Source organism: Bubalus kerabau, chromosome 13 (assembly GCF_029407905.1).
Source record: "Bubalus kerabau isolate K-KA32 ecotype Philippines breed swamp buffalo chromosome 13, PCC_UOA_SB_1v2, whole genome shotgun sequence".
Classification (NCBI taxonomy): Eukaryota; Metazoa; Chordata; class Mammalia; order Artiodactyla; family Bovidae; genus Bubalus; species Bubalus kerabau.
Genome location: NC_073636.1, coordinates 46,754,363 through 46,876,258, shown reverse-complemented (window position 1 = coordinate 46,876,258; position 121,896 = coordinate 46,754,363). Strand labels below are relative to the sequence as shown.

Here is a 121,896-nt window from a genome sequence, read left to right as displayed (position 1 = left end):
ATCCAGCAATTGTGCTCCTTGGTATTTACCCAAAGGAGCTGAAAAATTATGTCCACACAAAACTCTGAACACAGATTTACAGCATCTTTATTCATAGCTGCCAAAACATGGAAACCACCAAGATGTCCGTCAGTGGGTGATGGATAAACTGTGGTACATACAGACAGGGAATATGTGTGCTATCAAGCCATGAAAAGACAAGGGGAAACTATAAATGTGTATTACCAACTGAAAGAGGCCAATCTGGAAGATTACATACTACATGTTTTCAAATTTATGACATTCTGGAAAAGCTGTAACTACAGATAAAGTAAAACTATCAGTGGTTTCCAGGGAGTGCAGAGAGGAAGGGAAGAAGAGGTGGAGCACAGGGGATGTTTAGGGCAGGGAAACGACACTATGCAACAGTGTAGTGGTAGATACATGTCTACATTTGTCCAAACCCAGAGACTGTAGGACACCAAGAGTGAGCCTTCATATAAACTATGGACTATGGATGATTATCATGTGTCAACATAGGTTCATCCGTGGTAAATAAATAAATAATAAACAGTACCATTCTGATGAGAGATGTTCATAATGTGGGAGGCCATGCAGATGTAGTGTCAGGGGTATATGGAAATGTCTGAACCTTCCTCTCAATTTTAATGTAAGCCCTAAACTGCTCTGGAAAATAAAGTATTAAAAAAAAGGAATCAAAACAGAATACCTTCTCATCTAACAAATACTTTGTTACCAGCAAACTAGCATTACAAGAAATGAGAAAGTAAGTTCTTCAGAATTAAATAAGCTGTGTCAGGTAGAAATCTCGACTTAGAGGTGAAAGAAGAGCATTCGAAATGGCATATATATCTGGCCAAATACAGAAGGCATTATGTTTTATTTGCCTTTAATGTCTTTTTACTACATATGACTATTCAAAGCAAATACTGTAAGAGTACCTTGTGGAGACCATAATATGTGTAGATAACAGTATAGCATAAAGGATGTGGGGTGGAAGAAACAGGGACCTGTAACTGCAAGATTTCTACATTTTATGTGAAATTTTAAAATATTAACTATAATTAGAAGGTGAAAAGTTGCAAATGTAAAATACAGCTTTCTGTTCTAGTGAAGCAAGCACACTGCACCTTGTCTTTCCACTGGATGCAGTTATAGACATGAAAACAAAACCTGAATACAAGGCATGGAACAACTAGCTGAGGGCACTGGAAACCAGCAGTTGCAGGGGGAGAAGAAACAATTTGAAATATCACCGAATTAGCAGTGAGTTTCCAGTGCTTCCCTCCAGTGTCATCCAGCCTGGACTCAGTGCATCTCCACCAAGCTCAACAAACCTCATCATGAATGAAGTAGTGTTGAAAAGCATGCTCTTTAAAAATCAGAACAAGAGAGATACCTGCCGGTTTTGCTTCTATTCAACATTATTGAGGCCCTTGCACTCAAGAAAATGCATTACAAAGAACACAGAACACAATGTAGAAGAAAAGACCAAATGTCAGTATTCACAACAGTTTCAAATGACCCCCAAAATACATAAAGTATTAAAATTATGGACAAATTTTGGCATAATTGCTAGATATAAAATCAATATGCAAAACAACTGCAGTTTTACATAGTATATAATAATATATGTTATGTTTTCTATATAAGGTATAGTTATGCTACATATAATATATAACAATGCTGCTGCTAAATCACTTCAGTCGTGTCCAATTCTGTGCGACCCCATAGACAGCAGGCCACCAGGTTCCCCCGTCCCTGGGATTCTCAAGGCAAGAACACTGGAATGGGTTGCCATTTCCTTCTCCAATAATATTTAACAATACATAATATTATATAGAAAACATTTAAAATGCCATTTATAATAGCAATTAAGAAAACATTATCTAGTACTACTATCACTGAAGTTGATCTTCAACCTGTTTTTCACCCAAATCTGCTATTTGCTGTTAATTTTGGATGTCAGAAGGTCAAATGTCTACATTAATATCATTTCTTGTATCCCTAAACCTGTGAGACCATAAGACTGTGTATTAGTAATTAGTAAACAAAGCATGTTATTAGATTTTATTGCTAATATCAAAATTTTTACAAATATAGGTAAACATTCTATATGTAACTTGGAGAGAATACTTAGGTTCTTTCCATGTTGAAATGTTATCTGTATTTATTATTGCAGGAGTAAAATTCCATAATAATTAATGATGGTTGTGAAAGCAGCTAATGTATGTGAAAAAACAATCAAGAGCTTTCCAAATAGTTAAATAAACAAGGGGAAAGACTGCAGGTTAGTATGAATATTAAGCGAACGCATTAGTCAATAAATTTAGCATAAACATTATATCATTTCTGAACTAATAAGTGCTCCTAAAACTTTATGTAATTATACAAGCACAGTACTAAGAATTAGGTTATGTAAGTATTCTAGTCATCATAGACTTATTTGGCATACTAGCACTCATTACATTAAAAAACTTTAAAACCTGCATTTAATTTTCAGTTACTTAATTTCATTTAAATCATTAGATCTTTAAGAAAAAGTATTTTTTAGGAACCCCTCACATCTCACAAAGATAAATTAAAAATATCAATACATAGCTGTTGCCACTTCAAATTTTCTCTAAAAAGAAAAGATCTCACCAATAAAACACACAAAAAAATACGAAAATAAAATTTTTAGAGAAGAAATTATATTCCTCAAAAACACTCTTCCCTGTCACCACATTTGAGGGTGAGAGCACTGCTGATATGCCATCAGTAGCTGTGGGAGCAATATAACTGCTGTCAGCTTTAAGACTGCTTCTACATCACAATATCAAACTTTCATACTAAATTTTATTTAAAAATTGAAATATTTTTCATAATATAAATTTCCTGATAAAAATTTGTATTATGGATGTGTTTCAGACATTTATTTAGTTTTCAGAAATTAGTTTTTGCCATGACTTTGGCCATATACTTGTTTTGGCATTTGGTATTTGCAAAAATGTATTTGATGTGACTCCAGTAACTCTGAACATATCTAAAAAAGTATGTGCAAGACTGTTATGGAGAAAATGTTGAAATTTATCTGAAAACCATTAAAGAACACCTTAAAGTAAAGGTGTTTATTCATATTTATGAATAGAAAGGCCCAAGATCATAAAGATTTTATTTCCCTCCCCCGAAATGATATACAGATCCAGTGTGATTTTAATGGAAAGCCCTGGAGGGATTTTGTGGAATCTGAGTTAATTATAAGATTTCTATGGAGGCAAAGAGCCAAGAATAGCTAAGACTTTCCTAAAGAGCACACAGTGGGGACTTGTCCAACACCAAGACTTATGAAGTTTTATAAATCAACCCAGTGCCCACTGTGGTGAGACTGGTTTATGGATGGACCAGTGGCTCAGAAATAGACATGTGTGCATTTACAAATTTGAATTTTTATCATTTATAAATACTTACTGCTGAAAAGGATAAAACATGAAATTATCTGATTCATAAAAAAACAGAAATTTAATTGGCACATTAAAGAATATACCCCAAGGAAATAAGACTTCTAAATGTTAGCCCTTCACCTTATCTTACCTCACATATAATTGGAAGGCTGCTTTTCATAATTAATTAACATCTGTGATTACCATCCCATAAATAAAGCTCTCACATTCACACTCTTAGGAGTCCTAATAAGTGTGTAATCAAAATACTACAAAGCAGGGCAGGCTGCCTTCTGCCTTGTGTGTGAGTGAGCTGTCAGCAGGGTTATGGGTTGGCTTGGGCTGGCTTCAGCAAGAGGGATCGTGGCAGATTCTGACACTCAAGCTTGGGAAATAATCTTTCCTACAAAGAGAGGAAAACTGCGGCAAACCAGTCCTCATGATATCACTCCAATACTGTAAAATCTCTAGAGGTAACCTTGGTGAAAGCTCCCAGTTAATTTCTTTTTTGTCTATGATTCTGCATTTTTCAAAACAATCTTGTCCATTCCTGTTCACTCTGCATTTACACAAATACCCAATCTATAAGATACCTGTCTGGACACTGCTTTGCCACTTATCTCCAAAAAGGTGCAGCGTTTCTCTCTCTTCCCAGTGTGATTTAAGTTCCTCAAGCACAGAGGCCATGACCTCCATTTCCTGTGTGTATACAGCAAAGTCTAGGATGGTCCTAGCAATAGCATCGACTGTATAGAATCTTAAGGAAAAGTCAAAGTTCAAGGAATTGATAGAGGTAGGGAAGGAGGTAGATGACAAGGGGTGGATACAAGTAAAGGGATGAGACAGATGGTCTCAAAACTGTAATAAAGTGGAGAAATAGTACATGGAAAAATCAAATTATAAATTAGTATTGCAATAGCACCCTATTTTTGTAAAAAGCATACAATACATATAAACACTCACACATACACATATGCTCATAGGGACTATCAGAAATATATAGTCACAATGTGGTGGTTATTTTTTGTCATGTGAGTGATTTATATTTTCATTTTTGTGTCTACTTATAATTTCAAATTTTCTAAAATAAGCATGTGTTATTTTTATAATTAATAAAAAATATTTTAAAGTATAAAACCAAATCTTCTACTTCTGGTTGTAAGGGAGTAACAATGCTCAGACTTGTATTTCTGTTGAAACAGCTAGAATATTAGACACAGTGTGTTAAACAAAGCATCTGCAAAACAGCCAGGGCACATAAAATTGCTTTTAGATGTTAAAGGCCAGTGCAGGACTGAGAGCCCTAGGAGAGGGAAACCTGTGGGGATGAGCCCTAAGCAGCTGAGACTTCTGCCAGAAGGCAACAGGGATCTTGGCACAGGTGGTTTCGCCGTATTGTGGAGACAGAGCTGAGAGCCAGAGAAGCTGAGGCAGAGTCCTGAAGAGGAGGAAATCTTGCAGGTAAGGAGCTCAGAAATCTGCACAGGGCTTATCCTGAATCTTTAATTTCAAGTCATTTGCTCATGACCATGGTAAAACTCCTTGGTTTGCAAAGAGCAAATCCCAGGGAAAGACGAGGTGCTGGGACCTACAAGCAGAGCACTTCTCAGAGGTCTCACAGGGCTAGAACTGTTCACATTCCCCACAGCCAGACTATTGAGTACGTGGGCCATCAGTGATTGCCCTAGCCCTACAAAAAAGACTAACCTACACCTGTCTTAAACTAGCTTCAAAACAAGCCTTAAAAGAAAAAAGCAGAACTGAAAGGAGCTTCAATACTTTTAAAAAGAATACAACAAAATGTACTATTAATCTAAAATTCACAATTACTGACATCCAATAAAAAATTACTAGACGTGCACTAATGCAAGAAATGTGAAATATAATCAGAAGAAAAATCAGTCAGTAGAAACAGATGTAGAAATGACAGAGATAATGGAATTACCACACAGGAGCATAAAAGTTATTAAATATGTTCAGTATGCCCAAGAATGTATGAAACACATGAACCTAATGAAGAGGAAAATGGAAGATAGAAAAGATATAAAAAGAACCATATGGAAATTCTAGAGATCAAAAATACAACAGCTAAAATAAAATTTTTAAGTGGTATTAACACCTGATTAGAACAGAAGAAAAAAAGTCAATGAGCTTGAAGATGTAGAAAATAAAACTATCTAAAACAAAGCACAGAGAAAAACACTGAAAAACAGTGAGCAGAAGCCTTCTGCACCAAGGGCAACATCCAGGGGTCTAATGTGTGTAGGTGGGAGCCCATGAAAAGGTGGGGTCACAGAAAATATTTAATAATGCAATTTTCCAAATTTGATAAAATACATAAACCTACAGATTCAAGAAACTCAATGAAATCCCAAGGAGAATAAACACAAAGAAAACCATGAGACACATCACAATGAAAACACTTAAACCAGTAATACTAAACAAAATCTTTAAAAGAAGCTCCTTTAGCTCCAATGGCATCAAGTGTAGAGCTTTGAAATGCTTCTGATTCTTGGATCAGTGCTGAGGAGCTTGAGACGACACCTGGAGAGCTTTCTCTCCATGTGTCTCCATGCAGCTGTGAAAAGGGGCTTTCTCTCATGCATCCGTGTGTGTGTGTGCTTTGGGCGCATCTCCATCAGACACACAAGCCAGGACTCTTACAACATCCTCAGCCAGGGTGAGGACGCAGGCCTCTCATCCAAAGGGCCGGGGGAAGTGCTGTGAGAGCTACACTTAAAGCCCTTCCTTTCTTCCAAGTTTGTTCTCTCAATTTATGATATTTTTTTACTTGTTATTCATTATTTCTAAGAAAATCTAAGAATTTCAATTATTAGCATGAATTTTACCATTCATCTTTATACATGCAATGTGGTTTTAAATGCAAACATCAGAGCGTTTAACCTGTATTCAGAATCACTGAAAGGACACAACTCTGTCTATTGGCTTCAGTCCACCAGCAGAGACAAAACAGGCAGACAGGGGAGGGCTGGAAGGAGAAGAGGGCCCCTGCCCATGGCAGACAGTGACCCCATGGGTCAGCATGACACAGCTCTGGCCAGGCCCAGTCATATGCAGGGTGGGTTGGGGAGGATGCAGGAAGGGGGCAGAGGGGCAGGTGGCTCCAGGTGCCATACATACATAAACAGGTCAGAAGACACTGTTATTAAGAAGGGGGAGACACAGCCCCCAGCCCCGGGCAGCCAGTGTCCATCAGCCGGCCTCACAGACTGCTCCTCCTGGTGGCTCACCTGGGGCGAGCGGCTCAACAGGGGCAACTGCCCAGCAGCAAAGATCGTACTCTTGACCCTTCCGCTAACACCAGGCCTCACCCAGAGCCCTTTTGGAATCTCCAGGGGCTGGTCAGCTCAGCCAGGTGGGGCTCACGGGCCTGGATAAGAACTCAGGGAGCAGCCCCAGTGGACAGAGCTCCAGAACATGGACTGTCCAGCCCCTCCTCTGCCTGGTGTTGGACTAAAGGAGCCTTCATCATGATTTACGAGAAGATGCAGGTGGCGAGAGAGCTTCTATCCTTGCAGCTCTGGCCCGAGTCCCATCCAAGTTCCCTCCCCTCCCTGGTGAGCCCCATATGTGTCCTGTGCTTCATGCATTTCTCCTCTGCCTCCTTCCTAAAAAGGATTTGAGGCAGCTGCTTGCCCTGGGTTTCCGGAACCACCCCAGAAGCTCTTTTCACTAGAAGTTTAACTGGTATTCACTCTTAATTTCTTGCAAAAAGGAAATTAGTTTCTGTACAATGTAGATACTGGTAAAATCTGTGATTTGTTAGCTTTACAAACCACAAGTAACAGTGCGGTAGATGCTGGCGAAATCACCCTGGTGGCTCAGAGAGGACATCCCACATCTAACACTTTTCCTATTTTTACACCCAGAAATTCATTTTGGCTTTGCTTCCTCTTTTCATCTTCCTAGATTTTAGATTTCACATTATAGCAGCGTCTGTCTGTATGCACAATGAGGTAACAGACAAACTCTGAAACTCTGACCTGAGCAACCCCAGCATGGCTGCCCCTCCCAGTGCTTCCTGGAGAGTCTGAGGGCCAAGTCCTCTCGGGGACCACTCAGCCGCAAAGCTCACAGAACCACCAAATAAACAGAGTCTTCTTCCCTGCCTTGCTGTCACCCCAGCTGAGTCGGCCAAAGCCATTTCACACCTCTCTGTGAGAGGCAGAGCGAATTGCAGCCTGCCAGCCTTCCCGGGGCCCCACAACACTGGCTCTTTGGGAAATAAACAGAGGAGGGGGTAGAGGAATGTTGGCTGGTGGTCTCTAAAGCCCCATGGCTGCGTGGGAGATGGAGAGGAAAGTGTGCTTGTTCAGAAGCATGTTCACGACACAAGGGATGAAAAGGCAGATTAAAGGTCCTGAGGAGCAGGTGCTGACCTGGGGCCCACATCACGTGGCCCAGGGACCTTCAGATGTGGACAATGGCATCCTTGCTGAGGTGATGGGGCAAAATTTGGGTGAAATGGGAACTTTGGTGGTGTGATATGGAGGTTGGCAAAACAATACACTGAATTTTCTTTGTAATTATGTAGTCAAGACAAGAAAAATATTGATTTTGCATAAAACTTCCAAATGAATCTTTGCAGAAATCCTTGTAAAGCTTGCTTTAGAAAACAACCTCTGTACATCAGGATTTAGCCCCCAAAACAGTCACACATAATTTCTTACCAAGACTTTCTAAGAATGTACTCTTCCAAGTTGCGACACTTGCTTGCAGTGAGAAACACAAGGAGAGTTTACAGCCACTTTTGCAACCACCTAAAAGTCAAAAGCTTAACTTCATCTAAGACTGTAGCACCTCCCCTCCTTTCCCTGTAACATGGGCATTTCTTTTTTAAAATATAACGTTACTATGGTAAGAACGTGTCACACGAGATCTACTCTTAAGATTTTAGGTGCCAACCCTGTGCAGCAGGAGAAAAGGTGGAAAAAGGGGATGCCCCAGAACCTGGGCTGCCTGTCCCCACAGGACACTAGTCTGCCGGTGGCTCTGTGGGGCCTCAGCCATGTGGGCCTGCTCTGCCCAGGTGCAGGGACCAGTAGCCCCTGGACAGGAGGATCCACAAAGCCCACTCAGTTACCCGCCAGCTACAGAGCCATGACCCTCACACCCCGCCCCTCAGGGCAGGCGAAGCCGAGAGAGGCACCAGCTCTGAGCTCTGGTGCTCCCACTAGGTGCCTGTCCCCACGCACACGGGCAGGGAGGGACAAGCTGGGGTGGGGCAGAGACAGAGTCCCAAGGACTCGGCCCTCCCTGTGGGAGAGAGGAGAGGAGAGGATAGGGCGGGGGTGACAGACTGGGACCTGTGCTTGGGGGACACCAGGTCTGAAGAGAGGATGGAAAGACAGGTGAGACGGCTCACACAGACATGCAAGACAGACAACACAAACTGTCTCAGTAATTTTTATATGATACCATGTTTAAACAACATAATGGATATGATGTTTAAACTATTAAAGTTAATTTTATCTGGTTCTTTTTATTAAGTATGGCCATTAGGGACATTTAAATGAACTGAGGGTGAGGGTCCTGCCCTGTTGTACACATCAGGCTAAGTGAAAGGACGCAGAAGTTCAGCCAGCTGCCTGTTGATTAAAGGCTGCCATAGCCTCAGTGGCTCTGGGCCCCTTGCCAGGCTCTCAGGTGACTGTGTCAGAGCCAAGTGACACGAGAACACTCCCTGGGACCTGTCAGAGCGGAACTGGAGGCAGGGTCAGCCTGCTCAAGTGACACAATCTCTGAAAAGATCCTGAATCTGGAGAGATTCAGTTTCAAGAGACAGGCAAGTCTCGGCTCAGAGCCAGCCCCGGGCAGCACAGGTATGGGTGCTGTAGACGTGGCTCCTGGTGACTGGTAAGAACCTGGGGGTCTTATTGTGCAGGGGTGGGGGCCGTTTGGACCAGAGTCTGGTCAGCTTAGCAGTAGCTGAAAAGTATTTGCTGTTTGTTCACTCATTCGACCACCAGCTCCGGGGCCTCCGTCTGCCACATGGGAAGGACACAGCATGTGGGAGGGGCCGGGAGAGCAGAGCTGGGGCCACAGGGAGGGGACACAGAGACATGGGGGACCTGGGGTGGCATCTGAAGTGCAACCACCTGGAGCCTGGGCTGTGCGGGGTACCAGGTGTCAGGAACCTTCTAAAAGACACTGGGAACTTTAGGTTTGGTCTGAGTGAGGAAGGTGAGGTGGTGGATTCGCACACTCCAGGGACCAAGGGGTTTGAAGTGGGATGTGGAGAAGGGGCTGGAGTCCGGCAAAGCCTAAGGAGACCAGCCACTGGTTAGAGCATCACCCCAGGGCATTCTCTGCAGAATTAGGGACACGAAACCATCTTCAAGGGCAGCAGGCAGCCGAGAAGGGAGCTCCTGGGGAGGGGACGCCCTTGCTCTGAGGAGCTGCTGGGTGGTGGGCTGAGCAGGTGGGTGTCAGGCTGGCCCAGGGCCACCCTCCGGATCCCGAGTCAGTGTTTCTGAGAAGAGGGAGGTCGATAGAGGCTAAGAGCAAGTTCCCCCAGGCAGCACAGAAAGGCCTGCATTGTCCCTGTGATTTCAGGGTGCTGGTCCCTGTCACTGGGGAGGGGAGTTGGGGGTCAGAAGGGGAACCAGCCCCAATTCCGCCAGCCTGCGTCAAGCTTCAGTGCTGGCCCTCCCTGGAAGACCCGGCCAAAATGCAGATTCTTATTCCGGGTCGGGGGAGGGGGGTCGCTGAGAGCACCTGCCCCCAGGGCAGTGCCAGCGCTGCAGAGTCGGGTATTTTCCACCTCAGGAGTCTCTGTCTACCCTTCGAGTTCCGGCTCTCACAGGTATGAAGTGGCCTTTCCGGATGTCTGCCTGGGGCCCAAATATGAACCCACGCCGCTGCATGGGAGGATGGCCGGAGTGGGCCAGTGACGGCCGAGGACTTCGAGGCCAGACTCGAGGGCACCTTCTCGTGAGGCTGCCCCAGGCCACCAACCCTGACACACAGGCAGGAAGTATGCCAGCGCCAGCAAAGGCCACGGAGACAAATGCAGCGCGCACATGCGGCAGTCCGCAGAGCCGATTCAGCCTGTGGCAGTGGACTTGCCCCGAATGGCCTTCGCCTCCACCCCGGGGCCTGAGGGCGGCCCCCTCTAAGGCAGCGGCCCCTACTCCCCGGACGTCCACGCCAGAGGCTGTCCTGTCAGCGACGCCCTCATCCCTACCAGCAGGCGGTCACGGGAGGGCCTCCAGAGCCTCGGGGGCCTCACCATGCGTCTGGTTTCCACAGGCCCCACCGTCCCCTCAGGCGACCTCGTGCAGTGTGTCTGAAAGACGCCACGCCCCACCTGCCGCCATTAAGCGTGGGAGCTCTCGTGGCCTGGAGGCACCTCTCGCGAGTTTAGATCAGTGTCTGCTCCCACCTGCACCCCGGCCTGCGGTGGACTTGGGATTTGGCGGGCCCCAGTGGCTCGGGCCTCGGGCGGGCCACAGGGAGGCCCCTGTGCAGTCGGGGATGGGGGTGTCCAGGAGCTAGAAGGGAGGCGGACAGCTCAGAGCCCCGGGAGTGGGGCGACACTGCAGGATGCTTACGGAGCCACGCTGACCCTGACCGGGGGCCCGGCAGGAAACCCAGAGCCCCAGCGGGGTGGGGGTGGGGGTACCCCAGGAGCTTCCCTGCCTCGTTGCTGAGAGGGAGCCGCTCTGCTGCTTCTCAGGCCCAGACCACGTGCCCAGGCTCAGATCGGCCTGCCGGCCTCGCCTAGGGACGCCCCGGCCTGCAGTCAGCATTCCGCCCCCAACCTCACTCCCAGGCCGCTGCTGCCAGTCCCGACCCGCGCCGCAGGCTCCTGGCCTGAAGCCGGAAACGGCTGCCCGGCTCACCGAGGGAAAAGTGCAGAGTCCGCACAGCCCTGCCCAGGGCCAGGCTGACCGCAGCCCCGCGGAGACGCCTCGCGCTCCTGGATTATTGATCAATCAGGTGCAGACCCCCGGCCAAGCCATCAGCAGCTGTTCTTCAGGGCCTGGCAGGCAGCCAGGGAAGCACTCAGGCCACAGCCGCGGCTTCGCAAAAGGCTGGATGCCCGGAGCACTTTCTCGTGGAAGGTGGCGCCCCACGGAGCCGCCCCCCACCCCCATCCTGCATAGGTGGGCAGGCCTGTGGACCCCACGGTACCTGATATTTGTCCTTCTCATCCTATAGTGATGGGCCCTTGGCATTTGCCAAGCATCTTGAAAGACTTGTCAGCCCAGCCCTCTGCTGGCCTCGCAGGGAGAAGGCGGTTGAATGGCACAGCCTGGACACCTTATGGCCACCTGGGTCCTGCCTGCTGTCAGACACCCCCTCTGATCACCCAAGACCCAGCCCCACTCTCCAAGGCAGTGGAAATGTCTCCTTTGTGGAGGTGGGGGGCAGGTCCCAGATTTCTTCTTCTAGGGGCCCCAGGCATGCCCACAACTGTCCCGCAGCTGGACTAGGCTCCGGGCTCTGCTGCCCCTCCCTGTCTCCCCAACTGGCTCTTCTGCGACCACCTCCCAGATAACCTCTGCGCCTGAAACACCGGCTTCAGCTCTTCCCTGGGGAACCCTGGCCAAGTCAGGTGCACATGGGCCCCTGAGAGAAGCAGGTTATTTCAAGTCCCTCTGGCTCCCAGCTCCCCAGGGCTGGGCAGTAGAGAGGGCCAGCAGAGGGCGAGGGGGTCCACACAGGTGGAGGCCTGGGGTTGAAGAGTCTTCACCTTAACTAGACTTTCCCAGGAAGTTGTGAATCTGTGGTCTGAACACCGAGGGCAGAAAAGAGAGCAAATTAGAGTGGAGCTGGAAACCAGCTCCTGTTCTGGGCCCAAGGTCTGCCCTGACCATTGGTTGAGGGGGGCACCCTGCCTCTGCATCCATCCCCCAACACACCACGGCTCCGCTGACAGAGCACAGCCCACTGTCATGCCCATTGGGGGCAGGTCCCCACTTACCTGGGAGAAGTGAACAGAACCCAACCCTCGGGGCAGGGACACCCAGTCCCACACTTGGGTCTGCGGTGAAGTCTCCTCTGCCCTCACCTGGACCAGCCCAGACTTAGCATAGGACTCCTGAGTTGGGTCAAAGGACCTTCCTGATCCTTGTGCAGAGAGGGTGAATCATTCCTTCCTCCTCGGGAAATGCCTCCTAGCCACTGAGTCAGGCCTCGGAAGTGCCGTTTTTAGAGCCTCGCTGAGGGTTCAGTGCCAGTGAATCAGAATTTCCACTATTGAAATAGAAGCTCCAGAAGCACTAGTTCCCAGCAGGCAGAGCAGGAAGGGAAGAAGCCCACACGATGAATGAGGCCTCCCACACAGGCCCTGGGACCCAGCCTCTACTGAGGGTTCAGTCCCTACTAGACGGTATGAAAGGGGTTCACACAGGGACAGGCGCCAGGACTGCAGAGCCTGGTGTGAGCCCTGTCTGTGCGCACACAGGTGGGCAGCTGGCTACTCACACCAGCACCAAGGTCTTCTGGGTAAGGCCGGATGAGAACCTGGACCCAGGCCCTGCTGCCCGGGTCAGCTGGCTGGAGGGGACACAGCCTGTCTGCAGCTCACACCCCACTCGCACAAATCTAAGAGCTGCCTGGACTGAACAGGGTGCCCTCCACAGCGTGAGGCTGACCAGAGTCTGGCAGGGCAGGGCATGTGGGTGGTAACGACTGGGATCCCTGTGGAGCAGACGGAGGCCCGAGGTGCTGGCGGGAGGTGGGCCCCCACCACACCAGGAGCAGGACTGCAGGCCTGGGGAGGGAGCCCTATCCCCTGGCTGTGGGGACAGTGTGGGTCTCTGGACTGGGCAGGCTCAGGGCTCACCAAGGACCAGGAGCCTCTGCACCTCCAGGTAGGGGTGTCTTGTGACATAAGGCTTGGGGGTGCCACCAGGCCTCCCACGGGCTGGACCCAGGCCAGACCCTGGGCCGGCACAAGCCAAGGGCTCTGTCACCACCTCCCCAGGGAACTGGTCTGTGTGGGAGGTGGGTTGAGGCTGATGGGACGTGGGCAGGAAGGGTGGCCAGACCTGGGGCTGGGTGGTCCTGGATGGACAGGTGGTCCTTGTGAGGTGCAGCTCCCTGTTCTGAGGTGAGAGAGGGGGCTTTGCTGTCCCCCAAGCAAGGCGAGGATGAACTGGAGTCCTTGGGCTGGGTGGTCCTGGATGGACAGGTGGTCCTTGTGAGGTGCAGCTCCCTGTTCTGAGGTGAGAGAGGGGGCTTTGCTGTCCCCCAAGCAAGGCGAGGATGAACTGGAGTCCTTGGTCCTGGTCTCAGCAATTTCATGCAGTTGCCTTTGATCCTCTTCAAAGACCCTGCTCAGTCCGGGCATCTCTTTGAGTTGTGTAAGTGCAGTATGAGGGGACAGACAGGTCAGTTCACTTGTCAGGTGAGTAAGCTTGGGCTCAGAGAGGTTAGATGACATGCCTGAAGTCACCCAGCTATTAAGCGATGGAGGAGAACTTGGACCCCCGACACATCCCCTCAGCCTCATTGGACTGCTGGCAGGACACCATGCCCCGGAGCCAACGCTGTCCAGGGCTTCTCCCCTGTGGTGATGGTGGGAGGGTATGTGTTAAGCTGTGCTGCCCCTGCCTCAGCCGAAAGAAGTGGCTTAAGGACGACTCAGCCGCAGCTGCGAACCCTCTGTGCCTTGGGCTGTCAGGTGGGCAACTCCCCAACCAGCTCACTGGAGGAATTGTTAGATTGTGCAGTGGACATGGGTTTCTCAGGCTTCAACTCCTGTTCTATCTCATGCACCTGTGCACACTCGTGCAGACACACAGCTGTACCTACAAAGAAAACCATCTCTGCCCATAACCTGCCCAGCACCTACCCACACTTGCTCTTTACTTCCTCCTCGGGCACTTCTTTGCAAGCTGGCCCTTCTCCAACCATCGACCATTGAAAGCCAAGGTGGCTACATTGGCTGGTGGGGCCTCTCCCTGCCACTGCCCATCACAACCCTGCTCTGGGTGGGCCACATCTGGCTGTGGGTGGGTGGGCACCTCCATCAGCTGCTAGCTCTGTGGCTTTACAGTCTCAGGGTCAGCAAAACCAGTGCTCCCCAGGAGTGGCCACTGGCCCTGAGCTGCTGGCTCTTGAGAAAAGGGGGAGCTGCACGGTCCTGAAACACAATCACCCACCAAGGTACATGTGACTGTGAATAGATAATGTCTGATACTCATTAACTGTTGAATTGGTGGTGTTTGGGGCATACTCAGTAAACACTGAGGAGATCAAACCAGTCCATCCATCCTAAAGGAAATCAGTCCTGAATATTCATTGGAACGACTGGTGCTGAAGCTGAAGCTCCAATACTTTGGACACCTGATTTGAAGAACTGACTCAATGGAAAAGACCCTGATGCTGGGAAAGATTGAAGGCAGGAGGAGAAGGGGACGACAGAGGATGAGATGGTTGGATGGCATCACCGACTTGATGGACCTGAGTTTTAGCAAGCTCCGGGAGTTGGTGAAGGACAGGGAAGCTTGGCGTGCTGCAGTCCACGGGGTTGCAAAGAGTCCGACACAACTGAGCGACTGAACTGAACTGAGTAAATAAAATTCATTCAAATCAACATAGCCTGGCTACTAGGCAGTTTAAAGTCACACCAACGCCTCATATTCCTGCTGAATGGTGTGGCCCAGGCTTTGGGGGGAAGATCTGCTTCTCTGCAGCAGAGACGGTTCTTCCCTGTGGCGCTGGCCCCAGGACTTGCTTCAACCACTTTGGGTGGGTCTGTGCAGGAAGCCGGCGCGGGGATGGGGCAGCCTCATGCCTTCCGGCCTCCCTGCCCCCTGCCCAGGTCCACAGTGGGTGTCAGTCACGCCTGGTCAGCCTGCCCCTGCTTCTCAGACGAGAATCAGAGCTGATGCTTGGGGCTCAAAGGAACCTAAGCAGCGCCAAGAAGCTGGTGCCGGACTGTGGGCCCAAGCTCGTTGTGCAGAAAGGGGGAGGCGGCGCTGCCGCCCTCCCATCCCTGAAAGCCAGTCCACGCCCTCCGGCATTGTCAGCAGAGCCTCGCGCACAGGTGCCTCCAACAGGAACTCGGCCAGAAGGAAGGGAAGGGCTTGAGTCCCCGCCCACCCCGAGTCCCGCACCCGAGTTCCCCGGAGCCCCGCGCTGCCAAGAAAAGAGCTCGGCCAGGGGGGTGCCGGGAGCGACTTCCCGCAGCGAGGAGGGCCGGCCCCTACCGCCCGCCGCACGTGACCTATGACCCCCATCTCCTCCCCGGAGCGTCCGAACGGCCGCGGCGCTCTCGCGGCCCCGCTCCCCTCGCCGCGCTGGGTGCCCGGCCGAGCGGCTCCCTGCTTCCCGGGATCCGTGTCTGAGGCGCGTGTGGCTTGTGGACCGGGCGGGGTTCTCCCCGGAGCCAGAGAAGCAGAGAGGAAGCGCCCGCGGCTATGTCCTGGTCTCACTGCGGATCTCTCCGTGCTCAGCTGACGAGCTCTCGCGAGCGCCAGAGGAACCGGCCAGGAACCTGGAACCAGACACTGGAGGGGTTCATCGCCCGTTAACGGGGCGACGCTCCCGGGCTTGGGCGCGGCTGCTCTCGGGGCGCGTCCAGGAAGCGCGCCTGCCGCGGGCGCACGGCCAGGGCGAGGCCGGATGGAAGGCGCAGGCTCCTTGTCCGACAGCCACGCGCTGCTCGCCCGCTCCCGCTCCCTCCCGGGCTCTGCCAGCCCGGCGAGCACCCGCGCCCGCCGCGCAGCACTCGGCCCCGGGAGGGAGGGAGCGAGGGCGTGCCCTCTCACCGCTTCTGAGTCCGTCACTCCGGGAGGCGGAGGCGCGGGGTGGGGTGTCCCGCCATGGCCAAGCCTCTGCAGGAAGCCGGCGGGTGTTCCCATGACGACGCCGTGACCAGCCCGCGGACCCGGTCGCCCTCAAGAGCAGCTGAGCTCACGTGTCTGACCTCTGATCTCTGAGGCTGCTCCACACAGGGGCCAAGGAGGACTGGGAGAATCAGGATCCAGCTTAGAGAGTCAGTCCCTCGGGTACACGTCACCCAGCCCCCTCATGCCGGTCCAAGGGGTAGGAGCATGGCGGCGTCTCCGGGGAGGTGGCGGGCAGCGGGGAGGCTCCCACCCAACCCCCCGCCCCCGGGACCAGAGTGGAAGTAGGATGAAGAGACAGAGGTCAGGGTTTTCCCCACAGAGTAGGGGCAGAACGCTGCTGTCCCCTTTCAGGAGTCACAGGACCCTGGGGACGGCCTTGACAGCAAACAGGCAGTGGGTGCTGACCTGGGAAGAGTTAATGTCCAAGAAGGAGACCCCATGGAGCCAGTGATGGAGGGACAAACTCCTGGGGGCATCATCGTGTGGGTGAGGCCAGAGGAACACAGGGCAGCATCTGAGATTGAATTCAAAGCACTGATTAAAATGCTTTAACGTGAAAACTCAGTCCTCAGGGTCTTCCCGTTAAAAAGGGAGATAGAACATAATTCCTTTTCACAGATGGAAATCATGCAGGGTGCCAAGAACCTATTCCTCCCTGCACTCCAAACCTCTCCCCAAGGCCATCACATGTCTCCAGACCTCTCAGGGTCACTGAAGGAGCCAGTGATCTTGCCAGGGGCACAAGGTTCCCATCTGCCCACGCCCTCCACCGGCACCTTCCATCCTCCCTGGTGACTGGACCAGGACTGGCACCGTTTTCAGGCTGGGGAGACAGCGGAACCACCAGGAAGCAGCCCAGCCGGCATGGAAATCAACGTGTGTTGTCCAGGCCTTTGTATGTGGTGTTTGCTGAGGCAGCGATACTTCAATGCCATGAAATGGGTGCCAAGTAACGAACACTTCCGCATGAGGTGAGGGTGGGCTGAAGGCTCAAGGAGCCCCTTAGAAGCCTGGATGGCCTGAGGGACTGCTGGACACAACAGCCCCCTGGGTTCAGCCACACGTCCAGCTTTCCCCTTGTCCTCCTCACACAGGATGAGCCTGGTCTATATGGAGGCTAATCTAGTTGGATGACAGTGGCCTTACCGCCTCCCCCGACCCAAGTCTGAACTTACGGATGGTCTTTGAAATCTTAACCAACTCAGCACGAAACAGATGGCTTCAGCCTGGCCAGGCAGGACCAGGGTGTGGGCGCCACCCTGGGTGTTGTAGCAGTGGCTCCAGGGATGGGGCAGGTGGTAGGGCGGCGGTCCTGCAAGGGGGCTGGGGTGTCCTCCAGCTCGGCTGCCTCCCAGCGTCAGGTGCCCTGGCTCTTCCCATGTGTGGTTCTACTTCCCCCGTCTTCACTTCCTAGGACCCAGCCCCGGTGGTTCCTCCTGTGCCTGGGTGCTGGGGACCCAGAGGCTGAGCCATGGGGTTCGGGAGGGAGACCCTAACTGCACTTTGAGGGGTCTGGAAGTTTCCTGGGGCCACAAGCAAAGAGGCCTCCATTGGAGGAGAGAAAAATGCACAAGTTTAGACAAAAATGTGCAGCCCACACTTTGAGGCCAACTTCTTGTTTGGCAAGTGGAAGGGCCAGTAAGTGCCTGAGAATGACCCTCCTGCACCCTCTGGAAGCCCCCAGGCTCAGTAAGCCCATGGCTGCCTCCTCTGGGGCCACCTCAGGATCTGGGTAGACTGCCCCAGTCCAGGTTAGAACCCACATGTGTGTTCACCCAGAGCACACATCACTGCAGCCCAGTCCACAGTGCAGGCTCGTCCGTAGGGACAAAGCTGAGGACGGAGGCTGCAGGCTTGGGTGTCCCTTGTCCACCCTCTGGTGACAGAACCAGGGTGCAGGCTTGCGGTCAGACATGTCCCCTTTTGGGGCGCAGGCTCAGCACCTTGGCCACGTCCATCACAAAGCGTGGTGACTCGTTCCTGAGAGCAGCACAGGAGCTGCAAAAGCAAAGGCAACAGAAGCAAAAACTAACAAGTGGGACTAAGTCAAACGGAATAACTTCTGCACAGAAAAGTAAGCCATCAGTAACATGAAAGGGCAACCAACAGAAATAGGGGAAATATCTGTAAGTCATACATCCAATAGGGAGTTAATGTCCAAAATGTATAAATAACTCATCAAACAGCAAAAAAATTCCCAAATAATCCCATTTAAAATTCAGCAAAGGATCTGAATAGATATTTTTCCAAAGGAGACACACAGATGGCCAATAGTATGTATGAAAAGATGCTCCACTTATCACCAGGCAGGTGTGAATCGAACCACAGCCAAGGTCTCACCCATGCCTGCCGGGATGGGCCTCAAAGAGACAGCAAACAAGTGAGGATATGGAGAGAAGGGAAGCTTCAGACACTGTTGGTGGGAATGCAAACTGGTGCAATCACTATGGGAAACAGAAAGCTAAAACAGAACTACCATGTGATCCAGCAATCCCACTTCCGGGTATTTATCTGAAGAAAATGAAAAGTCGAAAAGACATCTACATTCTCATGTTCACTGCAGCATCATTTACAATAGCTGATATGGAAGCAACTTAAGTGTCCATCGATGGATAAATGGATAAAGAAACTGATTAATGGATGAAGGTAATGTGAAACATTAGTCATAAAAAAGAACAAAATCTTACCATTTGAGACATGGATGGACCTTGAGGGCACTGTGCTAATTTTTCTTGTGATCTCACTTACATGTAGGACCTAAAAACAAACCAAACCAAGTTCACAGATACAACGAGCAGACTGGTGGTCGTCAGAGGCAGGGGTGAGTGGTGGGTGGAGGTTAAAGTAATTAAGACCTGGGGATGTACTGTATAGTATGGTGACTAACCAACCATGCTGTATTTGAAAGCTACTGAGAGTAAATGTTTAATGTTCTAATCACAAAAAATCATAGGGACCATTTCAGAACACACACGTTTCTAATCTTTATGCTATGCATACACCTGCCACTACTGTTACCTGTTGGTTACAACTCAGTAGTTTAAAAATCACGTAATTCCACCTCTTAGGAAACATAAACCTCCAGGGAAATACCTGGTGTTGGCTGTGGCATCGTCAGCAGCACAGGGGCTGGAGCCGGAGAGCAGCACACAGCCTGACCCTGCTTACGGTGACAGAGCCCACCAGCAACCTTCACTCCCTGTCTTTACTGCTCTTTTCTGACCCACTTCCGGGGAAGCGTGACTTCAGGAATCTGAACTGGGTCTTCTCCGGCTGCCCAAGACCTAAGGCCTGCCCACATGGGCAGGGAGCAGCATGGCTGCCCCGAGGGCCATCTGAGAATTCCCAGGTCCCTCTGCTCACAAGGGCCCCTCCCAGCCAGCACTGTCACCTGCTGGATGCTGCGCGCATTCCTCGGCCCAGGGGTTGTTCCCCGCATGGAGGCCCAGTGGCCCCTGGGTTAGCCAAGTGGGGGGCATGTGTGCATCTTGTTGACCTGCTACAGGTCCCACCCAGCAGGTCAGGGAGCTTGCACTTCAAGTTCCGGGGTGGATGGGTGGGGGGTGCTGTCCTGGGGATCCCACTTTGAGGACTGAGCATTTCATGGTAGGAAGAGGACAAAGGTTAGGGGTGGGTTCGTCTGTCTGGACCAGGACCCTAAAGTCAACTGGCTGGCAGACAGGTGCACACCAAAGGGGTCTGGAGGTAGCCTCACCCCCTCGCCCCACAGAGCCCATCAGACCAGGCTCCCCAGGCTGGGGTAGAGCTAGAGCTTCAGCATGGCCCCAGGGGCTTCTGACAACGTTAAGCAGCTTGAAATCAGTCCATGCTCCTCAGGGTGCTGGAATCCTGTGTCCACAGGTGTGTGTTCATCCCATGTGCACATGAACATGTGCAGGCTCCATGGCTGTCTTAGGCTAATTCAGTGGGTCACACCTGCTGTGGACAATGCCTACTGCACTGAAAAAGACCTGCTCTCGGAACAGACCTTGGGAGGCCCAGAAGCCTGAGCTACTGCAGGCGTGGGATGGCTCCAAGGGGTCAGCATGGGCGTGGGCTACCGCTGAACTTAGGGTCAAGTCCATCAGTTTCTGAGGCTCACTTAGGATTTGAACATGATGGCCCCATCTCTACCCCAGGTGACTTTATGTGGGCATCGCCTGAGTCAAGGACATTTAACAGAAGAAACAGAAAGCCCGACACAGGGATACTTATTCTCGTGGTAAACCTTGGATTTAATGAACTGTATCCTAACCAATACTTGCCTGAGCGCCCACCCTGCAGGCTTACAACTGAGCCACGGGGCAAAGCACTCCCACTGCAAGGACTTAAGAGACGATGGAACCCGTACTTCATTCTCACGACACTCATGGATCAGACAAAATATTATTTTTTAAAAAGTTCCATTCTTGAAAATTATAATTTTAAAAAAGTCAAAAGAAAACCCAAACAGTGCCTAAATCTTTATTTTTCATAACCTACATTTTTTCAAATTAGACAGTTTTACACTGAATGACACAAAAGGAAACTTAAATTATCAATAGTTTACACATAAGCTTGATTCCAGTCTTAATGAAAAAAAGTAGAACAGAAACAGAAGCCCTGGCGAGGCGTCCGTGCCCCTGCCCTCCCGCAAGCTGGCACCACGGCTGCTCCTTCAGGCCCATTGTCCGCAGCTCCTCAGACCTGGATGCAGACTCCAGCCACGCCTGCCCTGAGGCCGAAGCCCCAGTGCAGACTCCACGTGGCGCCGTGGTGGCCCTGACCACGTGGCAACATGACGGATTTCTTGCCACACTAGCAACCTCCAGTGGTGGTTACAGGAGGGCCTGATCAGAAACAGCACGACACGGACTCTCAGAAAGCAATGACTGTGCGAAATTCATGTGAAACAGGGCGGGGCTCTCCCCCCATCTCTCCAAAACGACACTGCACAATTGTCCGAGGAGAATGCCGCCTGTGCCGTCGTCTCTGACTCTACCTGAGGGACTGCCCGCAGAGAGATGCTACGTGGCAGGAAGCCAGACACCCCCGTGCTTTCTGTGAGTGGAAAATCTCAGGAACCTCAGAAAGGCGGGGTTGGGGGACATTACATGGCTATTTGGCATATCACCCTTGCTTAATTAAAAGGATGCGGTAAAAATGACATCCAAGTGAAGTCTAGACTCGAGGCTGCGGGAGTGGAGGCCTCATGTGACAAATGGGTCACACCACTTGAGGGCCCGGCTGCCATCACAGGGCCACACAGCGCGGATGGCCCTCCAGGGAGGGACCTACTGAAAACCAGTGTCTGGGCTCCATGGGGCTTGGACTTCGGGGCAACATGCTGCGTCGCTCCCTCCTCTGGCAGCCACATCACGGGGTCCTGGGCCTCTCCAGCTCTTCCTATAGTATGCACTGGTTTCGGTGGAACAGGTCAATCATTTCAAACTCTCTTAGTCAGCAATCTCACAACTACAATGAAGTAAATTCCCTGCTCCTTTCAGGGGCCTCGGAAACATGAGCACTGTGTGGGTGTCCAGGCCTTTGAACAAAGACGCTGCTCTCCAGGAGACGGGCTTGCTTTCCTCCGCAGGCGTGTCATGCTTATTAGCCATTTGTGATTCTAGAGAGATTATTTTTCACTTTCACTTGCAGATCCTGCCAGTTTCCACTTTACAGATTATATTTTGAAAACCCTTTCACAATTAGCTGTGATTAGTACATACTTAACATACTTTTAAGAAGAGCATGAAAACATTTGAAGGTTTTAATCAGACTTCCATCTCCCTTTCGCAGCAGCAAAGAGGCAGAAATCAGTTCAACACACCAGTACAAGAGAAAAAGAAAAAAAACTTCAACAAATTAAAATAATATTCAAACCACAACATTGAGTTTATCTACATCCAGGTCAATAGTAACATTTATAATATATCAATTTTTATCAGATTTTTCTCTTTAGGGTACCTTTTTAATATGTTCTGATTATTTACAACTGTACAAGCAAAGCACACACTCCCAAGTGCACATATTTAATACAGTATCGACTATTTGCATTTACAGGATTTTTCAACAATCTGAAAAAAGATCAGTTGTGTAAGATCTTCCAGGTAAATTACAAACACGGCTGCTAGTCCTCCCCACAGTGCTCACCCAGTGACACCGTGACAGCAGACCCCACTCATGCCAACCCAGGCCCATCTCAGAACTCTTAAGCTGTCCTATACAAAAGTTAAGGCAAAGTCATTTTCAAGTTTAAATAAAATTCAAGTCTTTAAATATTGGATGGAAATAATCTCTTTAAAAAAAAAAAACCCTCAGTCTTATTAAATAACATTTTGTGGAATAAACTGTATGGTTACATTTAGCAGGAAATACTTTAATGTCTGCTGCTTAGAATATCTAAAGAAAAAATTTAGGCATTTTAAAACAAAATAATTTATGTTAAACTTTATTATCAACTGCTAGCTTTAGTGCATGCGTGTTCTTGGAGAGCAGCACTTGGAGAAGGGATCACTGACCCTGTCTTGGAGGTAAGGAGAGCGGGCTGGGACCCTCCGCCACCAGAGGGCACCACGACCGCATCCCCCACGATCCGCACGGGGGCCGGGAGGATCTGGGGGGTTGCCGGGAGGACCCGGGAGGCCCGGGGAGTTGGGGGTGGCGGTGGGGAGGGCCGACTGCGAGCCGGGCTCCACGCCCTCCCCACCCACTCCCCACCCACTTGCGGGAGTAAAACATCAGGGTACAATTTCGCGGTAACATGTCAGTGGGCTACAAAGTTTATATTTCATTTGAGTTCTATTCACAATGTGCTTTGAGTTTATCTTACATAACAGCCACTTGAGACTAGAGTGAGGAGCTGGTTACTTGCTGGCAGGACAAGAGGGCTCTCAGGGCTATGCAGGCTTACTCTGCCCAGTGGACCAAAACCGGACTCTGCTTAGAAAATGCTAGAACCACCTGCTAGGCTTCCGAGTGAAGGGCAGCTCCCAGGCTGGCGAGCCCGCCCGCTGCCCCAGGCTGCGCTCACAGCATCACCTCAGTCCTCCTCCCTGGTCCTCAGCTTCACCCGGCGGCCTGGACATCTCAGAGATACGCACTTGCTAACCAGTTATTTTAAAAAATGAAGTAGCATAGTTCCGCTTAATTTAGAAAAACTCACTATATATATAGCTTGCATTCATAGCCACATGGAGGCTTAATAAAAAATATCAATTTGTTAGGATAAATGCATTTTCTATCCTGAAAAAAATCAGACTTATGCATCACCTCCAGTTAAGCACCAACCTAAAATAAGGTTTATATTAATTAAATCCTGAAAAATAGATTTTTTTCAAGAGGGGGGAAATCCGACTCATAGAAGAAAAATAACTTGCAGGCACCTTGTGGGCCTCGCCTACACTGCAAGCTCCTAGCCAGCGGCTCACTCACGTCCGAGCGGGACAGTGCCTAGTTGTGGCGACCTCAGCTCCTCGCAGCCCTCCCAGACCTCAGTGCTCACTGAGGGGGCCTGGGTGGGGGGCTCTGTTCTCTGTGCGGACGCCGCCCCAAGCCCGGGGGTGACGGCCGGCGGCCCAGCGGCCTCCTCTGGTCTTTGGGTGGTCCTGGGCTGGATTTGGGGGCGGGGGGCTCTCTCTCCGTGACCTTCCTCTCTTCCTTCCCACAGCCGACCGGGTTTGGCTTCTGTTCTTTTGGGGGTTGCAACGGGGAAGACGGCGGCTCTCTACTTGTCCTCTGACAAATCTCTGCGTAGCTGGGTTTTCGCAATTCCTGGGAAACGGACAACTCTGGGATTAGTGTGATGACATGTGAGAATCAGGTTCACAGAGGCAGAGGTACAAGTTTCCAGCTCTAACCACATTCAGAAGTATCTTAAATGAAGAGTTCCTGCATTTCAACAACTGAGTTTCCCCTGGAGCACAACTTTCCCTCCAAGACACTCTACAAATAGTTTGTAAAAATGGATAAAAGGCATGGAGAAGAAGAGTGCAGACTGAACTCCTTCCAGCCTCTGGCCTGTGGGCACTTCCGAGGCACAGACAAGCCCAAAGAGGCAGCAGACACCAGGCAGCTCCAAGAATGAGAGCAGCAGCTGCTTTTGCTGGCCACGCGGCCTCCAGGACTGTGGAAGAGGATGGCCGGCCCATATGGGGGGCTGGAGGTGTGACAAAGGAAAGTCAGAGGTAACAACTTAAAAAAAGGGAGGGGGTTTCCAGGTAAGTGGAAGCATGAAGGCTAAATGACAGAAGAGGACATTTAAAGTCTGTCATCTCCATCAACCATTTGTAACTTAAAAATGAAAGGAAGAGCAGTAGGGTGGGAGACAGGGGGCCCGCTGATCCACGAGGCACAGGAGCTGAAAGCCGCAGCTCCTCAGACGATGAACAGCCACAGCGGTCAGCTGGAATTATCACCCAAGGCCCTGGTACCCTGTGCAGAGGGCCCGCTGCGCACGTGCGTGGCCACCCCTCTGGAAGCCTCTGGGCATCCCCCAACCCCTGTGGGCACGTACCGAGGCAGCACCGTTCACCTGCACCGATTTACTTGCAGTGGTGCTCAGGGCCAGGGCAGGAGGCGGTCTGTCCACACTCGGGGTTTCCCTCTGCTTCTCCACCACCTTGGCATCCCTGGAAAGATGCCACCGGGCACACCCATGAGTGGACATGAGTGGGCAGCCCCGCAGAGGGCACTGGGCGCGGGGCCCCGGGCATGGCCGGACTTACTCAGGCAGGCGGGCAGGGGAGGGGGTGCGCTCGCAGGCTGTGGACACGGCACAGGGCGCCAAGGGCTCTCGCGGGTGCACCGCAGGAAGAGTGTTCGTGCTGGCATCTGCGTTCAGGCTCTGAAACCACGAAGAACAGTTCATCACCGCATAGAGGCACGTGCAGCAGGTCTCTGTCAATGATCTTAAACACACAGCGATGGTGTCCGCCGTCTTCAGGAGCAGGCGTGGGCCGACCCCGGGCAGAGTGGACACTGCAGCCGCCCCTCCTCTGGGCAGACCCCACCAGTCTCTAGCCTTCCTCTGTGTGCAAGCACAGCGGCTGGCACACCCACCATCCCAAAGGGACCGGACCGCACTCATCTGAGCTGCCGGCACCTGAACTCTCACATCTACAGCGCAGAGTCCCCAGCAGAGTCCAGCACGGCTCAGCCTTGCAGGGACATCAGTGCATGGCTCCACACTGACTGAACCTGAGTGTCGCGAGGGGTGAGGGCGGCAGTTCCCACCTGAATTCACCAGCAGCCCCTGAAAGCTGATGTGAACTCTCCTGACTCAACGGGAAGCAAAGAGACTTAGTCCGTTTAAGGCAGACACCTGGCGATAGGCAATGACCACTCAAACACACAGCCATTTTGTTAATTAAAAAAGGCGACAGAGAAAATAAAGAGCCGGAAGGGAGCCTGATTACCAACAGGCCTTTTCTCAAAATCTCTCTCTCCAAAGCAGATAGAAAGTTCAGAAGTGAGAACTCTGAAGGGAACAGCACTGCCCTCCCCACCCAGGAGACCAGGGTTCAATCCCTGGGTCAGGTAGATACCTCCTCCTGGAGGAGGGAATGGCTACCTAGGCACAGGGGAGGTGGTGATGGCAACCCGGGGGCCATAAGAACAATCATCTCTCACGATTTGGTACTCAAGGGTGGCGGAAACACGGGCATAGAAATGCCTCCTTTGTGTAAAAGCTCCCTCACGCCCAGGGCATGTGCGGTGCTGCTGTGCTGTCAGAACCTGTCCCATCTGAGGCCTCCCAGGGCCCTACACGCCACCAAGGTCTTCTGCTGAGAAGCAGTGACATGGGCCCTTCCAGCTGGAATCAGGCTCAGACTTCTTAAAAGCAGCATTTCTTTCCTCAAGATATTTTTCACACAAACTTGAAATGTAAAAAACAAAAACAAAAACAAAAACTAGTAAAAATAAATTTTTTTTTTTTTTAAAGCTATTTTTGAAACAGGGTAGAAGCCTGCTTGTCCTGCTCCTCTGCCCACCTCAAGGGAAATGGGGTCCATGTGAAGCTAGGACTGGCCGCACCAACTCTGCCATCACTCCATGGGGCACTGACACCTCAGACATCACTATCTGGAGTTTAAGGTATACAGTAATGCACAGGGCACATCAAGTTTAGTAAGTGCTTCTCTAAAATAAAATGCAGAACCCTCTCAGTCTCGAAGGCTAAAAACAGGAGCAGTAATCACACACCAGTACGACACAACTAAAGACCTGGCTAAAGGGTACCACGACCCTGCCTGGCACCAAGGGGCTCTGCAGGGCTCCCCAGCTGCAGATGCTGTGGATGGAGTCTGCCAGGCAATGCCTTCCCCAACCCAGAGTGAGGGATTCTGACTCAGATTGGGGGCAGTAGGTGGGGTGATGGCAAGGGGAAAGGGCATGGGGGTGATGGTGGTGAGAGCCAGGTCGAGAGCTCAGTAGGGTGCTGGGCGAGGCGTTCTGGCCCCCCGCCCTGGTCCTGGCAGCAGCTCGGTCCCTCTGCTGTTGTCGGCAGCAGAGCCACAGGGAGCTCCTGGCGCCCACAATGCTCGTCATTCCCAGGATGGAGTCACTGCTAAGGAGTGACCCCTAGGAGCATGGCAGCCCACAGAGGTCACCAACCGCCTCCCCGTATTACAATAAAGTTGCTCAGGCTTCTAGTTATTCATGTAGATTATTCAAAACATGTTATTTCTGGCATGATTCAGATTTTTCTTTTTTACTCTGCTGATCTGGAAAATGCAAGCAGGTCCTACAAAACAAGAATAATGACGCAACCTGCATTTCTACAGCCCAGCAGCGCAGGCCTCCTCTCTGACCCTGCTGCTCAAAACCTGGGAGGCCATTGCGTCACTTGCCCTCCATAAGCCTCTTCCACACGTGGACACAGCACACCTGTGAAGAGCAAGAGCAAGCATCAGGCTTGGAAGCTCGGACATCTTACCCTTTCTTTGGATGTTCCTGCGAGCAAGCCAGACAGCCTGTTCTCAAATAAGTCCTCTGTCTTCAAATGCCCTGCTGCCCCAGGCAGTGGGGGGAAGCTGGACAGGCCTAATTCGAAGCTGGGGGACGGCGGTCTGGGCGGCGTTGGAGACTGAGTCTGACTCCTCTGAAAGAGAAGAACACGGCGCAGTTGCCCAGGGTGGCTGGGCAAGAGGGGCTCAGAAACACCTCCCTGGTCTCTGAGGTCCTCAACCCTGCCAACGTGGTCACCTATCAAAGGTCACCTGGTTACGCAGCTTCACCCATGAAAGTGGAGCTGAAAAGGCAGAAGGAACCACAGGGCTCTGCCGGCCACGCTCAACCATGCGGTAAGAGCTAGGTGTGTGCGACACCCAGATCTCCAGGCAGCTGACACAGACCAGTGGGACACAGCAAAGTCCCGAGAACCTGCATCTTGACATTAACCTTATTCACCTCCACACAAGTTCTGTGTTACCACAGCAGAGTCTATAATCTAAGAAATAGAGGATAAAGAAGAAAACAAAAGTCACGCTCTCAACTCTGTACAACTTATGTTAGAAATTTCACAAGATTTCCATTAAAAAAAAGTTTAATAGAAAAGGGAAGGGGGGTTTTAGTTACCTGAAAATTAACTTATTGAAACTGCTAATATTTTTAATCAGCATGTAAAAACATGATATTTAACAAGAGATTCTATCACACTCCCTGACTTCAAAAACGTAAACTCAGCATAATACTCAAGTAAAACTTAAGTCCAAGACCTCAGGAGAAAGGCAGTGATGTATTTTTTTAATGGAACGCTCCTAGTCAGCCTACCAGCAGCTGTTCTGAGCACCCAGCTCCTGAGCTGAGAGAGACGAGGCAGAAAAGGGACGTGAGCTTACACTGAGGAGAACACAGGTATTTTTAGCTCAATGGTGGGCTACTTGGACGGGAAGCCATGCCCTCCTGGGGCTTACTTCACAGGAAAGGCCACAATTTCCCAGAAACTTAACACCAACAGGCATCTCTACACAAGTAAAATCTAGAGAAACTGTGGTAGAGCTCAGGAGCCCAGGTCAAGGATGAAATCAAGCTGACCACTGCCCGAGTATGCTCTGGGCCTCTGGCCATCTTCTCTGTGGCACCGTGCTTACGCGCATGCCCTCCTCCGAACCAGGCTGCACTGTGCCCTGCAGCCCAGCACACGCTGGGTCATGCTCACCTCAAACCAATTTTCAGAGGCTTCACTTTAAAGCTCTGCACGTTTCTGAGGTGAACCCAGCTTTTCGGAAGACGAGCATTTCTAGGAAGGAAGACCTGGCTTTTAGGACCAAAGAGGCAGCGTTTGAACATTTTTAGAGTCTGAATGGCTCTACGTGAGGCATGAGTGCCATCCCTGGTCCCAGGGAGTGTGGCCTGGCCTCCAGTTCATGTCTGCCACCTGCCTCTAAGCTGTTCAGGTGCTCAGAACACCTACTGCAGCGACGGGCTCACTGTTGAATACACACACCCACACCACGTGTGTGGGCATCTGAGTGGTTCAGGGCATGAACACACAGATTAGGAACACAACACAGAACGAGACCGGCATGGCGATGGGATACATTTCCCCCTGGAGATGATGCAGTGAGCAGGGGGATGACGCCTGTGGGGTGACCAGGATCTCAAGAGACAGATGCCCATTCTGTTGGTCTAAATGTACAGGAATTCATACATTCCAACTGGAATCAACCGAAAAAATTGCCTTACCAAAGGAGTCACCAAAAACTAGACTGAATTGACAAATATGGTAAAATCAGGATGTTCACTTATTACCAATGTGCACTTTCTAAACTCTAGGCAAATAAAAGCTATGTCCTGTAAGGGGAGCACATAACTCGATGGCTTGGGGTCCAGATTGAGAACTGCATCAGGGTCTTCTCCAGCTTCCAGGTGAGGAGCTCTGCATACAGAGCCCACGTCCACAGGCACAGCACCCACAATGGTAGGTGCTTGCCCCCATCAGAGTGCTGCAGAGCCACCCAGAGGGAAAGCTGCTCAGTCACCAAGTGACATAGTCACCCCTGTACGCCCATCATTGGCTGATTTTGGGTTTGTCCTGACTGTAAGCTACAGAAGGCACTGTGTAGAATGCTTTCCACACAGCGGGTACAGAGAAAAATATTTTGAATGAAAAACACTGATGAGCTAATTCCTACATGGGAGAAGTTCATTCTGCTTATCCAAACTCATGGTCCCAATAGTTTCAAAGTACACCACTACCTGGTTACCCACACAGAAAGCACCCATCTGGATGCCTGTGAATAGACCACACATATGCAAGCCGCCCCTGGGTGCACCTGTGTGCTGCACAGGGCACAGGGAAGTCAGGGGTTTCTCAGGAAACCAGCCATCACCTCCTCTTCAGAACATCGAAAGGGGCCATTATCACCCAGCCGACACCACATGGCGAGAAAACCGCAGGACCACGTCTAAAAGTTCCTTCTCACACCTTCATCAAACCTCATGCTTGTTCAGTGTAAGTGGGATTGAAACGTCAGGCAAAAGCGGCAGGGCTCTGAGGTACTCACTGTGAACTTCTCCTCCCGCTTCTTCCGATAACCAAAGGAGCTCTTCCTAGAGAAGAGGAAAGCAGCAGACTGTAACCTTTTCCACTGGAAACAGATTTCACTGAGTACAGCGTGTGCACATTTCAGTCTTCACAACTTTGTAATCTACTATAGATGACTTTAGATTCTAAAATCCCAATCTTATAAGGAAAACAAAAATGTTATAATAAAGAAGTAAAACTGAGGTATAGATAGGGATATAAAAGAAAACACTGATTTAAATAATTTTCCCATTTAGAATTTCTGTTATATGAAAATTCGAACTTCCATTCAGCTGGAGTGGCAAGGTGTATAAAATCCGACACGGAGCTATAAAGGTGAATTGCGGGAAAAAAAAAAAAAAAAAACAAAAACCAGCAACGACAATCCATCAGATTGATCATCCAAGGGCACAGCTCCCAGACAGCCTGGTCCACTCCCAAGCCCCCAGCCCTCACTCCACTGAACTACACAGGGCTTCCTCTCCCGTCTGCCAGCCTTTCACTCCATGGTTCCCAAGGCATGTTTCCAAGGTTCAAGGTCTAAACCACTGGCTTCAGTGCCCTTCCCCAAACCTGGCTTAAGCCCAGCAACAACCCCACCTTCCGAATGGATGTCACGCAGGCCTGAGGGCACCAAGACACTTCACTGCCCTGATGGCTTCCATGGTCTGATAATCCATACAGCTGCCCAGCCAGGGCCGGCACGTTAATGACCAGGTCCCAGGGTCTGGCCCACCCTCGGTTCCCATGGAACAGTGTCCTGTCACCACAAAGATGGGACCAGTCAAGTCTCTGCTCTAAAAGTAACCAACCCTGTGAGTGACTATATAAGACCTTGGATAGTTATAGCCTTCCCTTTGATTTTCTGTGAGGGACATTTAAATTCATGGAATTTGACACTACTAATAGTTTTATGTAGTGCCCACAGTACCCGTCCAACAGAAATCATGAGCACTCACCTCCCTCTGCCTAAGCCCGGGGAGGACTCGAAGCTGCTCTGCTCCACGCGCCCGGGCCCCACGTCTCTCTTGGCAAAGGCCGGAGGGTTCTGGAGCCGAGCTCGCGGCTGAGCTGTCTGCCTCACTTGTGGGCTGCGCACACCATTCATCAAGCGGTCAGCGGTGAAGTTAAATATGGAAGGACTTTCCAGCAGCCCAGGCCCCCTCTCTGCACTGGGGATGGCATGGCGCAGGTGAGACTTACTAGGATTCCTGCAGACATAACGTTTGTGCACACTCAGTTCCCAAATGATCACGGTTTTAGGGAACAGGTGTGCCAACACAGAAATGGCTGAGCAAAAGTCTGTTCTCTACTTAGGGAAAATATTAGCAATGATACTTTAAACAGTCAGCTCCTGACATGTCTGGTAAAGCAAACCTAAACATAGCATCAATGTTCTGTGTGGCTGCAGCTACATCCGAATGAAAAGCAGACATGCACGGAGGCAATGCACCCGTCCCCACGGGGCACGGGGGCACACACGGCAGGGAGCTCCGTGCTTGAGTCTTTCACCCCAGTGGGCCGGACTGCTGGTCACACCCACCGTCAGTGAGCAGGGCACAGCCTCTCCACTGAGTGTGACCACTGAGTGTGATCACACGCACCTGCTAGCCTTTGGCAGTGCACAGTGTGGCAGTGACCTCCTGTTACAACCCTCCAAAGACTGCAACCTTCCCCTCTCACAGACTTGCCTGCTCCTCGGAGGGTACTGTCTGAGTGAAGCCAGAGGAGATGCGGCAGGTTTGAAGGTTGGAGACGTGAACCCATTTATAAATCCAGTATTTGGAAATGGTGTTACCTAGAAAACAGACTTCAGGTTGGTTAAATCTGGTAGCAGATGTTCACATCACACTGCAGAGAAGAGCACTGGGCAGGATGACTGCCAATGGCCAAGGTGTCCTGAAAGCCCACAGCAACCCCTAGGAATCTGCCTCACACACAAAGAAGGGAGCACCTGCCCAGAAGCCCACCCCCTGGCCCCCACCTCCCTTGCTGAGCACAGGCAGAGCACGGGACCCACTCGCTTGTTTCCAGAGTCCCAGTGCCCAGGCCAACACCCCCACTGTGCCAAAATCAAGCCAGCAACTCTTTGTTCCTGGTGACTTCAATAAAATCCATCAGAGTCCTTAATCCTAGAGACAGTCAGGGATCTGTGTCATAATCATGACCTCTGAGAGGCTCTTTTAACCTCACCTGCATGTAAGTCTTGGTCTGAGTATCATGGTATTTTCAGATCATTCATAATTATGCCCCAACTCACAATTCATGGTAATATACATACAAATATACTGACATATTATGTCAGAAAAAAACTAAACAGGGTCACAGTGCCCTTAAAAGACACAATACTAAATATAATCTTAAAATGTAAAATAGCTTAAGTGCAGAATTTTAAATATCAGCCAATTGTTTTTAAAAATCTGTCTCAAAAATAAGATAAAACTTAGTGTTGAAATGGTTCTTTTTAAAAAAAGATGAAGAGGGATCACTCCAGTTTTCTGGATTCTGAAGTGGTTTCAAACACTTTCTGTATAAACAACGTTCCTTGATTGATCCAAGGCATTTAACCCCCAAGTGCCACCCAGTTCCCGCCTACATTAAAATGAAAGGGAGAGTCAAAAAGCTGGCGATTCCTCTTAACTAGAGCTAACCGAAAGCTATAATAATAGGATGACTAGAAACAGTTCAAGACCGAAATAAAATCATTCAAAAAGAAAATGATACCAACAAAAGGGAAATTCTGAGGGAGAAAGATGCAGTGAAAGCTGTGTTAGCATCTCTGAAGTTCTTCTGTGGAACCACTGTGTACTTAGAAACATACCCATCACACCAGAACTAGATTCTAAAGACTGTAAATCATGGAAGAACCCTTGAGATCAATCACTTCGTATGTGCAGTTTTACACATAAAACTATGGAATTTAAGTTAACTGTGCTCAAGAGTTTAAATACAAATAAACTGGTTGCTAAGGCAGTTGGTAACACAACTTGTTGAGAACTAACTGGCCCCATCTCACCGCTCCTGCTCACAATGACACAACCTGTTGTAGAGCAGTTGCTGGGCCTCACATAGCCCAGCCAGACCAAAGGGACCAGCCACTTGTCCAGACGACTGATGCAGAGGTGAAGGACAAACACAACTAGAGCCCAGAAACAAAAGCACACAGTAGGCCTCCTCTGGAGCAACCATTCGCCTGAGAGTGATGGACACTGCCACAGTCCTAGTTTGCAAAAAAATCAAGCATTGGCAAAGTGCAGTGAAGCCTGCCATCTGTCCTCCACTGTCCGGGACTGTCACAAGCTTAGGAAACCCCACTCTCTCCTTCAAACCACGTCCCACTGCACCCCTTCTGTGCTCAGAAGGGCCCAGCTATCCCACAGCTCATAACCACATGTCATGCTGTTCTCAGGGCTACACAGCTAGGAGGGGAAACACACGACAGGAGGGAGGCAAACGGGCAAAGGATGGGGATTACATCATCAGAGATTTCTTCAAGTTTTTGCAGCTATTTATCTCCCAGTGACTGAAAACCCCCCATGGAGTGTGAAGGCCCATCTGACCACACCACCTGAACTGGCATCCCCCTAGAGGAGGTCTCTACCGCCAGCCATCTGAACTGGCGTTCCCCTTAGAGGAAAGTCTCTATCACCCACCATCTGAACTGGCATTCTTTTAGAGGAGGCCATCTACTACCCAGCACGCCAAGGGTCTGAGACAGGAGCTCCAGTAAGGCCAACTCACCAAGGGCGGGTCAAGATAGCTGTGTGTTGCTGACCACGTCTGGGGGGCTATCAGGCTGTACAGGGGGAACTGCTGCTGGGGACTATAGACTGGAGGTAAGTAAAACGACGCCGTGTAGCGCTGCTGTGTGTAGAGGCTCATGTCCAGAGGCCTAAAGCCATTCTTTGGCAAAAACGTGTTTATAGCTATTGCCTTCGCCTTTATCCGTGCCTATGTGAAAACACAGAAGTTTCTGTTATTAATAGAATACTTAAGGACACTGATCTGCAGGTAAAGCATAACCAATGGTCTTGCTTACCTTAATTGGTTTTCCTTGAAAGGTTTTGACTTCTTCTCTCAGATACTTGTAAGCCTGAGGACAAAATCATCCATAATACCATTGTGTTAATCTTATAAGATGAACCTAAAATTAATTCAGTACCTCAAGTAAGCAATTATGTAGTAGAACATGGTGGATGAGACCTAGAACAAGGATTCTTCACCTTTTTTGGGTCATGGATTCCTTAAAAGATCTGGTAAGAGCTATGGAGCTCCTACCCCAAATTCTCAAATTAGTATGATGTTATAAATTGATTACCCATCAATAAAGAGAAAAAAGGAAAAAAATTCTCACGAGCAGTATCTGTATATAATTTAAGCGTTAACAGAAAGCACACAGCATTTCATAGACCCTACGCCAAGAGTCCTCACCTGGGAGAACACCAAGCTCCTAGTAATAAGCCCATGGGCACTCAGAATCACATGGCTCGGGGTTACGATGTTCAGAAGTCACTGGTTAGACAGCTCCTTGCTCATCTCCAAGTTCTCCTATATAGCTCTGAGGGCTCTGCATCCCCCAAGTTGGCCATGTTCTCCACACTGGTGGGGGGCTGTAGAGGCGGCTGGCACCCGATCAACACACCTGCCTTCTCTCACCTCCCATCACCCTGCTTCTCCTGGTCCCTCTCTTTCCCTCCATTCAGGTAAAACTTGTCTTTCAGGCTCCTCTCTCTCTCTCAAAGCCCCTGTGGTCTCGCCATGCACACCTCACACTCCATGGCTGTTCCTCTACACAGGTACACAGGCGAGTGCTTCCTCTGAACACGATGCTTCCTTCCACGGCAGGGAGCCATCTGAACGCCCCACCTCCCCCAGGGCTCCTCAGTGCCTTCTCATGCACCTCATAACACAAGGCTGCCCAGGCAACGTTAGAGTCAGGCACAAATTTCCTAAATGCTTTTCCAAATATTGAAATCATTCTCTGCACAGAGATAAGAACAGAACCAGTTTTCCTGGGCTGCCCATGTTACATGTCCTTAGAAAATAATGCCTATGTTCTGCACACTGCTACAGAACTGTCTACACACACACACACACACACACACACACACACACACACACACACACACCTATTTAGGATTTCCTTGCACTTTAGGTTCCCTGCAGATGGTGACTGGAGCCATGAAATTAAAAGATGCTTGCTCCTTGGAAGAAAAGCTATGACCAATCCAGACAGCATATTAAAAAGCAAAGACATTACTTTGCCAACAGAGGTCCATCTAGCCAAAGCTATAGTTTTTCCAGTACTCATGTATGGATGTGAGAGTTGGACTATAAAGAAAGCTGAGCACTGAAGAATTGATGCTTTTGAACTGTGGTGTTGGAGAAGATTCTTCAGAGTCCCTTGGACTGCAAGGAGATCCAACCAATCCATGCTAAAGGAGATCAGTCCTGAGTGTTCACTGAAGGACTGATGTTGAAGCTGAAACTCCAATACTTTGGCCACCTCATGCTAAGAACTGACTCACTGGAAAAGATCCTGATGCTGGGAAAGATCGAAGGCGGGAGGAAAAGGGGACGACAGAGGATGAGATGGTTGGATGGCATCACCAACTCAATGGACACGAGTCTAAGTAAACTCCACGAGTTGGTGATGGACAGGGAGGCCTGGCATGCTGTAGTCCATGGGGTTGCAAAGAGTTGGACATGACTGAGTGACTGAACTGAACTCATAGCCAATTGTCACCCCTGTGCCCACACTGAGCCCTACCGTGTACTGACTGCAAAGTGCTGGTAAACTGCACTTCAAAGGGGGTATGGGGCAGGGGTGCACAAGGAAGAACTTACCTGTTGTGCATCAGCTTCTGTTTCAAATGTAATAAACCAATTATCATTATAGGCAAATTCACAGTTTATAAATCTCGGTAAGTTATCTCCTTTAAATAGTGCTTCTACTTCCTACAGGAAACAGAGAGAAGTTAGAAATTAATTCTCAACTGTGCACCGTTTGTCTTCACTAAAGAAACATGAGGCCTGTTCTTAAGGACAGATGCTGAAAAGACAACCCCAGCTCACCGAAGTCCAGGGCTCTCTCTCCAGGTGGCTGAAGTAGCTTCCAGAATTATGATCCCATTGCGACAGGAAATAAGCTCACAACCCACTAACAGCACTCCCAAACCCCAAGAGACCAGTAATTAAATTAACAGGAAAATACCAGTAGGCTAACAACGACACAATTTAGAGTGGGAGAAAGATAATTTAAGAAATCAAAAAATGAGCTGGACTTCTGAGACTAACCAGATTTACCCTCCCACATAAGATAATTACAAACAAAAGATAAAATATATGAAATAATGGCTTTCAGACAGTGTATCCTGGGCTGTGCAGGACAGCATTCTGTAAGAAGAACAGGTACAGATGTTCTAAGAGTGCCTGACTCATGGGTGGGGCTTTCAGGATGTGGTGTCAGGAGGGTGGGCACAGGCCTAGTACAAAGCTACAGAGCTCAGGGGGTTCCCCCAAAGCTCTGTGCTTAGGACACAGTAACCTGGAATGGAGAGAACTCCGCTCCCCCCAACCCCCCCAGAGTTCTCCAGGATCAGGGAGTCTCTAGCAGCCTGAGTGGAAAACGGAGCTCATTCGGGACCACAGGCGGAGCCCTCAGGAAGCACTGGCCCAAGGCAAGGCCAATCTGATTCCACAGGTTCAAGTCACTGAAGTGAGTCACAAACAGCTCAGGAACATGCACAGGAAGGAGCACAAAATACTCCGTACCCAACAAAGTAAAACCCCGAACGCCTGGCATCCACCCCAAATTTGCCAGGCACACAAAGAAATAGAAAAATATGACTTACAGTGAAAAAAATCAACCACCAAATTAGACTGAGAAACGCACGGATACTAGTATGTTGGCTCGAGTTGAGCACAAGCCACACGGGTGTGCACAGTACCCCTCACCGTGAAAACACTTGCTCTGAGAGTTATTCAACATGAATATGTTCTCTGTCTCAACTTGGTGGTTTACTGTTTTTACTTCAAAATGAGTAAGTATTGAAACCTTTTTTCTTTCTAATTTCTAAATACTGAAGTTACCATAAACTCTATTTTTTTTTAATGTTAAATGTACAGTGAAGTCTTGAGACCAAAAAGTGTTATAGTATGTATTTTTGGTTTCAAATACATCTCCCTAAAAACCACAGAACAAAGGAAAAAACATGCCTCCAAAAATCCAAGTGTCTTTCCGAGGAGAAATGACTTACTTCTACAGGGGTGGACTCAGGTATCTCACGTAGTATCACTATGCAACGGTTCTGATTTGGCCTTACTTTCTCTCCCTTCTCATCCACTTGGACTAAAGGTAAAGCTGTAAAGAGAAGAGAAACGGACAGTACACAGATATTAAAATAAATCCACTATCTGCACTCCACTGCGATCTGATGGAGATACTCCAGCAGGACATATCAGACCATATTCCCAGGCACATTAAAGAAAGCTGTACACAATGGGGAAACCATCAGATCTGTGACAGTTAAAACATAAACTATGGAAAGGTTCAGACCAATCTCATGTGTTACATTTAGAGTCTCTGGGGAGTCCTGCAGGAGCTGCAATGGAGGCAACTCTGTGACATACACCCTCCACAGCTTAAACCACCCCAAGCCCATTACAATGCAAAACAAAGGCTTTCTCCTTTCTGTAAGTCCCCTGTCTCCTTACAGCTTGATTCTGAACTCAGAGAAGCTGCCACACTCTTCCCTCAGCCTCTCCTGCTGCTGCTGCTGCTAAGTCACTTCAGTCATGTCTGACTCTGTGCAACCCCATAGATGGAAGCCCACCAGGCTCCCCCGTCCCTGGGATTCTCCAGGCAAGAACACTGGAGTGGGTTGCCATTTCCTCCTCCAATGCATTAAAGTGAAAAGTGAAAGTGAAGCCGCTCAGCCGTGTCTGACCCTCAGTGACCCCGTGGACTGCAGCCTTCCAGGCTCCCCTGTCCATGGGATTTTCCAGGCAAGAGTACTGGAGTGGGGTGCCATTGCCTTCTCCCAGCCTCCCCTAGGGATGGATATTCCTCGACCACAGTCCACCGTCGAAACAAGGGTCAACATTGCCAGCCAGCATGGGGACAGGCCCAACTCAGGTTTCACTAGCTTTTACCTTATCTCCTTTTTATTGGGTTTTATTTTCTGGAGTGACTCTGTTGAGAGTCTATCACAGGCAGACTCGGGTCACAACACAGCAACATCACAACCAGGGCCCAGAGCTGTGCACCCCTGTGCAGACATGCATTACTAACCCCAGGAGTGGAATCATCATTTCATGATAGGTTCACTAATTTGAGAGGACGATAAGGGAATACTATGAAAAAGTTCAGGCTAATAAATTAGACAAGCTAACATGAGATTGAAACATTCCTTAGCACCAAAGCTCACGTTTGGGAAGTAAGGTCTATGAGAGAAGAACGCTCAAGGCTCACAAGGTTTCTGGAAAATCCTATCAAACATTAAGAAAGAAATAACACCTATTCTACAATACAAACTCTTCTGAAACACTTAAGACAATACTTTCCAATCCAGCCTATGAAGCCCAAATAAAAATACCAATAGATCCTTTTGAAAAACCAAAATGTTGATTTCTGAAATTCACATGGAAATGCCAGCACTTAGAAAAGCCAAGACCAAGCTGGAGATTCACAACTACTCTAAGAATGACGACATAGTGAAGCCAGTACCACCCGCCCGCACGCTGCAGCAATGGCATCAAGACAGACAGATGGAGGACAGATACAAGGCCCAGAGAGAAACCACCAGGGAGTTTACCCTGGCAACTGGCCCAAAGGCAGTGCCCTGGGGAAAGAGGAACCTTCTCAATAAATAGACGGAGACAGCAGCACATGCACATGCGATGGGGTAGAGAGCCCCCACCACATACAAGAATCAGCTGACAGTGGACCACAGACCTAACAGTGTAAGCCCTAAAACTACGAACTTCTGGGAGAAACTCCACAAACGCGACCCTGGATTAAACAAAGATTTCTTAGGTACAACACCAAAAGCAAGATCTATAAAAGAAAAAAATTAATAAACTGGGCCGTATAAAAAATTCAAAACTCTGCTTTTCAAAGACACTATTAGGAGAACAAAGAGAAGCCACAGACTGGGAGAATATATTTGCAAACCATATTTCTAATAAGGACTTAAATATAGATCATATATCTCAAATTGCATACATATACATGCCCCTCAAATCTCAGCTGTAAGAAAACTAAAAAAATAAAAGAAAAAGAAAACAGAAGTGAGGCATCTGAATAGACACCTCAGCAACGAAGCACCTGAAAGATGGCTCGATGTCATCAGGTGCTAAAGAAACAGAAATTAAAAACACAATGAGACACCATCACACACCTGCTAGAAAACCTAGAGCAGCCCATCTGTGAAAGAGGTCTTGCAGGGGCACCAGGAGACCCTAGGCAGTAGTGTCTGTAATCCTGACTGTGGTAAAGCTTTTGCCAATGCACACGGCATGATCGACTCAACCGTACCCTTTAAATATACATAGTTCACGATGTGTCAATTATATCTCAGTACAGGAGAAGGCAATGGCAACCCACTCCAGTACTTTCCCATCCATGGGAAAATCCATGGATGGAAGAGCCTGGAAGCCTGCGGTGCATGGGGTCGCTAGGAGTCAGACACGACTGAGCGACTTCACTTTCACTTTTCCTTTCATGCATTGGAGGAGGAAATGGCAACCCACTCCAGTGTTCTTGTCCGGAGAATTCCAGGGACGGGGGAGCCTGATGGGCTGCTGTCTGTGGGGTCGCACAGAGTCAGACACGACTGAAGCGACTTAGCAGCAGCAGCAGCAGCACAGTGGCTTTTAAAAACAAATAAAATGGTAAAGTTGTGGAACCTCCGTCTGCAAAGTGCACCAGGAAGTTCACACCTAAAATATCCACCCTTCCTGAATTCCCATGGGTCTCTGAAGTAACCGTGAAACTTCCCTTTGACATGGCCAAATGTTCAAGAAATAACTTCATTCACAATGTGCTGTTAAGGAACAACACAATAATATATCACCAGTACTTCAGCAGGAAGCAGGAATTTAAAAAGAACTCGGACAGGGCATGCTGATTCACACGTAAAGGGCATGCTCCTTCATCCTGAAGAGCTCGACTGCACCTCTCATTCACACTCTTCCCGCTAGCCTGTTCGACTCTCAGCACCCATAACCTAGGATGCACCTGAGGCTGTGGTTCCACAGCACACTGACGCCCAGTGTGACGTGCGCCTCACCAGACTGTCAGAAAGTCTGGAGGGTGACAAAGGCACCACTTGCCGTCGAGTCCTTAGCACAATAGCTGTGCCTCTAAGTGTCACGCTGGCCAGAAAAATGCCATCTGGACCATGGACGACACAGCCTGGACTACAGTCCACTTACATCTCAGCACCTCAACAATCAGGTCCATGTCGGTGCTGAGCTTCTTGATGTGGTCCAGGTTAGCTACTGTGGTGATTGGCACGTACTGGTCACTGTCCATCTGTGATATAAGGTACATGTCACTAGCAAGGTTCTCCCTGCAGAAAGAAGACAATCTTTCTTAGTTCACAGCTTTTTAATTTTTTACAGCTTTATTAAAAGGAAGCTTCATGAGAGGAATGAGTGTGTATGATGTACTCTGCTATTTGCCATCTCTCTGACCTTGGGTCAATTTTGTCAAAGACATCTGCGGAAGCAGAGAGAGCAAGTGTACTGCAGTTTATACAATCAAAATCAGTAAGCAAGTCAATCTTTAAAAATTATTTCTAGCTTATCTTTGTTCTAAAAAAGTGTTTGAGAAGCTTATTAAAAATAGAAACACACTTCTTAAAGCAGGAAACCCAGATGAGAGAATGAGAAAGTAAGAAAAATGTGAAAAGGCCAAGAAAAGCTGGTGCCCAGAGTGCTTGTGGTTCGGGCTGAACAGCTATCAGAGAGGCTACAGCTCCACCCCTGGCCTCCCAGCTTCTGCAGCAGAGGCTGGAAAAGTAGGGAAGTAACCAACAGCACGACCTCACCACCACCTGTGAGACTGACCACCTACAGCCCCACCCCCGAAGTCTGATTCCAGGGGCACGGGACGGCAATAGGAGACCTTGACTTCCTACAGATGGAGGTACAGACACAGATGTTAACATGTAAAGTACTACATCTTTACAGAGTAACAACATACAACACCTTAGGTACCAGGTGCTAGAAAAACACTACCATCCTTACCTAGACAAGCAGAATTCCAATGTCTTTTTAAGTACTTCCCGGGGGTCTTCCTGGCTTTCTGGTTGAGATTCATTCCCTCCTACATAAAGGCAAAGGAAAAATGGCTTAAATTCACCAAGCACTTGATTCAGAATAGCAATTTTAATGGTTTCAATATACATAGTAATTTATCTACGTAACAGCCAATAAAAAAAACTATTTTACAAGGAAATCATATAGGCAAACAAAAGGAAACAAAAAATCCCTTACCCCCCAAACAAAAACAGTTTCAAAAAATAACCTGAGGAGTAAGATTTATTAGCAAAGTTTAGCAGGAGCTTTTGTCTCAATTCAAAAAGGATTTACAGGTGACCTACAAGCAGATAAGATGCTAAAAATATATAAAGGAAATAAAGTGACTAAAGAGTTTTTAGACACAACTATATATATTTGCATGGCATAATAATAATACATGCAGGATTTTCTAACAAGAGACACTTGCATTTTAAAAGTCAAAGTTTAAGACCATCAAAAGCAAAGACAGAGTGGAAACACTGATGACAAAGAGACAGCACATGTTTTATATAAAGAGCTTCAATAAAATCTATCTCCCACCAGGAAAAAACCAAACCAAAACAAACAAAACTAATGGACCTAATGAGACTGAAAATTAGAAATAGGCCTTGAAGCCACAGTCACATTCCATCCCTTCATCCAGAAAGGGCTCTCATGCACACATGTTCAAGTCCATACTGAACAGATAGCACTGCCTCCTGAGACACCTCCTGCGTGCTGGGCACTGCTGCAGAGCTGCCTGTGTGTGTGCTGTGTGCTCACTCATGTCTGATCTTTGTGACTCTGTGAACTGTAGCCCGCCAGGCTCTTCTGTCCACTGGATTCTCCAGACAAGAATACTGGAGTGGGTTGCCATGCTTTTCTCCAGGGGATCTTTCTAACCCAGGGATCAAACCCATGTCTCCTGCATCTCCTGCACTGGCAGGCAAGTTGTTTACCACTGAGCCGCCTGGGAAGCCCCAGTAGAGCTCCTTACTCAGCCTCAAAGAGGCAGTCTCTGCTCTTAGAAGGAGGCAATCAATAGCCAAACAAGTAAACAGTAAACAGGTAGAATCGGACACAAAGGAGAAAAGCATAGGGCACAAGCAGACTCAATGCAGAAGGAATAATCAGCAAGCTCGAAAACAAGTCATGTGAAATTAGTCAGCTAGAGGAACACAAAGAAAAAAGAATGAAGAATAAGGAAGAAAGCCTACCTGACTTGTGATACACAACCAGCAGTATTTCTGTACACTAACAACAAACTATCCGAAGAAGAAACTAAGAAAACGATCCCACTCACAACTGCAAGTGAAAGAATTAAATACCCAGGAATAAATCTAACCAAAAGGAGAAAGATCTGTAAGCTGGAAACCTGAAGGTACTGATGAAAGAAATTAAAGACAAATAAATGAAAACATATCCCCATTTCTTGGGTTAGAAGAATACTGTGAAAATCTCCATGTAAAAATATTCCAAGCAATTTACAGATTCAATGCAATCAATCCTTATCAAAATTCCAATGGCATTTTTTGCATAAGTACATCAAACAACCCTACAATTTGCATGAAGCCAAAAGACTCTGAATAGTGAAAGAAATCTTGAGTAAGAAGCACAATGCTGGAAGCATCACACTTCCTGACTCCAAACTACTTTGAAAAGCTATAGTTATCAAAAAAATATGCTATTGGCATAAAATAGACATACAGACCAATGGAATAGAACTGAGAACCCAGAGATAAACCCGCATGCATGTGACCAGCTGATCTTCAACAAGGCTGCCAAGAATACTTAAGGGGAAAGGACAATTTCTTCAATACATAATGCTGGGAAAACTGACAGCCACATGCAAGAGAATTAATGGAACCCTTATTTTACCTCATATACAAAAACCAACTCAAAATGAATTAAAGACTTACATGTAAGAGCTGAAACTTAAAGACTTAAATTAAGAGCTGAAACTGTATAACTTAAAAAAAAGAAACAGCCAATGTAAAAAAAATGTCCTATCAATCAGACTTGGCAACAATCTTTTTGGATATAACACCCAAAGCACAGGCAACAAAAGCAAAAATAAACATGGGGACTACATTCCATTAATAAGGTTTTGTACAGGAGAACAAACCTGTTCTCCTATACAGGAGAAGGTGGACATGGAGTACATCTCCTTCCACGGATACATTAGGAATGCACCTTCAGACACAGAAGTGCATGCAGAACACAGGCTGAGAGCAGACAGGAGGACCTGACCAGAGGGAAAGAATATACAGAACCACGTAAAACTTGATATCAAGCCCTGAGCCTTTGGAGTGGGAGCACTGATTCCAAGACTCTAGACTACCAGAGAACTAACCCCAGGGTGTATCCAATAGAGAGAACGCACACAAAGGAAACCACATGAATACAAGCCCTGGCATCACCTAGCCATCAGTAGCACCCTGTGCAGGACTCCTCATCTAATCAACAAACAAAACAAAAATACAAACTCAATCATCAGCAGACAGGATTACCACCTCACTCAGCATTGCTCATTAGAGGAAAAACAAACACACACACACTCAGCACAAATCTCACCCTATATGAAGCTGACACAAACACTGGACCAACCTTATAAGGGCAGAAACCAAAAGGAAGAAAGAATTCAACCTTCAAGCCTGGGAAAAGGAGACCTCAAACACAGTAAGTTAAAAATAATAATAATAATAATGAAAAGGCAGAGAAATACTACACAAATGAAGGAACAAACCAGAAGCACAGAAGTCCAAATAAATGAAGAGGAAATAGGCAAACTACCTGAAAAAGAATTCAGAATAATGATAGTGAAGATGATCAAAAACCTTGAAAACAGAATGGAGAAAATGCAAGAATCAATTAACAAAGACCCACAAGAATTAAAGAATAAACATAAAGAGACAAACAACACAATTACTGAAATTAAAAATATTCTAGAAGGAATCAATAGCAGACTATCTGAAATAGAAGAACGAATCAGTGAGCTGGAAGATAAAATGGTGGAAATAACTTCTGAAGAGCAGAATAAGTAAAAAGAATGAAAAGAATTCAGGATAGTCTCAGAGACCTCTCAGACAATATCAAACGCACCAACATTTGAATTATAGGGGTCCCAGAAGAAGAAGAGAAAAAGAGAGTGTATGAGAAAACTTTTGAAGAGATTATAGTTGAAAATTTCTCCAACATGGAAAAGGAAATAGTCAATCAAGTCCAAGAGGCACAAAGAGTCCCATACAAGATAAACCCAAGGAGAAACATGCCAAGACACATACTAATCAAACTAACAAAGACTCAACACAAAGAAAAGAATATTAAAAGCAGCAAGGGAGAAGCAACAAGCAACATACAAGGGAAACCCCATACACTTAACAGCTGATCTTTCAGCAGAATCGCTGTAAGCCAGAAGAGAATGGCAGGATATATTTAAAGGACTGAAAGGGAAAAATCTACAACCAAGATTACAGTACCCAGGCAAGGATCTCATTCAAAACTGATGGAGAAACGTAGTTTTTCAGACAAGCAAAAGTTAAAAGAACTCAGTACCACCAAACCACCTTTACAACAAATGTTAAAGGGACTTCTATAGTCAAAAAACAAGAGAAGAAAAAAGATCTACAAAATCAACCCCAAACAATTAAGAAAATGGCAATAAGAAAATATATATCAATAATTACTTTAAATTTAAGTGGATTAAATGCTCCAACCAAAAGACACAGACTGGCTGAATGGATACAAAAACAAAACTCATATATATGCTGTCTACAAGAAACCCACTTCAGACCTAAAGACACATACAAACTGAAAGTGAGAGGATGGAAAAATATATTCCATGCAAATGGGAAGCAAAAGAAAGCTGGAGTAGTAATCCTCGTATCAGACAAAATAGACCTTAAAATAAAGAAGATTACAAGAGATAAGGAAGGATACTACAAAATGATCTAGGGATCAATCTAAAAGGAAGATACCCTCTTGGGTGCAATATCTATGCACCCAACATAAAGCACCTCAACACATAAGACACACACTAACAGACATAAAAGGAGAAACTGACAGTAGCACAATAGTAGGAGACTTTAACACCCCACTCACACTAATGGACAGATCATCAAGAGAATATTAATACGGAAATACAAGTCTTAAAAGATACATTAGATGAGATGGATCTCATTGATATCTTCAGGACATTCCATCCAAATGCAAAAGAATACAGTGTCTTCTCAAGTGCACGTGGAACATATTCCAGGATAGACCACATCTTGGGTCACAAATCAAACCTCAGTAAATTTAAGAAAACTGAAATTATATCAAGCATCTTCTCCGATCACAATGCTATGAGACTAGATATCAATTACAAGAAAAAACTATAAGAAACACAAACACATGGAGATTAAACAACACATTTCTAAATAACCAACAGGTTACTGAAGAAATCAAAAGGGAAATCAAAAAATTTCTAGAAACAAATGACAATGAAAACACAACTCAAAACCTATGGGATGCAGTGAAAGCAGTTCTAAGAGGGAAGTTTATAGCAATACAATCCCACCTCAAGAAACAAGAAAAACATCAAATGACAACCTAACTTTACACCTAAAACAACTGGAAAAATAAAAATAAAAAAGCAACCAAAATTAGTAGAAGGAAAGAAATCAAAAGATCGAAACAGAAATGAATGAAAAAGAAATAAAAGAAACAACAAGTAAAGGTTAATAAAACTAAAAGCTGGTTCTTTGAGAAGATAAACAAAATTGACAAGCCTTTAGCCAGACTCATCAAGAAAAAAAGAGAGAAGGATCAAATCAACAAAATTAGAAATGGAAAAGTCACAACAGACAATGGAGAAATACAAAGGAATGTAAGAGACTTATGAACAACTATATGACAATAAAATGGATAACCTGGAAGAAATGGACAGATTCTTAGAAAAGTTCAATCTCCCAAGACTGAACCAGGAAGAAATAGAAATTACGAACAATCCACTGAAATTGAAGCTGTGATAAAAAATCTCCCAAAAAACAAAAGCCCAGGACCAGACGGCTTCACAGGAGAATTCTATCAAACATTTAGAGAAGATCTAATGCCTATCCTTCTAAAACTCGTTCAAAAAATTGCAGAGGAAGGAACATTTTCAACCTCATTCTACGAGGCCACCATCACCCTGATACCAAAACCAGACAAACAGAGCACAAAAAAAGAAAACTACAGGCCAATATCACTGATGAACATGGATGAAAAAATCCTCAACAAACTTTTAGCAAACAGAATTCAGTAACACATCAAAAAGCTTGCTCTTTCCCTGCTGCCATGGAGCCATGTGGAGGCGGAGGTTCGGGTGCATTCAAGATTCGGCTCCACCTATAACCCACCGCCATGGCCGAGGAAGGCATTGCTGCTGGAGGTGTAATGGACATTAATACTGCTCTGCAAGAGATGCTGAACACTGCCCTCATCCACTATGGCTTAGCACGTGGAATTCACGAAGCTGCCAAAACCTTAAACACGCATCAAGCCCATCTACGTGTGCTTGCATCCAGCTGTGATGAGCCTATGTATTTCAAGTTGGTGGAGGTCCTTTGTGTTGAGCATCAAATCAACCTGATTAATGTTGATGACAACAAGAAACTAGGGGAATGGGTAGGTCTCTGTAAAACTGACAGAGAGGGAAAACCCTGTAAAGTGGTTCGGTGCAGTGGTGTGGTGGTTAAGGACTTGGCAAAGAGTCCCAGGCCAAGGATGTCATCAAGGAGTACTTCAAATGCAAAAAATGGTGAAATTAAAAAATGAGTTCTTGGGGAAAAAAAAAAGCTCATACACCATGATCAAGTTGGGTTTATTCCAGGAATAAAGGAATAAAGGATTCTTCAGTATATGCAAATCAATCAATGTGATACACCATATTAAAAAATTTAAAGATAAAAACCATATGATAATCTCAATAGATGCAGAAAAAACCTTTGACAAAGTTCAGCACCCATTTATGATTAAAACTCTTCAAAAAATGGGCATAGAAGGAACCTACCTCAACATAATAAAAACCATATATGATAAGCCTACAGCAAACATTATTTTCACTGGTGAAAAACTGAAAGCATTCCCTCAAGATCAGGAACAAGACAAAGGTGTCCACTTTCACCACTATTATTCAACATAGTTCTTGAAATTCTAGCTACAGCAATCAAAGAAGAAAAAGAAATAAAAGGAATCCAGATTGGAAAAGAAGCAAAGCTCACACTGTTTGCAGATGACATGATACTGTACCTAGGAAACCCTAAAGATACTATCAGAAAATTACTAGAAAAGAAGAAGCAAAGCTCTCACCGTTTGCAGATGACATGATACTGTACCTGCTGCTGCTAAGTCACTTCAGTCGTGTCCGACTATGTGTGACCCCATAGACGGCAGCCCACCAGGCTTCCCCGTCCCTGGGACTCTGCAGGCAAGAACACTGGAGTGGGTTGCCATTTCCTTCTCCAATGCATGAAAGTGAAAAATGAAAGTGAAGTCGCTTAGTCGTGTCTGACTCATAGCGACCCCACGGACTGCAGCCTACCAGGCTCCTCTGTCTATGGGATTTTCCAGGCAAGAGTACTGAAGTGGGGTGCCATTGCCTTCTCTGATACTGTACCTATGAAACCCTAGAGATACTATCAGAAAATTACTAGAGCTAATTACTAGTGAATTTAGCAAAGTTACAAGATACAAAATTAATACACAGAAATCACTTGCATTTCTATATACAACAATGAAAAATCAGAAAGAGAAACTAAGGAATCAATCCCATTCACCACAGCAACAAAAAGAATTAAATATCTAGGAATAAACTTACCTGAGACAAAAGACCTGTACACAGAAATTTATAAGACACTAATGAAAGAAATCAAAGACAACATAAACAGATAGAGAGATATTCCATGTTCTTGGGTAGGAAGAATCAATATTGTGAAAATGACTATACTACCAAAGGCAATCTACAGATTCAATGCAATCCCTATCAAATTAGCAATGGCATTTTTCACAGAGCTAGAACATAAAATTTCATAATTCATATGGAAACACAAAAGACCCCAAATAGCCAAAGCAGTCTTGAAAAAGAAGAATGGAGCTGGAGGAATCAACCTTCCTGACTTTAGATTATACTACAAAGCTACAGACATTAAGACAGTATGGTACTGACACAAAAACAGAAATATAGAACAATGGAACAAGATAGAAAACCCAGAAACAAACTCATGTACTTCTGGGTACCTTATTTTTGACAAAGGAGGCAAGAATATACAATGGGGCAAAGACAGACTCTTCAATAAATGGTGCTGGGAAAACTGGACAGCTACATATAAAAGAATGAAATTAGAACACTTCTTAACACCACACAAAGATAAACTCAAAATGGATTGAAGACCTCAATGTAAGACCAGAAATATAAAACTCTTAGAGGAAAACATAGGCAGAACACTTGATGACATAAATCAAAGCAAGATCCTCTATAATCTATGTTTTAGGGTAACAGGAAAAAAAAAAAACAAAGGTAAACAAGTGGGACCTGATGAAACTTAATAGCTTTTGCACAGCAAAGGAAACTATAAGCAAGGTGAAAAGACAACCCTCAGAATGGGAGAAAATAATAGCAAATCAAACAACTGACAAAGGATTAATTTCCCAAATATAAAAGCAGCTCAAACAACTCAATGCCAAAAAAACAAACAACCCAATCAAAAAGTGGGAAAAGACTTAAACAGGCATTTCTCCAAAGAAGACAAACAGATGGCTAACAAACACATGAAAAGATGCTCAACATTACTCATTATTGGAGAAATGCAAAACAAAAACACAATGAGATATCACCTCACACTGGTCAGAATGGCCATCATCAAAAAATCTACAAACAATAAATACTGGAGAGGGTGTGGAGAAAAGGGAACACTTTTGCACTGTTGGTGGGAAAGTAAACTGATACAGCCACTATGGAAGATGGTATGGAGATTCCTTAAAAAACTAGGAATAAAACCACCATATGACCCAGCAATCCCACTCCTAGGCATATACCCTGAGAAAACCAAAATTGAAAAAGACACATGCATACCATTGTTCACTGCAGCACTATTTACAATAGCTAGAACATGGAAGCAACCTAGATGTCCATCGACAGATGCATGGATAAAGAAGTGGTGGTACATATACACAAAGGAGTATTTACTCAACCATAAAAAGGATTGCATTTGAGTCAGTTCTGATGAGGTGGATGAACCTAGAACCTATTACAGAGAGTGAAGTGAGTCAGAAAGAGAAAGACAAATATTGTATTCTAATCACCGACTCGATGGACTTGAGTTTGAATGAACTCCGGGAGTTGGTGATGGACAGGGAGGCCTGGCATGCTGCAATTCATGGGGTTTCAAAGAGTTGGACATGACTGAGTGACTGCACTGAACTGAACTGAATGCATATGCACAGAATCTAGAAAAATGGTACTGAAGAATTTATTTATTGGGCAGCAATGGAGAATAGAATAGACTTATGGATATGGGGAGAGGGTGAGATGTATGGAATGAGTAACATGGAAACTTACATTACCATATATAAAAGATAGCCAATGGGAATTTGCTGTATGGCTCAGGAAACTCAAATAGGGGCTCTGTATCAATCTAGATGGGTAGGATGGGGCGGGAGATGGGAGAGAGGTTAAAAAAGGAGGGGATATATGTATACCTATGTTTCTGAACTGCCCTTCTGGAGAAGACTCTTGAGAGTCCCATGGACTGCAAGGAGATCCAACCAGTCCATCCTAAAGGAGATCAGTCCTGGGTGTTCTTTGGAAGGACTGATGCTGAGGCTGAAACTGCAATACTTTGGCCACCTCATGTGAAGAGCTGACTCATTAAAAAAGACCCTGATGCTGGGAGGGATTGGGGACAGGAGGAGAGGGGATGACAGAGGATGAGATGGCTGGATGGCATCAACAACTCGATGGACATGAGTATGGGTGGACTCCGGGAGTTGGTGATGCACAGGGAGGCCTGGCGTGCTGTGATTCATGGGGTCGCAAAGAGTCAGACGACTGAGTGACTGAACTGAACTGAACTGGCTGATTCATGTTGAGGTTTGACAGAAAAAAAAATTCTGTAAAGCAATTATCCTTCAATAAAAAAAAATTTTTTTTAATCTCAAAAAAAAACCTTTTGTACAGTAAAGGATACCATCAACAAAATGAAAAAAACAACCTACTGAACAAAAATATTTACAAATCATGTACCTGACGAGGGGTTAATATTCAAAATATATAAGGAACTAATATAACTCAGTAGCAAAAAAAAACAAAAAACAACCTATGATTAAAAGAAACAATGGGTAAAGGACTTAAACAGAGAGTTTCTCAAAGAAGACATACAGATAGCCAAGCAGCACATGAAAAGATGTTCAACATCTCTAATCATTAGGGGACTACAAGTCAAAAACCAAAATGAGGACCACTGCTCACCTGTCAAAACTGTCGTTATCCAAAAAAAAAAGGTAACAAATAACAAGTGTGGGAAGGATGTCAAGAAAAGGGAGCGCTGCCCCACCCCTGCCCCGTGTATTACTGGTGGGGACGTAAACTGGCACAGCCACCATGGAAAAGTGTGGAGGTTCTTCAAAAATTAAAATAGCACAACCACATGATCCAGGAGTCCCATTACTGGGCATACACACAAAGGAAAGGAGCTCAGAGTCTCAAAGATCTGCCTGCACCTCCATGTTTACAAGGACTATTTATAATACCCAAGACATGGAAACCTCCCACGTGTCTATCAATGGGTGAATGGATAAAAAAAATGTGTCTCTGTGTGTGTGTGTCTATATATAGTCCAGGGCATGGAACAATGCAGGTACAGAGCATACCAGGAGGGTGCCCAGAGGCGTGGGAAACCCCTGGAGGCAGGCACATATGGAATCACAAGAGTCAGACATGATTTAGTGACTGAACAACAAATATACACACACAATATATACACAGTGGAGTATTATTCCACAAGAAACCCTACCATATACAACAACATGGATGAATCTAGAGACTACTGTGCTAAGTGAAATAAGTCAGAAAGAACCCCCCAAAGCTACACAATGCCACTTATATGAGAAATCTAAAAAAGTTATGAACATACAGAACCAGAGGGTAGAGCCATGGCTGCCAGGGGTTGGAGGCAGGAAATGGAAAGACGCTGGTTTAAGAATACAAACGTTCAGTTGTAAGACATAAGCTCTGGGATCTACTGTACAGCATGGTGACTATAGTTAATAATGCTGTATTGTATACTTGAACTTTGCTAAGAGAGTAGATCTTAAGTGTTCTCAGCATTCCAATGGGGAAAAAAAAGTATATGAGGTGATAGCTATTAAACCATCAGGTTGCTATTCACCTTAAGTATAATTAACATTTACTTGTCAATTACACCTAAATAAAAAGAGAAAGAAAACTGTAACCTCCCACCACTTTATTCATCATAACCTGTCTTCTCCATGGTGTGCATCACCCTCTCACATTATCTAATGTGAACTTAAGTATATTCTGTGTATGATGACAGTCTGTCTCTGCCCAAATGGATGTAAGCACCCAGAGAACAGGAGCTTTCACCAATCGTATGCACTGAGTCCCAAGTACATCTGGCATGTGGTGGATTTTAAATATCTTTTTTATTAAAAAAACAAACAAACCAGTTTTCTAGATGTAGAGCATTAGCTCCTGAGAGAGACACAAGGATGGCCTGGGCTCAGGGAGCAGACAGAAGCCCGAGGGTCCCTGAGTCCAGGCTGTGGGACAATGCAGGGACAGAGCACACCAGGAGGGCACCCAGAGGCGCAAGGGACCCGAGGCAGGCGCACGTTCCCTGCATAGCACAGGCACGAGGACTCCCTGAGGCCAGGGAAGGATCACATCAAAGGAAGGAGGGAGCTCAAGCCTCCTGCTCTGCCCTCATGAACACTTCATGGACACTCCTGAAGTGTAGGCTGGCACAGTGACAGGACCGCATGTAGAGGGAAAAAAAAGAGTAACTTCACAGTTGAGAAAGCTAATAATAAACCTACTTTAGCCAGCTGGTCACGGTCAACAACAGCAGCAATAAATCATGCTGGCAATATGTACTCTTAATGTGATGGGATGAAAATGGCTCTTGACTTCTGTGGTATTCCTTCCCTCAAACCCACCATGGTAAGAAAAACATCACACAAATTCCTGTATCATGTAAAATAACTGAGCAGTACTCCTCAAAATTAAATAACTGATCAGTACTCCTCAAAATTATCAAGGTCATCAAAAACAAGTAACCTCTGAGAAGCTGTTACAGGCAAGAGAGCCTAAGAACACAAGTCACTACATGTAATATGGTGTCCTGGGACAGAAAAATGTCAATAGGTGAAATGCACCAATTCTGGTTCAGGAACTGTGGCAAATGCATCATATGAATATAAGGTGTTAACAGGAGAAAACGAATGCTGGGTCTATGGGAACTCTCTGTACTCCATCTGCTCAATTTTCCTGTAAGTCGAAAGCTATTCTCAAACAACTAGCAAGGTGAGAGACTCAAATCTAACCATATTAATTACCATAGTAAACGTTAACATTCTAAATGCCTAAATTAAAGTCAGATCCTGTAACTGACAGGATCTGACTTATTATCCAAATACTGGTTCTTTGAGATGAATAAAATTCACAAACGTCTACCCAGACTAACTACAGGGAGAGGGGGAGAGAAGACAAGAATTACCAACAGCAGGAATGAGTGCTATGACATGACAACGAATTTTATAGATACTAAAAGGATAAATAGAGTACTGTGAGCAATTCTATGCGATAACTTGGACAATTTAGATGAAATGGACAAAGTACGTAAGTAAAGACATAAGAAACCAAAGTTCTCTCAAAAAAAAATAAACCTGGTTAGCCCTATATAAAAATCCAAACAAACTGTAGCTGACAATTTTCCCACAATCAATATTCTACATTTGGATGGCTTCATTTTTCATTTAAGGAAGAAATCAACTCTTCCCAAAAATTCAGTAGGAGGGAAAACATCAAAATAAACATACAGACCAACATCCCTCATGAACGCAGGCGTACAAATTCTAAACAGAATTATGGCCAATCCAATCTAATAATATATGAGAAATGTATAACATCCTGACGCAGTGAGGCATACCCCAGGAATTTAAGGTTGGTTAAACATTTTTTTTAAATCAATGTAATTTATCTTAACACACACAAAAAAAATACAATACCAAAAAAAAAAAATACAATCATTGCCACAGATGAAGAAAAAGCATGACAAATTCCTCTTTAACCGTTCCTCCTTAAAACTCTCAGCAGATCATAACAGAAGGGGATCTGGTCCGCCCAGCAAAGGCCACAAACACAAAACCAAGAGCACCATTGTACTTAATGGCGAAAGACAATGCCCACTCACCATCAGTCAGATATTTGCTCTTACCACATCTGTTCACCTCTGTAATGAAAGGTCTATTCAGTGCAATGAGGCAAGATAAAGGAATAAAAGGAACTAGACTGGAGAGGAAATAAAACTGGATTTACTCACAGATAACACCAGTCCATGTAGAACATCCAATGGAATCTACAAAATAGTTTCTAAAACTAATATGTGAGCTTAATAAGCGTTCAGGGTATGATACAAATTTATACAAGTTAATGTATTTCTATCTATTAGTAACAAATAGTTGCAGATTGAATTTTTAAGAACCACTTACAATAGTATTCTTGCCTAGAGGATCCCATGGACCAAGGAGCCTGGTAGGTTATAGTCCATGGGGTCACAAAGAATCGGACACAACTAAGTGACTAACACACTTTCACAATAGCACCAAAAAATATGAAATACTTAATGATAAACTTAACAGAAGATGCGAAAAGCCATCAGGCTGAAAACTGAAACATACAGTGAAAAATACAGTCAAGAGAGACTAAAGATCTGAACAAGCAGAGACATATACCACGTCAGTCATGAACAGCAAGCCAAGACGCCAATCTTCAACTCATCTACAGAGTCAATGAAATTCCAATAAAAATCTCAGCACGCTACAGAAATTGACCAGGTCACCTGAATTTGCATGGAAATGCAAAGGACCTAGGATCAGCCAAAATAAGTCTGAAAAAGAACAAAATTGGAAGGCTAAATAATACTACCTGCTTTTAAAGCATTATTTACAGTAATTAAAACAGTGTGGTTTTGTTGTCCAAACAGACTGATGAAGAAGAGAGAGTCCAGGGACAAACCCACATACTCAGGGACAAATGATTCCGACAAAGGCAGTGCAGTGGGGAAGGGCAGGAGACTCTGTCTGACAAATGCTACTGGAACAACTGCGTATCTATTAATACATGTGCTGGGGGGAGGGGAAGAACACTGCTTCACACCTCGCACCACATACAAAAATTAATTAAAAATGGACCACAGACCTAAAAAATGTAAAACCATGTAACTGGGATTTTCCTGGTGGTACAGTGGTTAAGAATCTGCCTGCCAACACATGAGACATGGGTTTGATCTAGGTCTGGCAAGATCCCACACACTGCAGAGCAACTAAGCCCTCAGGCGGTAACTACTGACCCTGAAGTGCTGCAGCTACTGAAGTCCACACCCCTAGAGAAAAGTCCACGCCACAACCAAGAGCAGCTCTGACTGAGCCTGAGTGCTGCAGCTACTGAAGTCCACGCCCCTAGAGAAAAGTCCACGCGCAGCAACCAAGAGCAGCTCTGACTGAGCCTGAGTGCTGCAGCTACTGAAGTCCACCCCCCTAGGGGAAAGTCCACGCTACAACCAAGAGCAGCTCTCACTCATCCCAACTAGAGAAAGCCTGTGCACAGCGATGAATAGCTGGTGCAGCCAAAAATAAATTTTAAATTAAAAAAAAAAATACAACTTAAACAGCAGAAAACATTTGTGACCCTGGATTAAAAGATTCTGTAGGAACAACATGAAAAGCAAGGTCCATAACTCGACAATGTAAAAGGTTTTAAACTTTTACTTTTCAAAAGATACTATTAGGAGAACAAAAAGACAAGCCACAGACTGGAAGGATATATTTGCAAGTTACATAAAGATAAAGACTTCTGTCCAAGGAACTCTCAACTCAATAATCAGATCAGATCAGATCAGATCAGTCCCTCAGTCGTGTCCGACTCTTTGCGACCCCATGAATTGCAGCACGCCAGGCCTCCCTGTCCATCACCAACTCCCGGAGTTCACTCAGACTCACGTCCATCGAGTCAGTGATGCCATCCAGCCATCTCATCCTCTGTCGTCCCCTTCTCCTCCTGCCCCCAATCCTTCCCAGCATCAGAGTCTTTTCCAATGAGTCAGCTCTTCGCATGAGGTGGCCAAAGTACTGGAGTTTCAGCTTTAGCATCATTCCTTCCAAAGAAATCCCAGGGCTGATCTCCTTCAGAATGGACTGGTTGGATCTCCTTGCAGTCCAAGGGACTCTCAAGAGTCTTCTCCAGCACCACAGTTCAAAAGCATCAATTCTTCGGCGCTCAGCCTTCTTCACAGTCCAACTCTCACATCCATACATGACCGCAGGAAAAACCATAGCCTTGACTAGACGAACCTTTGTTGGCAAAGTAATGTCTCTGCTTTTGAATATGCTATCTAGGTTGGTCGTAACTTTCCTTCCAAGGAGTAAGCGTCTTTTAATTTCATGGCTGCAATCACCATCTGCAGTGGTTTTGGAGCCCAGAAAAATAAAGTCTGACACTGTTTCCACTGTTTTCCCATCTATTTCCCATGAAGTGATGGGACCAGATGCCATGATCTTCGTTTTCTAAATGTTGAGCTTTAAGCCAACTTTTTCACTCTCTACTTTCACTTTCGTCAAGAGGCTTTTTAGTTCCTCTTCACTTTCTGCCATAAGGGTGGTGTCATCTGCATATCTGAGGTTATTGATATTTCTCCTGGCAATCTTGATTCCAGATTGTGTTTCTTCCAGCCCAGCGTTTCTCATGATGTACTCTGCATATAAGTTAAATAAACAGGGTGACAATATACAGCCTTGATCAACTCCTTTTCCTATTTGGAACCAGTCTGTTGTTCCATGTCCAGTTCTAACTGTTGCTTCCTGACCTGCATACAAATTTCTCAAGAGGCAGATCAGGTGGTCTGGTATTCCCATCTCTTTCAGAATTTTCTATAGTTTATTGTGATCCACACAGTCAAAGGCTTTGGCATAGTCAATAAAGCAGAAATAGATGTTTTTCTGGAACTCTCTTGCTTTTTCCATGATCCAGTGGATGTTGGCAATTTGATCTCTGGTTCAATAATAAATCAATCCAATTAAGAAAATGGGCAAAAGACTTGAACAGACCCATCACTGAAGAAACATACACACTTGAAAAGATGTTTGACACCATTAGTCACTAGTGAAATGTGAAGTAAATCCACAGGAAGACTCTACTATCAAAGTTTTGGAATGGTTAACATTAAAAAGACTGTTGGTATCAAGTGCCAGCAATGGTGTGGAGCAGCAGAGGCTGTGACCACTGCAAGTGGGGGTGCAAGGGGACAGCTATGTAACACAGCTCTATCATTTCTTAAAAAAGATAAGCCAATGCCTAGCGGATGACCCATCTACTCCATTCCTGGGTATTTACCCAAAAGGAATGAAAACAGATGTACACACAAAGCCTTGTTTATAAATGTCCACTGTAGCCTTATTTGTAACAGCCCCAACTGAAAACAATCCAAATATCAACAGGTGAATAAAAAAACAAACTATGATAGGTAATGGAATGGAACACTACTAGGTCCAAAAAGTAAAGGCCCCAAAATGTTACCACTTGAATGAATCTCAAAACAAGTAAGTAAAAAAGCCTCACAAAAAGAGCACATACTATAAAACTCTTTACATACAATTCCAGACTAAAGTGCAGTGACAGAAAGCAGATGAGTGGTTGGCTGGGGCAGGGTGTGGGCAGGAGGAAGGGCACAGGCAGTCTCCGTGGCAGCTGGCACGACTCTGTCATGACTGGAGGTGGTTCCTCAGGTGTCTACCCAGCAAGTCCAACTGGAAGAATCAGTGAGTCAGTTCTAGAATGATCTGAATACTGCTTCAAGCTAAGGAAAATAAAGCTTACAGAGAAAGCAAGGATATTCCAAATGTGATGTTTACGGTACACCAGTGGTGCCTCATTAGTGCTCTACACCCCGAGGTTTGGCAGGTGTGAAACGGCCATCCAGGAGCTCGACTGCAGCACTGTGGGGCAAGTCTGAAACCATGAATGGAAAATGAGACCACTCTACATTGCAACACTTGTCTTCTTCAGCCACATCCGTCTATCTGCTCAGAACAGACAGAGTAGGTAGAGAATTACATTTAAACAAGTCAGAGGCATCTGCTAAGCAACTATGAAGGAAGTTAGATGCAAGGAAGTAGTTGAAGTGATGGTCTATGTAATCCAGGCAGAGTGACGAGGGAAGTGAGGGGCCAGGCGGGGACGGGCACGTGGTCACAAAGGCCAGCAGCAACTGTGCAGACGAGGTCTTTCTGGGTCCTCTTCTAGGGGAAAATAAATACTTAACGTCAAACACTTACACAGTACTTAATTAATAACCTTTCATACATAACCCTACAGCTGGTGGTAAGAAAGGGAAGGCAGGCTTTCTCAGTCATACAACCTTCTCTAGACAGTGACATGGGGTCCTGAACACAGTCCTTGTGCAGCCGCTCTGCTAAGTGTTGGCAGCCAATCTGGGGGAGCTGCTTCTTTGCACTCACACGCGCCGATCTGACTATCAATAACAAGCGTGCAGCCTATTCCTCAGGTCTGCTGGGGTCTGAAACTGTCTGGTCTTTTAGATTAAGGCAGAAACAAAATCAGAGGTGAGCAACTGTTGTTCCATTACCCACGGGCATTTCTATGCTGGCCCACACCCTGCACCCCAAAAGAGAACTCCCATCTTTTTCTTCTGAAACACTTTAAATAATCCTTTCACAAAGAACCATCTCCTCCTGGGTTTGACTCAATTTCAACATGAACATTTCCTGTCTGCACTTCTCCTGGCACTTCGCCTTCTCATCAGCCTCATCTTCTCCTACTCAAATCTGACCTGCCTTTCGAGAACTGTTTAGGTCTTACATTCCCCTGAGGCCTCTGGACCGGCACCCCTCACCTCTGCATCAGCAGGAGAGTCAGTTTACAGAAGAACCAAAGGAACCAGTGAAAGGTACATTGTTTAGGGACAGGTTTAACAGGCAGAACTTTTAAAGCACATCAATGTCTGGACGGGGTGATGGCAGCCACTGATAGTACCTTTGCGCACAGAGGAGTGGACAGGAAGCTGCCTGGGGCTCTGATGGTGAGCTGGGACCACCAAGCATGCACCCCAGCTCACTCCGGCCCCTCGTGCTCTGGCCTACTCTCCACTAGTGTGGAGAAGCCATTGCAGGAAGGGGGTGAGGTGCACACACATTTAGAGGGAATGGAACCAGCTCGAACCCAACCCTCAAGGCTTCTTTCTGCTTCAGCACCAATGACTGAGGAGTATATTTCAAATGAAAGGGGAAAAAACTAATGAAATAAATAGCAGATTAAAAAAAATCGAAGTATTAGTAATAAGAATGCTAACTGAAGTTGGGAAAGGAATACATGAACACAGTGAGAATTTTAACAAGAAACTAGGAAATAATTTTAAAAAAAGCAGCAGTCAGAGCTGAAGAATACAATAACGGAAATGAAAAACAGTGTAAGGACTAAAAACAGAGCAAGTAACACAAAAAAACTCACAAGTGACCGGGAAGACAGAATAACGGAAACCACTCAATAAGAATAGCAAAGAACCACTTCAGCTATTTTTAAAAATAAGGATAGTTTAAGGGGCCTCTGGGACAACATCAAGTATACTAAAATCACATTACAGAGGTTCCAGAAAAAGAAGAGACAGAGAAGGTAAAATATGCATCTGATGAAATCATGGCTGGAAACTTCCCAAAGCTGAAGAAACAGATATCCAGGAACAGGAAGCATGGAGGGTCCCATTCCAAACGAGATGGAACTCAGAGACCCACACCAAGACACATCATAATTAAAACGGCAAAAGTTACAGATAAAGAGGATTCTAAAGGAAGCAAGAGAAAAACAAGGAGTTACAATCAAGGGAACCCCCATAAGGCTATCAACTGACTTTTCAGCAGAAACTCCGCAGGCCAGAAGGGAGTGGCAGGATACGTATCAATGGCTGAAAGGTAAAACTTGTAACCTCCATTACTCTACCCAGCAAGATAATCATTTGGAATTGAAGAAAAGATTAAAGAGCTTCTCAGACATGAAGAAACTGAAAGAATTCATCAGTACTAAACCTGCATTGAAGAAATGTTGAAGGGTCTTCTCGAAGTGGAAAAGAAGAACCTATAGGAAAGGGAAACCCCGCTAGGAAAGGCAGATACATAGCAAGGACTGAAGATTATTTATGTAAGTCAGTATACAGATTAAAATACAAATTGTAGATGCAACTGTAACTACAAGTCATACACAGATTAAAATACAAACTGCAGAAGCAACTATAACTACAAGTCGTATAAAGATTAAAATACAAACTGTACAAGCAACTACAACTATATACAATTAAGGGAGAGATAAGAATATGCAAAATGACATAAAAAAAACAAAATGTGGGGGAAGGGAGTAAAAATGCAGATCTTTTAGAATGTGTCTCAACTTAATTGACTATCAATCATTTCTATTAACATGTAGATAAAGTTACAGGTCAACATATATGAGGAACACTGTAACCACAAATCTGAAAACCTGCAATAGCTACACAGAAGCTAGAGAGAAAAGAACACAAGCATGCCACCAAAGAAATCATCAAACCACAAGGGAAGAAACAAAAAAGAGGAAGAAATGAACAAAGAACTAAAAGTGCAACATAAAGCAGCCCAAACTCTACATGAAAATGAAATCATAAAACAGCTTTACCTGTCTCGCCACTTTCAGGCGGTGACTCATACTCTGAGTGGTCCAGACCCAAAGTGCTCATGGCTGTCTGGTCTGACTCCTGTAGATCTGACAGCCCAACATTGTCATGACTTTTGTCACCATCACCGTTGGTGTCCAATCCTGTAATTAAGAATTTCAACCCAAGAGGAAGGGTTAGAAGAACAGCTTTTTCTTAAAACAAAGACTTACACCTGCAGTTACTGACCTTTTCAACTTGACTGTGAGAGACCTCAGGGTTCATAAATACTGTCACCAACCATGACACAGATCTTAAACACTTTCCCAAAAGTGAACTCAAAGGAAACAAGGCTGCAGCGCAGAGCAGAGGCCCAGCCCCGCCCACTCACCGAGGTGGCCACGGCCAGGTGGCGCCTCCCAGACGGTGCTCACACCGCCGTCTGCAGCTCCACGCGCTTCCAGCTGTAACAGTGGAGTGCCCCATACTTTTGCATTAGGGTTTAGCTCTGAAACTTTGGCTGTTGGTACCTAAGAAAAAATATGATGTGTTTATTTGTATCCAAATTCCAATCACTGCAATTTTACTTACTAATTCAGAGTTAAAACACATCCATGCTATAGAATTTATGTGAAAAAGGCTGAACCTATTTACACATACTTTTAGGGAGAAATCAGATGCAAAAGTGATCGAAGTTGATGCACTCAGAACTCCACTCACCAGATGTTAATTTCTCACCAAGTGAAAGGCACTCAAGAAATGGGAATCAAAGTCCTGCCTTCATGGGGTCTCTGATCAACTTTTTTAACTGGTGACTCAGTTATTTCTCTGGTCCAGACTACCCAACACAATTCAAAGATTTGCAAATCTGAGAACCAATGGATGAAACTCTAAAATAAAGCTTGAACACTGCTAAAGGTTAAAGGCCATAGAAAATGAAAGAGTCATGGTGGAGAGGCGCCAGATGCGGACACCCTGTGACTGTGCCCATTTCCAGTCACGTGACCCCCAGGCTGTTCCAAACACACTGGCCCTCAACTCCCTGGGCTCGTCTGTCAGAACACTCCCAGACGTCTGCTCGGCTGGCTCACACCTTTGCGTCCCTTGGGGACTGCTAGGGTCTTTCCTGGCACACCTCACTAAACCCACCACCACCCTTGAATTTTCTCTCTCCTGCTTACAAATCCTGAAGAGTCCCCCAAATCTAAAAGAAGCTGATGTCCTGGGGCAGCCACCCCAATTCCTAGCAAGCCTGGCCACGACCTGCATTCTCCAGGCACTGCACGTCACGACCCCACCAAGCAGGGCCAGGGCTGCAAAAGGGGAACAGGCCGGGTCCCAGGAGCCCAGGCAACAGCTCCACGCTGGGAGCAGCCTCCTGGTGCCACCAAGAAAGGCCATCTCTAAGGCCAGTGCACCATGATGAGCCGAGTAGGAAACAACGTGTGGGTCAACAACCTTAAAAAAAAGAAAACACATAATAAATTCACTCTAGCTGGGATGACTGACACTTGCGGTGAAAAAACGATTTGTGAAACTGAGGTAGAGGCTGATATGGATAAAGTTATAGAGTATCCTCTGCCCATATCTCGAGGCATGGACAATAAACATCACGCCCAGAACCAGGCACCTACGTGAGGGCTGATCTGGAGTCCTTCTAAATTTTAAGTACCAGACAGGGCAAAGAACAGGGTACCCCTTCTCCTTCAAGAATGTTTCCCTCAAGAAGCACTGAGTCTTCAAGCTCCCTTCTTATGTGACATCTAAACTTCCAGCTCATTGCTGGACTCTGCTCCTGCACACCCACCTGTGTGTTCAACACACACTTCTGACATCCTCAGTGAGTGCAAGGCACAGCACGAGGTGGTCCGGGAACAAGGCAGACAGGACTGCACCAAGCACAGTAACAGACAACCTCCACGCCTCATGGGCACCACTGCCCTCCTCAGCAGGTACACCTTATCTCTCTGTTCTCTTTTTCTTCAAATTCAGGCCTTTATTCTTTCCTATACTAATACTCTCATAACCCACCTCTTCTGGTTACACCCAGTCTCGTTCTCCCATGTGACACACATCAAGTTTTCCACCCACGGAACAGACCCCTGACCTCATGGACACACTATACATTCTCTAAATTCCTAACTCCAACCTGCACTTTGCATGAGGTCTTCCTCGTTTTTAGCACCACCTGCAGTTGGCTATACTGCATCACCAACACACATTTTACAGCTAACACACACACACACACACACACACACAGTCCTGGAACACACTGCCCACAAACAGCATCCTGAAAGCCACGCAGGCCTCGGGCTCCTCCCCCTCCGCTCGCCCGTAAGGCATGTCCTGTCCTCCCCACAGGCTCCCGGCGTCCACTCTGGGCACACTCTAAGGCACACACACTCTGGGCACACTGACACCTGCAGTCCTGAGCCCAGCAGGGAGCTGCCTGAGAAACATGTGGGAGGAATCAATGTTTCGTGATGTAATAACATAAAATTCTACTTTCTACTATTTGACAACTTGTGCAAGGCTTTATGCCACAGCTGACTGGAACACTATCCATGCACAAGTGACTACTTCTACAGTAGGCAATCAGGCATCAGGGGCTTCACACAATCTCCAGCAGCCAGTCAGGATTTGAGGGATATTCTGAGGTTTGACAGGGATGTAAGAACGGAGATGTGACAGCCAGCTGGGTGCCAGGCACACTCCACGCACACTCCTGAGTCATGACAGCCCCATGACACAAGTAAGGAAACCAAGGCAGAGGAAGGTTAAGTAACTCACCCACAAAAATGATCCTAATTAGAAAACTGTGTTCTAATATCAAGAAAACAAAACATTTATCAAGAGCTCATTAACTTCTTGTAACTCACATGAGAAACAACTTGGACTAAACAAACACATTTCTTCAAAATGCAGCTATTTTCCTGCTGTCACAGGGACCTCCAACTGATTATCAACAATTCAAGTTTCATCTGTGTGGCTTCCTAAGTCTTATTTTTCCCCTAAAAAGTCATGGCCAAGCAATAGTTGGTAGAACTAGCAGTGAGCTGACCTTAATGGCCACATTCTGAAGCCATTCTACACAAATGACCCATGTTACTCTTTCAAGAGTGCAGTATCCCCAAACTTTGACACTCAAAGAAACACTACCCCTCAGTGCTATGCTCCATTAACAAAAATAAATAACCTACCAACTCACACACTTTGGCCAGGAAATAAAACCATCCCACTGACAAGTTAGTGAGTAGGAACCAGAACACCGAGTATCAGAGAAGGGGGAGGCAGATGGAGAATATAAGACAGGTGAGATATGGAAGGGAAAGAACTGCCCATTTTCTAAAGTTTAAGTGAGCCTGGACTAGTCCTGGATTGGCACTAAGTTTAGCAACTCAGAGCAATTCAAAGACTTCACAATCATGACATCTGTAACTCTGGCTTGTTACCTGTGAAACAGCATAATAGCAGCTATAATGAGATGTCTGCACAGGCACTTTGAGGACTGGAGTTTTGAACAAAAAGCAGTACCAGTAAGTGTAGCGTGTCAGGTGAGCACACTGTCAGGCACATGGCGCAGCTGACAGCTAACTCAGAGCAGCGCACACGCACCTCACCCTCCCATGCAAGAGCAGGAGCCATGTGTGCTCCACCTGAGAGACAGGTGTGGACAGCTGGGGAGAGCTGTCAGCCACGTCCACTGAGGGAAGCGGTTAAGTGGTGCTCGCCTCCAGAACTACTGTAGGAATAAAACTGATTAACCTGAACATAACTGTTTCGGGAAAAACTCCCAAATCTGAGCATGAAATAGAAAGAAAGGAGGTTAGTGGATAAATTACAGAATTTAATTTCTACTTGTTTGTTTCCATATAATAGGCATAATATTTGAGCCACATCTATCTGTTCACTATTACTATTTCTCTTGCCTAATACAACAAAAACCACTAAAAATAAACAGACTGAATGAATGTTCTTTTGCTACTACAAGTGTACGTGCCCAAAGGACTGCATCAAGAACAAGACTAACTTCCTGTTTCTTGAAAGTTTGCATTTATTACAGAAATTCTAGGAAGATGCTCAACAACCTGCTTGGTGCAGGATCACGTACTGGTTTGGTTCTCCCAAACCAGTGGGGCCTGGGCAGTGAGGTTCTCAAAGTTCTGCAGGTGCTTCTGAAGAGAAGAGGGAACCGACATCCTGGAGCCAGTTAAAAGCACCAAGCGTACCTCCCTGGACGGCTGCCAAGCAAAAGCAGTAGAAAGCAGATTTCAACTCCTCTGTGTTCTCCAAGTGTAACCTTCTGCGTGATTTTAAAACATCCAATGGGCCAAATGTTTGTTCCACTCCACAAGGAGCCAGTGGTGAGGACAGGATGGATGAAAACAGGGCAGGGCAGCCTCCACAGACAGCCACGCCTGATGACCTGTACCAAGGCACTAGTGCTCCAAGTCCACATGTGGATCCTAGCTTCAATATACTAAGAGGGAACCAAATTCACACTCTGCAGTTTGGAAATGATTAAACTGATGCTATACTAACTTCGTTTTATAACAACATTGAAACAACTAATAATTGTTTAGAATAAATCTTTGTTAATTCCAAGTTAAAAAGCAAAATGAAAGATAAGCACATCACAGCAATAAAAACTGATATAGCATACTTACTAAGTGTGCACCTGTCTCTTGCCATCCCCAAATGACAGTATCTTCTGCCACTGGTAGCTGAAAAGGAGGCTTTTCCATCCAAAACAAAGACATCTCCAGGTCCTGGGGCTTACAGTGCAGGTCCTCACTAAAGATTTGCTCATCTTCTAAGGTATCTTTCGTGACTGTATCAGTCCATGGACAGCCTGCTTCAGATCTGCAACCATCTGCTGGCCCCTCAGAAAACACCTGACTTGCCAGCTCCGCCATCGGGTAGCAGGAAAGTGCACTCAGAAACTGGGGATGCTCATGCCCTGGGGGGCTCCGCAAATCCCCCTCAGACAGCTCTTCAGACACAAGCGACAGGGCAGGGTACTCACAATCTGGGACGGCCACCTCCCTGCTGTCACCTGGGACAACAGGAATCCCCTGCAGCCCGTCCACTTGGGCAGGGTAAACACCAGTCACGCAGGAGCACCCTGCACGAAAAACCCCTAACTCCACTCTTTCAGAAACCACCAAGCCCATGTCCCCTTGTAAGGCAGGTCCCTGCGCCGTGGGCCTGGTACCGCTCTGGCTGAAAGGGCATGTGCATGCACCTGTCCCACACAGGCCTGTGTGGCTGGCAGTGCCGGGCCCGCCACAGCCTTCCTGCAGACGCAGTGCCTCCTCCTCTTCTCCACCCGTCAGCTCTGGTTCTTTCAGCCCTGAAGCTCGCCCACCAGAGGCCTCAGGAGCGTCTCCGGCTGACTGGGAGAGAACCTGCTTTGGCAGAGGGCTGCCACCACTGTGCACAGGGCTCACCCGCATGCCTTCCAAGTCCTGCACGCCTGGGGCCGAACTCTTGCTTACAGGTGGTGCAAGGCTGAGATCCTCATGACTGCCGTCATTCACTCGGTAGGTATCGTTCCTTCCTGTGTGAGCTGTCTCAAAGTCAGGATTCTTTGCTTCACCATAACTGACACAAGCAAGCACACTCTGACTGGGCACTGCTGTGCGTTTCTGTGCATTTGCTTCCCAGTCAAAGGTTGTTCGGGGGTCTACCTGGACGCTCTCTGTGGCAGCTGTCCCGGTGTCCCTGTGACTGGCTCTCGGGGGTTCCTGCTCAGAACTCTCTGGTCTGTGAGGGTCCTTCCCTGAGCTCTCCACACACGACTCACCCTCTGTTTCACGCTCCTCTTCGGCGCAGGTGAAAACACCTGCAGAGGAAATGAGGTCACTTGCAGGCCACCTGGAGCCGAGGAGGGACTTGCTGTGTGGAGGTGCTCCCTGCGAGTCTTGGGACATCCCTGGCCCGGCTGCGGCCTGCACTGCACACACCACGTTGCGGCTCTGGGCCCAGGCCTTGCTGGCCCCGGTGTTCATACTCAGGTCCACCTGGGCGGCAGCTCTCCACTCAGAAGCCCTCCTACCACAAGCCTCATCTTCCAAAACTCTAGTGTCACCCTCATCCTGGTAAGATGGATGATCCCGAGACAGCAAAGACAAGCCGGCCTTGTCTACACGCGGGCCGCGTCTACTTTCCACACTGCGGTCGCCCAGGCGCTGCTCCGCAAGTACCAAGGGCCTCCGGCCGTTGCCTCTGTGAGGGGCTGGCTCTTGGAAATTTGCATGAGTAGGCAGAAATCTAAAGGTCCCTGAAGTGATACATCTTACTGAACTTAAACTGATTCTATCGCGACATACGGAAAGGATTCTGCAGTCTGATCTGCTAACATCTAAACTGGAACAATCGCTGCCTTTCAGTGGTTTTGCAGAGTTACTTGCTCCTTCCCTTCCAGAGTTTAAACTCTGAACTGCATGAGCTGTTACAGTCCCACAATCACCATCTCCCTCAACAAGTGAAGCGCCACTGATTACAGTACTCTGTGAATCAGTCACCAGACCCCCAGGCTGTGAACTGCCACGCGATCTCCCTTCAGGGATGGTGCGTGCACTCACTAGACAGGCAGCGTCTGAGTGGATGTTTAAAGTGGGGAGTGTGCCCACATTACGGAATGTGCTCCTTTCTATGTCAGCTTCAGGGAAGCTGGCGAAGGTCTGCGCCAGCAAGGCACCAACGTCTGCGGCACAGGGTGGGTCACTGTCACTCACCAGGGCAGAGCGAGGTTGAGCTTTCTCACCAAAAGCCCACTCTCTCTCCCTTGGGAGTGGCCTGACCTGCAGGGGCAACTTTGCCCCAGGGGCCTCCGACCCCCCAGGCCCACGGCCAGCACTGTCTGGTAGCTGGGCCCCTCTGTAGGCCCCCTCGGAGGTGACAGCTGGACCGCTCTGGGGAGCTGTAGCTGTTTCACACGCATGAGCACACAGCTCATCTCCACCTTCTGGGCCGTCAGGATCAACAGCACAAATACTGTAAAACCTGCTCTCTCGGGAATTCCTACACCGTTTGCAGTCACCACAAACAAGACCTCCGCCTGCCCTCTCCTCACCACTCAGATCTGAGGAATCAGCAGCACTACCAATATGAACAGTGACCAGCACCTTGCTCCCCACCTCAGAGCTTTCCCAGGTGGCTGGGCAGTGGCAGGGAGGGTGGTGGCCAAGGCCCTGGTCAGGGGGCGCCGGGGCTAGAGAGTAGGGCCCCTCACCATCAGGGAGGCCCCCCCACAGAGGGCCCCGGGCACCTTCACCACCGTGCCCCATGGTGGTGATGTCAGGGTTCCTGTCAGCCTCACCTATGTGTCCAGACCCAGTAAAGAGCCCGGACGTGGGAGAGGAGTCCAGCAGCCGCCCAGGCGCTGGGCCCTGTCTGCGTGCCAGCCTTGCCAAAACCCCAGCCCACACGCTGGCCCTGCGTCCACCACCAGGAAGCTCCTCATCTCCAAAGGCACTGAATAATGAAGATAAAGTTTTACTTATCTTGCTCTCCGGTTCCTTCTCCTCCACTGATTTTTGTAACAGGCCAATTTTTTCATTGTCATTGTCACTACTTAATTCTTTGTGGAAGCAACAACCCATGTTCAAAAGTTCAAAAACTCACATAACAATGCCTGTTGCTTTCTGAACCTCCACAAGTGCATCTCCCACTAACTTTCTATGGTTTCTGACGAGAAGCTGACACCCAGATCCCAAAAATAACCCTCGCACAGCAGTCACATGTCCCTGCCACTCAAGTCCCAAATCCGAATCACAGCAGACCTGCCCAGTGGCAATCTCCTCATGCCCGACAGTCCAAACAGCACCCAGAGTCCAAACACACACATAACACAGGAGATCTTTCTGGTATTTTTCTTATTCTCATAAATCCAATAGAAAACTAACTAACATTATTATCCCAGTCAGAAGCAGTCACTACAGAGTTTGGCTTTTTATACCATTTCAGCATTCTCTGAATTGCATTTCACGGAATGGTAGCAACCAAAGGAGTTAACATATATCTTCTCCCCAAAGGGAAACAACAGTAAAAATGTGTTCTTTAAAATTCTTAGGTTCTTAAAGTTGTCAATATTCAGTAATGATCATGCTAGGCACAAAACCGGAATGGTGTCCAGTAAGAGATGTATATTGAAGGGTTCCCTGTGAATAGCATATGCTGTCTGGGATTTGCGTTAAAACACACCTGGCCTGAAAATAAAGAAGTAAATACATACAGACATAACACTTTCAAACGCCATGTGTGCAGAGGGGAGGAAAAAGAAAAAGCAAACTACAAGGGCGGGAACTGTTCAAGTCAAAATGGGTACACAGGTTTGTTTTATTACTGTATTTCTGCAGATGTTCAAAAGTCTTGGTTAAAAAAAATAATAATAAAAAAAAAAAAACCAGAAAGAGCAAGAGAAACAAAGAAAGAAAATCGACACCTGCAGCCCAGTCCAGGGACCCCCAAAAGCTCCCAAATGAAGCCCTTCTTTGAGCATGAGGAGTACAGTTATCGTGCATCCCATGGCCCAGGAACATGAGCACCACAATGGATCTGAACTTACTTCAACATCCGTAAGCTTTGTTCTCTGAATAAGAGATTCATTTTCTTCAGTTCAGTTCAGTCGCTCAGTCGTGTCTGACTCTTTGTGACCCCATGAATTGCAGCACGCCAGGCCTTCCTGTCCATCACCAACTCCAGGAATTCACTCAAACTCATGTCCATCGAGTTGGTGATGCCATCCAGCCATCTCATCTTCTGTCGTCCCCTTCTCCTCCTGCCCCCAATCCATCCCAGCATCAGAGTCTTTTCCAATGAGTCAACTCTTCGCATGAGTGGCCAAAGTACTGGAGTTTCAGCTTTAGCATCAGTCCTTCCACTGAACACCCAGGACTGATTTCCTTTAGAATGGACTGGTTGGATCTCCTTGCAGTCCAAGGAACTCTCAAGAGTCTTCTCCAACACCACAGTTCAAAAGCATCAATTCTTTGGCGTTCAGCTTTCTTCACAGTCCAACTTTCACATCCATACATGACCACTGGAAAAATCATAGCCTTGACTAGAGGGACGCAAAGTAACGTCTCTGCTTTTGAATATGCTATCTAGGTTGGTCATAACTTTCCTTCCAAGGAGTAAACATCTTTTAATTTCATGGCTGCAGTCACCATCTGCAGTGATTTTGGAGCCCAAAAAATAAAGTCTGACACTGTTTCCCCACCTATTTCCCATGAAGTGATGGGACCAGAGGCCATGATCTTAGTTTTCTGAAAGCTGAAGTTTAAGCCAACTTTTTCACTCTCCTCTTTTCACTTTCATCAAGAAGCTTTTTAGTTCCTCTTCACTTTCTGCCATAAGGGTGGTATCATCTGCATATCTGAGGTTATTGGTATTTCTCCCGGCAATCTTGATTCCAGCTTGTGCTTCATCCAGCCCAGCGTTTCTCATGATGTACTCTGCATAGCAGTTAAATAAGCAGGGTGACAATATACAGCCTTGACGTACTTCTTTTCCTATTTGGAACCATGTCCAGTTCTAACTGTTGCTTCCTGACCTGCATATAGGTTTCTCAAGAGGCAGGTCAGGTGGTCTGGTATGCCCATGTCTTTCAGAATCTTTCACAGTTTATTGTGATCCACAGTTAAAGGCTTTGGCATAGTCAGTAAGGAAGAAATAGATGTTTTTCTGGAACTCTTTTGCTTTTTTGACGATCCAGAGGATGTTGGCAATTTGATCTCTGGTTCTTCTGCCTCTTCTAAATCCAGCTTGAACATCTGGAAGTTCACGGTTCACATATTGCTGAAGCCTGGCTTGGAGAATTTTGAGCATTACTTTACTAGCATGTGAGATGAGTGCAATTCTGCGGTAGTTTGAGCATTCTTTGGTATTGCCTTTCTTTCGGACTGGAATGAAAACTGACCTTTTCCAGTCCTGTGGCCACTGCTGCGTTTTCCGAATTCGCTGGCATATTGAGTGCAGCACTTTCACAGCATCATCTTTCAGGATTTGAAATAGCTCCACTGAAATTCCATCACCTCCACTAGCTTTGTTCATAATGATGCTTCTTAAGGCCCACTTGACTTCGCATTCCAGGATGTCTGGCTCTAGGTGAGTGATAACACCATCATGATTATCTGGGTCGTGAAGATCTTTTTTGTACACTTCTTCTGTGTATTCTTGACACCTCTTCTCAATATCTTCTGCTTTTTTTAAGTTCATACCATTTCTGTCCTTCATCAAGCCCATCTTTCCATGAAATGTTCCCTTAGTATCTCTACTTTTCTTGAAGAGATCTCTCGTCTTTCCCATTCTGCTGTTTTCCTCTATTTCTTTGCATTGATCGCTGAGAAAGGCTTTCTTATCTCTCCCTGTTATTCTTTGGAACTCTGCATTCTTTTGCTGACTATGATTCAAATATGACATTTTGAAAACAAAATCATTCTATTAATTCTTTTGTGAGAGAGATTTTTCTATGTTAACCTACAAGTTATGGCTGGTGGACTTCTAACATTTTATAAAACACTGATAGTTTTTGATTAAAAAAAAAAAAATTTAGGATTTCTGCTTAAACATGATGATAGCAATTCAATCTGACTGTTCTACACTCTCCTCCCCCTGATTTCCAAATCTCATCTTGCTTTGTAAGGCCACCCCTCTCAACCGTTCAGAACAACTCTCTTATGCCCACATGCCGCCCACTCTTCAAGCGTCTGGGAAAGCATCCTAGCAGTAAATGCACCACTGAGTCTCTCAAACTGGGGGATCTGCAGGCTCTCTCAAAGATGCAAACACAAACATAGGTTTAAGAGTGCATTGTTGCTAGGCAACAACACTTAACTGACCTAGTAAGAGCCTCTCAGTGGTGTCCAACTCTGCAACTCCATGGACTGTAGCCTGCCAGGCTCCTCTGTCCATGCAGAGAACAGTGGCTGTTCCCTTCTCCAGGGGATCTTCCCAATCCAGGAATCAAACTGGGGTCTCCTACACTGCAGGCGGATTCTTTACCAGCTGAGCTACCAGGGAAGACCTAACCTACTGAGAAAAGAATTGAATCTAGTACAACATTTCATTCATGCCCAGGGAAGGCTAGGTGACACCAAGGTGTACACAGAAGTAAATCGATAAAAGCAGTAGGAAGTTGTTCACTTGGCACTCAGCAGTTCAGGCTGAGAAAACTCAAAGGAATTCTTGGTAACATACCATGAGCACTTGGTGAAGGAGCTTTCATTTTAGCGAAATACCACCTGCCAGACTAAAAATGAATGTCACCAATTTGCATTATATAGGTTTAGGCAATCAAGTTTTATTTCTATAAGAATTACATACAATAAGAATTTTTCAGTAGTTCTATGCAAAGGTCTGTCTAGTCAAGGCTATGGTTTTTCCAGTGGTCATGTATGGATGTGAGAGTTGGACTGTGAAGAAAGCCGAGAGCTGAGGAATTGTTGCTCTTGAACTGTGGTGTCAGACTTTATTTTTTTGGGCTCCAAAATCACTGCAGATGGTGACTGCAGCCATGAAATTAAAAGACGCTTACTCCTTGGAAGGAAAGTTATGACCAACCTAGATAGCATATTCAAAAGCAGAGACATTACTTTGCCAACAAAGGTCTGTCTAGTCAAGGCTATGGTTCTTCCTGTGGTCATGTATGGTTGTGAGAGTTGGACTCTGAAGAAGGATGAGCGCCGAAGAATTGATGCTTTTGAACTGTGGTGTTGGAGAAGACTCTTGAGAGTCCCTTGGACTGCAAGGAGATCCAACCAGTCCATTCTGAAGGAGATCAGCCCTGGGATTTCTTTGGAAGGAAAGATGCTAAAGCTGAAACTCCAGTACTTTGGCCACCTCATGCGAAGAGTTGACTCATTGGAAAAGACTCTGATGCTGGGAGGGATTGGGGGCAGGAGGAGAAGGGGACGACAGAGGATGAGATGGCTGGATGGCATTACTGACTCGATGGACGTGAGTCTGAGTGAACTCCAGGAGTTGGTGATGGACAGGGAGGCCTGGCGTGCCGCGATTCATGGGGTCGCAAAGAGTCAGACACGACTGAGCAACTGAACTGAACTGATGCTATTAAAAAGACAATTTTAAATCAATGACAATCTTTAAAAAGTTCTCACTTAAAAGGTTATGAAAAATGTGGGGAAGGGGAGTAAGAAAATGTACATCTTTTAGAATGTGTTTGAGCTTACATGATGATCAGTATAAAGCAAGTAGATACAGTTATGGGTTAAATACTGGAAAACCAGGGTAACCACACATCAAAAAAATACAATGGATTCACAAAAACCAAAAAAAAAAAAAGACTCAAGAATAATAATGAAAGAAAACCATTAACCACAAAAGGAAAAACAAAAGAAACCAAGAAAAAATACAAAATTAACTGCAAAACAAGGTTTAAGATGGCAATAAATACATACTAATCAATAATTACTTTAAATGCCAATGGACTAAATGTTCCAATCAAAAGACAGTGTCAGACTGGATAATACAACAAGAACCTACAGTATGCTACCTATAGGAGAGCACTTCAGGGCAAAAGACACATATAAACTGGAAATGAGACAGAAAAAGACATTTCATACTCAGGGAAATGACAAGAAAGTGGAGTTGGCAATAGTCGTATCAGACAAAACAGACTTTAAAACAAAAACCACAAAGAATGACAAAGTAGGACACACATAAAAGCATCAACACAAGAGGCAGACATAGTATTTGTTAACATACATGCACCCAATACAGGAGCACTTAATACATAAAACAAACACTACAGACATAAATGTAAAAAATGGATGGGAACATAGTAACAGTAGACTTTTAACATTCCACTGACATAAACGGATAGATCTTTCAGACAGAAAATAAGAAGGCAACAAAGATCTTGAATGACAAAACAGAACAATTAGATTTAATTGATATTTCCAGGATGTTACATCCAACAAAACCAGAACACACATTCTTTTAATTTAACAGAACACTCTCTAGGGCACAAAACAAGCCTCAACAAACCAAACAGAACAGAAATTATTTCAAGCATCTTTCCTGACCACAAGAGCATAAAAGTAGAACATCAACCACAGAAAGAGAAAAGAGAAAAAAAACAACTGCACAGACTAAACAACATGCTACTAGGAGACCACTGGGTCAACAATGAAATCAAAGATGAAATTTTAGAATTACTTCTAAACAAATGACAATGAAGACGCAACCATACAAAAACTATGAGATGCAGCAAAAGCAGTTCTAAGAGGGGAGTTCATAGTGATACAAGACTTCCACAAAAAAAGAAGAAAAAAATCTCAAATAAACAACCTAATCTATCACCTAAAGAACTAGAAAAGGAACAATAAACAGAACCAAAAGCTGGAAGGTAGGAAGAAATAATAAAGATCAGAGAGGACACAGAAAATTAAGAAAAAGATCATAAAACCAAGAACTAGTTTTTTGAAAGGATAAACAAAAGTAACAAACCTCTGACCAGGTTGACCAAGAAAAAAAAGGAATACAACTAAACAAAATAAGAAATGAAAGAGGAAAAGTAACAACCAATACCATGGAAATACAAAATACTGTTAAAGAAAATATTATGAACAGTTAGTTATATGTGAACAAAACAGACAACTTAAAAGAAATGGACAAATTTCTAGAAATACATAGCCCACTGAAACTAAGTGAAGAATTAGATAATTTGAACAGACAGATCACTAGATGTGAAATACAATCTGCAATTTAAAAACAACAATAAACTCCATGCAAACAAGAGTCCAGGCCTGGATGACTTCTCTGGGGAACTCCACCTAACACACAAGGAAGAGCCGACACCTATGCTTCTCAAACTCTTCCAAACAACTGAAAAGAAAAAGACATTCTCAGTCATCCTACAAAGCCACCATCACCTCTGAAGGACATAAAACTTTTAAGACGGCCAAAAAATTATAGAAGGAAAAAAAGTATGAGAGTTGATTTTATTCTAAAGGGCAACTCGGTTACTTTTTAATTGCATTTTTTATTTTTGGTAACTCAGTTACCTAATCCATATAAACAATAATAGCTTTAAAATTCTTTTCTATATCATTAGGTGAAGTTATTAAGTGAAAGTCGCTCAGTCGTGTCTGACTTTTTGTGACCCCATGAACTAATATAATACAGTCCATGGAATTCTCCAGGCCAGAATACTGGAGTAGGTAGTCTTTCCCTTCTCCAGGGGATCTTCCCAACCCAGGAATTGAACTGGGGTCTCCTGCATTGCAGGCAGATTCTTTACCATCTCAGCCACAGGGAATACAATAAAAAACCCTATTTGTGGATTACAAATTTATATCTCAGGCCCTAACCTCCCTAATTAGGACCAACTGGCACTAGTGACCCACTTCACTGCTCACTTAAATTTTTAACAGGTGGATTTTCTCTCCACAAAGCTCTACTCTTCCAGTTTTTTTCATCTCAAAATAGAACCATCATCCACTAAATTACTCAACTATCCCTGATCGATTTATCCCTCAGCCCAATCCCTACATCCAATCCATAAATTGGTGCCATTTACGGATTTCCAGGAAATCCAAAATCCATTCATTTCACGTCTAAGCCACCATCATTTCTCACCTTACTTACCAGTTCTTTAACTTGGTTTCTTTGCTTCTATTCTTGGTGGCAAGAATACACAGAAGAACTATACAAAAAAGATCTTCATGACCCAGATAACCACAATGGGGTGATCACCCACCTAGAGCCAGACATCCTGGAATGCAGAGTCAAGTAGGCCTTAGGAAGAATCACTATGAACAAAGCTAGTGGAGGTGATGGAATTCTAGTTGAGCTATTTCAAATCCTAAAACATGATGCTGCTAATGTGCTGAACTCAATATGCCAACAAATTTAGAAAACTCAGCAGTGGCCACAGGACTGGAAAAGGTCAGTTTTCATTCCAATCCCAAAGAAAGGCAATGCCAAAGAATGTTCAAACTACAGCACAATTGCACTCATCTCACAAACTAGCAAAGTAATGCTCAAAATTCTCCAAGCCAGGCTTCAACACTATGTGAACCATGAATTTCCAGATGTTCAAGCTGGATTTAGAAGAGGCAGAGGAACTAGAGATCACATTGCCAACATCCACTGGATCATAGAAAAAGCAAGAGAGTTCCAGAAAAAATCTACATCTGCTTTATTGACTACACCAAAGCCTTTGACTGTGTGGATCATAACAAACTGGAAGATTCTGAAAGAGACGGGAATACCAGACCACCTTACCTGCCTCCTGAGAAGTCTGTATGCAGGTCAAGAAGCAAGTTAGAACTGGACATGGAACAACAGGCTGGTTCCAAATAGGGAAAGGAGTACGTCAAAGCTGTATACTGTCACCCTGCTTATTTAACTTATATGCAGAGTACATCATGAGAAACGCTGGGCTGGATGATGCACAAGCTGAAATCACGATTTCTGGGAGAAATATCAATAACCTCAGATATGCAGATGACACCACCCTTATGGCAGAAAGTGAAGAGGAACTAAAAAGCCTCTTGATGAAAGTAAAAGAGGAGAGTGAAAAAGTTGGCTTAAAGCTCAACGTTCAGAAAACTAACATCATTGCATCTGGTCCCATCACTTCATGGCAAATAGATGGGGAAACAGTGGAAACAGTGTCAGACTTTATTTTTGGGGGCTCCAAAATCACTGCAGATGGTGACTTCAGCCATGAAATTAAAAGACAGTTACTCCTTGGAAGGAAAGTTATGACCAACCTAGATAGCATATTAAAAAGCAGAGACATTACTTTGCATCCATCTAGTCAAGGCTTTGATTTTTCCAGTGGTCATGTATGGATGTGAAAGTTGGACTGTCAAGAAAGCTGAGCGCCAAAGAATTGATGCTTTTGAACTGCAGTGTTGGAGAAGACTCTTGAGAGTCCCTTGGACTGCAAGGAGATCCAACCAGTCCATCCTAAATGAAATCAGTCCTGAATATTCATTGGAAGGACTGATGCTGAAGCTGAAACTCCAAAACTTTGGCCACCTGATGTGAAAAACTGACTCACTGGAAAAGAGCCTGATGCTGGGAAAGACTGAAGGCAGGAGAAGGGGACAACAGAGAATGAGATGGTTGGATGGCATGATGGACAAGAAAAAGAGTTTGAGCAAGCTTCGGGAGTTGGTGACAGACAGGGAAGCCTGGTGTGCTGCAGTCCACGAGATCACTAAGAGTCGGACACAACTGAATGACTGAACTGAACTGATTCTTGGCTCACTACAATATATTCTATTAATACAATGAAGTCAAAGTAATCTTTTTATAAGTCATGTTATTCCCCACGTAAAATCCTCTATCTCTATCCCAAATTAATTTCAACCACTCAGAGACAATGCAAAACTGTTCCCTAATGCTGACAAGAGCTAGGTTTTGCTTCTGGTATTACTTTCTACTTGTTTCTCTTTCTAAAGGAAATAAAACATGCCAAAGAGGATATATCTCTTCTTGAGTCAGCTCTGAAGCTGCCCAGGCTGCCCAGGTTCAAATCCTGGACAGATGAGCAATCTTAGGGAAACTGCTAAAGCCTCTCTGCTCTCAGTTTCCTCCAGTTAAGATCACTTTTTACACTCACTGATTGGCTAGACTTGCAAACAGTTAGAACTCAATAAGGGTATTATTTGGGGAAGGAGATTAGCAGGGAGCTGTATAACAATTGCCAGCACCACGGCCAAAATGCAAACCTGCTTGTGAATTATTCAGACATTTATTTGGGCGTTCCTAAGGCCATTCTCCTCCTGTTTACACTGCATGCAACTCGAGGGGAAAGACTCAACCTTAAAAAAGACTGGTTCCCAAATCAGACCGCTAAGCACAGACACTTTGCAGTTGCACAACTGCAGACTATGAAGGGTCAGTACTCAGAGCCACCACACCAACTCAGCTGTCCACACACAGGTGTGCCATTATAATGCCAGTTAGAAAAACGTTCAAAGCAATGTCATTTATGATAGCAGGAAAAAAAGAAACACGTTTAATGTAACCAAAAACTGAACAGCTAAAGAAATGATGGCAAATCAACATAAGATACCACAGGGCAAGTACAAGGGTATATATAGATGAAGTCTGCTATGGGGGGAAAGCATGAGGTAAAATATGTATAAACATACTATTTAAAACTACATAAAAATGTGTGTACTCTTTAACAAGACTTCCACTTTCTACAGAATGCAAATCTGTTATAAAGTTTTAAAGAACACACATGTTGTGAGCCCAGATGGTCTCTTAATGATGATCCCTTCTAGTTCTAGTATTCAGTGATCCTATGAAAACCTAAAGTGTGCAAATACTCTGAAAAACCGGTGAGTAGAATACACATACTTTACAATACCAGATGTCAGAGATGTGTTCTGTGACACAAGGGTAGCAAAGCTGGATTAAGAACCAGCCATGTAATGCTCGATTGTAAGACATGAACTCTTTACAATGACAAAGAAATCATGTGCAGGCAGCACTAGTTGCAAATCATTTCTCTAGAGAAATGAATATGGAATGCTGGCTCAAGTGTTATACTTCTTTTCTAGGCAGGTCTTATCGTAATTGTTTTCCACAACATAATTTAAAAAACAAGCGAACCCCAAACCAAAACCCACCCATAGAATCCAAATATCTAGTTTTATGCCCTAACATGGGTTTTAAAGACATGTGAATATTATATCAGACCATGAATCAACCAAGAGGACGTGGGAGATTTGATCTAAAACAGTTTTTTAAATCTGTCAGTGATTTCTGTATAATGTTAACTCTTATATTTGACTTTCAAATGACTTAAAATATTATAAAATTCACTTAAAATCAGTGTAAGATACAGTATGCAAAAAACCTACATACATAATAATGATAAAATTCAGTAGTTTGGAGGACACCCTTCATTTTTTAAAATTCTGCCTTATTAAAAATATATCAACAATGCAACCCCCGCCTTTAACTTCTATATGAGCTGCTTATAAGTTGGGGTGTAGATGAGGCTGCTATAAATTTTGTAGTATTACTTTTAAAAATTTACATTTACTTTAAAAAAGACTTAATTTTAAAATTCTGTAGGACTTATGAGATCACTTAGAAGACTGCCAACCTAAATGTGCCTGACTCCAAATGCATCTGATATATGAAAACGAAAACAGTGAAACCAATATTCTCAGTAAAAACTTAATATGACTTCTGTGCTTTAAGGAATACAGGCTGTTGAAATGTAAAGCTAATCACACACACACTAGATGATCAGTGAACCATTAACAACACTGTGATGAAGAGATGAAATTAATACACGTGGCACTCAGCTGTCTGTAGAGCTACACGCACACACCAGAAGAGAATACACAGTACTGACATACACTGTTCCCAAGTGGGTCCTCCCCCACTCTCTTTTTGGGGAACATTCACATTTTCTAATTTCTTTACAATTAATATTTACCATAATGCATTGTCTGTGAGCTTTAGCTATGATTAATCTCTGAACTGAATTACCTGACTCAAAGCTGGAATGGAACTTGTCTGAGAAGTTGTCTGAGATATGGGACCATTCATCTGTAAAATTGAAAACACCAGACACACCATCACTACCATGCAAAGAAACACATTTTCAAACCATGGTAATATAGCAAAACAAAACCCACTGAGAAAAGCACACTTATATGACAAAGAAATTTAATGAGGTAGTCAAAATGATGTAAGAGCCTTGAAATTTAAAATACTTTTAAATTCCGACTGGTGTTATTCCTTGTCATTTCAACTGGAAAAATTAAGAAAACCTACTTTTCCCAACATCATTTAGAAACTTTAAATATCATTGCCTGACATGATAATAGTTTACAATAAACAAATGCACTCAAAATTTAAAATCTGTATTATAATTTCTAATTAACTCTTTAAATAAATACCACTACAATGGTTATATTATTAAAATATTTATAAATCACTGCCTTTATCTTAGTGATTTTAAGTCCAAGGCTTTAAGTCTTAAGAACTATAATGCCCGTGTTTTCTCTATCACTTAGAAATCTGAAATTTCCTCTACTAAGTAAGCCCTAAGTATACTCAGAATTTACCCCTATATTTAAGCATAAGTGTTCTGAGTAGAGTGCAGAGCCTGTTATCACAACAGAAGAGGGTGCACGGGCCAGCGCTGCCCTGGACGTCCACTCACCAGATGCGCGCTGTCTTTCCCTTCTTGGACTCGTTGGCCCTGCGGTTCAGCCACGACCTTAGCGTCCTGATCAGAAGTCATGAGCTGTTTACTTTGTGGCTCCACTGGGAGAAGTTCAATGTTAGCCAGAGAATCCTGTAAAACGACAGACAGTAAATTGGTAACTTGAAGTGCAGAGGGTAATTTAATTCTAAAATGAAACTATTAAGCAGTTTTAAAATCCTCAAGTTTTCTAGGTCATACGTTTATCCCTCTGCAGTCTAAGTAGTTTAAAGAAATGTGCCAATAACGTCCACCTTTCACACCCAAGAAATTACATTAAAAAAAAAAGTTTCTTCATATTAATTTGCTAACTATAATATCGTAAGAGTTAGAAACCAAATGCTAACATATACAAACCCACTCATGTCCAGAAATTCATTTTTTAAAAACAGAAAATTATCAAAGTACTAGAACTCCAATTTGGGACTGATGAATGCCAAATTTATGTATATACAGAACTCTGTAATACTCTTAGAGGAAAACATAGGCAGAACCCTCTGGCATAAATCACAGCAACATCTTCTTGATCCATCTCCCACAATAATGTAAATAAAAACAAAAAGAAAGAAATAGGGCCGACTTAAAAGCTTTTGCTCAGCAAAGGAAACAATAAAACGAAAAGACAACCCACAGATTGAGAAAATATTTGCCAACAATGCAACTAATAAGGGATTAGTCTCCAAAATTTACAAACATCTTAAGACACCTAACAGCATCAAAATAAACAATCCACTCAAAAAATGGGCAAAAGACCTGAAAAGACATTTCTCCAAAGATAAACAGATAAGCAACAGGCACAAGAAAAGATGCCAACATGGCTAGTTATTAGATAAACGCGAATCAAAACTACAATGAGATATCACCCCACACCAGTCAGAATGGTTAAATACAAAAAAATCCACAAACAACAAATGCTGCAGAGGGTGTAGAGAGAGAAACCCTCCTACACTGCTGGTGGGAATGCTAACTGGTACAGCCACTATAGAGAACAGTATGGAAGTTCCTTAAAAAACTAAGAATAGAGCTACCATATGACCCCGCAATCCCACTCTTGGGCATATATCTGGAGAAAAACATGATTCAAAAGGTTATATGCACCCCAATGTTCTTTACAGCCCTGTTTACAGTGGCCAAGACATGGAAACAATCTGACTGTCCATCAACAGGGGAATGGATAAAGATGTGGTACATACATACAATGGCACGTGTGTGTGTCCATGCTAAGTAGCTTCAGTTAGGATGGACTCTCTGTGACCCTATGGATTGTAGCCCTCCAGGCTCCTCTATTTATGGGATTCTCCAGGCAAGTATACTGGAGTGCGTTGCCAGGCCCTGCTTCAGAGGATCTTCCCAACCCAGGGGTTGAACCAGGGATTTTACATCTCCTGCATTGGCAGGTGGGTTCTTAACCACTGGCGCTTAATTCACTCCATGTGACACTCTCTAGGTCCCTTTATGTTGCTGCAAATGGCATTATTTCATTCTTTTAATGACTGAGTAATATATGATGGAATATTACTCAGCAATTAACAATGGAAACAGTGACAGACTTTATTTTGTTAGGCTCCAAAATCACTGCGGATGGTGACTGCAGCCATGAAATTAAAAGACACTAGCTCCTTGGAAAAAAGCAATGATAAATCTAGACAGCATATTAAAAAGCAGAGACATTACTTTGCCTACAAAGGTCTGTAGAGTCAAAGCTATGATTTTTCCAGTAGTCGTGCATGGATGAGAGAGATGGACAATAAAAAAGGTTGGGCATCAAAGAACTGATGTTTTCGAACCATGAAAACATCATGGGACTGGAAAAGACTTTTGAGAATCCCTTGGACAGCAAGGAGATCAAACCAGTCAATCCTAAAGGAAATCAACCCTGAATATTTATTGAAAGGACTGATGATGAAGCTGAAACTCCAATACTTTGGCCACCTGATGCAAAGAGCCAACTTACTGGAAAATACCCTGATGCTGGGAAAGACTGAAGGCAGGAGGAGAAGGGGACAACAGAAGATGAGATGGTTGCAAGGCATCACCAACTCAATTGACATGAGTTTGAGCAAACTCCGGGAGATGGTGAAAGACAGGGAAACCTGGCATGCTACAGTCCATGGGGTCACAAAGAGCTGGACACGACTGAGCGACTGAACAACAATTAAAAAGAATGAAATAATGCTATTTGCAGCAACATGCAGGGACTGAGAGAGTATCACACTGAGTGAAGACAGAGAGAGAGAGAAGGAGAATCTAAAGAGAAATGATACAAAAGAACTTGCTTCAAAACACAAAGAGACTCACAGAAAACTAACTTATGGTTGCTGGGCGTGGAATGGCTAGTTAGGGACTTTGGGATGGACATGTATGTACTGCTTCATTTAAAATGGATAACCAACAAGCACCTACTGTGTAACATGTGGAACTCTGCTCAATGTTATGTGCCAACTCGGATAGAAAGAAGGTTTGGGGGAAATGGATACATGTATATGTATGGCTGAGTCCCTTTGCTGTTCAGCTACAATTACACAACATTGTTAATCAGCTATACCCCAATACAAAATAAAAAGTTCAAAGTTTTGGAAAAAATAAAAGAAATTCATTTTTTAAGAACAGAAAATTACCAAATTAATAGAACTCCAATTTGGGACTGATGAATCCCAAATTTATGCATATATAGTTTTTGACCAGCCCATTTCACTTTCTTCCAGGAAAGCAGTAGCCTGGAGAAATAAACAAGTTTGTTTTAAAGGAATCCCTTCACAGTCTTGAAACAAACAAACCAAAAGCAATATGAACACAGGGCAAAAGCATGCCAAGCAGCCTGCGTAAAGCTTTTGCTTGGCTCAACAGCTGGACATTGAACTTCATGTAATTTTCCCAAATGGATCATGAAGTAACACTGGCTTAGAAGGGACACCAGTTAATCATGATTTTGTATTACGAGTGTCAGAACCACGGTTCTCAGACATCCAGGTGTGACTTAAGCGTTCCCTCTCTTCACTGTAAGCTATGACTCCTCACAAGATAAAGAAGTTAATTTAACCCAGATTTTTCAAGCTCTTCTAAAAACATGCAGCATCCAAGTGGCAGATAAATTTAAAAGCTGTTTTTGTCACTAGGTAAACCATGTAGGTTTTTAAGCTTCTATGATGGCACTTTCTATTCTCAATAACCTGCTTATGATAAATTCTCTAAACCCTTTATAATGAAATAATCTGATGATCAAAGGTAAACTAGTCCTACTGTCAAACGTATCAGCAACCATAGAAGCACAAAATCACTGAAACGCTGTACGACAGACTTGGAAATGTAAACTACTAACAGAGGAGAAAGGCCTGAAACAAATCAGTTTCAGAGATCCATGTTTTCCACAATGCAGAATGAATGACAAATATGTTAAACTGTAATCACCTGCAATGTGTTAAATTGTAAAATCCAGAAAATATGATGGTACCTGCACTGACAGTCACAGCAGGGAGGTGCAGATGCTTTCTTACACTATTAACTTGAGTATTAAAATTCTCAAAGGGGGGAAAAAAATGTCTGGCTGAAAACAAGATACAAAGAGAAAAAAATCAACTGCAAGAGTCCTTTATTATATATACTACCTATGTTTTTTTCAGTCAGTCACAAATTATGCCCCTTGTGACTGAAACAGCACACCACAGATAGGAAGTAGTCCTGCACAACAAACCCAGGATGTGATCTTACTGCAACCTTGCAGCAAACACAAGCACACAGGAAGGCCTAGGGGTTCTGCGAAGCTGGACCAGGAGCCTGGCTTCAGTACAAACAAGGACAAGATACACATACTGTCCCAACTGTGGCTTTGTTTATATGGCTTTATCTGTTATGTTTAATAATTATAATAAATAAAATGAGACCCTAGCTTTTAGGGATGCATACTGAAACACTTCCGGGGAGATAACGTGATGTGGGGCAGAGACATGGGGGGTTCACAGGTGCTCTTCCCGGGAGAGGAGAAGGAGGGGTCATATGATCCTGTCTACTTCTGTATTTCTGCAACAGTGTATAAGCCAAGGATGAAAAGGCAGTCATGGCAGCAGCTTAGTACAACAGTGGTTCTGCTCTGACCTGGGCAACCCATATGAACAAGCAATCATAATCATACACCCTGTCTCTAAATTACCAACCTGACACACCCATTTTTTAAAAAAAAAACTTTTTTAAAAAAACCCAACAATTGCTGAAGTTGGCAACTGGTGTTATACTGAGTAAACTACAAAGCACTGAAATTAGACTTTATTATCAAATATCTCAATCTAAAATAAGACTTAAAGAATAATGACAACAATTCCAATAAAACACAAAATAACTTTTTCATTACTTAAGAAACCAAAACTATTTTAAGACTTACAGCTATGTAACCTATTGCTTCTTGGCATAAAGCAGGTCTCAAGGCTGTGAAGAGAAACAGGCAAAGGGGGACGAGATCTACTTTCAAAGCAAACTGTTTCTTAGCTAAGACCTGGTAACAGGACAACCTAAAGGTGTTCAGAGGCAACTTTCACAAAAACTTAATCAGCCAAACAAAAGGGGTCATCTTCCTGATTTGATTTCATTTTCTATTTACATGAAAAAACAAAGAGACATGAAATCAGAGGCCCCTCCCCCCCAACCAAGTGGTCTCTAGGCTAGCAGACTTTGTTAATTCCATCTGTCAAAGCTCCACCTCAGAAAATTTTACTAACCTTATCAACTACTTGGGAGCATATAGTTCTCTAGTTCTGTTTCTAAACAATTCTTTTCACACATACCCGAAATGTTTGTTTTATAAGTAAAAACTTACTTAGGTCTTCTTGGACACTCAAGACAATCCTTAAAAAAATATAAATCAATCTCAAACCTGACTATTTATCAAGCTGGTAGCATAAATATCCAAAAAAGAGTTATTCTAAGTGACATTAAAAGAGAGTATTCACACACAAAATCCTGAAAACTCACAAGAAAATCTTAAAATGCACTCAGGAGGCTTGTTCTTTGGGGCAAATATTGGTATTATTTTGAAGCTATTTTATGTATTATACACACACATACACAAACTGTAATATAATAAGAAAAATAAGAATTAAGTACTAAGACTTTCAACATAAAAGGAAACACAAACATAAAATCAAACAAGCTAGGTAAAATCCACAGAATCATTTTATATTTACTGTAAATGTAACTTTTTAAAATTACAGTTGGCCCTTGAACAAGGGGGTTTTTGAGGCACATGTGAGTCCACTTATATGCAGATTATTTTCTTTTCAATTAAATGGATATGACCTGTGGTTGGCTGAATACAAAATGCAGAACCAGGGATACCCAGGTACAGAACCCTGGGCAGGGAGGGCTGTGTGTCAAATCACAAGTGGCTCTTCGACTCCTGGGGGTCAGCACCTCTAGCCCCTGTGGGGTTCAAGCTCAGCTGTATAGATTTTCTTCAGCTTTCGCTATTTGTTCTACTAACATCCCCATCCTATGCCAGGTCCTACTCTCAGATCCCACACTGCACTGAGCTGTCACTTCTCTCCAGTCTCCTCCGACCTGTGACAGCTCCTCAGTCGGCCACATTTGTGCGGAATGTTGCTCAATTTGAGATGAACCTGGGACACTGTATCACGACGGCAAGGAAGCTCTCTAAGACTCCTGTGGTCCCGTCACAGAAGCAACAGGAAAAGAAGAGAGGGGCTCCTGATGGCCAAAGACAGAGAATGTGACAGGCACAAAGAATGAATGGAAACAAACGTACAAAAATCCACAGTGGTTACAGGCCACCACTACACAAGTGACCAGTGGAGGCTGTTAAGACACCAACTCCTTTTTCTGAAGATTGCTCCAGGGAAACAAGCCATCAGCCTGCCCTTGCTGAATGAGTATTAGCACAACTAAAGACCAGGGCATGCTGTTCACTACACAGGAGTCACAACTAAAAACAGGGTGGATGACAGAATCTGGAAATCCGTTGCAATAGCTAATGAAATGATCGCTGATATCTGCTAGAGAGGAGGGAAAGAGCTGACGGGGAGCTCAGAGGGACTGAAGCCACTTTTCAACCTGATGACTAACATGCAACAAGTGGGTATTACACTCTTAACAGGATGAAAAGCATCAGGTCGATGAAATATTCTTGCCAAAACAGAACCTATGTTTAATCAAACTTCCAGACCCCACTCCCAATTTAAAGGAAACCCTGGGAACAGTATGCGTTAAACAACACCAACGAATGTCACAAGCTAAACCCAAAATGTGGGGCATACTACAGACAGATGCCCCATTTCTACAGCAAACCTGAGACGTGGGGAAAAAAGGGGAGATTTTTATTGCTACAAAATGGAAAAGCTTTAACCAAAATAACCTTATGTATGAGAAATGTATCTGGACCCAGATGCAAATAAATTAAATTAAAACGTATTTTTGACAGGAAAAATTGAATGTTGTGTGGGTGATCAAAAGTATTACAGAATGATTAATAATTTTGTTGAGTGCAATGAAGGTGCTTTGGCTTTTATTTTTAAATGTCTCATTTTTAAAAGACATCAACTAAAAGACTACAGATGAAATTACACATCTGGAATCTGGATGTAATTAGCTTTGGAATACGCTAATAATTTTTTTGTGAGTGTAAGGAAACAGAAGAAACAAAAATACAAGAATGCAGCAAGCTGATGGAAGCTAAACTGAGGTAATGGGTACCATACATGGAGGACTGCTGCAATATCCTCCTCCTTCTAAGGTTAAAGTCCATAATAAAAGCTAACAAGACTCATCTAACTAGGATACAGTATCAACACACACCCAAAACTCCCCATACTTACGTCTATTTAAAATATGTACTAATGAAACAATTCAACAATATGTAAACCATTTTATACTACTACTCATGGCAGCTTTAGTCAAAAAAGGGGAAATAAACACTGAACTATAGAAAAGCAAAAAATAAAGCAATATATTAAAAGTATTAAAAATATTCACCAAGATTATATAAAGTAAAAAAAGCAGGATATTAAAAAACTGTGGACAGTATAATTGCAACTATATTTTTAAAATTCATATAACTCTGTGAATATTTAAAAATGAAACAAATGAAACTAGAAGGACGGACCCCAGATGACTAACAATGTGTAGTTAAGATTAAAACTCAAGGATCATGTTCCACTTTGCTTCATTTATGTAGGTTCAACGTTTTTTTAATAACTTACTATTTATATAATCACACATACCTAATAAAACTCATTGGCTGGCTGATTTCACGTTTATCAAACAACTACCTAATCCTTTAGGGTTGAGGAGAGTCTACAGAAAGAGCAGATACTGACCCAGTTGCCCATTAGTACAGGTAATAAAACTGTCGTTCAGTTATCACAACATTTTCTCATGCAATGATATCATCAGTCTTGTCCTCTGAGATAGGGGGTCTCAAAGTGTGGTCTGGACCGCATGAGAGGTCCCAGAAGCCCTTTCTGGGGCCAAGAGGTTGAAAGGATCAATGCTGAATGCCCTTATTCTCTTCTCACAGAAGCACAGTGGATTTCTGGTATAGGACCAAAGTTTAAGGGTACATGAGGAGACTATTAACATACTACTCCCTTTCCCAGCCACATATATGTGTGAAGCCAGATATCCCTCTTATATGTCCACCAAAGCAGCATGTCACTAACAGAGCAAACGCAGAAGCAGACGAGATTCCAGCCGGGATTCAATTAAATCACACATTAAAGAGATTCACAAAAATACGTAACAATGCCATTCTCATCATTAAATCACTTTTTGTTTTGGAAAAGAGTGCTATTTTTTCACAGGCAATGTTATTTATATTACATATAACGAGTTTGTTATTATTCAAGAAAAATACATATTTAAAATTTCTAAGTCTTAATTTTTAACATAGAAAGAACCAAGTCATGTAAACAAAAGCTCTCAGGGACCTTCAATGTTTAAAAGTGTAATGAGGTCTTGAGCCCACAAGGTTTGAGAACCACCGACAAAAGACACAACTAGTTCTGACTGACAAGGCCTGGTGTTCATGGCTGGGAAGACAGGCCACTCTCACGATGGCCAACAGATCAACCCACAATCAATCGATCCACAGAGTCAATACAATCCATCAAAATTCCACCAGCCTTTTTTGCAGAAACTGATGAACTGATCCTAAAATTCCTACGGAAATGTAAGAGACCCACAAAACAATCAAAACAAAGCTGGAAGACGGACCCTTCCTGATTTCAGCACTCACTCCAAAGTTAGAGGAATCAAAAGTGTGGTGCTGGCCAAAAGACAGATCAATGGAACAGAACTGAAAATCCAGATATAAACCCTTATACTCAGGGTCAATTATTTTCAAAAGGGTACCAAGACCACTCAATGCAGAAAAATACTCTTTTCAACAAATGATGCTTGGACAACTGAATATCCACATGCAGGAGAATGGAGCTGGACCCCTAACTTACTCTCTATACAAAGATTAACTCAAAATGAAGCACCCACCCACATGTAAGAGCTAAAACTGTAAAACTCAGAAGATAACAGAGAAAGGCTTCAAGAAAATGTACTTGTGTCAATGGCTTCTTAGATTGGACACCAAAAGCACAAACAACAGAAGAAAATAAACTGGTCTTCATCAAAACTTTTGTGCTTCCAAGAATACCATCCAGAGTGGGAGAAAATATTTGCAAATTATACATCTGATAAGGGACACATAACTATATATCAAATAAATAATTCCTAAAACTAAGTAAGAGACAAGTTAAAAATGGGCCAAGAATCTGAATCGACATTTCTCCAAAGATATAAAAATAGCCAATAAGCAGGTGAGAATATGCTTAACATCGTAAATCACTACTGCCGCTGCTGCTGCTGCTGCTAAGTCGTGTCCAACTCTGTGCAACCCCATAGATGGCAGCCCACCAGGCTCCCCTATCCCTGGGATTCTCCAGGCAAGAAAACTGGAGTGGGTTGCCATTTCCTTCTCCAATGCATGAAAGTGAAATCACTCAGTCGTGTCCGACTCTTCACGAACCCAAGGACTGCAGCCCACCAGGCTCCTCCGTCCATGGGATTTTCCAGGCAAGAGTACTGGAGTGGGGTGCCACTGCCTTCTCCCGTAAGTCACTAGGGAAATGCAAATCAAAACATCACTCACTGGCATGGCTATAATCAAAACGACAAATAGTAAGTGTTGACAAGGGTGTGCAGAAATGAGTTCTTCATACATTGCTGGTGGGAATTTAATAGCACACAGGCACTTGGGTGAACAGCTTCAAAATGTTTAATCCATTATGACTCAGCAACTGCACCTCTAGGTACATACCCAAGGGAACTGGCTTCCTCCTTCCTGGAGGCAGTCTTGAGTCCCCTTCTCAACCTGTCCTCATTACCCACAGCCTCTCTGCTCTTTACAGCACCAATCACTCTGAGCTTCTCAAAGGTATCCATGTGTTTCTTCTTCTCATGAACAAGACATAACAGGACAATAAATCCCACCAACGATATGCTACAATTTACCCCAAAGAGATTTGCTCTGTCACTAACACTCTAATACATATTTTACTATCCTGTTGTCTAAATACTTTTTCTGTATTTGCAGCTAAGTATGCTCAAGTCTCTTCTGATGCCTGGAAACTGTGTGTGATCAAGAGGAATGAGCCAAGGAACAGAGCATGAGCAGAGAAGACAGCTGAGACAAGATGCTATCACACAGACGTGGGTTCTGAGGACTTCAGCATGATGACAGGGATCATTCTATTAAAAAAAAAAAGTAAATATTCAACTAGGTAAGTAAGCAATTTTACCTAAACATGGAAAATGGATTGTTAAGAACTTCAGAGATTGTCTTCATTAAATAGTGTGTGATCCCCTTTGAGAATCAATTAAAAAAGTCAAAATCTGTTACTTTCCATGTCTACTTTGCAGACCTTTGAAACTGATAAAACTCATTAGAAAAAACAAAAATGGTCCAAAAAGCTAAATCAAATCATTAAAGCACAACCCTAGCGTTTTGGGACTGGAAGAACATGTGTTTGGGCTTCTCAGGTGGCTCAGTGATAAAAGAATCCGCCTGCCAAGCCAGGAGTTCCAGGAGACCCTGGTTTGATCCCTGGTTGGGGAAGATCCCCTGGCAGGAGGGCCTGGCAACCCACTCCAGTATTCTTGCCTGGGAAATCCCATGGACAGAGGAGCCTGGTGGGCTACAGTCTATGGGGTCACAAAGAGTCAGATACAACTTGATTAAACAAAAACAAGAAAATAAAACACCACAATGGCAATTAGTTACTCACACATTTGCTTTGTGTTGCTGGCTGGGCTATTCTGTTTACCTCATAGCTGTCTGCATCACCCAGCTGCTGTTGCTGCTGCTAAGTCGCTTCAGTCGTGTCCGACTCTGTGCAACCCCATAGACAGCAGCCCACCAGGCTCCCCCATCCCTGGGATTCTCCAGGCATAAACACTGGGGTGGGTTGCCATTTCCTTCTCCAATGCATGAAAGTGAAAAGTGAAAGTGAAGTTACTCAGTTTCGCGACCCCGTGGACTGCAGCCTACCAGGCTCCTCTGTCCGTGGGATTTTCCAGGCAAGAGTACTCTGCATCACATATAGTATCTAAAATGCACATTCCTGTCTCACTCCAGAATAACTTATGAGTATCTTGGGGCAGATCAGCTATGTACTTTCCACAGCACATTACCAGATTATATACTTAACTGAATCTGTAGACCTGAATGGTGGGGATGTCTACAGAGCAACGGATACGGCTTCCAGGAGAGCTGTTACTCTAACTTCTTGTTTTTTTAAGACTCACTGTCTCTATGATGGTCCAATTTGTCCACGGAGTTGTCTTAATGATAAATGAAAGAGAGCAACCCAATCTCACCGTAGTTGCTGTTTAATTACACTTTTAAATTGGCAGTCAGTACGGAAATATGTATGTTTAAACAGATGCTGCCAATAAAGTATGATTTTTTTAAATTTCCTTTTATACATACCTACCTGTGCTTCTATCAAAAAAGAGAGGAGGAGGAAAAGGTAACTCTTATTCATAGTTTGACCTGGTTCTGCTCCTAGGGAAAGCATAAAATCAAACACAACATGCAAAAACTTATGTCTTAGCCAAGTAAGAGTGGGAAAGCATCTACATGACATGTACACCCTAAAAATTACATTAAAAACTTTTTACACAAAGTGCTTTCAATTGAGAACTTAACTAGATAATACTACACACAAAAAAATTTTAAAGGTACCTTCAAGCTTTACGGATTCAAGTTGGTTTATGAAATCTCACCGGAGAAGGCAATGGCACCCCACTCCAGTACTCTTGCCTGGAAAATCCCATGGATGGAGGAACCTGGAGGGCTGCAGTCCATGGGGTTGCTGAGGGTCGGACACGACTGAGCAACTTCACCTTCACTTTTCACTTTCATGCATTGGAGAAGGAAATGGCAACCCACTCCAGTGTTCTTGCCTGGAGAATCCCAGGGACAGGGGGAGCCTGGTGGGCTGCCGTCTGTGGGGTCGCACAGAGTCAGACACGACTGAAGTGACTTAGCATAGCATGAAATCTTACCCCAGAGTAGTCAATTATTTGAAAAGATTATTTTACTAGGTTATAAAGAATTCTAAATAAACTATTTGAAACAACCAAAACAATATGGAGTGGACTTAAAAATTCTTCTCGGGACTCCCCTGGTGGTCCAGTGGCTAAGACTCCACGCTCCCAATGCAGGGGTCCTGGGTTCAATCCTTGGTTAGGGCACTAGATCCCACACGCTGCAACTAAAAGACCAGGCACAGCCAAACGACCCCATGGACTGTAGCCTACCAGGCTCCTCTGTTCATGGGATTTTAGTACTGGAGTGGATTGCCATTTCCTTCTCCAGGGGATCTTCCCAAATCAGGGACTGAACCCAGGTCTCCCACATTGTAGACAGACACTTTACCATCTGAGCCACCAGGGAAGTCCTGAATAAATAAATAAATATTTTTAAAAATAAGAATTCTTCTCTTACTCTGCAGGTGGTTATAATGGTTGTTCTGTAAAATTCTGGTAAACGTGAGCGCAAAGGGGAAGGGGAACACATCCTTAGAGTTACAGCCTTCTGCCCCCGAAGTGTAACTTCTTGCTTTTATCATGAGTTGCTTCTTTCCCAAGAGAAGAGTATCTCCTAAAACAGTCACACACTTTTTCACCAGAGGGAGAAGAAAATAGATAGTGCAAGCTTTGTTAACTGACATCTTTCTGGACAGGACCAGGAAGTCCTGAGGCCAAGCCTACACCCTGTGCAGGACACAAGGCAGCACGTCGACACCATCAGCCTAACCTGGAAGGGGTAAGCGCACCCAGAATGATGTTGTTTCACAGCTGAAAGGTTAACGGTCCTGCGTTCAGCCTGTTGAGAATGAACTCTGACAACCATTTGTCTGCTGCTCAACTTGTTTTCCGGAGAAGGCGATGGCACCCTACTCCAGTACTCTTGCCTGGAAAATCCCATGGACGGAGAGGCCTCGTGGGCTGCAGTCCATGGGGTCACTGGGAGTTGGACACGACTGAGCGACTTCACTTTATTTTTTCACTTTCATGCACTGGAGAAGGAAATGGCAACCCACTCCAGTGTTCTTGGAATCCCAGGGATGGGGGAGCCTGGTGAGCTGCCGTCTATGGGGTTGCACAGAGTTGGACACGACTGAAGTGACTTAGCAGCAGCAGCAACTTGTTTTCACCAAGAACTACCTCCCAGGTCGAAAGTGAAGCACCCCCCACCCCAGCCAGGGGCCAGATGTGTAGGGTCTGGCCAGTAGTCTGCCAGGCGGAGAGACCTCCTCATCCTTTCCTGCCTCAGGGCCCTCACTTCGACCCCAAGTCCTTCTCACATCAGTCTGCTCAGCTGCTGCGAAGCCCCTTGTGGGTGAGCATCTGCACCTCTGTCTCAGCCATACACTCACTGTGCTGATGAAAAGCTCGATGTGGCTACACAGAGTAGGAAACAACCACTACTGCTGACCTTCCATATGTAGAACCACCTTCTATATTTTACATTTACCTTAGGGGACTGCGTATATGTAGTTTTGGTTTTTTAACTATAAAGCTTTAGTACTTCCAATCTGAATATGCGATCATTGAACATGAGATAATTGAAACTCTCCAGCAAAGTCTTCACTTTCTCTCATTTACACTGGAAAACAAAAAAATGCTGATGGCCAAATACAGCATTTGGTACTAGTATACACTTGTACCAAAAGTCAGAATCAATACCACAAGTCTTTCAAGAGACCCAGAAGTCCTCTTTAAAAATAAACTCTAGATTGTGCATTTCTTAACTCTTTTTCTAAGGGAAAAAGCCTCAATTCATCTCATCCTTCTAATGAATCATGCATTTCTTCAAGTACTATCACATTCTATTGTGCTTTCTAATTTATAATCGCATAACTGCAGTTTTTCAGTTGAAAAAACATAATACTCTTTCAATACAAGAGGAAGATTGGGGGAGGGTAAGGGGAGAAGGCAATGGCACCCCACTCCAGTACTCTTGCCTGGAAAATCCCATGGATGGAGGAGCCTGGTAGGCTGCAGTCCATGGGGTCGCTAAGAGTTGGACACGACTGAGCGGCTTCACTTTCACTTCTCACTTTCCTGCACTGGAGAAGGAAATGGCAACCCACTCCAGTGGTCTTGCCTGGAGAATCCCAGGGATGGGGGAGCCTGGTGGGCTGCCGTCTATGAGGTCACACAAAGTTGGACACGACTGAAGCGACTTAGCAGCAGCAGCAGCAGCAAGCAGCTCAGAACTCGGCACGCTGAAGAACTGCACGCACTTCAGAGCTCCTCCAACCCTGTGCTGCTCAAACTGGGACGCGCTGACAATCCCAGGGGGCACCAAAGAACCAGAACTAGAGGCGGCACGACTGTTTCAAGTTCTGGAATCATATATAAATTTAGTAATTAAAAAAAGACCGTATACTTCAGTGAAAGGGAAATATTCCACAACAACTATAATCTTACACAATTCTTTCTCAAAAACTAGACCTCAAAAGTCAAGGCAAAGAACCCCAAAACACATAACCTGCATCTTAGTCAACTTTAAGAGACTTAATGAAAATGTGTTTTTCTCTGCAGTTTCTACAGTTAAATCATACACTTGCACTAATGAGCACAACTGCTTTGCACAAACTAAGGGACAAAATGAACTGGCTTCTGTAAGCAAACAACCCAGCCGGGAGGAGGAAGAGGACAGAGCTAAGGCAGGGAGCTGCGCACCAGCCCCACACTCTGCTAGCCACAGGCAGCTGCTTTCATAGGAAAGCGTCACATGGAGCCTCCACCTCGTTGAGCCTTCTGCACTCAGCTTCTCCACGTTTCAGTTAACACCACCTGTTAAATTTCAGTGCATCTAAGCAAATATCTGGGGAACATTTTTTGACTTATGGATTCCTCATAAGTCAAAATCAACTGTTTAAAAAATCGATCCTCATATAAAACAAATAAAAACTGACACTTTCCCAGTCTCAAGGAAATACACTACCTCGTCTACCCCACTGCTCTAACCAGAAACCTGCAAATAAATTTTTAATCTTTCTCTCATATAAGCTTATCCCTCCTCACCTCCACTGTCACTAAACTGTTCCAGTAACTATCATCTCTGAATGGAACCACAACCCTAACCTCCTAGGTCTCCCTCCCCCAGTCGCACCAATCCTTCTGCAGAACGATGCTCCCGAAGGAGTTGATCTCTCACCTTCAGCGTGCACCTGCCACGCCATGCACTGTGATATCTGGAACCAACCAAGCAGGCCAGCTGGACCATCATCCCCCACCCTTTGCACAAAGCCTGAGTTGCAAACCCTCTACAACATAGCAAGGCAGCCGCCTCTCCATTACAGCAGCCCGGGCAAGTGTCTCCCTTCTTGACTCCTGCTCTCCTGATACAACACCCAGCAGAGCAGAATGCAGGGATATATGCTTAATCATTTTAATTTTCACCCACTAAACATGTGGGAGGAAACTCCTTGTAGTTAAAACATAAAGTGCAAAAACTAAGATGATTCCAAGTGAAAGCTTCTGTTGCTGCATATTCCAGATGATGTGTTAATGTGGGAAAACACAACATTCTTAGACAATGGTAAAACTATTGTGAGTTCACTGTAATTGATACTCTCTAGGCTTTGTGAATGGGTCTGTGTGTGTTGTTCAGTCGCTGAGTCGTGTCTAACTCTCTGCAACCCCATGGACTGCAGCAGGCCAGGCTTCCCTGTCCTTCACCATCTCCCATAGTTTGCTCAAATTCATGTCCACTGAGTCAGTGATACCATCCAATCATCTTATTCTGTCACCACCTTCTCCTCCTGCCCTCAATCTTTCCAAGCATCAGGGTCTTTTCCAATGAGTCAGCTCTCTGCATCAGGTGGCCAAAGTACTGGAGCTTCAGTTTCAGTCCTTCCAACGAATATTCAGGACTGATTTCCTTTAGGATTGACTGGTTTCATCTCCTTGCAGTCCAAGGAACTTTCAAGAGCATTCTCCAGCACCACAATTCAAAAGCATCAATTCTTAGGCACTCACCCTTCTTTATGGTCCAACTCTCACATCCATACATGACTACCAGAAAAACTATAGCTTTGACTATACAGACCTTTGTGGGCAAAAGTGATGTCTTTGCTTTTTATTTCCTGTCTAGGTTTTCATAGTTTTCCTTCCAAGAAGCAAGTGTCTTTTAATTTTATGGCTGCAGTCACTGTAGCGACTTTGGAGCCCAAGAAAAGAAAATCTGTCACTGCTTCCACTCTTTTCCCCATTTACTTGCTGTGATGAAGTGATGAGAATGGATGCCATCACCTTCAGTTCAGTTCAGTTGCTCAGTTGTGTCCGACTCTTTGTGACCTATGAACCGCAGCACGCCAGGCCTCCCTGTCCATCACCAACTCCCAGAGTTCACTCAAACTCATGTCCATTGAGTCAGGGATGCCATTCAGCCATCTCATCCTCTGTTGTCCCCTTCTCCTCCTGCTCCCAATCTCTCCCAGCATCAGAGTTTTTTCAAATCAGTCAGCTCTACGCATCAGGTGGCCAAAGTACTGGAGTTTCAGCTTCAAAATCAGTCCTTCCAATGAACACCCAGGACTGATCTCCTTTAGGATGGACTGGTTGGATCTCCTTGCAGTCCAAGGGACTCTCAAGAGTCTTCTCTAACACCACAGTTCAAAAGCATCAATTCTTCAGCACTCAGCTTTCTTTATAGTCCAACTCTCACATCCATACATGACTACTGGAAAACCATAGCTTTGACTAGATGGACCTTTGTTGACAAAGTAATGTCTCTGCTTTTTAATATGCTGTCTAGGTTGGTCATAACTTTCCTTCCAAGGAGTAAGTGTCTTTTAATTTCAAGGCTATAGTCACCATCTGCAGTGATTTTTGAGCCCCAAAAAATAAAGCCATCACCTTAGTTTTTTGTATGTTGAATTTTAAGCTAGCTTTTTCACTACTCTCACCTTCATCAAGAGGCTCTTTAGTTCCTCTGCACTTTCTGCCATTAGAGTGGTATCATCTGCGTATCTGAGATTGTTGGTATTTCTCCCAGCAATCTTGATACCACCTTGTGATTCATCCAGCCTGGCATTTCACATGATGCTCTCTGCATTTAAGTTAAATGAACAGGGTGACAATATTCAGCCTTGTCTTACTCCTTTCCCAATTTTGAACTAGTCCGCTGTTCCATGTCCATTTCTACTTGTTGCTTCTTGACCCACATACAGGCTTCTCAGGAGACAGGTAAGGTGGTCTGGTATTTCCATCTTTTTAAGAATTTTCCACAGTTTGTTGTGATCTACACAGTCAAAGGCCTTACTGTAGTCAATGAAGCAAAAGATGTTTTTTCTGGAATTTCCTTGCTTTCTCTATGATCCAACAAATGTTGGCAACTTGATCTCTGGTTCTCTGCCTTTTCTAAACCTGTTTGTACATCTGGAAGTTCTCTAAAGCCTAGCTTGAAGGATTCTGAGCATAACCATACTAGCATGTGAAATGAGTACAACTGTATGGTAGTCTGAATATTCTTTGCCATTCTCCTCCTTTGGGACTGGAATGAAAACTGACCTTTTCTAGTCCTGTGGCCATGGCTGAGTTTTCCAAATTTGCTGACATATTGAGTGCAACACTTTAACAGCATCATCTTTTAGGATTTTAAATAGCTCAGCTGGAATTCCATCACCTCCACTAGCTTTGTTCATAGTAATGCTTCTTAAGGCCCACTTGACTTCACATTCTAGGATGTCTGGTTCTAGGTGAGTGACCACACCAGTGTGGTTATCCAGGTCATGGAGACCTTTCTTTGTATAGTTTTTCCCTGTATTCTTGCCACCTGTTCTTAATCTCTTCTGCCTCTCTTAGGTCCTTACAGTTTCTGTCATTTATTGTGCCCATCCTTGCATGAAATTGGTATCTCCAATTTTCTTGAAGAGATTTCTCGTCTTTCTCATTCTGTTGTTACATTTCTGTGTGTATATTTGTGTGTTTGTGTATGCATACATGTAAGTATGCACTTGGGGTCTGAACATAGAGAAGAGTTAAATGCAAAGTGATAGTGATAGTAAAAAAGTCCATTTAATTCTCAAAGTAACAACTCACAGAAGAAGTTCCTAGGTAGCAAACACACAAGATCTACTATTAGTATTAAGAGTAGAAGTAAAAGATCCTTTTGAAAATACACTGAAAGTCATGAGTCCTTGCACTGGAAGAAGTGGATGGAGACCAGAAACATTAAACACCGATCCAGGAGCCTGAGGATTCTCCTCATGCAAGTCCACCCACGCCACCCAGCAGAGCACAGGAGGAGGACGTAACAGAGGGGACTCCGCTCCGCAGGGGTGATTTTACCTCCCGTGAGCGTCTTTAGGGCACATCAGCACAGGGCACGCGCTCAAACGAGTAGCAGTGAGTCAGGCACTGGCCCCAGGGAGCCATGAAACACAGAAGTCTCCCACTTTGCCAAAGTTCACTTGTACAAAGGGCCTATATTAGTCCTGTTTTTGCTAACCAAGAGATCTGAAGAGAATTTCTGCCTTTGTGAAAATCAAAATCAGCTTTCTGAGTCTGTTTTGCAGCAAAGCTATAGAAGCAGTGCTCACTTGAGCAGTGAGCAACCCCTCCAAGCTCCTTCCCCAAGACATGAGACTCAGCATCCAGCCAACACCTGGCTGTGAGCAGTGTCTCCACCTATTCTGTGCTTCTCTGAACAAGATGCATCCTAAGGTAATTGCTTCTTTATTTTGGCTTATGGAAGGTTCCACTTCCAGACAGGACAGGGGGAGAACCTGTGCAACAATGTACTCAGAAAGTAGCACAGAGTCCAAGCACACTCTAACCACCACCCTGAGAGATGAGGTGTGACAACTGAACACACTCTCATGTTCACCAAAAGGACAGCAAATCGGTTAATATTAAAATACATCAAATACCCGCTAACCGGCAGCTCTCCTTGAAAAAGTGATACCATGTTTAAAAAAAAAAAAATTTACATTCCACAGTTACGCGTTTAAAAAGATATACTACTACTTTGGATAATCTTTCAATCTGATAGTCCAACAGGATCACAAGTCCTAGCCCACTTAGGATAATACTCTAACAGATGACAAAATAAGTAACATCACAATAAAAGTTCCAAGCAACTAGGAGAACCAGAATCACCGCCAATAATTCTGAATTACTGCTCAGCAAGGTCAATAACCTTCTCTCAGTCTTGTGGGCTCCGATGATCTCAACAATCATCACTATAAAACTACCATTAAAACTTTCTAGTTAAAGCCAGCATTTCTCATGCTTAGCTATGCTGTGTTTATAGCTCTCAAATCTACCAGGTTACTAGACCTAAGACACCTTTATGCAAGACACCCATGCTTTGAGCACTATTTGCAGTGGATTTGGAAGGAGAAGCCAGGCAAACCCCATTTTCTGCTCTTCTGCCATTGTGTGGTATAAGGCACCTGTCTCCAGGCCTCAGTTTCCCAAGCGGCAAAACAGGTGCTCCAAAGAACAAATGGAGGGAAGAGCCACAGCTCTGGGTCCAAGTCACAGCCTGGTCCTCTGTGGAGGAAGGCCCAGCTCAGGCCTCCAGTCCAGAACACTGCAGGCTGCGAAGGCACATATTTTAGCAAAGATGGCTGTGGAGGAGCCAGACTGAAGGCCTGAGCAGTGCTCAGAGCTCAGGGCAGATCCCTGTTTGCACAGAAACAGACAGGCGTGGGTGTGAACAGATGGGCACCGCTTCCAAAGCCTGAAGGCCAAGGCCTGCACCAGACACAGATGTTAAGGTCTGAACGCTTCAGGAAGGAGACCATGGAATTTAAATGAATTTCACTTAGGCTAGTTCTCAAAAACTAATCTGAATATATAATACAAACTAGAAGACCTGTTAGTGCCTTGCTAACAGGAAGGATTTTAAATGGATTAAAGCTAATAGGTTAAACTATCTAAAATGACAAAGAAAACCCTTAATTTTCCTGGAATATATACAGTAATTCAATGTTTTAAAAAGCACAGTTCAATGGCTGCTTTACAAATATGTTTTAAAAACAAAACAATAAAATATTGACTGTGGCTTCCTTGGTGGTCCAGTGGCTATGACTCTGCGCTCCCAATGCAGGGAGTCCAGGTTCAATTCCTGGTCAGGGAACTAGATCTCACAACTAAGAGTTCACATGCCACAAATGCAAGATCCCACATGCCACAATTAACACTTGGCACAGCCAAACAAATGCATCTTTTTTTTTAAAATGTTGACTCAAAATTCTATCGTGTACATAAAATTAACACTTTTACCAATTCAATTTTTCTTTTAAAATTCCTCTGTTCAGATATAAACTGAAAAGTATCCCACTGAGTTCTATACTAGGGCCAAGGAGAACATAGCGAGTCACAGCCCTCACTCTACCACCAGCCAATCATCTGTTCAGTTCAGTTCACTCGCTCAGTCGTGTCCGACTCTTTGTGACCCCATGAATTGCAGCACGCCAGGCCTCCCTGTCCATCACCAACTCCCGGAGTTCACTCAAATTCACATCCATCGAGTCGGTGATGCCATCCAGCCATCTCATCCTCTGTCATGCCCTTCTCCTCCTGCCCCCAATCCCTCCCAGCATCAGACTCTTTTCCAATGAGTCAACTTTTCGCATGAGGTGGCCAAAGTACTGGAGTTTCAGCTTCAGCATCATTCCTTCCAAAGAACACCCAGGGCTGATCTCCTTCAGAATGGACTGGTTGGATCTCCTTGCAGTCCAAGGGACTCTCAAGAGTCTTCTCCAACACCACAGTTCAAAAGCATCAATTCTTCGGCGCTCAGCCTTCTTCACAGTCCAACTCTCAAAACCATACGTGACCACAGGAAAAACCATAGCCTTGACTAGACGAACCTTTGTTGGCAAAGTAATGTCTCTGCTTTTGAATATGCTATCTCGGTTGGTCATAACTTTCCTTCCAAGGAGTAAGCGTCTTTTAATTTCATGGCTGCAGTCACCATCTGCAGTGATTTGGGAGCCCCAAAAAATAAAGCCTGACACTGTTTCCACTGTTTCCCCATCTATTTCCCATGAAGTGATGGGACCAGATGCCATGATCTTTGTTTTCTGAATGTTGAGTTTTAAGCCAACTTTTTCACTCTCCTCTTTCACTTTCATCAAGAGGCTTTTTAGTTCCTCTTCACTTTCTGCCGTAAGGGTGATGGCATCTGCATATCTGAGGTTATTGGTATTTCTCCCAGCAATCTTGATTCCAGCTTGTGCTTCTTCCAGCCCAGCGCTTCTCATGATGTACTCTGCACAGAAGTTAAATAAGCAAGGTGACAATATACAGCCTTGACGTACTCCTTTTCCTATTTGGAACCAGTCTGTTGTTCCATGTCCAGTTCTAACTGTTGCTTCCTGACCTGCATACAGGTTTCTCAAGAGGCAGGTCAGGTTTTCTGGTATTCCCATCTTTTCAGAATTTTCCACAGTTTATTGTGATCTGCACTTCCAATTAATTTTACTTCTGTGGGCTTCCGTCTCTGAATCTTTAGAGCTCTAACATCCTAAGAAAATAACCACAATACTACACTTTTGGAAGTTGTTTTCAGAAGCTATTATCAAATCTCAGTTAATAAAATAATGTAGACCAAAATGCAAAATCTCAGAAAATGACTTACTTCAAAGTGCTATTTCATCCACACCAAACATTACATAAATAGTTAAAAAGGATTAAAGCTCCCCCTCAGTCTTGTAATTACAGGCAGGTAACAATGGCAATCGCACCCCACTCCAGTACTCTGGCCTGGAAAATCCCATGGATGAAGAAGCCTGGTAGGCTGCAGTCCATGGGGTCGCTAAGAGTCGGACTCGACTGAGAGACTTCACTTTCACTTTTCACTTTCATGCATTGGAGAAGGAAATGGCAACCCACTCCAGTGTTCTTGCCTGGAGAATCCCAGGGACAGGGAAGTCTGATGGGCTGCCGTCTATGGGGTCGCACAGAGTCGGACACGACTGAAGCGACTTAGCAGCAGCAGCAGCAACAATGGCAGCAACAGTTAGAACTGGACATGGAACAACAGACTGGTTCCAAAGGAAAAGGAGCACGTCAAGGCTGTATATTGTCACCTTGCTTATTTAACTTATATGCAGAGTACATCATGAGAAACGCTGGGCTGGAAGAAACACAAGCTGGAATCAAGACTGCCAGGAGAAATATCAATAACCTCAGATATGCAGATGACACCACCCTTATGGCAGAAAGTGAAGAGGAACTAAAAAGCCTCTTGATGAAAGTGAAAGAGGAGAGTGAAAAAGTTGGCTTAAAACTCAACATTCAGAAAACAAAGATCATGGCATCTGGTCCCATCACTTCATGGGAAATAGATGGGGAAACAGTGGAAACAGTGTCAGGCTTTATTTTTTGGGGCTCCCAAATCACTGCAGATGGTGACTGCAGCCATGAAATTAAAAGACGCTTACTCCTTGGAAGGAAAGTTATGACCAACCGAGATAGCATATTCAAAAGCAGAGACATTACTTTGCCAACAAAGGTTCGTCTAGTCAAGGCTATGGTTTTTCCTGTGGTCACGTATGGTTTTGAGAGTTGGACTGTGAAGAAGGCTGAGCGCCGAAGAATTGATGCTTTTGAACTGTGGTGTTGGAGAAGACTCTTGAGAGTCCCTTGGACTGCAAGGAGATCCAACCAGTCCATTCTGAAGGAGATCAGCCCTGGGATTTCTTTGGAAGGAATGATGCTAAAGCTGAAACTCCAGTACTTTGGCCACCTCATGCGAAAAGTTGACTCATTGGAAAAGAGTCTGATGCTGGGAGGGATTGGGAGCAGGAGGAGAAGGGCATGACAGAGGATGAGATGGCTGGATGGCATCACTGACTCGATGGACGTGAGTCTGGGTGAACTCCGGGAGTTGGTGATGGACAGGGAGGCCTGGCGTGCTGTGATTCATGGGGTTGCAAAGAGCCGGACATGACTGAGTGACTGAACTGAACTGAACAATGGCATAAATAAAAAACAAACTACTCCATGTAACTGAATTAAGGCTGCTTTATGTGTATTGGTAATTATTATTAAACACTTGGTACAGACAGACACTTACTCCTTGGAAGGAAAGCTATGACAAACCTAGACAGCATATTAAAAACCAGAGACATCACTTTGCCCACAAAGGTTCACAGAGTCAAAGATATGGTTTTTCCAGTAGTCATGTACAGATATGAGAATTAGACCATAAAGAAGGCTGACCGCCAAAGAACTGATGTTTTCAAATTGTGGTGCTGAAGAAGAAAGACTCTTCAGGGTCTCTGGGACTGCAAGGAAATCAAACCAATCAATCCTAAAGGGAAATCAACCCTGAATATTCATTGGAAGGACTAATGCTGAAGCTCCAATACTGTGACCACCTGATTTGAAGAGCCTGGAAAAAATCCTGATGCTGGGAAAGATTGAAGGCAAGAAAAAGGGGGTGGCAGAGGACTAGACGCATCACAGACTCAATGGATATGAACTTGAACAAACTCTGGGGGGCAGTGGAGGACAGGGAAGCCTGGCATGCTGCAGTCCGTGGGGTCACAAAGAGCCAGACACGACTTAGCGACTGAACAGCAACACTTATTCTTCACAAATTATCAATAAGCTTAACCACACTCCACCCCCAACTGTAAACTGGCTAGCTAGCTCAGGACTCTCTCCTGATCCATAGTTTGCGTTCCATGTTTTTGGTCACCCAGGGTCAACTGTGGTCCAGAAACATCGAATGGAAAATCCCAGGAAAACAATGCATACGTTTTCAATGGTGCACGTCTGCAGAGCGGGACCTGATCTTGCACGGTACCTGATCTTGCACTGACTCGCCCGGACGTGACTCACACCTGTGTGCAGCGTACCCCGCCTGTTAGTCACTCTTTTGCCAGCTGGTCATCACATCAACTATCACAGTGTGACAGCGCTGGAGTTCAAAGGACTCTTATTTAATAACTGCCCCAAAGGGCAATGGCTGCATGGCATCATTGACTCAATGGACATGAGTTTGAACAGCTTGTGAGAAATGATGGACAGGAAAGCCTGGCATGCAATCCATGGGGTCACAAAGAGTCAGATACAACTAAGCAACTGAACAACAACCAAAGCGCAAGAGTCATGATGCTGGCAAGTGAGATATGCCAAACAGAAGCTGTAAAGTGCTTTCTGTAAGTGAAAAGGTAAAAGTTTCTGACTTAGTAAAGGAAATAAAATTGTATGCTGAGGTTAGTATCTACAGTATGAACACTGTGAAACTGTGAAAGAAAAAGAAATTTGTGCTAGTTTTTCTGTTGCACCTCAAAGTGCAAAAGTTATAGCCACTGTGCTTGAAAAATGACTAGCAAAGATGGAAAAGGTATTAAATTTGTATAAAGCATTTTGAGATCACACTCACATAATTTTTATTTTGGTATATGGTTATAATTGTCATATTTTTATTAATTGTTGTTAATCTCTTACTGTGCCTCATCTGTAAATTAAACTTTACCCTAGGTATGTACTTATAGGAAAAAATAGTATATATATGGGTTATGGCATTACTCACAGCTTTAGGTATCCACCAGGAGTCTTTCAAAGTGTTCCCCACAGACAAAGGGGCATCACTATAATGTTATTTGTGGCCATACAGGACACGACTGAGCGACTCCACTTTCACTTTTCACTTTCATGCACTAGAGAAGGAAATGGCAACCCACTCCAGTGTTCTTGCCTGGAGAATCCCAGGGACGGCGGTGCCTGGTGGGCTGCTATCTATGGAGTCGCACAGAGTCGGACATGACTGAAGCGACTTAGCAGCAGCAGCAGTGACTTTGGGAAAACACCTGACCTATAGCGTTTTTATCTTGACCTATAATCTTGTGATTTCATGAAACACTTTAGGTTAAAAGATTAAAAACTTCCACAATAAAAACAATACTCTTGACATTCTAAACATCAAAGGAACAGTATGCTAAGAGTGTCCATGACAGAAAATACCAAATGTTATGGTCATTCAGGGTAAGGAAGTTCAAAAGGGAGGGGATATCTGTATACATATGGCTGACTCATTCGACTATACAGTAGAAACTAGCACAACATGGTACAGTTGGACATTGGACAACTATACAACACTGCATAGTCCATTGTCCATGGACTGTACAACACTGCAGAGTCCATGGAATTCTCCAGTCCAGAACACTGGAGTGGGTACCCTTTCCCTTCTCCAGGGGATCTTCCCAATCAGGGATCAAACCCAGGTCTCTCGCATTGTAGGCAGATTCTTTACCAGCTGAGCCACAAAGGAAGCCCTGTAAAGCAACCATACTCCATTAAAAATAAATCTAAAAAAATAAAAATAAAAGTTATGTCATTTAGTATCCCAACGCACTCTTTTGCAGGGAAACATTTCGCTCTTAACTGAAGTTTCTCCAAGTCACAGGCTTTCAAATTCTGTGTGCCTGAATGCTTCTGTAGTTTTATTTGACAATCCTATTTCTACTCCTGGTCCTTTCATGATTAGGTTAACTCTCCTGCACTGAGCCCTGAAAGATAATGATTCCAGCAGAATGCAGGAAAACTCATCAACGTATACAAAGAAATGGGAAGAGCTATGAAAAACTAAGGGCCACACGCACAGGGAGCAAGTACTAGGAGCTGCTTCACTCACTGCATCTTTCTGTCTTCACTGACTGCCCTTCCCCTCCCTAGATATTTAAGGTGTGAAGAAGCAAATACTGCTGATTCATAGTTACTCATTTGTGCAACGGTCGGTACTCCAAGTGACCTACGAAGGGAAACTGGAAATAGCATTCTAGTCTGACAGGAAGTATCGCTGGAGATACAGATATGAACTCAAATGAAATAAGGACCTTACAATAGTACCAGGGAAAGTTTACCCCAAAGGGTTTCCACACTGAGCTTCTGCACTAAATGACAATCAGCTGCTTAAATCTTTTCACCTTCTAAAAAGTACAAGCAAAGACAAAATGCTTTTGCCTTGTCCAGATGTTTAAAAGGCAACTCTCTTCACAAGGACTTCAAGTCTGCTTTTAAAGCTTGCTGGCACTCCCTGACCACGGGAGCTGTGAGAAGCTAGCCTGCAATGGATTACAGTACATGCTACCTGCACTGTTTATAACATACACACACACAAACACACACATACACAAAAGTGACCCTTAATAACACAGGCTTGAACTATTCAGATCCACTTTTACATGAATTTTTTTTTTCAATAAATGTACACTACAGTACTGCATGACCCAAGATTGGCTGAGTCCACAGGAGTGGAACCACAGATACAGAGAACCAACCGGAAAGTTCTACTCCAATTTTCAAATGCACAGAGGACTGGTGCCCCAATCCCTGTGTTGTCCAAGGGTCAACTGTACACCGCAAGACATTATACAGATGGTAAAAATCTCAACAACAAAATACAGAGACATATGTAATCAACAAATAAAAATGTTCAGAAAGTATAAAGTACTTAGAGGTTTTAAAGGACTTGATCATTTAAAAAAATATTTGAAAAGGGAATGTTTAATATACTAAGAAAGAAATAACCACCACTGAAGCAACTTGTAAATCTATATCCAATTGGTCACTATGCTTTTAATCACTGCATTTTCCAGCCTGACAATAAAACAAAGCTTTTTGAAATCTGAAAACAAAATGTCCTCGTTTTTCAGAGATGTTTCTAAAAAAGGAATCTGTTAATTAGTCTGCCTTAATAAATCTAAAATAACAAATATATTTTAAACAAGAAATGCTAGCAGACTTAAGGCATATTCTTAAAGTATCTTTTACACACGTGCGATTATCTGCAATACAAGTGAAAGGGATTCTAAACAACTTATCCTTCATTACAAGTGAAAGGGATTCTAAGCAACATATCCTTCATTTAGACCAGGGCTTGGACTGTTCCACCGTGATAAACCAAGTGAAAGCAAGAGGGCTTGCCACCCTGGGGTCGAGTAATACCAGTCTATGTGCAGCCATCCCTCCCTGTGGACACAACTCTCAGTAAAGCAGAAGGACCACTTAAAAGAGGCAATCCTGGTCACACAATTCTCCAGTTTAAAGCCCCCTGACTGCGCCCCACTGTTCTTACGAGAGAGAGCACAGTTCTCACCCTCACCAGGAGCTCCAGACACCCAGGACCCCCTGCTGCCTCACTCACCTCCCCGGGGGGGGGGGGGGGGGGGGGGAAGCCTCTCCAAAGGAGTTCTGAGCTCAGCCTCTGCACCCTTATGCTCTGCCCGGAAGGCCCCTCCCCGCCTTCATCGTGCAAGGCTACATGATGACCTCCTGGCACAACATAACTGACTGTCTCTCTGCCTCACAGTGAGGACTGCTTATCCCTTTTTGTTCACCAGTACAACCGTGGTATTTACTCATCAATTATTTAGTGGACACCATGTTCTAAGGTCTGGGTTCACAGCAATGAACAGAAGAGACACAAACCTTCGACTGCAGAATTTACATTCAAGTACAAGACAGAAGGTACATGGGATACAGAAATTACAAGGCATATTATAACGAGGTACTAAGTTATACAAACAAAAATAAAGCAGGAAAGGGGGATGAGGGGTGTCTACCACCCTCCATGCAAGTGACATGACTGTCCTGATGGGGCTGCTCGAGGGAATGTGCGGTGCAGAGTCCTCAACAAGATTCACGTACAAAAGCTTCAAGAGTCCAAATGCAGGTCTATTTCACTTCAAGTAAAACAATTCACAGTATTACTTCCTTCTAGACCACAAGCCTTAGAGAAAAGCTCCGGTATCATTCATCTTTGTACTGCTAATGTCTGGTTGATCAAAGAAGGAATGAATGAAGCGCTTCCTCTCAGCAGTCCTGCTTTGCATCAGGTCCTGGAGCAATGATTCTCAATAGAGAATAAAAAATGGAAAAATCCACTCAGGTTTAAAAATACATTTTCATTATCGTAACTGCTTTGTTTTTGGCTGATATAATTTAATTTAAAGCAAAATAAAGAATGAAATTTATTCTCAAAAGGTGCACATTTTTAAAGACTGAGAAAGAATATTCTCAAGAGATCACCTAGTTAAATCATTCCACCTACAACACTGTATGCGTTGCATATAGCTATCAAGTCTGTTAACATTTTGTTAAGTATGATGTTTTATGCATTTTCTATTGAATTCTTTTCAAGTAAAGATTTTCCTGTTTGTTCATGAAAGCATGCAAAAAATTCTAAAACTGAAGTAGGAAGTGTTTTATCCCTCCAGAAAAATAAAGTTTACAACATCTGTAGTGTATGTGGTCCTGGGCTGGGCAGAGGTTAGGGACATAAAAGGATCTCGCCCACAAGAAGTTTATGTTAATTAATGAGTGCAATGCCTTGCAGTGCTACGGAAACACAAAAGTGCTCAGCACAACCTTAAAAATTAAGGCAAAGATTCCTGAAATACCTTTATAAAGATGGGTTAAGGAGCGAAGTTAAAAAAAAAAAAAAAGGCCTTCAATGTCAGGCAAAGAAACTACAGACAGCAAAGACAACACCAAGGTTTGGGGGAAAGGCTGTGGTCAGCACAGGCCAACAAAGGGTGGTCCAGCCGGCAAGGAGAAAGCAGAGGTGGCAAGGCCCCGGGTACATCTTAGTTAGGTGGGGGACAGTCACTGAGGAGTTTTCAAAAAGGCCTTTAAAGCTTCAGGATATGCCTTTAAAGCAATCTCTAGCTACGGCGTGACAAAAATGGTGTGTGCAAATAAAAACGAGCATTTTTATCCCACGAATAAATACCACCCTAATTTACCAGTTTTTGAGCCAAAACTTTTGCATGTCATATTTCATAAAGAACATTTTCAGTGAAGACTTGACTGAATTTAAGTTAAGTAGGAAGTGCTCTCCATGTTACAGAATGCACTTTGTGGCCCAGGTCTTGCTTCAGCAGGGAAGCAGGGCTGACACTGAAGAGGAAACCAGACCATGACAGAAGGCATAACAGGCACCACTCACCTGCAACCCTTCCTGAGTACAAAGGTGTCACGACAGCCTCACTAGAAAATATGGCCAAAGAGTTTATAAAGGCAATGAAGTGACAAAAGGTACAGGGCTCTGTGGGTGAGGAGAGTGAGAAGGAAGGAGAAACAAGCTGAGTCAATCATTTTGCCTGATCATAAGGAAGACATTTACACATGGGAAAAATAAAAGTGTTAGAACATGAAGAAAAATTCATTTCCATGTTGGAATTATTCTCCCCCTTTTAGTAGGAGAACCTAATGGTTATCTACCTTACAATTCCACATTCTAATAAAAAAAATTCATTTTGTAATCAAGATAACTTCAGGAGTAGAGCAGCTTCAAACATAGCACAAGTGCAACAATTAGGAGCAAAAAGTTCAAACTGAACTAAATTAAAATCTGGTCTGGTGAGTGTAACCCTCTCAGAAGGCTGTGCCTCCTTTACTGTGCTCTAAAATTAGCTCTTACAGAAAAAGGAGAACTCTTTACAGGAATAAAGTTTTACAAGAACAGCATAAGTGACCCAACCCTGCAGCAATGTCTATTTAACAATGTACTTTTAATAAATACAAATTTACTGCTTATTTTCTTCTCTTCATTAGAAAAGTTGAATCAATGGTCTCATAGGAGGAATCACAATATATGTAATTTTCTTGCATTTACCAATCCGAAAAAAAATCCTTAAATATGAGAGAACTCTGCAACAGAGTACAAGCATGAAACCCAATTTGAAACTTGTGCCTTACCCATTAGGATGAAAGCAAATGAGATTTAAATATATATATAGTTTTGCAACCTCAAGGAACCATCATAAAGATAACACAAGTTACTTAAATTAGAAAACCTAGATTATAATCCTCGTTTTCACTACAGGAAATATTAACTCCAGCAGGACACTCAAATAATGGTGAAAGGAGTTTGTCAGCCACTTCTTGGTGGATAACATCAACTGCAGCTCTATCACTGTAAAAACCTGTAAGACTGTTGAAATCTATGTAGAGTAGTGGGGCTACTTTAAGGCATTATCGTTATTACCATTAAAAACATGATGTTCCCATCTTGCACTTCAGTATGTACTGTAGAATTACTTTATGATATATGAAGGCTGCTTCATTAAAAACAAGTGTAAACACTTCTTTCCACAGATTTTAAACATGCATTTATGAAAATTTGTGCTTATCTGTGAAAACCGTATTAGTATGAATAAATTCTCCAAATCTCAATTTTTTAGAAGTACAATCCCTAGGAACATTAAATAAAATCAAAATTTTCCCTAAAGGTGCTGCCATTTAATTCCAGCTATTCTTCAACAACACACATAAAAATGAATGCCAAGAAATTTCTGTACTCAAATTATCCATTCTCCCTATTACTCAAATATAGTAAAACTCCTTTCTCCAAATAAACATCCTGTCCTCAGAACTTACTTTCTCTGCCCAAATGCATGTGATAAACTAAAAAAACAAAAAATTCTGTTAATAAATTAAAATTGACAGCCACCAGAATATTGACAACAGTAATAAGGTAAACACCATTTCCAAATTCTAATTAAGAACTTAACAATACAACAAAATATTAAAAACAACCAACATCAACATGTTGCAAATAGCCCTGTGAAGCTGTTGTTATTACTATCCCTCTTTCAGATAAGAAAGAGAAGCATCCAGAGAGTAATTTCTAATCAATAAGAAACCATGTCTACCTCTCTTCACACGCCCATTTTTTCACCTTAAAAAGTAAACTCATATCAACTTTTCAAAATACAGGATGAAATTAATTTCTAAATGTAAGTTTCGAAGCTAAGTACACAAATCAAATGTATGGTTGAAAAATAAACTTGCTAATCTGATGCCTTTGAGAAAGTATTTCACCGTAGCAACTCGAGCAAAGTTCTATCAAGCGGTTTCATACAGCCTGATTACAAAATTGCCTTGCAGAATATTAAATACAGAGAAAAACTGACAAGCCACAACCATTTCAATTTCTGTAAACTACCCCGACGGTAAATTATAAGGAGCCAGGTAGGTGGGAAAGTATGCAAATTGCACACTGCGCATACTGACCTCTACAGAAATGAACATCACTCTCTCCCACTGTGGTCTTTGCAAACTACAACTCAGAACCTATCTCAAAAGCATTTTATATACTTAACACAAAATAAGAGACCAGATAAATATCTCATTTCCCTGCACAGTTCAGGGAAATCTTCGCGTTCCTTCAGTTCTCCAAAACTTCAAGCTTCCACTTAACATTTAGGGCAAGTTACAGCGCAGCCAAGCAGAGGGTCTCGAACGCACAGATAGCTACTCTACAGAAAATCTTCTCAAGTTTCAACTCAGCCTAAATTAAAGACCATTTTACGTACAAATGAGGGGGGAAACAAGATGACCTGCACGGAAAGTTGAAATACAAAATTACAGTGAAGTCTGAACAAGTCTTAAGTTTTACGTTCTGATTGGACACGACTGAGAAGCAGGTGGTGAGAGACTCCCGACCTGCCCCTTCCTCGAGCACAGGGCATCTTTAGAATTTTTTTCCCATTTCTTCCAGAGTGTGCGTGTGCTCAAGCCTCTCAGAGGAGAGTGGGCGCGTCCTAAGCACACCCAAAGCAACAGGATTCCACTTCCTGGTCCGAGGGACCCGGGCCCTCCCCGCCCGGCCGGCCGCGATCCCGGGCCCGGGCGGAGGGCAGGGCGAGGCCGCCGCAGTGCGGGCTGGACGGCTGCGCTGCCCGGACCCTGCCCCGGCTCCTAAGACCTCAGCACGGCCCTGCCCGGACCCAGCCCTGCTCGCCGCCCCGACCCGGCCCCGGCGCGCACCCAGGGCCCTCGGCCCGCGCCCCGGCCCGGCTGCGCCAGCCCGGCCCTGCCCGGCCGCGTCCTCCGGGAAGATGGCGGCCCGTGACAGGCGGGCGCGGCGCGGGTCCGAGGCGGCGGCCGGGCGCGGCGCGGCGGGGGCGTGAGCGGGGAAGAGCGGCCCGCCCGCCGCCGCGCTCACCTGTCAGCGCCGCCGCCGCCGCCGCCCGGCCGCCGACCGCCGCAGCCCCGGTGCCCGGCGACCGCGCCACACGCGGACGGGCTGTGAGGGAGGGGCGGGAGCAGGGGCGCGGCCGGCCCGGACGAGCGGCGGGGGTCGGAGCGGCGCGGGCTGACGGCGGGACAGCAGCGGCTCCTTCCCGTTTCAGGCCGAAAAGGTCTCAACCTCGCGACTCCAGCGCCCCAACGCTCCTTCCCGTTCGCATGAGAACACACAGCTCCCGCTTCCGGGACCCGCCGGAAGTCCCTCCCCTCGCGCTCGCGCGCCCGCTACTCCCGACTTGGTCCGCCGACAGGCGCTCGGCGCCCTTACGTCATGTCGACACGGCGTCTCGATTGGCCTAGCGCGGGGCCGGGTCCGCCTCCTCTTCTAGGCCTCTAGGCGCGCGTGCCCCTGCCGGTGGCTCCTGTGATTGGTGGGGGCGCGCACGCAGGCCCGCCCCACGCACGTAGCCCCCGCCCCAGCCCGCGCACGCTGTCTGCTCAGCCCCCGGCCTCAAGCTGAAGGAGGCGCGTCAGCTGGGGTCCCTGACTCCGCCCCTTTCACTCAGAGACCCTGACTGCCGACGCCAGTCACCCTAGGGCCCTGAGCCGGCCCCCGCCCCCGCCCCCGTCAGCAGAGGGCCGCGACCCAAGTCCCCCTCGGCCCCGGACCCCGGCTCCTCACCCTCTCCCCGAGATCAGACTCCGCCCCGAGACTGTATGGCTGTCCGGTGGTTGGGTCAGGAAAGACCCCAAAGCGCACTCTGGAGAAGGGGAAGGCGGCGCCCACTGCCAGTCAGCCGGCTACGTTCTCCGCGCTTTCAGAGAAAATGCCGAAGACTGGGGACGTCTTCCCAAACCCGAGCTGGTGCCACCTACCCGACCCATTCTGAGGGGAGGGGAAACAAAGTGAAGTGTGTTCACCGGTTTTAAGCCTGATTGCCGGCGTGCCTGCTGAGCCTGGCCGTGCTTTGTGCAGACATGCTTGTGGCCTGAAGCCTGCTCAGGGTCCCCCGACCAGCCTCACCCGTGCACCAGCGCCTCTTAGCTTTGCCTTTTGAGGGCCCAGACACCCCCAAGGCGCGCCTCGGACTTCGACGTCAGGACTGGGAAGATCACTTATCGATACCGGTGCTGGGCGCTGACTTTCTGCTTTGGGATACGTTGTCACACCCCTTCTCTGAGAAACTTGCCATTTCACTAGTGCTACTCGTGGCAATCTTCCTAAGATAATCATGTAAGACAGAGTTCCTCTAAGATTCAAAGCATGTGTCAATACATATTTCAGGAGGAGAAAGTCACCTTTGGAGTTCACTTTCCAAGAGAACCTGTTGCCTACGTTGCGGAGCCCTTCTGAGGAACCTCTACATGGGACCTCACAGACTGGGGCCCAGGAAGTCATCCCTAGGCGCGGTGATGTGGTCTTCCTTTGAAAACCCGGGAACCCTCCGAAGTTGGCAAGTTAGATCTCCATTTTGTCTGCCTGTGTCTGCGTCTGGCAGAAATTTTGATGCACCGATAAATTCCCGTACAAAAGAGATTAAAGGATAGGAGAATGCTTTATATTAAAATGACGTCTCTTACTTTCCATTAATGTTGTGTGCTCCCAAACAATCAAAACTGGCTTTTTTTTTTCTTGTGTGATTATCTTAACCTGTACTTCAAAAGAAGCACCCATTTTCACCTTAGGGTGTGAGGTTAAATATACCACAGTGAATTTTTATGGCATTTCTACTTAGAAAGATAAGATCAATTTTTTAAAAAACCACTTCTCATCTAAAACAGTTACAAGTTCTACCTATTCTATCCAAAAGCTGTTTCCTTTTCCCGCTTTTGGTGGTTTTGCCTGCTGTTACTTCTCTCCCAGTTAGTTTTAGTAGCCTCACAGCTGATCTCCTTACCCACCATTCACCATGCCAGCTTACTTTTCCTTTAAAACCATCCCCCTCTGAGTTGAGACTTCTTGGTTGCCCCAGAGGGTGAAGTCCAAATTATCTTTCATGGGCTAGCAGACCCTTCACAAGCTAGCTCGCAGTCCGCCCCCCCCTCTTTTTTTTTTCTTGCCCTAGGATTAGATACCGTAACCTTCAAATCACATTCTCTTTAACAGGCATTTTTGAAGGCCTTGGGGTAGTCTCTGGGTGTGAATGTGAATGACACACAGGCTTTACACTCTATGACCCTACCATTTACTAAAAGACCAATCAGTGGGCAGTCACCCGAGTGTGCTAAGTCCTGTTAGGGAACAGAACAAAGCGAGGAGCACTAGTTCCAGAGTGTTTGCAGTTCACGAAGTTTTAAGTGGAGTGTCTTCATTCCTGAGCACGTTGGTCTTTTGGTGTCCTTCTGCTTCCACTTCTGGTAAAGTCTGGCTTATTTTTCAAGTTACACAAGTGTCAACCATTTGTATATTTTCCATTCAGAAAATTGATTTCCCTTCTGGGCCCTGGTAGCCCTCACCACGTCCCTGCTCTATTCAAGGTCTGTGCCAAGTGCTGGGGAGATGCCCCAGGGCAGCACCAACCATAAAACAGATGAACAAATAGCAAGGGATAAAGAGGAGTAAGGATTACCATGGTATGTACACAGATTGCCCAGGTAGCAAGCACACAGGAAGGTCTGCAGCCAGCTTGGGAAGGAATCAAATAAAGAGATAAGTAGACCAAGGCCAAAGAGACCGCAGTGGAGGGGCTGTCAACACACCTTCCAGCAGGGAGGGAGGACATAGTTGAACATGACAAAGCATGAAACCAATCTGGTAAGGTGGGTGGAAGGCATGGGAGTCTGGAGGGGTAAGCATGGTAAGAACCCCAAGGGTCTTCTAAACGCTTAGGATGTTTGAATTTGGTAGTGAGTCAAGATTTTTATTAGGAGGCAAAAGAGGGCTTGTAAAAGGTTTTAAGTTCACAGAGAATCTCTGGCCCCAAAAAATCATTGAAGTAGAAATGCAATAAGGAACTAACTTAGTCAAATTAGATGGAACTATCAAACTGAATATGACAGTAACACATTAGAATGCATTGGGAAATAAAAGATTGCATGAGTTCTTATTAAATAGAAATAAATAAGTAAGTAAAAAAAGTAATAGAGATGTGGAAGAAAAAGGGAAAGGTGTTCCTTACAGTAGAAGACTGATTAATGAATGGAGAAGGAATTATTTTTTAAATTACCATGTTGCAACTATGGTAGCATTTATTCTGGCAAGAGTCATCAGTGAATGCTAAAAATCAGTGAGTAAAAGTTGTTGAGTAAAAAGTTGTGTATGCCATTTCACGGCTTTTTAGTTGCTTATAAGTTAATGATTTCAAAGGGGGAAAAGGTATTTTTCCAGTTAAACATGATGGTGTTATCACTCACCTAGAGCCAGACATCCTGGAATGTGAAGTCAAGTAGGCCTTAGGAAGCATCACTAAGAACAAAGCTAGTGGAGGTGATGGAATCCCAGTTGAGCTATTTCAAATCCTAAAAGATGATGCTTTGAAGGTGCTGCACTCAATGTGTCAGCAAATTTGGAAAACTCAGCAGTGGCCACAGGACTGGAAAAGGTCAGTTTTCATTCCAATCCCAAAGAAAGGCAATGCCAAAGAATGCGCAAACTACTCCACAGTTGCACTCTTCTCACACACTAGTGAAGTAATGCTCAAAATTCTCCAAGCCGGGCTTCAGCAATATGTGAACCATGAACTTCCAGATGTACAAGCTAGTTTTAGAAAAGGCAGAGGAACCAGAGATCAAACTGCTAACATCCGCTGGATCATGGAAAAAGCAAGAGAGTTCCAGAAAAACATCTATTTCTGCTTTATGGACTATGCCAAAGCCTTTGACTGTGTGGATCACAATAAACTGTGGAAAATTCTGAAAGAGATGGGAATACCAGACCACCTGACCTGCCTCTTGAGAAACCTGTATGCAGGTCAGGAAGCAACAGTTAGAACTGGACATGGAACAACAGATTCCAAATAGGAAAAGGAGTACGTCAAGGTTGTATATTGTCACCCTGCTTATTTAACTTCTATGCAGAGTACATCATGAGAAACACAGAGCTGGATGAAGCACTAACTGGAATCAAGATTGCCGGGAGAAATATCAATAACCTCGGATATGCAGATGACACCACCCTTATGGCAGAAAGTGAAGAACTAAAGAGCCTCTTGATGAAAGTGAAAGAGGAGAGTGAAAAAGTTGGCTTAAAGCTCAACATTCGGAAAACTAAGATAATGGCATCTGGTCCCATCACTTCATGACAAATAGATGGGAAAACAGTGGAAACAGTGAATGACTATTTTTTGAGGGGCTCCCAAATCACTGCAGATGGTGATTGCAGCCATGAAATTAAAAGATGCTTACTCTTTGGATGGAAAGTTATGACCAACCTAGACAGCATATTAAAAAACAGAGACATTACTTTGCCAACAGAGGTCCGTCTAGTCAAGGCTATGGTTTTTCCAGTAGTCATGTATGGATGTGAGACTTGGACTATAAAGAAAGTTGAGCAACGAAGAATTGATGCTTTTGAACTGTGGTGTTGGAGAAGGCTCTTGAGAGTCCCTTGGACTGCAAGGAGATCCAACAGTCCTGGGTGTTCATTGGAAGGACTGATGTTAAAGCTGAAACTCCAATACTTTGGTCATCTGATGCAAAGGGCTGACTCATCTGAAAAGACTCTGATGCTGGGAGGGATTGGGGGCAGGAGGAGATTGGGACGACAGAGGATGAGATGGCTGAATGGCATCACCGACTCAAAGGACATGAGTTTGGGTAAACTCCGGGAGTTGGTGATCGACAGGGAGGCCTGGCATGCTGCGGTTCATGGGGTCTCAAAGAGTCGGACACGACTGACTGACTGAACTGAACTGAACAGTGGATAAATATGATGGACCCCATCTTAACTGAGGGGTGAAAGTTGGCATCTCCTGTAATGGTGCCCTGCTGACGTCACGTGGTATCGGTAATGTCGTGTTCCAGTCAAGCCACAAACTAACCATGATGAATAATCACAAACTCAAACTGAGGACATTCTACAAAACTGTCAGTCTTCAAAAATATGAAGGCTGAGGACTTCCCTGGCAGTCCCTGGTTAGGACTCTGTACTTTTGCGGCAGACAGCTAGGGTTCAACCCCTGATCCAGGAACTAAGATCCCACAAGCCTCACGGTGCAGCCATAAAAGGCAGCAAAAGGTTGAGGAACTTTTCAAAATTTAAGGAGACTAAGGAGATATGGCAACTAAATGTAATGTATGATCCAGGACTAGATCCTTGATCAGAATAAAATTTACTATAGAGATCATAATTAGAATCTCTATATGGAATCTTCTGATCTTACAATCAAGGTTCTATTTTCCCAATTGGATTTATTTGTAAATTGTTTTGTGGTTCAGTAAGAAGATATCTTTGATCTTAGAAGATATAAACTGATGTATTTAGAGGAGAGGGATCAAGACATCTGCAAGTTTCTCTCAAATAGTTCAGTGGAATACACACATACACACTTACACAGAAAGAGAATACAGCAGAACCTTAATTAGTGAACTAGATGTGGGATATGTAAGTGTTTGTAACTCGCCTATAGATATAAGCCTCGTCAAGCAGAGAGTTTTCCTTTAGAGATATATTTGTTGTTCTTTAGTGCTCAGTCATGTCTGACTCTTTGCAATCCTATGGACTGTAGCCCTCCAGGGTCTGTCCAGGGAATTCTCTAGGCAAGAATACTGGAGTGGGTAGCCATTCCCTTCTCCAGGGGATCTTCCCCACCCAAATCTGGGTCTCCTGAATTGCAGGCAGATCTTTACCATCTGAGCCACCAGGGAAGCCCTTAGAGATATACACTGAAGTATTTATGAATGATACTGTATTATGTATATCTAGCATTTGATTCCAAACCATCTAAAGGAAGGTGAAAAGTGAAGTGAAGTCGCTCAGTCGTGTCCGACTCTTTGCGACCCCATGGACTGTAGCTTACCAGGCTCCTCTGTCCATGGGATTTTCGAGGCAATAGTACTGGAGTGGGTTGCCATTTCCTTCTCCAGGGGATCTGCCCAACCCAGAGATCGAACCCGGGTCTCCCACATTGTAGACAGACGCTTTAACGTCTGATCCACCAGGGAAGTAAAGGAAGGTGGTCAGCAGGAATACATGAGAAATAATGGGACAAACTAGTGTGTTGAAAATTGTTGAAAGCTGGTGATGGATACATGGGGGCTCATGAAACTCTTCTCCCTACTTTTGAATATGTTTTTAAATTCCTCATGATAATAAAAATATGGTGATAAAATGGAGGGTTTCAATTCATTACAAATATTCCATGAGCACGTGTGGCCCAAAAAGCAGTCAGAGAGGAGGACTGCATTTCCCAGGATGTTCCACAGCCCTCCCTCAGGAGGAACAGTAGGGCCAAACCTCTGGCTCTGGAAACTGAGAGGCCGGGAGAGTGGGGCAGAGCTGTGTCCACAGGTGCCAGCCCTCAGGGGGAGAAGGCCTGAGGGCCTCCAGGGGAGATGAAATTTGGCAACAGGAGCCATATCTAGAGCGAGTTTCTGAGGAACTTTTCTGTGTAGCGTATGTTGTAACACCCCAGAACCAGTTCCTAGTAGAGACCTAGTAGATGCTTCTGTAGTTGGATTGTGTTTTCCTTTGAAAGTATCTCTGTTCTCAGCCAAGGGTGCTTCCTGTGATGGCAGCTTAAATTCCTACTATTTTTGGCAATATCTTCTGGGATAGTTGACCTACATAGTCCCGTCTGCACTGAGGCGAATGTGTCACTCCAGGCCTCAGAAAAGGTGGTGTTTTCACTATGATTGCTGCCTGCCTGTCACTCTCATTGAAAGCAAGATAAGTGGATGAATCATGAGAGACATCCCGTTTGGATGTTTCAGGCAGAGGACTAGACTTAAGAAGCATATTAAGTGCACATTCTCCTCAGCCCCACATCCATGTCCCTCAGAGGCGTTCCTCTAAGGGGAGGGAAGGTTGCTGTCTAGACACCCCTGTCTCCAGAGTTCTAGACTGTGCGTGGCTGCCACCGGACGCTGCCCTGTGTTCTTCCCTGCAGCTCTCCTGGCTTCCTTGGCCCGTCTCCCCCAGGCCGGAGTTGGCCCCGCACACTCTAGGATAGAGCACGCGTGCCAGGGGTGCTGTGCTGGCTTCTCAGGAGTCTCCTGAGAAGCGTGCCTCTCACCCCCACCCCTGTTCCAGGCTCCCCTGAGGAGGACCCCCTCAGTCCTTTAAGAGCTGGGCAGCTCCTGTTGCTGCCTAGTGGTGATGAGCTGTCAGGGTCAGGGGAGGGAGCCTCTAAACACCACCTGGAGGGGCCTGAGGTTTCTCTCCCGGATCCTGAACTGACTAGTTTCCTAGGCACACCGAGCCACTCTACCTCTGTGTGTTTCCCTTCTGAGACTCCCCTCTTCCTTCCGGCTGGTTGTCTTCCACAGTTTCCACAACTCTGCTCAGACCCTTTGACCCCTCCAGGAAGCCTTCTCTGAATCCCTGCCCAGCCCCTCCCCGGGGTGTCAGGGCCATCCACGGCTCTGCATCACAGTTCCTGCTGCATTGAGTAGGAGCACCAGTGTGTGTGGTCGTTTATCTCCTCCTTAGGAATTTCGCAAACGCAGGAACTTCATTCATCCTCATTGTTATTCATCATTCATAGATGTCTGCTGAACAGAACTCGTTCCAGCTCTGCAAGCTCACCCACCAGCCTGTGGCAGGTTTTTGTCCTTTCTCAGTGAGCTGCTTCTGACACCATTCACCACAATGAGTCCAGCAGGCTTGGAATCCTTATCATTTGCACTTTTTTCCCCCCTAGATTCCATGGTAATAGCAATTTTTGTTTCCTTGTTTATTTGTTTTGATATCATAATGTTTGGAGAAGTATTCTTCTCCATTCCAGTATTCTTGCCTGGAGAGTTCCATGGACAGAGGAGCCTGGCAGTTTGCAGTCCACAGGGTTGCCAAGAGTCAGACAAGACTGAGTGACTTAACACAACAACCATCATAACCTTAAATAACATATACTACAGTTGTGTGACTATTTTCCACACATCAGCATTTTCCTCTGGATATGTTTTAGTCACTTTGATCAGACTTGGGAGACTGTTTCCTTGACTCGATTAGCGCAACACTTAAGTCTCATCAGAAGCACAGCCATCACCGTCAGACACAGAACACCAGGACTGCCGCTGCAGCCTGAGGGACAACTGAAGTTCCATTTGGAGGCATCTTTGAACTCACTGAGCAGACATCACGAGCAAAGCTCACCTTCCCAAGTTGAAGAATCTTATGGACAAAACGTCATCACCGAAATTAAATGGTGGCAGACATGTCCAAGGAATGTTTCGGGGATTTGACCCTTTATGAAATGTGTGATAGATAACTGTGTGGAGGTGGCAACTGGTGGGCAACACAACAGTCCTGGGATGGTGGCAGCACGAGGAAAAAGCGTCACCACGTTAGAAGCCAGGGAAGAAGCACGAACAACGGCTATGTCACCAGCAAGATCAACAGCATGCATCCCCTCTCCACACTTCACTAGGAGAAAAATTGACTCGTGTACATTTTCTTACTGAACTTTTTTGTTAAATAAGCTTTCATAATAGTCATCCAAAAAAAAAAAAAAAAACACCACGGCAGGCACCACAGTTGGAGTTGCCACCGAGAAGGTAAGTCTAAACCAGTGTATGTCCATTCTTTTTACCTTCAGTTTCTAAGGGTAATGTCTTCTGACCTTGTACCCTGACTCTGGGTGTATTACCCTCTTTGAATACACAGTCTCCACACATTTGTTAACGTGAACAAATATGCAACACCTACACACATAAAGACAAATATGCATCACAAATTTTTCATTATGTCAGATGTTTCAATTTATCTTTTTCTTTGGAAGTATCTCCTCTCATTTAGGATAAAAATATTTCTCTAACAACCAAGTTTCATTGAAGTCCTAGTGAAATAGCCATTATCTTACATATGGGAAAAGTGAGCTAATGTATAGAGTTTTCACGCTTTTGAAAAAAAAAAAGCCAAGGCCCATAATAAGAAATGCATTTTATAGTACAGGCCATTATGCATACACGCACGTGTGCACACACACACAAACACATACATACACATGAAGCCAGAGTTTCATGAAATATTTTTAATGGTGGAACACCTTTGTGAATGTACACTTAAAAATGATTAAAATGGTCAGTTTTATGTTATATATGTTTTACCACGGTTTTTAAAAAGTTTTATGAGGTAATATTTACCCTTACTTTATGCCATTTTCTTTGATCTCTTCTATATTTGTTAATTCTAGTTATCATCCTTTAAGTTGATTTATGACTCACCATGATCACCACTGACTGGTGAAATGCTGACCTGAGGACTTGGAAGGTGAACTTGTTCACTCCATTTTCATACAGTTTACTGGGCTGGTGGCTTTTCCAAAGCATTTGAAATAGCTGCTGCTCCAGCGTTGCTTCCTGGAGAACCCATGGATGGAGGAGCCTGGCGGGCTACAGTCCATGGGTTTGCAGAGAGTTGGACATGACTGAGAAACTTTAATTATTACTATTCAGTTCAGTTCAGTCGCTCAGTCACGTCCGGCTCTTTGCGACCCCATGAACCACAGCACACCAGGCCTCCCTGTCCATCACCAGCTCCCGGAGCCTACCCAAACTCATGTCCATTGAGTCGGTGATGCCATCCAACCATCTTATCCTCTGTTGTCCCCTTCTCCTCCTGCCCTCAATCTTTCCCAGCATCAGGATCTTTTCAAATGAGTCAGTTCTTCCCATCAGGTGGCCAAAGTATTGGAGTTTGAGCTTCAGCATCAGTCTTTCCAATGAATATTCAGGACTGATTTCCTTTAGGATGGACTGGTTGGATCTCTTTGCAGTCCAAGTGATTCTCAAGAGTCTTCTCCAACACCACAGTTCAAAAGCATCAATTCTTCTGCACTCAGCTTTCTTTATAGTCCAACTCTCATATCCATACATGACTACTGGAAAAACCACAGCCTTGACTCGATGGACTTTTGTAATTATTACTATTACTATTAATAAAAAGGAGTGAGTAAAATCAAGCTAGCAATTCCCTGTATATGTGTGTATGAAACTGAACTGAAAACTGAAACATTCACTTAGTGATGTCCAACTTTTTGTGACCCTGTGAACTATAGCCCATCAGGCTCCTCTAGGATTTTCCAGGCAAGAATACTAAGTGCATTGCCATTTCCTTTTCCAGAGGGTCTTCCCCACCCAGATCTCCTGCATTGCAGGCAGATTCTTTACAGTCTGAGCCACCAGGGAAGTCCATGTGTGTATAAGTCACTATTTTTGAAGGCCAAGTTTGGGGCCATGTTTAGAAAGTATGACATAATTGTATAAATTATATCTTAACTTGCAAATCTTTCCTTCCTTAATTTGACGTCTGTAAGTATGTGATTCTGTAGATTACTATTTTTATCTTTAGCACTAGAGGTTATAAATGCTGAAGGCATCTTCAGGGATCAGAGAGTTAACAGAAACATGGGGACTGGCTGGGGTGACATAAGGGAGTTTGCCCAGCCTGGAGGTGCTCAGAGTCCAATAAAAACAAACACACAAACTGCTGTGTCCACAGGGGTCTTTATGTAACCCACAGCCTGTGTTTGAGATCTCACTTACACACAGTTGTTTCCAGAAGTTTGACCATGAAAGCCAGGAAGGGAAAAGTAGGTTCCCTACTTTCCCTACTGAACAGTAGGTTCAGGGAGTGACCACGGAGTGATAGGAGAGACTTTTAAGAAGCAGAAAAATTGAGTACACAGAATGGGAGCATAGCAAACATCACAGCAGTGTACTGAATTGTCGCAATCCTGGTTTTGGATCTGTAACATTAATACTGATGAGGGTGTTATTTGTAGTTCCTATCAGTAATGTAGAATTTTATCCAGCACTCCATAGTGCTTTTATATAATATTAGTAATTATGACTGCCATGTCTTTACCATTTTGAATGTATAAGATGTTTTCCACTGCGCAGTCTCAGATCCCTAAAATGACAGTGGAATGTCAATTACCATCATTTCCACTGTATAGGTAAGGAAAGGGAACCCAGAGATGTAAACTAATCTGCCAGCAAGTGGAAACCCAGACTTCCAGACTCTGTACGTTTTCCATCGCCCCATACTGTGTTCCGCATCTCTGTCCACAGAATGGAGGTC

The 121,896-nt window shown here is 44.8% G+C and overlaps 1 protein-coding gene and 1 pseudogene across 3 annotated transcripts; one reads left to right on the top strand and one right to left on the bottom strand.

Annotated features, from left to right (window-relative positions):
• Positions 1-20,697: 20,697 nt before the first annotated feature.
• On the bottom strand, positions 20,698-111,058 carry LARP4B (La ribonucleoprotein 4B). Of its 3 annotated transcripts, XM_055544180.1 has the most exons (18): positions 110,695-111,058; positions 79,164-79,298; positions 78,485-78,544; positions 60,381-60,519; positions 60,013-60,153; positions 41,010-41,088; positions 40,194-40,330; positions 37,016-37,119; positions 35,604-35,714; positions 33,796-33,849; positions 33,498-33,707; positions 31,448-31,554; positions 30,716-30,967; positions 29,737-29,782; positions 27,165-27,329; positions 24,955-25,073; positions 24,744-24,858; positions 20,698-24,001 (listed from the first exon to the last, which is right to left on the bottom strand). In XM_055544180.1, the coding sequence occupies exons 2-18, from the start codon at positions 79,242-79,244 to the stop codon at positions 23,729-23,731; spliced, it is 2,193 nt and encodes a 730-aa protein (XP_055400155.1). In that variant the 5' UTR covers positions 79,245-79,298; positions 110,695-111,058; the 3' UTR covers positions 20,698-23,728. The 3 variants fall into 3 exon arrangements, with proteins under 3 accessions (XP_055400155.1, XP_055400154.1, XP_055400153.1); XM_055544179.1 differs by lacking the exons at positions 78,485-78,544; positions 79,164-79,298; positions 110,695-111,058 and adding exons at positions 64,657-65,834; positions 67,619-68,299; XM_055544178.1 differs by lacking the exons at positions 78,485-78,544; positions 79,164-79,298; positions 110,695-111,058 and adding an exon at positions 64,657-68,313.
• Positions 46,425-46,825, top strand: LOC129626144 (40S ribosomal protein S12-like; annotated as a pseudogene).
• Positions 111,059-121,896: the final 10,838 nt, after the last annotated feature.

Coding starts and splice junctions, on each gene's coding strand:
- LARP4B (XM_055544178.1), bottom strand. CDS start 67,596: ATGGGTTGTTGCTTCCACAAAGAATTAAGTAGTGACAATGACAATGAA. Junction 60,154..60,380: donor ACCTGGCCGTGGCCACCTCG/GTGAGTGGGCGG, acceptor TCTTAATTACAG/GATTGGACACCAACGGTGAT. Junction 37,120..40,193: donor GATTGTTGAGGTGCTGAGAT/GTAAGTGGACTG, acceptor TTCTCTTTACAG/CTTTACCTTTAGTCCAAGTG.